At 44.3% G+C, this 106450-nt stretch overlaps 5 protein-coding genes across 8 annotated transcripts; 2 read left to right on the top strand and 3 right to left on the bottom strand.

The window, feature by feature from the left end:
- The first annotated feature begins 1490 nt into the window (after nucleotides 1–1490).
- sfr1 (SWI5-dependent homologous recombination repair protein 1) lies at nucleotides 1491–4023 on the top strand. The gene is made up of 3 exons (XM_054798493.1): nucleotides 1491–1743; nucleotides 1923–2282; nucleotides 2356–4023. The coding sequence occupies exons 1-3, from the start codon at nucleotides 1654–1656 to the stop codon at nucleotides 2542–2544; spliced, it is 639 nt and encodes a 212-aa protein (XP_054654468.1). The 5' UTR covers nucleotides 1491–1653; the 3' UTR covers nucleotides 2545–4023.
- Nucleotides 2762–25758, bottom strand: cfap43 (cilia and flagella associated protein 43). Of its 4 annotated transcripts, none has more exons than XM_054798489.1 (22): nucleotides 25579–25758; nucleotides 22826–23003; nucleotides 22648–22725; nucleotides 22451–22576; nucleotides 22277–22381; nucleotides 22099–22215; nucleotides 21858–22028; nucleotides 16517–16723; nucleotides 16351–16437; nucleotides 9021–9101; nucleotides 8828–8956; nucleotides 8643–8762; nucleotides 6557–6664; nucleotides 6406–6492; nucleotides 6192–6280; nucleotides 5997–6120; nucleotides 5805–5917; nucleotides 4830–4989; nucleotides 4598–4762; nucleotides 3624–3701; nucleotides 3403–3556; nucleotides 2762–3045 (listed from the first exon to the last, which is right to left on the bottom strand). In XM_054798489.1, the coding sequence occupies exons 2-22, from the start codon at nucleotides 22889–22891 to the stop codon at nucleotides 2870–2872; spliced, it is 2541 nt and encodes an 846-aa protein (XP_054654464.1). In that variant the 5' UTR covers nucleotides 22892–23003; nucleotides 25579–25758; the 3' UTR covers nucleotides 2762–2869. The 4 variants fall into 4 exon arrangements, with proteins under 4 accessions (XP_054654464.1, XP_054654463.1, XP_054654465.1 ...); XM_054798488.1 differs by having other exon boundaries at nucleotides 22826–22929; XM_054798490.1 differs by having other exon boundaries at nucleotides 22826–22921.
- On the top strand, nucleotides 25735–27592 carry LOC129193813 (glutathione S-transferase omega-1-like). The gene is made up of 6 exons (XM_054798492.1): nucleotides 25735–25890; nucleotides 26368–26476; nucleotides 26563–26785; nucleotides 26857–26958; nucleotides 27020–27126; nucleotides 27319–27592. Exons 1-6 carry the CDS (start codon nucleotides 25863–25865, stop codon nucleotides 27467–27469), a joined length of 720 nt encoding a protein of 239 aa, XP_054654467.1. The 5' UTR covers nucleotides 25735–25862; the 3' UTR covers nucleotides 27470–27592.
- itprip (inositol 1,4,5-trisphosphate receptor interacting protein) lies at nucleotides 27542–51659 on the bottom strand. The gene is made up of 2 exons (XM_054798491.1): nucleotides 51540–51659; nucleotides 27542–30342 (listed from the first exon to the last, which is right to left on the bottom strand). Exons 1-2 carry the CDS (start codon nucleotides 51612–51614, stop codon nucleotides 28729–28731), a joined length of 1689 nt encoding a protein of 562 aa, XP_054654466.1. The 5' UTR covers nucleotides 51615–51659; the 3' UTR covers nucleotides 27542–28728.
- A 1469-nt stretch (nucleotides 51660–53128) lies between these two features.
- On the bottom strand, nucleotides 53129–60490 carry LOC129194427 (tumor necrosis factor receptor superfamily member 6-like). The gene is made up of 9 exons (XM_054799655.1): nucleotides 60363–60490; nucleotides 59980–60116; nucleotides 59558–59695; nucleotides 59228–59348; nucleotides 59079–59149; nucleotides 58919–59005; nucleotides 58693–58748; nucleotides 57697–57715; nucleotides 53129–57383 (listed from the first exon to the last, which is right to left on the bottom strand). The coding sequence occupies exons 1-9, from the start codon at nucleotides 60431–60433 to the stop codon at nucleotides 57109–57111; spliced, it is 975 nt and encodes a 324-aa protein (XP_054655630.1). The 5' UTR covers nucleotides 60434–60490; the 3' UTR covers nucleotides 53129–57108.
- Between the last annotated feature and the right edge of the window lie 45960 nt (nucleotides 60491–106450).

Here is a 106450-nt window from a genome sequence, read left to right as displayed (position 1 = left end):
CACGTACAGTAGATCGCTTACCCTATAGTCACATGCTGCATTCACGTACAGTAGATCGCTTACCGTAAGCTCCAATACTGTATAGGTATTTACAGGTTAAGCTGTTCCATGAACACATAGCCTTGAGCATTTCCCATTTACAACTATATGATGGAGAACAGATGAGTTTGCATTCATTTGTAAAGCTGTATGTTTATCTGCATATTATATTTGGCATTATTTACTTTTCTAGTGTATATTCTTTTTTTACTCTGCGTGTCACAACACACACTCATTGAATCTTGATTATATCAATAAAAGGCATTATTGAACACAATTCAATTATTTTCATATAATTATAATACATATCATGATAAACATTTTGTTCAAGAAAAGTTTCCTGGGGTTAAAATGTAGAATTTCCAAGTGAGTTTCCTACCAAAGGTTATGCAACTGCCATGATTGCTCCAGTTTACCAGCAATAAATCTTCATTAACTGCGGGAACCTCTCCAGCAACTCGTAGCTCACATGTTTGAGTGACTGCTGACCCCCCCCGGCCCAGACAGCATCACTCATCATCTGATGTATTATTAGACCTCATCCAGTCATTCACAACTGTGGCTTATCTTTGCACGTACAGACTTTTGCCAGACTCTGGTGATTTCCCCTTGTGGTGTCATTTCTCCCCACTCCAGCTACTGTTGGTATACTCCATAAAATAAGGCTGGAAAGTTTTTTTTTTTCTTGGTCCACACGCTGTTGGAAGTGAAAGTGATACATCTCTCAGCAAGATGAAAACAGGAACTCTGTTGTTAAGATAAAGTCACACCCTCACTAGACTCGACACGACATAGTGACATCAATCTTTCTCAGGGTCAGGATCACCCCCTGGCCCATACCCCATCTGATGCCCAGGCTTGCTATGAATTCTTTATTATTGATAGCCGTCTACCACACACACCTGCATTTGATGAAGAGTTGGCAGTCTCACTCGCATCTCACATTGCTTCTAGATTCTCATAAAGCCACTCCTTTTCATTGTGCTCTGTAAAAAACAAATCCAAATCAGGGCCTGAAAATAAGGATTCAAGTAAAAGGTTAAATATTGACTCATTTGTGGAAATCATCTACAAGTCTCTCATTAAATAACAGAATTGCTGCAATATAGGAGACTGGTGGAAAAGTACAATAAATCTCATACTGTAGTTGAGGTGAAATAACTGATGAGAAGTTCTGAATGACTCTTCCTCTGTGAAACACAGTCAAGACAAGACTTCATGAAATTTAGCGGCTGAAACAAGATAATTACTTGATTAAATACCTTAAAAGTATGACAAACGTCATTGGAATAAAAGTTCATAAACTAAACTATACTACTATAAATAAACTATGATGCTGATAAATGGCTATTGAGCGACAACTGACACTAGCAACATAAACTACAACTCCCACGAGACGCTTCTTCAGTGCGTCTTCGCACTCCACCAATCACATTCTTTGGAGGGTTTCACGAGCGCCAAAACACGGAAACGCACAAAACGATTAACATTGACGTCGCCTTCACAGATTTAAGGTTTTCCTTAAGTTCGGTTAAGTTGTTAAGTTAGCAAACTATCGCTAACATTCAGAATTTGACGCGGGGGGACTTATATGAACTGTTGGTGCTTTTTCCCATGGATGTCACACGGAAGAATGTCAGCTTGAAATCTGTGTACAGTTCGCAGTCTGTTTTGAAGACCAGCACTAATGAACCCAATGAGACGGTGAATGAAATCATTATAATTACGTTTTTTATACTGAAGGGTGAAATCACTCGTGCGTTTGTTCAGTCATTAATTTTACATTGTGTTGATGATTATGGGTGTAGTGGAGTACCGAAAGCAAAAAATGATGGGGAAGCACGAAGCTGAGCTGAATCTTGCTGCTTGTGTCATCTCTGCAGCCTCACCAGAAGATGAGCAGCTCCCTGAAGGAGCGTCTGAAGAGGTCACGGCGCTCCTTCACCTCGCCTATCCCTGTGGCCAAGCGCCTTTGTGTGGACGAGGAAGACGGCCAACCACTTCCAGCGGATTCTCAGATAACGGATAATACTAACACAAATGCTCCACCTGCCAGCTCGTCTGCTAACGTCAACGGACAGGAAGTCAGACCTGGGAGTGAAAAGTTCTCCAGAATGGTTCCCGGACGCATGGGCAGTCGTTGTGAAGACTTTGCACAGCAAAGGGTGAGACTCAGCAGGGAGGTGAAGGACAAGACGGAGACTTTACGTCGACTTAAGATGGTGAAGATGTACAGAAGCAAGGTGGGTCACCTCAGATGGCCTCTCTTGCACGCGGCTCATTACTTCTCACCTTCTCTTGTCTTTCACCATCTAGAATGACCTCAACCAGCTCCAAACCTTGATCGACAAGTGGCGGCGTTGTGCTCAGGACGCGCTGTACCAGCTCCGGTCGGACGTCCCGGTTGACGGACGCAAGGCCAACCTGTCAGAGCTCATCGACCTCTTTGGACTGGATGACAAAATTCTGCACTTTGACCGCAGAGAAGACGAGTTTAGCTCCTGAATGTGCTCCCAAACACACAAATCAGCTTTGCAAAGAAACAATAAGGAAATCATCTGGTACAGGGTCAAACTCCTTTACAAGTGTAAAAATAAGTGAACCACTGCTCATTTTTCCAAAAGGTTGGAATGAGTTGTGTGAGTTTAGAGAATGTGTTGAAAATCCCAAATGTACGGGTTCTACTTTAGCGGTTCCAAATGATGCTTGAGAGAAAATGAGGAAATATTCAGAGATGTTTATTTGTTTTTCATCCACAGCTGCACTTGGTAGGTGAGCAGTATTTAAGCTACGTGGAAATAAAACCTGCTGGTCTGTTGGTTGCCAAGGCTCAGTCGTACTTGAGCTGGACCAGCGAAGGGTAGTTCCTCATCCCCAAACGCTGGGCCTCAGCGCTGAGGAAAGCCAGCTTCTCCGTTTGGATTCTGGCCGTGTCCTTCAGCTTCCGCAGCAGCAGAACCTCCTGGTAGCGCTGCTCTGTGTTCACTGCCTCGTTTGCCTCCATAGCTAAAAGTGTCAGAACACGACCATGAAGCGGAAGTGGCACTTGACTTTAGCCACTTTTGCACAGTCATGCTGCAAAATTGGCCTATCAGAGACGTAGAAAAGTCTGCCTTTTGCTTTTACACAGAGCTCTACGAACCACGATGCTGTGCGCTGTCACACAGCATCCCACAGTTGGACACCTTGCTGGGTTCTGTGTGAAAGCCAAAGGCGGACCAATAAATGCTGGATTTTTTTTACGGCTCAGACGCAGCAATTTAGTGGGATTTCTGTGCAAAGGAGGCTCCTATTAGAAGGTAGAGTATGGCTGGGAAGACTTTGTCCCCCTAAAAAGGTGGAACAATGCTGGCATTTGTTTACCTGACGCCTCACAGATGTGTCTCATCTGGGACACGGTCACATGCAGGTCCTGGATCTGCTTGTCCAAAGTGGCATTCTTCTGTTCCTTCCTGGCGGCTTGAGCGTGGAGATGTCTGATTGTTTGTTTTCGATGCTTCACGTCCTTCAGATAAGTCTTGAAAAAAGCATAGAAACACAACACTGGCATGTGCCATGTATGGAGGAAATGCTGCTTATGGTACCTTTTGCTGCAAAGCCAAGGTCTCCTTCATAGATAACGCCTGCTTACACACACGGCTGTCGCTGTCTGTTTTGAGATACTGAAAAAAAAGATACACAAAGCTGGACTGCTTCTGCCATCTTGGTGTAAAATGTGCACAATAGACAATAAAACCATACTTTATGGATTTGTTGATATTCAAAGGTTGAAATTGTCAGTGTTCCAGCGACCTAAACAATGACAGGAAGCAGCGCTTCTCACTGCAGGAGAACCACCTGAACCCTTTCCAAAGTAAACCAGCATTCAGGACTGGAGACCAGATTCTCATGCACGCCCATCAGCGTGTTAAAAATAAGACATGTGACTCATCAGGTCTTTATGGGCCTGTTTATTCTCTCAGCAGTTACTAACACCCCCCCCCCGGCCTGGAAATGCCTTAGGGGTACTTTATTATGTGGGAGGTCTTGTGTTCACTTCTAGTCCTGTCCCACAAGGTTTTACAAGATGCAGAAAGAGAAAAGAACACATTAACAGCAGCTAAAGCTCATTCATTCATTCATCTGATTTCAAAGGAAAGTGCACTTTTTTGGAATGTTGTCCATCATCCACCATCCCTATGTGAGACATGAACACATGTCTTTCTCTTTTCTGTGCCTTCTAAAGATGTAAAAACAGGTAAAAAGAGGCAGCTAAGAATGCACGTAATGGGACGCACCTGAAAAAAACCTCCAAAAAGCGCCAACAAGCCTCCATTTCCATAATGTGATGCATATGAAGCACATTGTTATTATTATTATTATGAACATTGTTACACCCAAGAACTACCTTACTGGCGTAGTGACACCTCACCACACCACAGCGGCTAGCATCTAGCTTCACCACACACTCGCTCACAATGCCTCAGGCCACTAGCCAAAGGTAACGCTACATATTGGAGCTGCTGCCACTGCTGCAACTGAAGCTAAAAGACGTGAGGAACATCAGTGACCCACACACCTCTTTGTGGTCCTCTGTGAGTCGTAGCATCTGGATGTCCCTTTCTTTATTTTTGAGGTCCTCTATCTGCATCCTCCTCATGGTGTTATCCCACTCCACCTGGATGATGCCCTTACGGAAGTCTTTGGTCTGCACCAGCATGGCTATCTTCTGCTCTCCCAGGCTCTGATCAGACCAAATGTCAACATTTGTGTCCATCATAAGAGCTGAGGCGTGAGTGGTGTCTACTGACCCTTATGGTCTGATTGAGGTCTTCCACTACGGTCCTGTGGAGAAGAATGGAGTCACTGTAGTCAGGTATGAGATCTGTGTTGGTCACCTCCACCTGGCCCTGTTTGAGTAGGAACTGGACCATGATGTCCTTCAGGAAATGCTTCTTCTCCTCACGCAGACTTGAAGGATACAACACAGAAACAAGGGAAGAATATTCACAACATTCAATACATCAACTCATGAACCACTTGGCAAGAACATTGGTCAGTTTGGCCAAGAGCTTTGCATTGATGTGGTACGCTAACCTTGAGCAGCTTCTTAAAAAGAAGGCATATCACCCTCATCAATGGCACTATCTGGCTGGTTTTTAAATGTAAACTTCTCATTCATTGGACTGACAACTCTCACATGCTCCTCCATTTTAGTGCATCCTCCCTGCTCCTCACCTTGCCCTCCCAACTACAATGGGAGCCTATCTGTCGATGCTAAACAAGCCCAAGCACAATGACAGCCAATCAATGTCCACTACAGGCTGACCGCCAGCAACTCAAGACCAACACAGAAAAACAGATTTTTATAAAAAGGCATCTTTTATACAGAAACTGTAAAGTTAGAGATTAAAAATTAGATGTACGCCATCCATCCATCTTCTAAACCACTTGTCCTCATAGGGTTGTAGGAGAAAACCCACACAAGCACGGGGAGAACATGCAAACTCCACACAGAGATGGCCAACGGAGATTCCAAAAATTGTTAAAATATTAGAAAGCAGTTCTAAATATGACGTAGCGCCAACAATAGAAAACTGTTAAAATAGAATTGAAAGAGAGCATTATGAGTGCGGGATGGTTGTCCTGTATAGGATTGTATGATGATTATGTCCATTTATGTACCCAATGAAATGCTAAATATACCCCATAGAATGACATGCTTGTCTTGAATGCGTGCGGTATGAAAGAAGTGCAGCCATATTTAAGAACCAGGCGTCACACACTTTTCAAGCAGTTCTGTGAGATGTTCAATTTCCTGCTCGGCGAACTGGTCCTCATCTTGCTTCTGGTGCAGGGTCGCTTGCATCGCTGCCAGACTGGACGCTTTGGCTTTAACCTGCCAAAAAGGCACATATTTCTATTTTTTTCAAAGAATACTCATGAGAAGAAAAGAAAGATGGCGTGCTTTGCATTACATTATGCTCACTGTCTATTTTGGTTTTGCGGACTTGACAAAACTTCTCCCAAACTGTTGCGCTTAAGCCTTCTGGCATATTTCTAGGAGCATCCAGTTCCTCCATGGCGTGCTTCTTTGGACCTCTGAGCAGTAAAAAGAAAAGAACTTTTATCAATGATGCAAGGTGCAAGGCAGGCGGGGATGAACCACCAACCTGGGTCTTCGCTTGAACAGCTTATACAGCTGATCAACCATGGCTTTGTGGAGACTAGAGAATTCCTTACGGAAGTCTTTGTCCAGGGCCTCGAGAGACAGCACATCATCATATTAGTATATGGAGTCCATAGCGTATACCCTATGTATTGTATTATTACATGAACAGCTGCTAGCAGGGAGGGGGACATCACTTACGTTATGAGCAGACTTACTTTGTCCTCTGTGACAATGTTGTCATACTTCTCCTGGAACAACTCCAAGTCTCTTTCAAAGCTCTGCAATTCTTCACCCATCTTCCTCTAGAAGACAAGTGGGATTAGGAGTGGAGGATGAGGAGGAAATGCTAAGAAATGACGGAAGCACCTTGTTTGCCAGCATTTGTCCAAGTTTCAACTGCAGCTCCTTTTCTTCAATGCCCATCACCTCTTCCATCAGCATGGAATAGCTGAGAACTTTAATCTTCAGCTCTTCCTGTGGGAAATCCAGTTAGTATCTTCATATTTGCCATGGCAACACTGCTTCCAAATACTAGTGGACCAGCCAGGACATCTCCACTGTGCGGTTACGTTACGTTGGTAATTACAGTGGATTAAAACAACTGTAGGGGGGCAAGGGGGGAGCTTTACTGCACTCATGAGAAACCAAACCATTACTATGCATTCAGAGCCGGCTGGCCCATTAGGCAATATAGGCACAACATCGGGAAAAGATTCACCTTGAGTATCACTACGTTAAAACTATCCATTAATATTAACGTCATGAAATATTTAAAGCACACATTGATTTAAATGTCCAGCAATATCCAATGAATTACTACAAATAATAACATAAGTGTCACGGTTCGTTGGAGCTGTCGGAAGGTTGACCCCCAGGGTGCAGAGAGAAGGTGGCGAAGTGCAAAAATAAAAGTAATGTTATTGCACAAGACAAGAAAAAACTAAAAGTGACAGAGGAAAAGCTCTGTGGGAAAAAGAATACAAAATATAAACAGGTAGGTGACAGCACTGGAAAGTCAACGAGGCTCAATGACAGTGACAACCACAATGAACGCATACGACGGCGCTGGTCTTTTAACTGTCACTGATGAGTATTGACCGCAGCTGTGTGGCCACCAGACGTGGAGCGGCAGTCCCTTCCGCCACACCGGAAGCACCGCTTTCCAGAATAATGGCGCAGGACGGGAGCGTGTACTTCCTGTCCTGCGAAGCGTGACAATAAGTCTTTTTTGTCCATACAGGAATTTTATATGGCTTTCCTAAATAGTGATTTACTTTTACAGATAGTTCTTTGACTGATTGTACTATTTTAATGTAAAATAGCTTCTAGTGTACAGTTTATGGAGTTATTGTGTGCACACTTTAATTGTTGGACTTGTAATTTATGACTATTATTATTGGTAAATGGACTTTCACTTGTATAGCGCTTGTCTTTAAGGTACTCAAAGCGCTACGACAGTGTTCCCACATTTACCTACTGATGACGCAGCAGCAGGAGCAACTGCAGGTTCAGTAACTTGCCCAAGGATGCTTTGACGTGATCATGGTGGGACAGAGGATGGACCCTGCAACTCTGCAACCTTCAGGTTGGGAAACGACTACTCTACCACCTGAGCCATGCCGCCCCGTGGCAAATATTGACTTATTTAGAGGATTTTTATTTCGATGTAAGGGTATTTCACAATCAATAAATCAATTCATGGCATGGTAAATATAAAGGAAGTGGATCATGGCTAATGGAAACGTGCCTCCTCTCCCTACCAACCAGGCTGGATGACAAGAGGATTCACTCTGTGCATCTGTCTCAACACCTGGGCGTGTTGGTTCTATAGCGCAATGAACAGAGTGAGTGAACCCTCCTGTCAGTCATTCACTCTCTTCTTCCAAGTGGGAGGAGGTGGGGCGCTAGCGAGTGCACTGCTTGCTAGCGGTGTGTCCATTTTATTGTCATTGGGGATTTTTGTCTTTTTTTGTTTGCTTCATTTGTTTGATTGAAAAGCTCTTGCCATTCCAATTCTAATGTTAAATATTCAAGTTTATTGCTTTTGATATGATGTACTCTCATTATTATGCCATACATTGCTCTCAAAATAATGTTGACAATAATATTGTTTATTGGCAATCGTTTGTAGGACAATTATCGTCCAGCAAAATGTGTTCCTGTGACAAGCCTTCATGTTATCCTAGAAATGGTGAAAACAATGTTGCTACTGGATGTTTTTCAAAATAAGCATACTGGATGTAAATGTATGCTTATGTAAATGGATGATGGAATATACTGTAAAATGTGGCCTAGGGTGCCACATTGGGTATGTTGGGCTCTCCTTGCATTGCTTCATAGCTCCTTGCAAGCGTTCCATTGTGCTGATTTCCTCCACGTGTGAAGGCCACTGATATGCACACTATGTGCTGTCTGTTGTGTACGTGTACGTGTACGTGTATGAGTTATTCACCTGACATATGGCCATGTCCGACTTTATTTTCCTCTCAAACAGCTTTCTCAAGCTATCATCGAAGCGCTCAGTAGCATCTTTGGTGGCTTTCTGGAGGCCTCTGATTTCATTTTCCAGTGACTGCAATTGCAGATCAGCAATGAGAGAAACAGCAACATTTCCTCCCGTTGGCAAATCAGGTGCACCTTTCTGTATTTGTCCTTCTCCGTGTTCAGCTCCTTGACTTTCTTTTCATACTCTTTGACAAGCTTTTTCTCCTCCTCACTCCACTGGTTGTTAGCTTTGGCCAGAATAAACTCGGGCTGGGATACTTCCTGTGGAGTCCATTCAATAGTCATTTCCTGTGCTTTCTTTTGTGCTTTTATTCAACTGACCCACCGATTTCAAAATGCTGTCTTTTTTCACTTCAAGCACGCCGTCCATCATGTCATCAAGAGCCCTCCCACGTACGTTGTCCTTCTGAAATACAGCAAATAAAAACAGCGTGTTCACAACCACATCATCAGCGTTGATAACACTCTCACCGTGTGTGTTAGCGTCTATGTACGGGATAAACAGAAATATACAGTAGTTAACGCGTTAACAAGAGTTTCCTTTGACGGCATGTTTTTTTTTAAGCACAACATGCGCATGTCCTGTTTGAGCCTCAGCCTACACCGTAGCTTGAGGAAACGCAGCAGTGGATGTGGAGCCACGAGTGGGAACAAATATTGATGAGAAATGGAGAAAGAAATGGTATTTTGATTGGTAAGTAGTAGCTGTGCTGCACGGTGGTCTCATGGGTGGCATGTTGGCCAGCACAGTAACAGCCTGGAGATGGGAAGACCTGGGTTGGATTCTCCCTGGGGCATTTCTTTGTGGAGTTTGCATGTTCTCCCCGTGTGTGTGTGGATTTTCTCCGGGTACTCCAATTTCCTCCCACATTCCAAAAACATGCAGCTTAGGTTCATTGGAGACTAAATTGTCCATAGGTATGAATGTTAGTGTGAATGGTTGTTTGTCTATACAGTCAAACCTGTCTTAGCGGCCACCTGTATATAACGGCCACCTGCCTATTGCAGCCACTGAAAAATCCCCCCGCAGAAAATGTACGTGTTATAGACCCTGTGTATAGCAGTCACCTGTCTAACGTGGCCAGCAGCCACCCATTTTTTCTCCCTTTGTCAATATCTGACCGCATATAGCGGCCAAAATACCGACTCAAGCAGAAGCTTCATGCACGAAAAAGTTTTGTTTTTTAAGCAATGAAGCCGTCGTGTGTAATGCCGCCCTGAAAAGATTCAATGACGGCCAAAACGGTAATCTTCCCACTTTGCAATGCTGTGAATAGATTCTAAAATAGCCAAAACACCTGAATAAAACATCTAAAATATCACTTAATTGCCGACTAATTAGAGATTAAAACCCATTCAATAAGAAAGCACCTCCTCCACACTCAATTGTTCACGCACACACCCATTCATGACTGCTTCACGCATATCCTGTACTTATATCCTCAGGCTCGTTCACTAAAATTTTTATTTCTTGCTTTTAAAATCGTGTTTAAAAAAAAAAATCAAAGATGAAAATTTGTGATGTTCTGCAGGACAGGACCGAGCGTCCCCTGTCATGCGCTCTTATTTGAAGAGCTGTGCCTTCTCTGGGGAGGAAGAGGCAGCCACTTCATGCCCGTGGCCGCGCAGCTGCGGTCAATTAATATTTGTGGCGGATAAAAGGCCAGCGCCGTCGAATGTGCGGCGCTGGGATTGATGTTACTAGATTCCTCACCAGAGCTGTTACCTAGATTTACCTACCTGTTGATGTGTCAACAGAGCATTTTCCCCTATGTCTCTTGGTTTTCCTCCAGTCTTTTTGTGAATACATGTTAATATGTGTGCGCATAAATTCAAAATGGCCGCCAACCTGTCTATAGCGGCCACCTGTCTATAGCGGCAACTTTTGCCGCTATAGACAGGTTTGACTGTATGTGCAAACAGGGTCCAGGGTGTTCCACGCCTGTCGTGGAACTGCCACCCTGGCAGATGGTTCCTTTCCCAAGACCTAAGTGTTTTGTGTCTCGTGTCGCTGTGACTTGGTTTGTCATGAAAAGCACGTCGACTCTCAAATGCCAGAGAGAAGTGAGCAGTTACGGTCATTTACGCAGTGGTACCTTCGGTTACGTGCGTCCCAACTAACAAGTATTTTGGAGATACGCGCCATCTCTCCACTCCTTTTGTCCTTTAAACTGCGAGCTACAACTTGGGTTAGAAGCTGCGGGTTACCGGCAGGCATAGCCGAGGACAGCTATTTGGGGGCTTGTGTCAACGAGTGAACGCGCAAACACACAGCACTCAATAAGATGGCAGCAAAGGCTGGCCATGGAATTTATATAATTTATTCTAGTTCTTTGCTAAACAGTACTGGAGAGTTCTAGGTGCTCTTATACTGTACAATATTGGAGAGTTCTAGTTGTTTGTTAAACAGTACTGGAGAGTTCTAGTTGTTTATTAAACAGTACTGGAGAGTTCTAGATGTTTGTTAAACAGTACTGGAGAGTTTTAGTTGTTTATCAAACAGTACTGGAGAGTTCTAGTTGCTCTTATACTGTACAATATTGGAGAGTTCTAGTTGTTTATTAAACAGTACTGGAGAGTTCTAGTTGCTCTAATACTGTACAGTATTTGAGAGTTCTAGATGTGTGTTAAACAGTACTGGAGAGTTCTAGTTGTTTAATAAGTACTACTGGAGAGTTCTAGTTGTTTATTAAATAGTACTGGAGAGTTCTAGATGTTCGTTAAACAGTACCGGAGAGTCCTAGATGTTCGTTAAACAGTACCGGGGAGTTCTAGTTGTTTATTAAATAGTACTGGAGAGTTCTAGTTTTTTTAAATAAACAGTGCTGGAGAGTTCTAGATGTTTGTTAAACAGTACCGGAGAGTTCTAGTTGTTTATTAAATAGTACTGGAGAGTTCTAGATGTTTGTTCAACAGTATTGGAGAGTTCTAGTTTTTTATTAAACAGTACTGGAGAGTTCTAGATGTTCGTTAAACAGTACCGGAGAGTCCTAGATGTTCGTTAAACAGTACCGGGGAGTTCTAGTTGTTTATTTAATAGTACTGGAGAGTTCTAGTTGTTTATTAAACAGTGCTGGAGAGTTCTAGATGTTTGTTAAACAGTACTGGAGCGGTCTAGATGTTTGTTAAACAGTCCCGGAGAGTTGTAGTTGTTTATTAAATAGTACTGAAAAGTTCTAGATGTTTGTTAAACAGTACTGGAGAGTTCTAGTTGTTTATTAAATAGTACTGGAGAGTTCTAGTTGCTCTTATGCTGTACGATATTGGAGAGTTCTAGTTGTTTATTAAACAGTCCTGGAGAGTTCTAGTTGTTTGTTAAATAGTACTGAAGAGTTCTAGATGTTTATTAAACAGTACTGGAGAGTTCTACATGTTTGTTAAACAGTACCGGAGAGTTCTAGATGTTTGTTAAACAGTACTGAAGAGTTCTAGATGTTTATCAAACAGTACTGGAGAGTTCTAGTTGCTCTTATGCTGTACAATATTGGAGAGTTCTAGTTGTTTATTAAACAGTACTGGAGAGTTCTAGTTGTTTGTTAAATAGTACTGAAGAGTTCTAGATGTTTATTAAATAGTACTGGAGAGTTCTAGATGTTTGTTAAACAGTACTGGGAGTTCTAGTTGTTTATCAAACAGTACTGGAGAGTTCTAGTTGCTCTTATACTGTACAATATTGGAGAGTTCTAGGTGTTTATTAAACAGTACTGGAGAGTTCTAGGTGTTTATCAAACAGTACTGGAGAGTTCTAGTTGCTCTTATACTGTACAATATTGGAGAGTTCTAGTTGTTTATTAAACAGTACTGGAGAGTTCTAGTTGCTCTGATACTGTACAGTATTTGAGAATTCTCGATGCTTCTTAAACAGTACTGGAGAGTTCTAGTTGTTTATTAAGTAGTACTGGAGAGTTCTAGTTGTTTATTAAATAGTACTGAAGAGTTCTAGTTGTTCATTAAATAGTACTGGAGAGTTGTAGTTGTTTGTTAAATAGTACTGAAGAGTTCTAGATGTTTGTTAAACAGTACTGGAGAGTTCTACATGTTTGTTAAACAGTACTGGAGAGTTCTAGTTGTTTTTTAAATAGTACTGGAGAGTTCTAGATGTTCGTTAAACAGTACTGGAGAGTCCGAGATGTTCGTTAAACAGTACCGGGGACTTCAAGTTGTTTATTAAATAGTACTGGAGAGTTCTAGTTGCTCTTATACTGTACAGTATTTGAGAGTTCTAGATGTTTATTAAATAGTACTGAAGAGTACTAGATGTTTGTTAAACAGTACTGGAGAGTTCTAGTTGTTTATTAAGTAGTACTGGAGAGTTCTAGTTGTTTATTAAATATTACTGAAGAGTTCTAGTTGTTTATTAAACAGTACTGGAGAGTACTAGTTGTTTGTTAAATAGTACTGAAGAGTTCTAGATGTTTATTAAATAGTACTGGAGAGTTCTAGATGTTTGTTAAACAGTACTGGGAGTTCTAGTTGTTTATCAAACAGTACTGGAGAGTTCTAGTTGCTCTTATACTGTACAATATTGGAGAGTTCTAGGTGTTTATTAAACAGTACTGGAGAGTTCTAGTTGTTTATCAAACAGTACTGGAGAGTTCTAGTTGCTCTTATACTGTACAATATTGGAGAGTTCTAGTTGTTTATTAAACAGTACTGGAGAGTTCTAGTTGCTCTTATACTGTACAGTATTTGAGAGTTCTAGTTGTTTGTTAAATAGTACTGAAGAGTTCTAGTTGTTTGTTAAACAGTACTGGAGAGTTCTACATGTTTGTTAAACAGTACCGGAGAGTTCTAGATGTTTGTTAAACAGTACTGGAGAGTTCTAGTTTATTAAATATTACTGGAGAGTTCTAGATGTTTGTTAAACAGTACTGGAGAGTTCTAGCTGTTTATTAAATAGTACTGGAGAGTTCTAGATGTTAAACAGTACTGGAGAGTTCTAGTTGTTTATCAAACAGTACTGGAGAGTTCTAGTTGCTCTTATACTGTACAATATTGGAGAGTTCTAGTTGTTTATTAAACAGTACTGGAGAGTTCTAGTTGCTCTGATACTGTACAGTATTTGAGAATTCTAGATGTTTCTTAAACAGTACTGGAGAGTTCTAGTTGTTTATTAAGTAGTACTGGAGAGTTCTAGTTGTTTATTAAATTGTACTGAAGAGTTCTAGTTGTTCATTAAATAGTACTGGAGAGTTCTAGTTGTTTGTTAAATAGTACTGAAGAGTTCTAGATGTTTGTTAAACAGTACTGGAGAGTTCTACATGTTTGTTAAACAGTACTGGAGAGTTCTAGTTGTTTATTAAATAGTACTGGAGAGTTCTAGATGTTTGTTAAACAGTACCGGAGAGTCCGAGATGTTCGTTAAACAGTACCGGGGACTTCAAGTTGTTTATTAAATAGTACTGGAGAGTTCTAGTCGCTCTTATACTGTACAGTATTTGAGAGTTCTAGATGTTTATTAAATAGTACTGAAGAGTACTAGATGTTTGTTAAACAGTACTGGAGAGTTCTAGTTGTTTATTAAGTAGTACTGGAGAGTTCTAGTTGTTTATTAAATATTACTGAAGAGTTCTAGTTGGTTATTAAATAGTACTGGAGAGTTCTAGTTGTTTGTTAAATAGTACTGAAGAGTTCTAGATGTTTGTTAAACAGTACTGGAGAGTTCTAGTTGTTTGTTAAATAGTACTGGAGAGTCTACATGTTTATTAAGTAGTACTGGAGAGTTCTAGTTGTTTGTTAAATAGTACTGAAGAGTTCAACATGTTTGTTAAACAGTACCGGAGAGTTCTAGATGTTTGTTAAACAGTACTGGAGAGTTGTAGTTGTTTATTAAATAGTACTGGAGAGTTCTAGATGTTTGTTAAACAGTACCAGAGAGTTCTAGATGTTTGTTAAACAGTACTGGAGAGTTGTAGTTGTTTATTAAATAGTACTGGAGAGTTCTAGATGTTTGTTAAACAGTACCGGAGAGTTCTAGTTGTTTATTAAACAGTACTGGAGAGTTCTAGTTGTTTATTAAATAGTACTGGAGAGTTTAGTTGTTTATTAAACAGTACTGGAGAGTTCCAGTTGTTCATTAAACAGTACTGGAGAGTTCTAGTTGTTTATTAAATAGTACTGAAGAGTTCTAGTTGTTTATTAAATAGTACTGGAAAGTTCTAGTTGTTTATTAAATAGTACTGGAGAGTTCTACATGTTTGTTAAACAGTACCGGAGAGTTCTAGATGTTTATTAAATAGTACTGAAGAGTTCTAGTTGTTTGTTAAATAGTACTGGAGAGTTCTAGTTGTTTATTAAATAGTACTGGAGAGTTCTAGTTGTTTGTTAAATAGTACTGGAGAGTTCTAGTTGTTTATTAAATAGTACTGGAGAGTTCTAGTTGTTTGTTAAACAGTACCGGAGAGTTCTAGTTGTTTATTAAATAGTACTGAAGAGTTCTAGATGTTTGTTAAGCAGTACTGGAGAGGTCTAGATGTTTGTTAAACAGTACCGGAGAGTTCTAGTTGTTTATTAAATAGTACTGGAGAGTTCTAGTTGTTTATTAAACAGTACTGGAGAGTTCTAGTTGGTTATTAAATAGTACTGGAGAGTTCTAGTTGTTTATTAAACAGTACTGAAGAGTTCTAGTTGTTTATTAAATAGTACTGGAAAGTTCTAGTTGTTTATTAAATAGTACTGAAGAGTTCTAGATGTTTATTAAACAGTACTGGAGAGTTTTACATGTTTGTTAAACAGTACCGGAGAGTTCTAGATGTTTGTTAAACAGTACCGGAGAGTTCTAGTTGTTTAAACAGTACTGGAGAGTTCTAGTTGTTTATTAAATAGTACTGGAGAGTTCTAGATGTTTGTTAAACAGTACTGGAGAGTTCTAGTTGTTTATTAATAGAACTGGAGAGTTCTAGATGTTTGTTAAACAGTACTGGAGAGTTCTAGTTGTTTATCAAACAGTACTGGAGAGTTCTAGTTGCTCTTATACTGTACAATATTGGAGAGTTCTAGGTGTTTATTAAACACTACTGGAGAGTTCTAGTTGCTCTTATACTGTACAGTATTTGAGAGTTCTAGATGTTTATGAAATAGTACTGAAGAGTTCTAGATGTTTGTTAAACAGTACCGGAGAGTTCTAGTTGTTTATTAAATAGTACTGAAGAGTTCTAGATGTTTTTTAAACAGTACTGGAGAGGTCTATATGTTTGTTAAACAGTACCGGAGAGTTCTAGTTGTTTATTAAATAGTACTGGAGAGTTCTAGTTGTTTATTAAACAGTACCGGAGAGTTCTAGTTGTTTATTAAATAGTACTGGAGAGTTCTAGTTGTTTATTAAGCAGTACTGGAGAGTTCTAGTTGTTTGTTAAATAGTACTGGAGAGTTCTAGTTGTTTATTAAATAGTACTGGAGAGTTCTAGTTGTTTGTTAAATAGTACTGGAGAGTTCTAGTTGTTTATTAAATAGTACTGGAGAGTTCTACATGTATGTTAAACAGTACTGGAGAGTTCTAGATATTTGTTAAACAGTCCCGGAGAGTTCCAAGCAGTTTGCATGCAAATATACACAAGCTTGCAGGTTGGTCTGGTTTCCAGGCCAGGAGGAATTTGGAGGAACCCACAAACAGGAGTTTAAAAAAGCACAAAGCCACATTTATTTTGGCGGCATACCTTGGCAGCCAAGTGCTTTTGCTGCTCCAGTCTCTTCATCTCCTCCTCCTCCTGCTGTTCTGGGGTGAGGTACTTTTCTGCTTTTATCTGAAGTGGCACACAAAGAACACGGGACTGCTGTTAGTGAGCTTGATGAGTTGCTCCAGTGGGATACGGGGCAGGTCACCTCAGTGTGGTCCACAATGAACACCCTCTCAGGCATCTCTCTGTCGTTCAGTGAGGGCTCCCACAGGTCCTCGACCACTTCCAGCTCCTCCATGAGCTCCTTCACTTGCTTGTTCCTCTCTTTCACCCGGGCGATCTCCTGCACTTTTTGCTTGTACACGGCGTCAAACTTGGTGTTGAGGGCCGTCTTGATGCGGTAGATGACATCCTGCATGTTTATATTTACACGGACTAGTTTGCTTGAATCACACATGCATACTTCCTCCAGATTTCACATTTCACAATAAAGTCTGGACTTTTCCCAGCCTCAGTAAATAGATGTGCCTCATTAGAGCTGCAAAAATTCATCATCAATTATCTAATTAATCATCAAATACTTTGGTAGTTAATTGGTTCCAGAGCCCACTGTGATCAAAGTAGCATTCAAATGGAATATTTCTGTCATTAGAGCATAGCAAACCTGTTTACCACCTTCTAAATACACATTTTACCATAATTAGAGCCTTCTAGACACGAAATAACACCCCTATAGTCACCTTTACACTCCTATTACACAATATAGTAGACATAATAAGAGAAAATAAGTTATACTGTATAAGACATAGAAAACCTGTTTATCACCTTCTAAATACGCTTTTTAACATAATTAGAGCCCTCTAGACACGAAATAACACTCCTATAGTCACCTTTACATTCCTATTACACAATATAGTAGACATAATAAGAGAAAATAAGATACACTGTATAAGACATAGAAAACCTGTTTACCACCTTCTAAATACACTTTTTAACATAATTAGAGCCTTCTAGACATAAGAGAAAATAAGAACAAAGAATGGTACCGGTGTGTGTTGCTGTAAATGTGTTCTGGTGGTGTGGACAGGAAGTGACGTTGGGGGTTCAGAGTTGAGTTTTAGTTTAGCATTGGTTATACAACATTAGCTAGTGTTAGGGATTATTGTGCCTGTTGTGAGATGATTCAAAGCTGCAACAAAAGCCTGTTAATCAAGACTGGTGCTTGTGTGTTTCAGCCAACATTACAGCAACATTACTGACACCTAGTGGCCAGTGTACAATACTACACATCATCACAACCTCTTTCAAAGCGTCTTCTGAATGCCTTACATTTGTATTTGACTTCATTTCGACGTTTTTATGCTTGAAAATGCTTCATTTAGTAATGTGTGCTTCAATATGCTTTACTTAAAATGAATAATAGACTGTATCCAACCACAAAAAAATCATGATAGATTGAAGCTGCAACATTTCTAGAAGGGAGTGGCGAGGGAGGGCTGTATTTGATTCATCATTTTTCGAAGTAAAAAAGTAAATATCTTTTGGTTTGCTCCTCTCAAATGTGAATATTTTCATTTCCTTAGTCATTCATGAAAGCAGAGCTATTATGTCCGATATTCACACACATAAGCTTTGACCTTGGAAAACACTGATGGATATTTTGTTGCGTAACAAAGCACTAACTATTTGTGTTTGGGGCCTAAGTCGATGAACTGAAACAACAACAACGTTAGTCGCAGCCCTCGTGTGGTGTAAACAAACGACGGAATGAAAGGTTTGTTTTCATGATGGGTTATGTCAGCAGATCATTTCCAGGAGATTATAGCTGGTAATGTAGCTCATAAATACAGAAGAGTAGCGTACTGAATACTGAAGAGCAGAGGGCTGGACATCCAAATGTTTTCTGAGATGCGTCGCCCACCGTGTGCTCTCACACAAACATCTTAGCTGCCCCATCTTAGAGAAACACATTCATGTCTTTCTTTTCTACACTTTTTTAGCCTGTGAGCTACTTTTAAAATGACCAAGTCCCAAAGATCTACCTACGACTATAAATATAGAAAGTATATATTTATTTTAGTAAAATATGAGTATGTCTTTCTGTAGGTTATACATGTACATCAGGAGTGCACGCACTTTCTCAGCATGCAAGTACAAGTCCAAATGATCTACCTCTTTCTATAAAACATAGAACATATACAAAATGTAAGCAGTAAACTGAAATTCTATTGTAAATATTCATGATTAGTATTTCACATTCATATGTTCAAAGTTTCCAGGTCATCAAAGTAGGTGCTATCATAATTCCCTTCAATATGGAAATAAAGATCATTCCACATAACTCCTGAGTAGTTGTGTACTAGTGAGTGAGTACTGGTAATATGTCAGTCACATTAGCTACGTAACGTTCATTAGGGCACACAGTTCATGTATTACATCCAGTTAGCATTTGCTATCAAATATTAGCCATATACAAGAATGGAAAATGATGATGCAAAACACAATGCAGCCCAAGTCAAGGCAACATATTGAAAAGGTTTCACCAATGGGCACATTTTTAATGTCATCATGAAATAATAGTTTAAGAAGCCAACGTGTAGAAAACACTGATTTCTGGAGTAGAGTTCATGACGCCAAGCAAAGCCAGTCAACAATGCACTTTTTTTCTACGTAGCTAGCTGCTACAAGTGAACAGATAACTTTAGTTATATAGACATCTTACCGCAGAGTTAGTTCATCCATCATCACAATCATAAAGATGAAAGTTGCATCTTCGTGTTAGCTTGAAACGCTGCGGGGGAGCGAGCGCCAATCAGGAGGGGAGCTTAATGTCAGCTGACTGATGACATATGACAACTACAAAGTGACGTTTACGCCATCGACCCAAACTACCTTGGCGATCTACGGGTAGCTCGCCATCGACGTAATGCCCCCCCCCCCCCCGGTATAGAGTATTTCACAAAACAAAACCTTGTGATTTTATATGTTTATCATGACCTTTATTTACTCAACCGAAAAGAGTAGCAGGCATCCAATAGGATGTGTTCGTACATCTTTATTTGTCCACATTAATAATAAGTAACTGAAATGATTCATGAGATGTTTTCCACTGTAAGCTGCATGCATGTTCAAATTAAACCAAACCAGGACAAACAAGCATTCATTCACATTCATACCTATGGACCATTTAGAGTCTCCAATGAAGCTAACATGCATGTTTTTGGAATGTGGGAGGAAACCGGAGTACCCAGAAAACCCACACACACACGGGGAGAACATGCAAACTCCACACAGAAATGCCCAATGGAGATTCCAACCGAGGTCTTCCCCATCTCCTGACTGTTACTGTGCTGGCCAACATGCTAACCACTAGACCACCGTGCGGCCCTCTAGAACTTATCATAATTTAGTATTCTAGAACCCATAATAATACTACTAACATAATATTCTAGAACTAACAATAATATATAACATTCTAGAACTTATTATTATTATTATTATAACAACAACAATAATAATATTCTAGAAGTATATATATATATAGTATTCTAAAACTCAATAATAATAATAGTAATATATAGTATTCTACAACTTATAATAATATATAGTATTCTAGAACTTATCATCATAATTTTATACAATATTTTAGAACTTATAATAATGGTAATAACATATAGTATTCTAGAACTACTACTAATATTGGGCCTCATTCACGAAACGTTCTTGCACAAATGTGTTCTTAAAGCCTTCTTACAAAGATTTTTGGCATTCACGAAACATGTTCTTAACTCCCAGTTCTTAGATCTAAGAACAAATTCTACGAACGCTCAGGAGGACTCTTACGCACAAGCAAAGCTTGCACTTTCAATGCAAATGTAGTGCAAATAAAATATCCCAACAATGATTTATCATCAAAACAACTAAAATATACTCCATGGATAAATATATATTCAAATCCCAATTCATCAAAAAAAAAAGGCTGGCTGGACGTGCGCTGCGCAGAGAGAGAATGTAAAGGGACCATTAGATTTATTTGCTGAAAGCCACCAATATTTGATGTCCCGCTTCAGGCTTCAGGCTTCCCTCTCTGTTCTTGCAGGTGTTCAGGATCATCAGAATAACATCGCAATGAAACGTGGTGTGTCTATTGCGCACGTAGCACCCCCAGATAACGACATGCGCCCCCAGCCACGTCTTGAGCCAGAGCACGGGGCTGCTGTATTAATTAGGCAGCGTCTAATCAAATGTAACCACAGAAAAAATACATTGTCACACACAAACTATGTATTTTGACTTTATTTTTCCATCATGATTGTGTAAATATTTTCTAGAGTTTCTGAAATGGTTTGGTTTCTGATTGATGGCCCGCCTCCCGTTTCCTCCAGATCCCTCCGGTGCAGTCCAATCTTTTTTTTTAGTCTATTTTAAGTCAAAACACTTCTTTTTAACCTCTGCGGTGGCGCGTTTCTCCGTGGAAACGGCATTTATGTTTCCTGCAATGGTGCTCCATGCCGACTCTTTTTGGATGGCCTGATGACCGGTGGATACACGTGAAAATAAGGTGGTCTTGTGTTCGCTCACTCCTTGTAAAAGCACCTCTATTTCAGTAGAATTGAACTTTTTCTTTCGTTTGTTGTCCAGCTGCTCCTCAGTCTTGCCCTTGCGCGTTGCCATCTCCGCCTCCAGCTGCCACATTTTTGACCTTATATAGGAAATAATAGGCGGTGACCTATGCAAATTAGGCCTCACATGCACGGGCATCGCAGTTGGCATTCATCAACCTAAGAACACCGGTGCGAACGATTATCCCTACTTAAGAACGTGTCGTGAATGTGGCGCAGTTTCCAACCCGCGCCTTCTTAAGTACACTTCTTAAGAAGACTTTTAAGAAGATGTTCGTGAATGAGGCCCAATAATACTACTAATAATAATATATAGTATTCTACAACTTATAAGAATTTTATACAGTATTTTAGAACTTATAATAATAATAACATATAGTATTCTAGAACTAATAATAATAATATATAGTATTCTACAACTTATAATAATAATAATATATAGTATTCTAGAACTAATAATCATAATTTTATACAGTATTTTAGAATGCATCATCATGATAATAATATTCTAGAACTAATCATAATAATAATAATATAGAGTATTCTACAACTTATAATAATATTATATCGTATTCTAGAACTTATTATCATAATTTTATACAGTATTTTAGAACTTATAATCATGATAATAATATTGTAGAACTAATCATAATAATATATAGCATTCTACAACTTTTAATAATGATATATCATATTCTAGAACTTATAATCATAATAATACTATTGTATTCTACAACTTATAATCATAATATGGTATTCTAGAACTTGGTGCTGAATGGAGACGACAAAGCTGACGTCGTGTAACTAACTAGATGAGGACAGCACTATCACTACGGCAATGACATTAGTCCATACTTCTGCATGAAACGTGGTGGTATCATGATGTGGATGTGTTGGGATCATTTCTATGCTAGAGATTCCCACCTGGAGCAGGACTATCTGGTTCATCTTCTGCTCGGTGGTTTGCAGGCTGAACTGGTCGTAGAGGTAGGGATGCGACAGCTCCAGCTCGGCGGAGTAACTGCTCACCACTCCGCTCATCACCTCCGAGATGTCCCCTGCCTGCTGTTCATTCACCTTTTGGGTCTTCTCTCTCTGTGGGCAGGTGTAGACCATCGATGCAGGTAGAGGAGATATGGACGTGTTCAGAAGTAAATGTGCTTACAGAGGCTGCATTCACTTCCATCTTCCTTTCACTCTCCACCTTTTTAAGGTCGTCCAGTTCTTTCTGAGGTCGCTCCTTGAGGGCGTAGTTTGTCACCTCATGCTCCGTGTGGAAGGCCTGTTCTTGACAAACACATAATATCTGACAGAGCACTGGTGTAGTTTAGGTGTGGCCGTACCTTTACAGCTCTGTCTTTGACCTTTAGAGAATCCCAGCAGTCCCTCTTTAGGACATCCCACAGGTAGCATCTCTCCAAAATCTGCATCTGGATTTCATCTCTCACCTGCAGTCAACAACCCCATCTACTAAGTCAAAAGACATTTAGTGGATTTTGGAGCGTATCCCCCGTTACCCTGGCAACTTCCTGCTCCATCATGGTGTCGTGTCTCCTCTGCTTCTCATCGTCCACATTGAATTCCTTGAGTTCCAGTCGCTCGATTAGAGGAACGCTCTCATTTTCCCGGATCATCTCTTGGATCTGGAGAGATTTAGTCGTCTTGTTAGACTTTACAGCGCAACCTTGTTCTTCACAAATACCTTAATGCTTACAATGTGGCGTATCTCTTCTATCTGGTCCCTCAGTTTTTCCTTTTTCTGGAAGTACTTCATGTCATCTTCGCTTGGGACCTGTTCAACAGGTAGCATGTGTGCCATAAATGGCTACTGTATGTGCAACACAATGCAGGGAGACTAAATACTATTTAAAAAAGCAAAGAATATTGTTTACCTCACTTTCCTGGGTTGTTTCGGTGTCACCAGGAGACTCCCGGTTTGACTCAGTATTGACGTTCATGGTTTGGTTTTACCACATCAGCATTTACGTCTGCAATTCTTTAGTTCAAGTACCAAAAACACTTCAAGGAAAAGTGCACTTTTTTTGGAATGTTGCCCATCATCCACAATTCTTGTGTGAGACATGAACATGTCATATTTGTAGTATTTTGGGAACTTCCTTCCTGGGTGCATTGATTTCACATAGCAACATAGAAAGGAACGCTACACCTAGCATCAAAAACACCAACACAGCAGCAGTGGTAGCAGCTCCAATATGTAGCGTTACCTGTGACTTACAAGTGAATTTCCCCGCTGTGGGATAAATAAAGTACAAATACCTTTGGCTAGTGGCCTGAGGCAGTGTGAGCGAGTGTGTGGTGAAGCTAGTAGCTAGCCGGCTAGTAGCTAGCCGCTGTGGTGTGGTGAGGTGTCACTACGCCAGTAAGGTAGTTCTCGGGCGTAACAATGTTAATAACAATAATAACAACATTGGGCCTCATTCACGAAAATCTTCTTAAAAGTCTTCTTAAGAAGTGTACTTAAGAAGGCGCGGGTTGGAAACTGCGCCGCATTCACGACACGTTCTTAAGTAGGGATAATCGTTCGCACCGGTGTTCTTAGGTTGATGAATGCCAACTGCGATGCCCGTGCATGTGAGGCCTAATTTGCATAGGTCACCGCCTATTATTTCCTATATAAGGTCAAAAATGTGGCAGCTGGAGGCGGAGATGGCAACGCGCAAGGGCAAGACTGAGAAGCAGCTGGACAACAAACGAAAGAAAAAGTTCAATTCTACTGAAATAGAGGTGCTTTTACAAGGAGTGAGCGAACACAAGACCACCTTATTTTCACGTGTATCCACCGGTCATCAGGCCATCCAAAAAGAGTCGGCATGGAGCACCATTGCAGGAAACATAAATGCCGTTTCCACGGATCAGGTTGCAAAATCCATCATGAGGGCGATTGTGCATTGAAAGTGCAAGCTTTGCTTGTGCGTAAGAGTCCTCCTGAGCGTTCGTAGAATTTGTTCTTAGATCTAAGAACTGGGAGTTAAGAACATGTTTCGTGAATGCCAAAAATCTTTGTAAGAAGGCTTTAAGAACACATTTGTGCGTAAGAACGTTTCGTGAATGAGGCCCAGTGTGCTTCATATGCAGCTCACATGATGGAAATGGAGCCTTGTTTTTGTTGTTTTTTTCAGAAGGCTTTATAGGCAGAATAGGTGTGCATTCTTCGCTGCCTCTTTTTGTCTGTTTGTGCATTCATGCCTCACATAAGGATTGTGGATGATGGAAAAAAGGCACTTTTCCTTTTACAGTATATCAGTGAAGTCAGAATCGTTACGACCAATAGAGGAAGCCTCGGCCACCAATGTTGTCGCTTTTAGTGGTTGGTTGTTAAACGACTAAAATAGGATTTAAATAATAAAACCAACCACCACTTTAGGCACGATATAAAAAACAACTAAAGATGGTAAAATGAACCCGAAGCCTGGAAGCTTGCTGAATCACTGCTCAAAATGCCGCTTGGAGTTTGCATCATTCTGCAAATATCACCGATACTACCGATTACGATTACGGATTACATTGGAAGCATCATACACCACAGCGCGTGTTGACGGTTCCAAACGGATCGGTGGCTATCATTGCTCTATTTTGGCGCTAACGTGTGTGTATATAATAACCACCAATGTTGGCTTGCAATGACAGCATTGGCGAGTTTGTGTGTTTGTAAAGGTGGCCTGCGCTTCACTCCCTTTAGTGACACAGGTTGCTTTGACTTCACTCTTCCACTTGATGTCGCTAATGTTGCTTTTCACTGAAGCAGCAAAGCTCCGAATTTGACCGAAAGCCTCAAAGCTTTATGAGGCTTCGCCCTCCCATCTCGACATACCTCACTCACCCTGGCACCACCAAGTGCCAACACGACGGCCGTTGGACGTATTCACGTTTGCATCTGCTTTAACCTCATGCATTTCATCTTATCTCGCTCAAACGTGTCCTGTGTGCCAAACAACACCCTTGTTCGTTAGTTTTTGAATCATTTCAAGTGTGTACCACCTTCGTAGAGTTAAAAGCGAATTTTCCCGCCAAAATATGCAAACGGAGATGACGTTAGGAATATTTGCTCAAGACGGAAGACGTCATTGCCACGCGACACTTCCGCGCCTATAGCGTGGCTGTCAGCCGAGACAAAATATTACATTTAAAATGCTGTTGTTACCAAAAGATTTGACTCACAAATGACTAAATGATACTTTGGAGTTTTGTGAGTGTTGTGTCGCTATGACAACCGGCAACACAACTAATGCCATTGCGTCATGACGATGCAGCAAACCCGAGCGAGGACAAGCGCTACAAAAAACGGCCGGATGGACCATTCGTTGACTATTCCTCTCAAATGTACATTCCAATAAAGATCACATTAAGAGTCGAAACGCAACCTAACCTGCAATGCACAGAACGATGTTAAAGCAAATGCAACAATTGTCTCAATCCACACGTAAAACAATATTTATTTTCTCATCAAGTAAACGATAACTACCTTCACGCAGGCTTTGTGATGACGTCATAACAATAAAGAATTGTCGTGATTAAAAACACTTAACGATTATCTGTGTAGTTATTTCAGTTCCAAAAGAGATCGATACATTGTGGCATGATGTATACAAACATTCCATTCATATTTTGAAAAGATTATTCCTACCTGTGTACTATCTTATCACCGATGAATGCATCCTCCTTTATGACAACAGAAGACATTTATTTTTTTACAAGCGTGAAGTAAGGCTAATCGTTTCAAGATAACTTTTGTTGTCAAAAAGAGAAGAAACAAGTCGTGCGTTTCCAGGAAACATCGCCCCGCCCACTTCCTTCGTCATCGCTCATTGGCTGATACTTTTCCCGGAAGTAGGCGCCAGATAGAAACACAAGATTGGACGTTTTTATCTCTGCAAATCCTGCGCACTGAATGCTAGTTTCAGTGTAACAATGAGGAGTCAAAGGTGTTTCGCCAAAGGTAAGCCGTAAATAGTCGGAAAAAGTGTTGTATTTGCGACTTGATCATTAGAACGTAATAAGTATGACTTTTAGTGTCCAATTAGCACGGTAACGTTACAGCCACATCATTTTTCAGACCATTTGTTTGCTTGCATTAGAGTGATTATCTTCCTTTTCCATTGACCCTCTGTATTGTACCGCATCCTGTTGAACTCCTAGCATTTCCATACTGGTTGGAATGATCATAAACATACAGGAAATGCTGATGTTGGTGTGACTCAGCGTTTTTGAATGTTGAACAGTTACACATTTTCACCTAATTCAAGTTGTAGGATTATGACAGCCTGGAGGGGAAAGTTGGCTAATTTGACAATTTTTGCAGTTTTAGACTTGGCGTTGTACTTATTGAATAAACATGTGGCATTAGCTCCAAAATATGTTGTGGTTGCACATCACCTTGCACTTTTTAACTAGAATCCTGTGTATATTCTTCCAGGGAGTACTGCTCCCGGACCCGTGCCAGAGGGCCAAATCCGACTGTACAGCATGAGGTTCTGCCCCTTTGCCCACAGGACCCGACTGGTGCTGAACGCCAAAGGGATCAAGTACTGTAACGAAACCCCCTGAAGTCAGCGTATGTGTTCAATTTGAAACAAACCATAACACTCAGGTCTTTTTTTGTGTGCACCAGACACGAGATCATCAACATCCACCTGAGGGACAAACCCGAATGGTTTCTGAAGAAAAACCCCCAGGGTCTTGTCCCCACCCTGGAGACGACAGCAGAGGAGCTGATATGGGAGTCTCCCATCGCCTGCGAATACCTGGATGACGCGTATCCTGGCAGGAAGCTGCTTCCTTCCACTCCGTTGGGAAAAGCCCAGCAGAAGATGATGCTGGAGAATTTTTCCAAGGTATTCGTCTAAACGGGTGTGGATTTTTGGGTGTCCTGCCCACTCTGCCGCTAAGCAGTATTTTGTGACAGATACCTGCACACGCCTTCAAGATCTCAATGGGCAGACATAAGGGTGAAGATGTTTCTGGACTGGTTGATGAACTCAGAGAGAAGTTTGGCAAATTAAATGAGGTACGTGTAATACCTGTGCTTTGGGATTTCTTCTTAACTACTGAGTCTGTGTGTTTTCCAGGATCTGGCAAAGAAGAAGACAAAGTTCTTTGGTGGCGATTCTATCACCATGATCGATTACATGATGTGGCCGTGGTTCGAGAGGCTGGAGGCCTTCAAGCTGACAGAGTGAGTAGGCCCTTGAAGGTATTCAACTGCACTGCACCACACGTGATGATAAATCTTCAGTTTTGATAAATGCTGACATTTAGATTGTTAAGGGAAAAGTGCACTTACAAACCCAGGAGTGTTAGCGGTATAGTAAGTTATAATAAGTATGTTGGAAGCCATGTTAGTAAAGAATGTGGGCCATTATTCCAGCTGCTTAGATGGTGCACCTGAGCTGAAGACGTGGGTGGCGCGCATGTCAGAGGACCCAGTTGTCCAAGCAAGCGGGCACAGCGTGGACACCTACCAAGGCTTCTACAAGACCTACCTGGAGGCCAAACCCAACTTTGACTATGGGCTGTAGATAACTGCAACCGCCCAGCTTTTCTTTGTTTTTATTCATGTGCTGCTGAGTCATTATTGTTGGGGGAAACTTATTTTTGTACTTCTAAATGTTGTACTGGAAATAAAGGCGCCATTATCACTACTCATGGTGCATTCAATGCCCTTAAAAAAAACATGAACCACAATGGAAGAATGTTAAAGTGAAATTATTTTATTGGTGGGTGAACATGAATTGAGCATGAAAATGCAAAAGCTGCCTCAAAAATCAGCTAGTTTGGATTCCTATCCCCATTTGCCTTCTTTTACATCTGAAGTGTCGTGTGCAGTATAGAATGTACATAGAGTATAGCAGAGCTGCAACAATCCATCCACTGGTTGCTTTTTGATGTAAAAAGGTAAACATCATCTGACTTCAGCCTCTCAAATGTGAATATTTTTTATATCTTTAGTCATCCATGCAAGCATAGCTATTACGTATCTAGACAAGACATCAGCTTTGACTTTGGAAAACACCAATCAACACATTTGCCTTTGTTCCCATATGTTAGAGACATTGTGTTTGCTTCATATTGATTTGGTCTGTCTTGGATCTAAGCCATGACTTAATTCATCCAAACAACAAGCTCCAGATGAACAAAATACAGGTTAGTTGCAGCCCTAATGTTTACACTGTTGCACCGTTCACTCCCATGGTTACTTTTACTTTTTTTCTTACTCTCCATCATGCACTGAGATGCACAAAAGCATTGGGATACACAAAAGATGCCAATGTTTCTGGCCATGACTCATTTGGTTGTGCTCCATACGTTCACGGCCAAAAACATTGATTGGCATCTTTGGTGCTAATATTTTTGGCCATGACTGTAGCTTCAGCACTAAATGCAATAAGACCTATCATACAACAAGCACTATAATACAATAAGCGGTATACTACAATAAGCAGTATAATCCAACATCCATCCATGCATCTTCTATGTCGCTTATCCTCATTAGCGTCGTGGGGGCATGCTGGAGCCTATCCCTGCTGACTTGGGGTGAGAGCCGGTGTACACCCTGGACTGGTGTCCAGCCAATGGCAGGGCACATATAGACAAACACTCACATTCGTACCTATGGACTATTTAGAGTCTCCAGTGAAGCTAACGTGCATGTTTTTGTGTTTTTTTTGGAATGTGGGAGCAAACCGGAGTATGCAGAGAAAACAGGGAGAACATGCAAACTCCACACAGAGATGCAGTATAATATAAGAAGTATCCTACAATAAGTTGTGAAGTACTTCTAGTAATGAAAGGCTTCATGATACGAGAGTGGCATGTACTCTTGTAACAGCATGGCCGCATTCCTCATCATCTCCTGGAGGTGGTGCACTGTTGCTGCATAATGGTCCCTCCTCAACACCAAACTCCGGAACAGATTGATGGGCTCTGCTTTGCGGATCATCTGCGGAAGCTGGAGCTCTTGTGGTACTCTACTGTTCCCTATCAGGACATGACGAAGATTCTTCTCCCGGAGGCTCCTGTGCATGAAGTCGAGCACGTCCCGGAGTCTGCATTCAGTTCTGTCGGCGGTCCAAATCGACGTTTGTTTGAGCAGCAACAGGTGCAAAAGAACCGTCTTCCAGTGGTAGTCGGTCAAAGCGTTCCCACCAGTTAGCGCCGTCTGCTTCCTGTGCAGGAAGGCGACCACCTGAAGGCATTGTAGATGGCAGGGATGTTGGGGGAGGTGTTTGGTCAGGTGTTTCAGTAGGTTCCTCTCGTAGACGGCCAGTGAAAGAGGCCAAAACGGGTCTTGAGGACTGCCGCAGTCTGACGGGAAGTGTGAAACCAAATAAGCATCGGTGTCCACAAGCTGGACCGCAGGTATGATGTTCACCATGACGCTTTTCCCTGAAGGGAATCGGACCTTTAAGGCGCCCGCCGCGTCCAGGCTGCGAAACGTGACCTCAAAGTCATACTTGTGGGAGATGCGCCCCCACGCTTTGGTGAGGGACACCTGAAACCACTTCATGACTTGATCTTTGGCCAGGAGAGGCATTCTTCTGGAGCACAGCAGCTCATCCAGGCTGCGCTCATGTTTACCGTGCAGCAGACACAGCATGTCGTCTCCCATGTTAGCAGAACCACACAGGCACCCTCCCTCCTGCTCCCCGAACAAGCTCACCTGGATGGTGCCGCATCCTTGCTTGTCTGGGGGCGTGTGGCTGGACGGCTCGCACCACAAGCTGACCTGGAAGGCGAGCGGATCGGGAGGCGAGAAAGGCACAATGAGGTCGCACGCTGGAGGCTTGCACACCTGCCAACACTCAAACATGCTTCCGATCCCGACAAAGTCCTCCACCTCCATGTCTGCCTCTCGGTCACTAACGCTCCTCAGAGACTCCAGGAGGTCGTCAGTGAAACCCTCCACAAACTCCCTCACCCTCCCGTTGTCGTGGGCGGTGGCGTACGTGCATTGGTCACAGAAGTTGCTGAGGATGTTCTTATCTAGAACCATTGTGCTGGCGTCCACGGATCCACTCTCAGGAAGTTCGTCATCCACTCCGCTTGCATCCGAGTCACCCGTGTCTGCCCTGCACATCTCAATGGTAAAAAACACCACAAAAGAAACGACGCTCCAGATGTACCAGCTGTAACCGTCCTCCTCGCCACCTTCCTCCAGCTGGGAGAGCTCCTCCTCCAGCTTGGCCCGCTCCCGTTCCAGCCTCTCCTGGTGCTCCCGCATGCGCACAATCAGCTCCTCGTCCTGCTCCGCGATGGAGGTGGCGTTCTCTTGGGGAAAGAGCAAGGGGTGGTTCAAGATGGCGGCGGTGACGACCATACACACCCGTGCGAAGGTCCCCTGCATCTTGGGCTCGTATCTACCAGCCGTGCTTCTGCAGCTACTGATCACTTCCTAAAACAAACAAGAAGAAAACGAGTCAATAACATGCGTTATGGTGACAGGCCGACACCAAACATACTGTGCTGCATCCAAACGGCAACAAAACGTGTACACGTGTCAAATGTAAGCAGCATATTCCACACCACACACAATCACACAAGACTATATGCAAATGAGCTGACGCCTGCCTGGACACACAATGTCAACTTCTGAGTGTTTTGGGTTATTTCTCTGCTTCTTCATCCAAATGAAAGGAAAGGGAGGATTGAAAATGAGAAACACGGCGTAATGTCCACGCTACAGTACGTGCTACATCCAGGGTTTCTACTCATCTACTGCATTTTTTCTAACCAATAAGGATGTCTACAAGAGCAGTGTGGAGTCTTACATGGAGTTGATCTTCATCTTCAACATCTTCTCCTGTCACGGTCACAGCACTCATGCATGCATGTTTCTTCTGTCTCATCCATTCATCCATTCACTCATTCATCCATTCATTCATTCGCATTGCCGTTTTAAGGGTTTGATGCGGTGCAGTGATCTCCTTGCTGTGTCGCATTGTGTTGGATTATTAATCTCAGGGGTCGGCAACCCTTGATTCCGGTCCGCCAGCCTTCACTGAGCGCGGTGATTTTTTTTACACTGAAGTAGGGCAAGTGTGCATTTTCAAAATGAATGTGAAACATCCGGCTCATGGCAAGTCCGTGAATGCATCGAGACTGCGTTCTGACTGCTAATTGTATGAGCAAGGGAGGGGGAGGTAGGCTAGTGTATGCAGTGAGTCTCACTGAGTGGGGGAGAAAATAGGTGAGGGAGTTTGGAGTTGAGTGTGAAGCAAGTTACTGCACAGTAAAATAAAAGTATAGAATTTACGAGTGCATAGCAATATGTTTTATAACGAGAAGCGCGCTGTAGCTACATTATGTGCTTGTAGCCGTGACACGCTAAGCTGAGGCGGTGGCTCCAGGAGAGCAGAGGCTGAGTGTGTGCTGCAGCAGCTGACTGTACACTCACCGCTCACAACAATATGTGCTTTCACTTTCACATCTACAAATACCACAAAAAATCCCCCAACGATGTCAGGAAAAGTCTTTACATTTGTTGCTAGTCGCTTTTGAGAAAATAAGTCACCAAGAAGACTTGGTGACTTATCTTATCTTTAGTGAGAAAATGGCCAAGTTGGCAACCCTGGGCTGCACATGAGGTAGGAAGCCATTCACATGTGGAGAATACATGAACGAATCCTCCATAAAAATATCAGAGCATCTATTCTCCCAGTGAAAGAATAAACAGGAAATGATTGAGACAATGAAAGAATGTCTCTCTTTGCAAAGACGATGGTTATTGATGACAACTGAGCACGCATAACTGTGATGGCCTTTTTTTATCTCAAAGTTGGCTACATTTTGTTTTCATTTTACACAAATACACCCCTGATCCAAATCTTAAGAGCAGTTGAAAAATGGCTAGAATGATCATTTTGCACATTTGGATCTTAATGAGCTTTTAAGTAGAACTACAATATGCAAAAACAAGAAGAGGGAGTGAGACAAAAAGCATTTGGAACTTGTAATTTAAACAAAAAAAAAATGAAATAGGCTGTTTATCAGCTGATCAAAAGTTTAAGACCGCAGACTATAAAAGCCAAAATCTGCTAAAAATTTTCATTTTCTGTCATCAATCCCCCTGTCATGCCCTCCTGATGCTAAAGCTAAGAAGCTTTCTCTTTTTCAACGTGGTGGGATTGTGGAGCTGCATAAGCAAGGCCTCTCGCAGCGTGCCATGGCTGCTGAGGTTGGAAGCAGGAAATCAGTCATTCTACATTTTTGGAACGATCCTGAGCATTATGGAACAAAAACATCACACCTGCACTGAGCCGGAGGATCAGACTGGCCGTCCATCAAGACACTTCCACCCACATGAAGGCCTTACTGGTGCCGACCGCAGCGCAATAACCATCAGACGCCATCGGAGGCAAAGGCTTTAAAAAACCAAAAAGGAATTCAAAGACCTCGTCTCCTTCAACGCCACAAAAGTGCCCGTTTAGACTTTGCCAGGGAGCATCAAACATGGGACATTGAAAGGTGGAACAAAGTTTTATTCTCTGATGAGAAAAAATGTAACCTTGACGGTCCAGATGGCTTCCAACGTTACTGGCATGACAAGGAGATCCCACCTGAGATGTTTTCTACCCGGCACAGTGGAGGGGGTCCATCATGGTCTGGGTGCTTTTTCATCCCTCATGATCGAGGGTCCTCATCTGTGTGGTACCAGCTGGGTTCTTCAACAGGACAACGCTGCAGTTCACAATGCTGGCTTGACCAAGGAGTTCTTCAGGGAGAATAACATCACTCTTTTGGACCATCCTGCATGTTCCCCTCATTTAAATCCCATAGAGAACATTTGGGGATGGATGACAAGGGAAGTTTCTAAAAATGGCCATCGGTTCCAAACAGTTGATGCCCTTGGTGAAGCCATCTTCACCACTTGACCACATCGGGCTCCAACCACTGCTAGCCAGGCTTCAACCACCGACAGCTGGGCTACAACCGATCAACAACAACAGCAGCATACAGGCCGCCGATGAACAGTCGCTGCTGTCTTCTTGCAGTGGGGGTGCGCCGAGGCTCCGGAGTGGGCTAGCAGCTCCAGGGAAGCTAAGAACACCAGGGAGGCTAACAACAACAACAGTAGCATACAGGCCACCGCTGAACAGGTGGAACAGTATGGACACACACTCACACAATAAAAATAAATGTGGGGTAATTAACAGGGCAATCCACATGAATCGGACATGGAAAGTCTTTCAGACGGTTAACAACTCTAGATTAATCTGGGACTCAAAAGCAAAACCAAAGGGTATATTGGGTGGTCACCTTAATATACGCATCTTAAGATCAAAACGTGAGCAGATCAATCACCTTTTTACAGAGTCAACTCTAGATTTAATTTGTTTGTCAGAAACATGGCTTAAGAAAAATTCTCCCTCTGCTGCGGTTAAAATTCCAGGTTATGTGGGATTTAGGAGGGATAGAGCTGAGGTGAAAGGTGGTGGGGTTCTGGTCTATGTGAGAGACACCATTCAGTGCAGAGATTGAATGATCTGGAACGTATCGGCCTTAACATGATTCTTGCACCTCAGATGTCTTTCACTCTCATAGTCATGTATCGTCCACCGTCCTCTAACATGAACTTCTTTGATAAGTTGAAGGAAATATTACGCCAGAGTGATTTTAAAAAGGAGGTTATTATAATGGGTGATCTAAACCTAAACTGGGAAGATAAAAATTCAAGAAAAAAGCTGAAGCAGATAACTGATAGTTTTAACTTGGTCCAAGTAGTAAAGGCTCCTACACGGATTACAACCTCTACCAGTACTCAAATTGATCTGATTTTTACCAACAGGCCCGAAAGAATTACACAATGATATAATATGATAACTGGGCTGTCAGATCATAATTTGGTACTTATATCTAGGAAATTAAGTAATAGGCGAAATGTTACACTTTCTGGTAATAAAGATTTCATTGGTATCCCAAGAAATAAACAGGAAGCTTTCAAAACAGCCATAACAAACCTGAACTGGGACAATCTACTTTCAGACAATGATGTGGAAATAATTACTCAGAATTTTAAAGAGAACATACAAAGCAAAATCAAGGAATTCACAGTTAGAACTAAACGCAAAAGCCAGAAGCAGTCTCTCCCATGGCTGACTGACAATGTCATCAAACTCATGAAGGACAGAGATAACGCTTTAAAAGTAGCCATAAAAACTAAACTGAGCCATGACAGGCAGATATTTACTATACTGAGGAACAAAGTGATTAGACAAATGAGAAAAGCTAAAGCAGATTTCTTAATTCTATTATTGAAAACTGCCACGGCAACTCTAAAAGCATCTGGACTCAAATAAATAAACTAACTGGTCAAAATCATACTTTTACAAAAGAAACTGAATTAAAAGTTAATGGTACCATCCTACAAAACCCAACTGATGGACACATTCATACTTAAAGAAGTTAGTGAGTCAATAGCTGGTCCATTAACACACATTATTAACGCTTCACCAAGTCAGGGGATATTTCCAGAAGCGTGGAAATTTGCTGCCGTTGTTCCAGTTTTTAAAGGAGGAGATCCTTTCCTCACTTCAAATTACCGGCCTATCAGCATATTACCCATTGTCTCAAAAGTTTTTGAAAAATTGGTTGCCAAACAAACCATTGACCACCTCAACAATAGCCCTTTCGCACTGCATCCAATGCAATTTGGGTTCAGAGCGAACCACTCTACAGAAACTGCCACTTGCTACTTTGTTGAAAAAATCAAGTCATCCATGGACCGGGGAGGGGAGGCAGTGGGTGCTGCCTTCCTAGACCTGCGGAAAGCATTTGATACTGTTAATCACTCTATATTATTAAAGAAACTCCTGAATTTCAATCTCTCCACAAACTGTCTTAAGTTGTTACTGTCATACCTCTCATCTCGCTTTCAGCTGGTTAAAAATCATAACCATAATTCCAATGTCTTAGGGTTATCAACTGGTGTCCCGCAAGGCTCAGTACTAGGCCCACTTCTATTCAGCATGTACGTTAATGATCTCCCTTTTGTGTGTGAGTCATGTGACATCTCAATGTACACTGATGACACAATAATCCTAGGTCATGGGTAGACGGCAGGGGAAGTTGAGACTAAGCTAACTGATGCAATGGTGAGAATTACATCCTGGCTAAATCAATGTTGTTTGCAGTTAAATGTTACAAAAACGGTCTGTATGTCATTTCTGTCTCTGGTGAGAGGCTTCAGGTTGTTACAGAATTTAATATCTAGGACTACACATTGACTCGAATCTCAGCTTCAAAAATCACATCAAGAAAGTCTGCAATAAGGTAAAGTTTAGAATGTCAAATTTTAGCTTTATCAGAAACTCTATCAATTGAAGCAGCCAAGATATACTTCTTCTCTATGATTATCTCTCACATCACTACTGTCTGATAAGTTGGTCTAATGCACACTCCACTGTAATGAAACTACTCCAATCATGATGTAAACAAGCACTTAAAACACTGGATAAAAAACCTTTCAGATACCACCATTGCCATATTTTGAAGAAGTATAAATTGCTGAGCTGGGAAAATCTCATCAAATACAAAAACATCTGCTTAGTATATAAGATCTTGCATGGTTTGGCTCCTCCTCCACTATCCGCTTTCATAACATTTCGGTCCTCCACTACCAGGGCCACCAGAGGTGCCACTAAAAAAGATTGCACAATCCCAATCAGGAAAAGCACATTTAGCCAGGCTGTATTCTCATTTAGAGCATCCCATCAATGGAATACAGTACCACAATCAGTCAGAGAATCTTCATCATATCACTCTTTTAAACTCAATGCTAAGAACTGGCTTGTTGAATGGCAAAGATGTGTGCACTAGCAGTATCACTGGTACTATCCATTATTTTACCTGCGTCAGGTAGTGAACAAATTAAATGTAAATGGTAAGGTAGCCAATATGGCTGGCTTGGCGGTGTTTGTATTATAATTTTCATTTTGGTTTTATTAATTTTATTATATAACTTGTACTGTGGGATATGTAATGCTGACTGTATTTCTGTCTATGTCTGTTGTGTATGGTTTCTTCTTTGTTGTTTTGTTTTGTTGGGTCTATTACCATCTGGCAAAGGGACTGCTGATGAAGATTAGCCTTTCAGCTAACTCAGGTACATTTACTTTCTGGAAAGAAATGTTGATTAATGTACACTGTCCCTTTTTAAAAATAAAGAATTTCAATTTGAATTTGAACTTGGAGCAATGTTCCCACTAGCCTCCTGGAAACACTGGCATCAAGCATGCCCAAAGCCATTTTGGAAGTGATGAACAAGAACGGTGGAGCTCCTCATTACTGAGTCCTACTGAGAACATGTTTTGTTCTGGTTTGCAAACTTTTTTGAGCAATGGTCTTAACCTTTTGATCATCTGATAAACAGCCTATTTCAGTTTCATTGTTGTTTTCAATAAATGACTTTTCCAAAATGCTTTTTGTCTCACCCCCCCTTCTTGTTTTTGCATATTGTAGCTCTACTTAAAACCAAATAAGACCCAAATGTGCAAAATGCTAACTCCAGCCATTTTTCAACTGCTCTTAAGATTTGGATCAGGTCTGTTTGGGAAGCACTCAGTAAGACTTACAGAGTTGCAGTAAGTGTTGAAATTATTTTACAGAAGCGCACTTCTGCACTTCTTGTTAAAGTCTGTGGTTGTAACATTTCAAAAGATTACAATTTTTACAGGTTTATAAGCAGTGTAATGTTTTAGTTTTTTTTTTACTGGAAGAGGAGACAGCATGGCCCTTTTGATGGTAAAGGTTTCCGACCCCTGATTTATCTGAAGAGATCAACAGAAAAGCACGTGATAGTCCCCATACACACTACACTACAGCTTGTTTTACATCCTAACATTGGGCAAGTGAAGGCTTGAAGGTAAAGGTCGAATTCAGTGCAGATGTCCACCCACTACACACGACGCCTGCAATAACGAACACAGCATCTTCATCTTTCTCCAGATGATGCTCCAGTAGCAGGGAGAGTTTATGTGTACCTAACAAAGTGGCCAGCGAGTGTCGCTTCAAAAAGGAAACCAATCCAGCTGCTTTCAGAAAGGACTCCACCCACTGGAGTGTAAATACGGCAGTGGGGGGCTGTGTGTGACCCACGACCACACTTGGGAGGAAGGAAGACTGAACATTATCTTCCCTTGTTGGCAACATTTACCCAACCTTTGTGAAGAACATCCACGTGAAGGACAGCCAGACACTGTCATCTGATGACGCAGAGGAAAACCAATGGTAAACATTGGAAGAGGAAGTTACATAACAGCCTCTCTGAGCTTTACCCCTGTGGTCACCAACCCCCGGGCCGCGGCCTGGTACCGGGCCGTGGGTCATTTGTTACCGGGCCGCACAGAAAGAAAACATAATTTCCATTATTTCATTTTTTTATGTTTTATTTTGAAAAGTGGCCGGATTCTCTGTGTTACATCCGTCTCACTTGACACATGTCCATTGTGGATGTGCTAACTTGATCTCATGCTGCACAGATAGACTACTACTCTATTTTTACCATTTTTCTTTCACCTCATATGTGGTGTCAAATGCTGATACGATGTGGGAATGCATGAAGGTAAGTTTGATGACTTATTGAGTGCTAATGTGCACATTTGCCTCAAGTGAATTCATGCTAGCACACTTTCTTTTACTACACACGTCAAACAGCCATGTCATCATCTCTCTGGGAAACCTTGGCTGGAACTTGAACTGGTGGATGGTGGGTCAGCATTCATTTTGTGCTTTTAATTTGATGTTATTCATGTCTTAGTTTTACACAATACATCATAAATAAGATACATTTGATATTTGATCGCTATAATGTACGAACCCCTCTCCCCCCAAAAAAGGTTGGGGACCACTGCTTTACCTTTCTTTAATATACTCTGGCGAGAAACAACAGGCCGTCCTGTCATGATGGATTTATTCATATTCAGTGTATTTGAATGCTTTTAATCTTGTTGATGATCTGTAAAGGACTATGTGTTGAAAGGTGCTGCATGAACCTTATTATGAAAATACAAAGGAAACCTCCTCCCACTAAAAGAGTTTACCATCCATCCATCCATCCATCCATCCATTTTCCTCCACGTTGCGGGGACAGCAGTCTCAGTAGGGAAGTCCAGACTTCCTGGTCCCCAGCCACCTCCTCCAGTTCCACCGGGAGGACACCAGGGTGATCCCAGTCCAGCTGTGAGACATAATCCCTCCAGAGTGTCCTAGGTCTGCCCCGGGGCCTTCTCCTGGCTGGGCATGCCCGGAACACCTCACCAGGGAGGCGTCCGGGAGGCATCCGGACTAGATGAGCCACCTCAACTGGCTCCTCTCCATGTGAAGGAGCAGCGGCTCTACTCTGACACCCTCCCCCTATCTTTTAGGGTGAGTCCAGCCACCCTACGGAGCAAACTCATTTCAGCCGTTTGTATCCACCATCTCCTTCTTTCTCTAAAAGAGTTTACTCCAGTATGATTTATAATTGTCAAAAATAAGTAATTTATTTCATTAATTACGTTAAAAATCTTACCATATTTAAGACACATGCATCATGTCACACTTCTCCTCTCTGTTATGACGGCACAACAGTGTCTCCCCCCCAGTCACACAGAGTCTCCTGCTCTTTACCAACTTTACTGTGAGCTGAACACACCGACAGCAGTGCAATTCCAGCACCATAAATGTATCTCCCACTCACAAACACCTCTCTAGTCCTCCTCGGAAGCACACCTCCTCATTGTCAACGGCTTAGCGAGCTGCATTCACTGACACTCCAAAGATTCAGAAAACAAGCCAGTATCTGGTGTGACCTCCTGCCTCATGCATGTGTGTGCAACACATCTCCTTGGCATAGAGTTGATCAGGTTGTGGATTGTGCTGGATATTGGTGGGAACTGGTACACGCTGTCGTGTACGCCGATCCAGAGCATCCCAAATATGCTCAATGGGTGACATGTCCAGTGAGTATGCTGGCCATGCAAGAACTGGTACCTTTTCAGCAAGAATTGTGTACAGATCCTTGCAAAATGGGGCCGTGCATTATCCTGCTGCAACATGAGGTGATGTTCTTGGATGTATGGCACAACAATGGGCCTCACGGCCTCTCGTCACAGTCTCTCTGTGCATTCAAAATGCCATCAATAAAATGCACCTGTGTTCTTCGTCCGTAACGGACACCTGCCCATACCATAACACCACCGCCACCATGGGCCACTCCATCCAAAGATTGACATCAGAAAACCGCTCTCCCACACGACGCCACACACGCTGTCTGCCATCTGCCCTGAGGAGTGTAAACCGGGATTCATCTGTGAAGAGAACACCTCTCCAACGTGCCAGACGCCATCAAATGTGAGCATTTGCCCACTCAAGTCAGTTAGGACGACAAACCGGAGTCAGGTCGAGACCCTGATGAGGATGACGAGCATGCAGATGAGCTTCCCTGAGGCGGTTTCTGACAATTTGTGCAGAAATTCGTTGGTTATGCAAAGCGATTGTTTCAGCAGCTGTCCAAGTGGCTGGTCTCAGACCATCTTGGAGGTGAACATGCTGGATGTGGAGGTCCGAGGCTGGTGTGGTTACACGTGGTCTGCGGTCATGAGGCTGGTTGGATGTGTTTCCAAATTCTCTGAAACGTCTTTGGAGACGTCTTATGGTAGAGAAATGAACATTCAACACACGAGCAACAGCTCTGGTTGACATTCCTGGTGTCAGCATGCCAATTGCACGCTACCTCAAATCTTGCCACTTCTGTGGCATTGTGCTGTGTGATAAAACTGCACATTTCAGGGTGGCCTTTTATTGTGGGCAGTCTAAGGCACACCTGTGCACTAATCATGGTGTCGCATCAGCATGTTGATGTGGCACACCTGTCAGGTGGGATGGATGATCTCAGCAAAGGAGAAGTGCTCACGATCACACATTTAGACACATTTGTCAATAATGTTGGAGAAAAATGCTGATATTGTGGATGTGGAACAAGTCTTATATCTTTGAGTTCATCTCATAAAAATAGGGGCAAAAACCAAAGTGTTGTGTTTATATTTCTGTTGAGTGTAATTCCACTGAGGGCTGCATACTGAAAAATGAAAAGATGTGGGGGCCGCTTTTACTTTTTTTTTTTTTTTTTTAAACCCACCCAAACAAAATATTTAATATAATGTATATATATATACTGTATATATATATATACCGTAAAGCACCGTGTATAAACCACACTTTTTTCCCACTGGTAAGAAACAAAAAATCGGGGTGCGGTTTATACACGATGACGGGTCTGTGACCAGATGCAGAAATTGACGAGAAGTCTATTTTAGAAGAGCCATCTGTGGGTCAGACAGTTGCTTTGACTTTAGCGCCCTCTGCTGTACAGTTGCTGAAAATGCTTGTGTATGCAACTAACTTATCTGACGGCTGTCTGTATTTTCACACAGTGAAACGATCTCGATATACCCTTAAGCTATCCTAAGCTTCCAATGTCAAATACAATACAACGTTGGAGTTTATTCAAATTCACACTGAAGCAATGCAATAAAATAATAATAGAGAAAAAGAGAAGCAGTGAAAGATATCAATTTTGATTTATTATGATTATTATTAATCTGTGCTTAGCCATAATATTAAAGATCTAGATGCCGAAGTTCAGATTTCTCCTTTATTCTTCTTTTTAAAATTGCTTAGTACCTTTACGCATGTTGATTTGAGATGAAAGAGTTGGCAAGCATTTATGAACTAAAATTTTTTTTTCCCCCGCTGTGAGCCTGAAAATGGGGGTGCAGTTAATACACGGGTGCGGCTTATACACGGTGCTTTACGGTACACATATAAAAATATGTTTAGTCATTTGATCAATGACAAAGCGTATTATTATTATTATTATTATTATTATTATTATTATTATTATTATTATTATTATGGACTGTTTCTCCTCATATTACTTTTTGGCTGTTTTTGTATTTTTACTAATATTTCAATGTTCTACTTGTACATTTTTTTCTCATACTAATATGACTTATGATAATAAAGTCAATATATGATGAGAATAACATTATTCAAGATTGAAGAGTTTTATTGTCATATGCACAGTAAAACAGGCAGTTATGCTATGCAATGAAATTCTTATTCTGTTCATTCTCCCAAGAAAAGAAAGAAAACACAAGAAAGAATAAGAACATAAGAAACATAAATACCAATAAATTAAGCAACAACAACAGAAGAGACATTAATACAAATAAATAATACAAATATATAAATAAATAAATAAAGTGCTATGAGTGTGTGCGTGTGTTGCGTGCGGCGTGTGTGAGTGCTTCGTTGAGAAGCCTGATGGCCTGTGGGTAAAAGCTGTTTGCCAGCCTTGTGGTCCTGGACTTCAAACTCCTGTAGCGTCTGCCTGACGGTAGGAGTGTGAATAATGAGTGTTGTGGATGTGTGCTGTCCTTGATGAGGTTGTGTGTTCTTCGTAGGACTCTAGTTTTATAAATGTCTTGCAGTGAGGGGAGGGCTGCCCCAACAATGTTCTGTGAGGTCTTGATCACCCGCTGGAGTGCCTTCCTATCACGTGTTGTACAGTTACCGTACCAAACAGTGATGGAGGCGGTAAGGACACTTTCCATAGTGCATCTGTAGAAGCAACTCAGGATTGTGGTGGACATGCCAAATTTCCTCAGTCTTCTCAGGATGTACAGTCTCCTTTGGGACTTCTTCAGAATTTGTTGGGTGTTGTGAGACCAGGTGAGGTCCTCGCTGATGTGTGTGCCAAGGAACTTGAAGGTTTTCACCCTCTCCACCTCAGTCTCATCAATAAACAGGGGTCTATGCGGCTCCTTTTCCCTTGTTCTTGGGTCGATGATCATCTCTTTAGTCTTATCTGTATTGAGAAGGAGATTGTTATCACGACACCAAGCTATGAGGTCCGCCACCTCTCTTCTGTATGATGTTTCAACACCACCAGTGATCAGTCCGATGACTGTAGTGTCATCCGCAAATTTAATGATGCTGGTGTTGTTCTGGGAGGCCACGCAATCGTAGGTGAAGAGCGTGTAGAGGAGCGGACTCAGCACACACCCCTGTGGGGTCCCAGTGCTCACAATTCTTGAGCTGGATGTGCGATTGTGGACTCTGACTGACTGGGGTCTGCCTGTGAGAAAGTTAAACACCCAGTTACAGAGGGAGGGAGACAGGCCAAGTGTGAGGAGCTTATTTGTGAGTTTGTGGGGGCTGACTGTATTAAAAGCAGAGCTATAGTCTATAAATAGCATTCTGACGTATCTGTCCTGGCCCTGTAGGTGAGAAAGGGCTGTGTGGATGGCAGTGTTGACTACATCATCCGTGGACCGGTTCTGGCGATATGCAAACTGTAGAGGGTCCACAGTTGCCGCCGGGATGCTCTTTTTGATGTGGGTCATGACTATTCTTTCAAAGCACTTCATTACAATAGGAGTGAGTGCTATAGGGCGATAGTCATTCAAGCAGGTCACGTTGCTCTTCTTGGGTACGGGCACTATGGTGGTGGACTTAAAGCAGGTCGGTACAGATGCTTGTGCAAGCGACAGGTTAAATATGTCAGCAAGCACATCAGCTAGCTCTGATGAGCAAACCCGAAGTGCACGGCCTCAGATGTTGTCTGGGCCTGCTGCTTCTCGTGGGTTTGTTTTGTTTAGAACCCTGCACACATCAGCTGATGTCACCATGAGAGGTGAGTCCTGTGTGCTCCCCAAGTCCAGCCACCCTCTCTGCTCATCAGGACTTTGGGTGTCAAAGCGGGCATAGAACTCATTCAGCTCATCTGGAAGTGTGGTTTGGCTGGACGTGGCTACGCTACTCCGCTGTCGATAGTCTGTGATGTGCTGGAGCCCCGCCCACATGCGCCGAGGGTCTGAGGTGGAATAGTAGCCCTCCAGCTTCTGTCTGTACTGTCTTTTGGCCTCTCGTATGGACCTCCTCAGGTCATATCTGGCCTTTTTGTAGTCCTCGGCGGTGCCCATGACAAATGCAGTCGAACGAGCACGTAGCTTAGCCCTTACATCACTGTTCATCCACTGTTTTTGGTTAGGGTATTTTCTGAAGTACTTGATCAGTTTCTTCATTCCACACTTTAACTGCTGTACTTACAGGGGGAGCTTTTTTAAGAAGTTGTCTGTATGTTGGATAAAGGAATATAGAGATGTGGTCGGCCTTTCCAAAGTGGGGTCTTGGAACAGCCTTCAAAGCACCTTTCATGTTGCTGTAGACTTGGTCCAGGATGTTATTTTCCCTTGTGGGAAAGCTCACATGCTGGTAATATTTGGGGAGGACAGTCCTGAGGTTACAGTGGTTGAAATCGCCAGATATAATGAATACAGCGTCTGGGTGTTTGGTCTCGTGTTTATCAATGATGTCATGCAGGAGGCCTAGTGCGTTAGCGTTGTTAGCTCGTGGTGGGATGTAAACAGCAGTTAAATACACAGCACTAAACTCACGAGGCAAATAAAAAGGTCTGCATTTCACCATCAGCAGCTCAATGTCCTGCGAGCAGTGCTTTTTCATCGTCTGTACGTCTGTGCGCCACCGTTTGTTTACGTAAACACAGACGCCGCCACCTCTGTGTTTACCAGACGCTAAAGTCCGATCTCCCCGGTAAGCAGCAAATGTTTCCAACTGGATCGCCGAGTCCGGTATATCCTCCGTCAGCCAGGTTTCTGTGAAGGTGAGGACACAGCATTCCCTGATCTCACGTTGAGCTGTAATCCTTGCTCTTAGTTCGTCCATCTTGTTTTCAAGAGAGCGGACGCTGGCTAGCAGCAGGCTTGGTAGCGGTGGCCTAGTCGCTCTAGCTTTTAGCCTAGCATGCAGGCCGGTCCGCTTGCCTCGTTTACGCCTCGGATGCTTTGCTCGCCGGGTATTCAGCTCACCAGGCCCGCAGGCTGCTGTGTTCCCCCGGCGCAAAAGAAAGGCAAAGTCTGAGAGGCTAAATGAAAGTTCATGGTGAACCCTGCCGATGTTCAAAAGTGTCTCTCTGTTGTAATGTACTGCGTGAGTGTGTTGAATGTCCAAAATGAACAATAAAATAGCAAAAAATAGAAAAAAACGGGAGAGTGAAACAGAGACGTCTGCCACGGAGGGCGCCATCTTGCATGCATATTATAGAATTTACCCAACTGAATTTACCCCAAATTTCAACTTAATCTTTTGTTTGGTTTGTTTCTTTTATTACAACTTTTCCCCTGTAATATTTCAACTTGATGCTATTTTTTTCAGTTAATATAATGAGTTTACTCCCTTAATATTTTGTCTTTATTCTTGTAAAAGTACTGCTTTTTTCATTTTTGCTGTTGTTTTTTAAAATTTATTTTATTGTTTAATCTTTGCTGTGCCACTCACTATTAAACAGACTAGTCTAGCGCTAGGCAAATACATTTTCAGACAAGTGTGCTTGACAAATGATGTATAATTGAATAAAATGTCATTAACACATACACATATGCTGTATATAATTGTGTTCTGTCATTCATCTTTCTGTTCAAATAAAAAGCTAAATTGTTCTTTTCCTATGAGAAAGCGGTGAAGATGTTAAACATGTCCAGTATCTGCTGACACATGGAGAAGGTTAGCATGAAATAAGCTCTGCTTCTTCCCGACATGTTGACCTTGGTAACTGTATACAGCAGGGGTGTCCAAACTTTTTCCACCTCGGGCCATATACTGAAAAATGAAAGGATCCACGGGCCACTTTGATATTTTGTAAAGCAATGCTAAAAAGTTCTATCTAGTATATATACAGTATATGTACATATAAAACTACAAAACTCCTCAGCTTTTTGATACAGATGAAAAGTGTATTATTGAATTAACTTCGGCCTTTGCTCTTTTACGTCCCCAATTCTTGCCCATTTTTTTGTAAATGTTCCAAATATTTCAACATTCTACTTACATAATCTTCGCAAATGTTCTTCTTGTAATATTAGGATTTTATTCCCATAATATTTTGACTTTATTCCCGTAATGTTATATTTTTTCCCCAACCTAATTTTCCAAAACCAACTTTATTTGATTCTTTTTTCTTTAATATTGGTAATGGTAATGGTTTGATTCATCTTGAACATGCACGCAATGACAGTGGAGCTCATCACATAACACAATTCCCAATTTTGCATGTCCAAGAAGGAGTAGGAAGAAGCAAAGCTTATTTAATCCTACCCCTTCAGTTTCAGTGGATTTCAACTCCATGCTACTAAAATGACCTCACAATATTATGAGTGTATTCTCGTAAAATTGCTGCTTTTTTTCTTGTTAGATTGTGACTTTTTTCTCTTCATATTTTGACTCTTATTTCATATTTTGGCTCTTATTTTTTACGTTTTACAACTACTTCAACTTTCTTCTTGCATTTTTTTTCTCATAATAGTATGACTTTATTCCCATAATATTTAGATTTTATTCTCGTAATATTATAACTTTTTCCCCACCCTAATTTTCCAAAAATTACAACTTCATCTTTGTTTTTTCATAACATTATGACTTTTTTTTAAGCGTCTTTTTTCTTCAATATTCCAACTTTATGCTACTAAAATGACGTTATTTTTCCTCATTATATACTGTAGCAAAGTTATTCTGATCAAATTTAGATTTTTTTTCTCGTTAGATTACAACTTTTTTTCTTAATATTTTTGCTTTATTTTGATTTTATGCTGATTTTGCAATTTTTGTTGGTAATAAATTACATTTTTAGAACGTGCGGAAAACATCCACAGACCGTGCGCACTTTGAACACCCATGATTTAAGTAAATGTCATCTGATTTCACCCTCTCGAATGTGAATATTTTTTTATTGCCTCAATCGTGCATGAAAGCAGACCTATTATCTTTGTGTTTGAGGTCAAAAAAGATATTCACACACATCAGCTTTGCCTTTGGAAAGCAGTGATTGACATTTTTGCCTCTTTTCTGATACGTTGCGGACCAAACCACTAAGTGTTCGTGTTTGGTTAATATTGACTTGGTCCGTCTAGGGCTGGGGTGTCCACACTTTTTCCAGCGAGGGCCACTTTGGTATTTAGTAAAGCAACACATAGAGATATGCTAAGAAGCTACATGTAGCTCAAGAAAAAACACCTATATTACAAAGGTGAAATGCTACTCAAAATGAGGTTTTTCCCATAATAATACAAGTTTATTCTTGTAAAATTGTGACTTTTGTTCCTCATTCCATCATGACTTTTTTCTTAATATTTTTACTTTATTCCTGTAAAATTAAAGCTGTTTTTTTCCTTTTCTGATGTTTTTTTCAATTTTCCAACTATTTCATTTCAGCTTTCCTTTTTTAACATTTTCTTCTCGTAACTATAACTTTATTCCCATAATATTTTTTGTTATCTTTTTAAAACAACAAACAACATTGTTACTAAAAGTTTATTCTCATAAAATTGCAACGTTTTTGTCATTAGAAAACATTTTTTCTCTTAATATTATGACTTTACTTTTAAAATTGCTGCTGTTTTCTATTTCTGCTGTTGATTTTTTTGTATAATTTTCCAAATATTTCAACTTTCTTCTTGTATATTTTCTTCTCCTGATATTTTCACTTCATTCTCATGTTATAAATTTTCCCCCAACCTAACTTCATGCTACTAAAATGACATTTTTCCTCATACTATGACTTTATTCTTGTGAAATTATGGCTTTTTTCCTTGCGAGATTACAAGTCTTCTCTTAATATTTTGACTATTGATAGAGTTTCCCATTTTTGCTTCTGTTACTGTTTTTTTTTTTAAGCTTCGTTGTTAAATTACATTTTTAGACTGTGCTTCGGGCCGATAAAGTCACAGCCGCGAGCCGCAAATGGCCCCCGGGCTGCACTTTGGACACCCCGGGTATAGACTGTACCCAGTATATGACAGGCCCGTAACCAGATATTTTTTGGGGGGATGCAAAGATCTGAGTGAACGGACCTTTTGCGATGGAGTGAAGCGACCGAGCGGGGGGAGGGTGTGTCAGGGGGGTGTCCCCCCTCCCAGAGCAGGGAAAATTTTGCATTTGGAGCCCGAAAAAACAGTTTTGTGATGCATATTTTGGACAGACATAACAACAATGGTATTTCCTCCAAATGACAAGCTTAAGGGCAAAATGCCAACATCAAGCTTGCCCTATTTAGATAAGTTCATCAGTTTACTGGGCGACTGAGCATACCATGGCTTCAGTGGTGGATGCTATTTCCACAGGCCTACACTATATGAATCACTACAATGTGTTTCAGCCTTACCTATCGCTCATTCAGCATCATCTTTCTTGGAAAATATGTCCACCACTTCCTCCAGGTTGATAACCTTTTTGTAGTGAATGTGGAGAAGTGCCAGCGAGGTCAGCCGCTGTTGCGTCATACTGGCCCTCATGTAGGTGTTCAGACGCTTCAAGGTACTGGCACTTGGCTCACATTCACACCATGTTACTGGGATGGTACAGGCCAACTGAAGGAGGACCCTGATGTTGGGGAAGTGAACGGGATTGTGTGACGGTCCACAACTTGATGTGGGGAATGCAGGTGACCAATGCAGGACAGGTGAGCGTCCACTTTGGTCACGGGATAATCATGTCTCATTCCTAACAGTTCTGAGCACTTCTACAGCATTTTGGATTCCATTTTACAAAACAAAAAGTGTTCCAATTGGTTGTGATGGTATAGTATATTGGTTGGCGAACCCTTTCTAATTCCCCTTCACATCATTATCTTCACATTTTATCATTTGTCTCACAGGTGCGCTGATATTCATACAATGAAGTACAGTCAAACTTGTCTATAGCGGCCACTAGAGGGAGTCTGCAAAAGTGGCCGCTATAGACAGGTGGCCTCTATAAACAGGTTGGCATCCAGTTTGAATGTTGACCAGTAGAGGAAAAAAAAAAGGGGGGGGGGAATACTAATAATGTTGACCAGTAGAGGGCACTGTGGGACTGCGGATAAAAGCTGTACAGCACTACTAGGCTTGTTAATATCCACGACCCACAGAACAAAGCTGTGCTAGTAATGTCTTACGCTTGTTTTTAATGTTTTACTTTTTATACGGCAGAGTGTCATTACAGCTTTAGTTCATCAGGAAGTGACGGGAAGTGACGGTGGGCGTCCCGAGCAGGAGAGCTAGGCTCAGTGCTAGCTGTGAGTTTGGAGAGAGTTGGGAAGTGTGTTTATGTTGGCGTGGATGTAAAGTCCTGCAGTGTTCTCCGCTGTTAATAAAGCCATTAAAGTGCATCGGCGACGTGAGTCTCTCCTTCCCCACAACAAGCGGCATTACAGTATTGACCAGTGCACACCAGGAAATAAACGGTGTCATTTCTTACAGGCATTGGCTGGACAGCTATGTAGTGGGGCTTGTTTAACCTTTGCCTTGTGGGCAAGCAGGAAGGAGAGACGATGCTGAGAGATGTGTGTGTGTTCTGAGCTGCTGTCTGGTGGTCGCGTTCAATAAATAAAGTTGGCAGAAGCAACAGGAGAAGTTTCCTTCTTGGCTTCGGAGCTGAATAACACTGACAAGTTAACAGACTAGCAGCGAACGGAAAAGAAGACGGCTTTGTCTGTGTTGAATACAGAAGATGAGGACTTTGATGGATTTGTGGATGAGGATTGATAAAAAATAACGTGAGTACATTCTAAAATACTTCAATTAAGTACAACCCAACTCAGTTTTGCTCCCGCTGCCGCATGCATGCTAGCCTATGTTTTTTTTTATTGTAGCGTCGCTGGGAGCACGTCCTGTTCCCAGCATACTTTGCGGTAATGTTTTGGTGCAAATGCTCTTAAAGTTACATGTTTGACCAGGAAATAGCAAACTCAAAAGACGACAGCTTTTTTATGTGGAACAACTGACAGTTTGTGTGGATCTTGTGAATGATTGTGACTGAGCTAGGACTCAGTAATTAAAGTCTACACACGACGGCGTCATTGATTGAAAAACAAAACTTTTTCATGCATGAAGCTTCTACTTGAGTTGGTAATTTGGCCGCTATTTGCAATCAGATATTGACCAAGGGAGACAAAACGGGTGGCCGCTGGCCACGTTGGACAGGTGACTGCTATACACAGGGTCTATAACATGTAAATTTGCTGCGGGGGATTTTTCAGTGGCTGCTATAGGCAGGTGGCCGTTCTATAAAGGTGGCCGCTAAGACAGGTTTGACTGTATTTTGTAATCCAATTTATAATATAGGACAAGTTAACACATTCAAACTTCTTTTGCATGATGTCCCTGAACACATCTCACATGGCCAACATGGCTGCTGCTGCACAGCGTGCAATACTAAATGAGGCCCAGCAATTAGCATTAGCAAAGTAGCAACAAGTAAAACAGCATATTGAAGACAACATAGTCACAATGACACAGAATATGACCTGTAACAACAGTTTTACAGAGGAATGACAGGTGATCATCTACATTGCACATAAATGATTCCAAGTTAGTTCAACAAAGAAACTGCATTAAAGTCTATAAAACTTCACTCAAAAGTGCAGACTGGCTCATTCCAATGAGTGAACACTATAAAATGCACATGACATTGTATATGACAAAATATAAACACACAGTAAACAATAAATCACCAAATATCCCGGACAGTGCAAAAACGTGACTGACAATGACTCATTCTGAGCACTTCCTGCAGCAATGTGCACATGCCACTATTCACCAGCAACAGGCGCTGTTGCAACACTTCTGCCTTCATTTATCACAGCACATCTACACTCGGTTACAATTGCACACCTTGAGAGGAGCTTTTTTTTTTTTAACCAAGCTGACCTTTTGGTCTCCCGAGGGAACCCCCCGAACCCCCCCTGGTTACGGGCCTGTATAATGCTCCTTAATGAACGCCTTCATTGCCACTCTAATAGCTACAATGACATTGAATCAAAAGAATGCCCTGTATTATCCTGCAGCACCTGCGACCCCTGGTGGGCACTCAGCTGGACCCCCTGCAGTTTGCTTACCGGCCTAGGATCGGAGTAGACGACGTAGTGATCTACCTGCTGCACAGATCACTGCTACACCTGGAGGACAGCGGGAGCGCTGTGAGGGTCATGTTTTTTGACTTCTCCAGTGCCTTTACCACTATCCAGCCGTCACTGCTCAGAGTGAAGATGGAGAGTGTGGGAGTAGACCAACAACTGACTGCATGGATTATAGACTACCTCGCCAACAGACCACAGTATGTGAGGCTCCGTCACTGTGTGTCTGACATGGTACTCTGCAGCACAGGTGCCCCTCAGGGTACGGTGCTTTCCCCTTTCCTCTTCACCCTCTACACCTCGGACTTCACACACAACTCCACACAGTGTCACATCCAGAAGTTCTCCGATGACACAGCCATTGTTGGTTGTGTTTCGGAGGGGAATGATCTGGAATACAGGACGGTCATCAGGGACTTTGTCAGCTGGAGTGAGCTTAACCAGCTGCAACTCAACACCAGCAAGACAAAGGAGATGATCATTAACTTCCAGAGGAAAACATCCCACTTCACACCGGTGAACATCCAGGGAGCGGACATAGAGTTGGTAGACAGCTACAAATTCCTGGGTGTTCACCTTACCAACAAACTGGACTGGTCCGTCAACACCCACGCCCTCTACAAGAAGGGCCAGAGTCGCCTCCACCTGCTGAGGAGACTGAGGTCCTTTGGTGTGTGCAGGACTCTCTTACGGACCTTCTATGACTCTGTGGTGGCCTCAGCCATCTTCTATGCTGTGGGCTGCTGGAGAGGGGGCAGCACGGACAGGGACAGGAGCAGGATAAATAGACTGATCAGGAGAGCGAGCTCTGTCCTGGACGGTCCTTTGGACTCCGTGGAGGAAGTGGGGGAGAGAAGGATGTTGGCTAAGCTGACATCCATCATGGACAACACCTCTCACCCGCTACATGACACTGTTGTTTCCCTTAGCAGCTCCTTCAGCAGCAGACTGTTACACCCATGGTGTAAGAAGGAGAGGTTCCGCAGGTCCTTCATACCGACCACTGTCAGGCTCTACAACACCTGAACCATTTTGTATTTCACTATGTCTATGCATTGCATGCATTGTCTATGACTATGCATTCTTGACTTGTGTACATACTTGTGTATCTTGCTTGCTGCTGTAACAGATGAATTTCCCTGCTGTGGGATTAATAAAGTACTACTACTACTACTAAGTATGCTGACATTTTGTGACGTATAAATGTTTGGCAACTAGTTTTGACTTTTCCAACATTACTGTATAATCATCCTACCGCAAGTGAGGTCAACTTTTGTTGGGAGGGGAAACTACTACAAAAATGTCCGAACGCAAAGTGACGTTCCCATGCGACTCCTCCTTTGTTGTCATGGCAACAAAATAGTGACCGTGTCTCCTAGCTACACAGGATGATGTTAGTCCAGAGACGCAGGAGTAACATTGCAGTTACTACTACAACCAAATTATGTTGTGTGGATTATTATTATTATTATTTTTTTTTTTTTAGCGAGAATAGCATTTAAAAAGTGCCCGAAAGTGTCGCATCGCCCTGACAACAACAGCGCATGTTTCGCTAGCAGCTCGCGTGTCGTCGAAGATTAACAAAGTTTAGCGGAAAAGTTGAAAGGAACTCACAATGTACCGTAAATCAGAGACAAACTTACCTTTAACACGACCTGCTCCGTACCGTGATATAAAACGTCATGTTCCCGGCTCTGTTGGCAGTTTATCAGCCTCATGGAGCTTCCAAGTTGCAGTTTTCCTCTGACATTTCCTGTTCTCGAGAGCTCCACCCAAACACGGAAGCTGCGCCCAAAGACCACGCCCACAATGGGTTCAGCAAAAGACTCGCCCACCGTGTTATTTGGGTGTCGCTTGTTAGAGACACACATCACTTTACAACTTTCGCAGAACTTAAAAAAACAACACGTCAATAGCTATTGATAACTTAAAACCTGAAATGGCTAAAAATAGCAAATGATTTATGACAACTAGTGTTTATTAGGTACAGCAAGTGATATAGATCTGACAGGAGTTATGTGAGTTTTGGTCTCTACGTTTTTCTTAATAGTATAATGATTGGTTTACATAGTTGTAAAAATATTTACACATTTTAGAAAACACTTTTGAGTGATACCTTATTTTCTGCAACAATCTATGATGATTATGATTAAATAACTTCAAAAACTACCCAACTACCCTCTCCTCTTAACTTGAAACGGCTAAAACTATAAAAATATAAGACATTACAATGTAAAAAAAATAATCTGACATATCAGATTACTTCTGACAACTAGTGTTTATTAGCTACGGCAATATTCCATCCATCCATCCATCCATTTTCTATGCCGCTTCTCCTCATTAGGGTCGCAGGGGCACGCTGGAGCCTATCCCAGCTGACTTTGGGCGACAGGCGAGGTACACCCTGGACTGGTGTCCAGCCAATGGCAGGGCACATATAGACAAACACTCACATTCATACCTATGGAAAATTTAGAGTCTCCAATGAAGCTAACATGCATGTTTTTGGAATGTGGGAGGAAACCGGAGTACCCAGAAAACCCCCACACACACGGGGACAACATAAAAATGGCACACAGAAATACCCAAGAGAGAATCGAACCCAGGTCTTCCGGCAATACTCCAGTTATGCGATTTATACTTATTTATTAATAGTATGTTTGGTTGTGGTCTGTTTGCTGTCTAGTGGTCAGCACGTTGGCCAATACAGGAACAGCCTGGAGATCGGGAAAACCTGGGTTCGATTCTCCCCTGGGCATTTTTGTGTGGAGTTTGCATGTTCTCCCCGTGTGCGCGTGGGTTTTCTCCGGGCACTCCGGCTTCCTCCCACATTCCCAAAAACATGCAGGTGAGGTTAATTGGCGACTCTAAATTGTCCATAGGTATGAATGTGAATGGTTGTTTGTCTATATGTGCCCTGCCATTGGCTGGCGACCAGTCCAGGGTGTACTCCGCCTGTCACCCGAAGTCAGCTGGGATAGGCTCCAGCATGCCCCTGCGACCCTAATGAGGATGAAGCGGTATAGAAAATGGATGGATGGATGTTTGGTTGTTTAAATGACAAAAATAGCTTCTTGTCTGCAAAACCTGAGAGAAATGACAAGTTTAAAAAAATAATACATTCTTGTGCACTACACAGACAAACATACACACACACATCCATTTTCTATCCGGGTACGCCGGAGCCTACCCCAGCTGACTTTGGGCAAGAGGTGGGGTGCACCCTGGCATCAATTCTTTGGGGACATCATTCTTAATTGCAACCAAACGTTTTTAGTTCATATTTGTACATGCTACATACATAAACTAACTACGTATGAAAATAATTTTTGAAAACAATATTATTTGAGGCGAGTTTGAGATCACAACACAGCAGTGAGTCAGCACTACTTCAAGTTCAGAATGCCATCCATTTATCACACGACTGCTGCATGTGACACCGTGGACCAACGTCTGGCTCACACTGCTGGCCTTGGTGGGTCCGTTCTCCAGTGGTTCTTGGCCAGACATGATGAAGTTCAAGTGCAGAAAGAGTGCTGTGTTCATACTTTTGGTTGTATTAGTGAGTAAACTGTCACGTCTAGGCATGGTGTGTGACCCCCGGATGCAGAGACAGCCGTGAAGCACGGGTCAGAAGTCTTTCATTTAGGCAAAAGAGGACACGAACAATGTGTAGCCAGAGCAAAAAAACACAAGAGCAAAAACTACAGAAGTCCAACAAAAAGCAGAAGCAGCAAACACTCAAACATCCAATGATCCAGCAGCCAGCTGAATTAAACATTATTGATTACCAATCAGCCACAGGTGTGCTCACAGCCCCACAGCAAAGTAAAGTTGCTGCCTCTGTGCAAAACAGAAAACACAACATACAAAATAAAAGCACCAACCAGGAAAAGATGGCGAAAACCAAGGAACATCCAAACTGTCACATGGATGGAGACATAAACATTTCGATTCATACCTTGGCTGACTCAGTGCAATGCTTGTTGTCGTTTAGTCCATCAATGGTGGTTTTTGAGAAGCATAACTTTGTAATACTTCATTCACACAACAATGGCGGAAAGGTTGGACTTGCTAGCGTTTGTGCTGTGAAAAATCTTTATCTTAACTTTCAGTATGAATGTAGACCATGGAAGCGGGGCCTCACAATCCCTCTGACTTTTTGGGTTTCAAACATCAGCACAGGGATGACTGGCTTGTGGCGGCCAAGCGTTCATAGCACTGATCTGTACGAGAAAAATCTGGATAGATCATACCTCGCACGCGCCCGTGCAAGCCACTGATGCCACACGCACGAGAGGCCATCTTAGCACTCACATGTCGACTACATGGGCACAGTGTACATAGTGTACAAAGCAGATGAAGAGGCTAACAGAACATCTATATTTGACATTAAAAAGCGGGGAGATTCTCCCATTCCTTCAAGTAACGCAACCTTGGTCCCTTAAAAAACATTTGATACGTTATTCTCTATCTTTTGGTTATATTAAATGTACTTTTCCCTTCCAATTCTCATTGCCTTTGGGACAAAATTCTACTGTGCACCCTGGCTCAGCACTCCCCTATAGCAATGATAGTTTTACTCCTCTAGAAAGAGATTTTCATTTGAACTGCATATCCCATCCCTTTTTTCCACTAAAATCCATGGTCATGATCCTTTACTTTTTATTCTTACTTTCATACAATTCACTATGCTCTCGTCTGTACAAAATATGAATCATAAAAGAGACAAGTTTGAAAATCATTTCACATTTTGATGATTTTTTTGTGTGTGTTATGAAATAGAAAAAAAACTTTTCTGACATAGAAATATATTTGAACAAAAACCACAGGAATAATATGTAATATAATATGTAATAATATATAAACATTGTCTCCATATGGGGGTTCATTTGAAATTCGGGTAAACAACAACAAAAAAAATGTATTTTTTTTTTATATTTGCAAGCAACGCAAATGATTTAGTAGTCTAGTGGTGGTTGTTTGTTTACATAGCCCCCACGGCCCCCCATGTAAAGCCCTTATGACTCAGGTATGGTATGATATCCACAGAATGTTTAAAAATGATCATACGAGTCCTTATGACTAAGCTCAAGCACACCTGCTGTGAGAGGTTAGTGTGAAGACTAACCTTGCATTTAGTGTGAGTGGCTAACAAACTAACAACACACTTAACAACTCACAAGTTCTCACATAAGTCATTGTCCGACAAGTGTTTCTTGTGAGTGGTAATATGGCGGCCGCGTGGCGTCACAAGTCATTGACCAATGTGCTATTCAGATTTTTTTCGTACAGATCAGTGGTTCAGAGCCGTGTTGCTTTTTCATGCTTGGATGGCGGCTCTTCCTATCGCTGCAAGCAGACGTTGGATTGGTCAACCACTAATAGGGAACGTGAGCCGGCTTTAAACCATCATGGCACAGCTTAGGTTTACCCTACTGATGATGTCTTCTTGCAATAGCCATCTACTCACAGTAATAGTAATAGTAATAGAAAGTAATAGTGTAGGCTGTACACTAGGTTCTCTACTTACGAACAGCGGATTTGCCAACATTCGGAGATACGAACACAAGCTGACTGCTACATGCTTGACCAGTAGAGGGCACTGTGACACTGTTAATGGTAGAGTCCCTTCATAGAGAGTTACGACATGAGAGTCGAAAAATACGGTCACGTGACTCGTGGAGCCATATTCGCGTTTGCGTTCGCCTTTTCTTTTTCTGCGAATATACCAATTGATACATCTATTTCAGAACATCGATTTGACTAAATCTACAACAGTATTCTTGTTTATTCACCAAAAATGCCGGGTTGTTGTGCATTTAGATGCACAAATAGACATGACAAGGGTTTCAAGCTGTACAGATTCCCTTCAGATGTCAACAGAAGGACAATTTGGGAAAATAAAATCAAGCGTTTGGGCTGGAAGTCGAACTCGTCTTCAAAGCTGTGCGAGGTAGGTCAATTGAGAGTGTTCGATCCCATGTGTTGTATTTGGTGTTGTGAATTTCTGTTTAATGTGAATTCCACAAATACAAATTACAACGATTGCAAAGTGACATAACAATAACAATGAAGAAATATACATATTTTCAACATTTTCATTTATTGTCATTCTAGTATCATGGTCATATTTTGACTCTTATAAAATCTCAATGTTTTAACAAAAGATGGCAAAATTATACCATCTTACACATTGGAAAATATAGATCTATAAATGATTATAAAACACACATTTTGCATGATTTTGACAAGGTAATCCTCATGTATATCAGATTTATTAAACCCCACATAGAAATTTGGTCATATGTGAATTTTCCCCATCTTGTCTATTTTTAAGTGCGCAAAATGAGGTGCCGCACGAAATGAGGTTCCCTGGCCATACTTGGATGTGTTACTGTACGTGGTTGACTGATTAACGGGGTTAACCCGCCCGTCCCTTTGCACAGAGACATTGCAATTTACATGCATTCTCGTACTGTGCACGCTTGAATTGGCCCCAATATGGCGGCCTAATCTCAGTTGTCGTAACTCTCTACATTCAGGGACTCTAGCTAATGGGACCAACAGGAGAGGAAGACGGGAGAGAGAGTGAGTGAAGGAGAAGTGAAGAAAGGCTAAGTTTATGAAGAGTTAATAGGCCTGCTTAATTCTACACCACCCACAGAACACTACCTCTTTTAGAAGAGTCTAACGACGACGAGGATTTGTCCTTTTTTTTCAATATCTCCTCCTCCAACTCCTCCACAACGACGTATGCCCAACCACTCCTCTTTAAAGGTAAATAACATTTATCATTACGTATTATTATATCACTTTTATTATTGTTTTTTTCATTAATTATCCTGGTTTAATATTACTACTGCATCCAAACTCATATTTACATACATACACATATACTGTATATGTATACACGTACATGTAGTACCTATATCATTGCTAATATTACCTTTTCCCCTACTTAGGAACAATTCGACATAAGAACGGTCGTCTGGAACCAATTGTGTTCGTTAGTTGGGGACTTGGTGTATATGTATACACGTACATGTAGTACATACCTATGTAATTGGTAAATTACCTTTTGTCGGACTTACGAACAAATCGACTTGCAACGGTCGTATTGAACCAATTGTGTTCGTAAGTAGAGAAACTAGTGTACTTGCATTTGTGCTCTGAAAGAAAGTAATAAAACGCACTAAAACACTGGCCAATTCAAACATTGGACAAAACATCCTTCACTTTCTGTGCTTTGTCCCTCTGCTTGATGGTGTTCAGGGTCTGTATCAAGTTCTTCATGGCGTCCCTGCCCTGCTGCTCCGTCCACTTCTTCAGCAACTGCAGCGTCTGCTCCTGACAATCATGTGGGTGGTCCAGTGTGCAAGCCTCGATGACGACAGGGCTCATCCCGTTTCTCATGGCCACACTGGACATAGTCTTCCATCCCAGCACGTCCGCTATATCTCCCAGGTGGCGCCAAGGATCCACAGCTGGGAAAGAAGGTGTGTATGATTAGTTTCTATGGATATGTGACTTGGAGCGGCTAGGTAAATGAAGTACAACCCCACTCTGCTTCACTATGTCACCGCTGGAGGTCTTGTTTTCTCTCAATCAACCGCAGCACTCGTGCAGCCCCGTACCATGACACTACCACCACCATGCTCCACTGTAGGCAAGACTACTGTATCTTACTACTTGCTAGTACTACTCTAAAGTATATCCAAGTTTCACTTCTATGGTATTCTCCCTTGGCTTTTATATATTATCATGTATAAAAGCTGGCTGAAATGTCATGATACTTACTGTTAAACGACAGCAAGTCCTATAGAAAACAAAAGGTAGAACAAGAGTCAACATAGTATTTCTCATTGCAGAAATCAAATATCAAACAAACAACCACATCACACAAAAGCAGTTTGTGGTGACCAACCTGTACCTCCTACAGCTGGTGGCAGGAACACACAACAAGAAATACACTCCTTTTTAACATCAACCATGTTCGATAAAAGACCTTTTTAAACATGGAAAAGATCATGTTGTTGGATGTTATCCATCATCCATCATCCTTATGTGAGACATAAACACACGTCTTTCTCTTTTCTGTGCCTTCTAAAGATATAAAAACAGGTAAAAAGAGGCAGCTAAGAATGCACGTAATGGCACGCACCTCCAAAAAACCTCCAAAAAGCACCAACAAGCCTCCATTTCCATAATGTGAGCTGCATATGAAGCACATTGTTATTATTATTGTTATTAACATTGTTACACCCAAGAACTACCTTACTGGCCTAGTGACACCTCGTCACACCACGACTAGCCAGCTAGAAACTAGCTTCACCACACGCTCGCTCACAATGCCTCAGGCCACTAGCCAAAGGTAACGCTACATATTGGAGCAGCTGCCACTGCTGCTGTGTTGTTGTTTTTTGATGCAAGGTGTAGCGTTCCTTTCTATGTTGCTATGTGAAATCAATGCACCCAGGAAGGAAGTTCCCAAAATACTACAAGTATGACATGTTATCATGAATGTAGCTGTTAGCATGGATAGAAAACCACTAAACCTTGTTGGAGCTTTTTGGAGGTGTTTTCATAGGCGGGATAGGTGTGTCCCATTACCTGCATTCATTACCTGTGTCTTTTTACCTGTTTTTATGTCTTTGGAAGGCACAGAAAAGAGAAAGTCACGTGTGTTCATGTCTCACATAAGTATGGTGGAGGATGGACAACATTCCAAAAAAAGGGCACTTTTTCTTTAAATGCAATAGTTTATCATTTGAAGTTCCGTATGAAAGTACTTACCATCTCTAATGTCTTGCTGCTGTTTGGAGCGCTGGAGGTCTGCAGGTTACTCAGTCCTAATCATCCAAAACACAACACAACAAAACTCTATATGCTATTTTATGCTAATCAAACAGAAAGCAGTAGTGACACTTTGTAAAAGTAATACATCGTACTCACAGTTAGTAAAAGTAATACGTCGTACTCACAGTAAACACAGTTAGTAAAAGTAATACATAGTACTCACGCTGTTTCCTCTTTCTCCAGCAGCATAGAACCACAACAGTCAGCACCGCAGCTGCACAAGCCACTCCTGCCCAAACACGACTTCTCGCTAAAATCAAAAACATAAAGAGATGATCTTTTATGGCAGAAAGACAAAGGTAATATGAGACGTCAAAGCATACCTTCTAATTTGTTAGGACACACTGTGTTATTGGTGGCCGTGCAGGCAACTTTGATGCCTTCTGTACCACACCTGCACCACAAAATTATGAAAATGATAAATAAATTCAAATAGAAATATGGATAAATATAAATAATAAGCAAAACTCACTCTCCACAAGGGCTACAGAGTTTACAGCCTTGATCGCTGGCACTAATGCAGTAGTGATGTGCTTTACACCGGCACTTGGTGTCACTTGCTCTACTGCAGGCCATGTCCACCTCCAGGTTAGCTAGATTGGAAACAACATAACATCACTAATACCATATGGAACATACTGTTTAAAAGCCTTCCTATTCCAATAATCAAGCAAGAAAATAATCCTGATGAAAAAAGTAGAGTAGCAGTAACAGCACACGTGCTCCTGCTATGGAATGAGAACATAGGACTGGTACAGTATGCAGTATTTCCAAACCATGGAAGTCGGTGTATCGTACCTACCGTTGGGGTGTGAGCATGATGTGCAGCGTTCACAGGTGCTCTGCTGGTTGGGGCTGCTTCTGTACGTGTTTGGCTCACACGGCTCACACCGTCCATTGTGTGGACTGGCAGACGTGCAGTGCTTCAGCAGACGCTGACCTGCACCATCAGATTGGACCACGTGGCATGACAACAATAACAAACACAATAAAGAAACCAATCAGTCGGGTGGCGGCACAGTGGTTAGCACAGCGGCTAGCACGTTTGCCTCACAGTCAATCTAAACTAGTTGGATGCGCAAGTGTGGCTTTACCCTAAAAACACTCTAAGAGTCATACGTGTAAACGTTTGGCTGTCTGTGTCTACCCTGTGATTGGCTCCAGCTTGACCCTACTGAGGACAAGTGTGTCGAAAATGGATGAATGAGTGAGTGAGTTACTCACCAGCAGCACACAGACAGCACGTGCTTGTGCCATGTCGGTACAATCCATCAACACACTCATCTTCTCCCAGCACCCGTGACCTTTCACCTTCAAGCCCCGCCTCTCGTCGTGTCCTTTGGACTGCAGCAAGGCGCGCGCTGAGCGGAAATCGAAAGTGAAAGTCGGTTTGAGTTTTCAGAAATTCACAGAAATGTTTTACCCATTAAAGTGCGACGGTCTGTCGTTTATTCTATATCTTAACTTGTCGGGAACCGAAGGAAAAATAGCTTTAGTTAGCTAGCTAACTATGCTTAGCTAAAGGCGAACATACAAACGCCAAAACGTATAGCGATATAAAATAAGTCATTAAACTAATACTTGTGGTCTATTAAACACTTACTTACAGCGACAAATGGAAGCCAAACCAGATAATGATGGGAAAAAAGGCAAAAACAGACGAATGGCAAGTCTTCATGCTCGTGCGTTAGAGCCGTTGCCTTGCTTTGCGCATGCGCACAAGCAATCGATTAAAAAAGTACGTTTTGATTCATCGATGAACTACGGAGCCCCGGAGGGGACATGGAGAAAAAAATATATGATGGGTAAAAAATAAAAAGAACCAACTTTCGCGTTCCCTCGCAAAACACCACTGTGGTATAGATGGAAACATATTGACATATTCACACTTCCGGGATCAATAACTCCCAAGTGAATGTCTCTAACACAGCAAACCATATCTCTTTCCAACCGTGGCAACACTGACAAACAGCTATAACCCTAGTTTTTATCAAAACGAGCCGTGTTCTTATCCTCCATATGTTCTGTGCAGTCTGACTTATATTGATCTCTGTGAGAAGCCGGCAGCGAGACAGGAGCGCAGGGACCTTCTACAAATGTCTTCTTCTTCATCTGTATTATAGCGGTTGGCATCAATGTTGACAACTCCTCAGAAAGACAAGTAGCTATAGCAGGGGTCACCAACGTGGTGCCCGCGGGCACCAGGTAGCCCCCCCCCCCACGCTCCGGTCTCGCTGCCGGCTTCTCACAGAGATCAATATAAGTCAGACTCCACAGAACACGGCTCGTTTTGATAAAAACTGGGTTATAGCTGTATGTCTGTGTTGCCACGGTTGGAAAGAGATATGGTTTGCTGTGTTAGAGACATTCACTTGGGAGTTATTGATCCCGGTGATGGGTAAAAAAATAAAAAAAAAGAATGAACTTTTGCGTTCCCTCGCAAAACTTTTGCGAGATAACGCAAAACTGTTTTGCGAGGGAACGCAAAAGTTCTTTTTTTTTTTACCCATCATATTTTTTTTCTCCATGTCCCCTCCGGGGCTCCGTAATGAACTTATGTGTGTACTTTTATTCAAAGAAAATTTGTTAGAGTATTTGTCAAACGATTGGGCAAATGCTGTATGTATTTAATCTCTGCTAATCCACTTAACTTTATAGCGAAATATGAGTGTTTGTGTTGTTTCCCGATATGGTCGCTAGAGAGAGACATAATTCATTTTCCTTGTTACTGCTTGAAGTAAATCAAATATGAATATCAACAATAATAAAAGCAGATGAATATTTATGTGATAAATTATTATCTTTATGGTACATAAAAGCTCCCAGTGTTCGAAAGCCTAACAGTTTTTAAATCAAGACGAAAAAATGTAAAATAAATTAAAACCCAAACAAAAACAAATGGAAAGAATAAAAATATAAAACATTTCAATCAATAAATAAACATTCTATATTTGGGAAACCTTTTACAACATTTGTTGTAATTTTTCAATTTTACTCTTAATAGAAATTAAAACCTAAACAAAAAATAAAAAATGGATATATAAAAATAAAATATATACATCATATGTCACGAGGTGGACTGGTAACTGGACTCCAAGATGCAGAGAGACACCGGTGGCTATTTACAATATTTAATAATAGTAGTCGTGATACAGAATATACACAGTCCAAAACATACCCGGGCGCAGCCACAGGGAAAAAACGAGAACCGAGGACTGCACAAAAACAATGGCAGGATACTACAAAATACAAAAACTAAGGTAAACGTGGCAAAAGCAGAACTACACAAAAACAAGAACTAAGCTAGTGTTACAGCTAAAGACAAAAACGTGACAAAAACATGTCAAGGCAAAAACTTCAAGAATAATTAACTGAGATAGATAACAATAGCATGAAACAAAGGCTAAGTCAGAACTAAATACTCACAAGAACTAAAGCAGGCCAGAACAATGCGAGGTAAGCAACGGCAGAACATGAACATGGAAATGGAAATGGAAATGGAAATGGAAATGGAAATGGAAATGGAAATGGAAATGGAAATGGCAGAACAAGAGAAGACAATCTGGCGATTGACTAGGCGTGGAGAAAAGGTCTAAATAGTCCAACGAAGATTGAGAACAGGTGTGTACGGGTACTCCGCCCCTAGGTAGGCAGGTGTGCTGCAACAGAATACCATTAGATGGCAGCAGAGCAGCAACACAACTATGACACATATAAAAATGTACTTACTACCTGTTTACTACAGTAATAAACTCTTCTTCAAAAAAACACAAACAATATGTGGTGAAATTCCCCCTAGTTGCCTACGCATACTGTTTTTTTCCTTTAAAAAAAAAAAATGTAATTAAAGCATACACACACTCACAGCCATCACCTCCACCCCACTAGCCTGGAAAATATTAACCTCATGTCATCTTTTCATCTAACTTCATGCATCATCATGCCTGCATGGCTCCACACGCACGCCACATGTGCTTCTCTCACCCCCTCATACTGGTTCTGCTGGTTCACACTCACACACACACAAAGCTCCTCCGAGAGTCACAAAGGGGCCCTGGATATCTCCAAGGAAGGCAGAGTGGAATTTGGTGAGTGGAGGAGGCTGGGAGCAAACGGCAGGAAATGAGAGAGATTGACCCTCCCGTGTGACGGACTGCAATCAGAAGCTGGAATCAGTCGGAGGATTCAAGAAAACAAGCGAAAGTTAGCAGTCAGGAGGAAATGTTTGCACGTCTGCCTATAAATAGCTCACGTCAGGGAGATGAGGCATGCAAGCATTCATTATTCAGCCTCGTTTTGCTGCGTGTATTCCAACAACCTCTACATCTACAGTACTTCTTGTCTATCAAAGTCATGCGATATTAAAACTAGAAGTGAACGAGGAATAAATGATGGCAAAGCTGCATGATGTACCGTGCCCCGGGAGCCCTGCGCTTTGTTTGTGTGCAGACACAAAGGGGCTTTAAGAAGGCCCATCATCTGCAAACACCTTCATCCATCACTCGTCCATGACCATCAGAAGAAGCATTGAGGGAGGTTCAGGAGGCTTCATTCATAATTCAGAGGCAGCCGTACGAGAGAGAGGATCTTATCTGCATTATGCCAGCGTTGCCTCGCTGTTGCATCACCCTCCCGGCCCGCCTTTTTAATACGCCGCCTATCAGCAACGCTCCGGCTAAGCTCTCATTTCAGGTTGGGATAGGAACCCTTATTTGCCTCCTTCTTGCTTTAGGTCATGCTTGTACATCACCACCTGTATTATGAGCGCCATGGAAGCCCATCCCCCACACCAGCACCTCCATGCCTCCCCCCCACAAAGACACACACAGCACACAGTTGGCTGCTGGTCCATCTGACCTACTTTATTTCTCTAGGCCGCCCTAATGGAGTGGTGAGCCTGTCTGCATTATCTCACTCATTTGCATTTCTGCCTCGTCACGGACAGATGGCACCAGAGGTCGGGCTGCTAGGAGGCCCTGCTCACACATGCACGCGCGCACACGCACACACACACACACACACACAAGGGGAAAAAGCCTGTAGTACGTGTTTGTTTCAGGCACCACGCGGTGTTGTAATGGCTTTACGTTGCATTCAGCGCAAGGAAGGCAGGAGCCTACCACAGTCAACACCCCAGCTTTACATTCTTACCTCACTAAATGTCTTTAAGGGATGTTTTTAAGGGACAGATAGATACTTTATTCATCTCCAAGAGTAATTCACTTGATGACAGCAGTCACAGGTTGTCTTTATGACAAGACTGCTGTGATACTTTTAGGAATCTGCTGCAAAAATGCTAGTGAAGTTTTGGGCTGATGTGATTGTCATTCATGGGGGGCATGTGGCCCTCGGCCCACCAGTGGAACACCTGATAGCTCCATGGACGACAAGACAAGGCAGAGTTTTAACACCCAAATTGAATGTGAACAACATTTCATGGGAGTCAGTGGCGGAGTTGGGAAGCAACAACAATACAAGCTACGTAGAACCATCTGCTACATCTTTGCTATATGACATTATATAGCAGGAGGATTTGAGGGGGGCGGGTGGCTGGGATTAGGATTAGCGGCTGTTTCCCCTCAAACAGTGGTGAGGAAGATATACTGTACGCTACCACTGATGGCAAATGAAGAGATGAATAGAACACACCACAGTCGTCTCAGATAATGTGCTCAAGCTCCCGCTTTCATAAATAGCGAGGAAGGTGTCCTCTTCTTGAACCCGACTCTCTCTGCATGCGTGTGGATCCCCTGTCACACACACACACACAGTGAGTATCAGCAGAGAGGGAATGGGAGGCATATTGTGACCGTGAGAAAGGTTTAAAACATCATGACTTTAATCTGGCCAGCACAAAGCCAGCTCCAGATTGCTGCTGCCTGTCAAGGCACTCTGCAGCAGATCCGCTTTAGATGACCCCTAACAACGCCTGCCCTTTTTCCACCCCAAACAAACACTGATAGCACACACGTGCCCACCACCCACAAACTCATACATGCATGTGTTATGCCACTTCCGCTTTGCATGCCTGCTTGAATGCAGCAAACTGTTGCATCTGGAAAAGACATGACACAATTGGCTGTCTGAAGGGGGGCAGCCTGTCAGAGGACACGCTAATCCAGGGATCCAGACTGCAACCAAATATAAAAAATGTATAAAATATCGGCAGTGACTTTTTCATTTAATCATGTACGTGTGAGCAGATAAACCTCCAAGCCTGCACAATGTGATGTCAACAATGAATAACAGGAGAGTATGGGGTGTTATTCCATGTCTACAGGGCTCTAATCATGTGTAAGGATAAGAAAGCCACCCCCACACATTTTTGATTGTATTGTAAAGTTGACGGTTGTTGCATTGTTAAAATATGTACTGTTCTCCAAACCTCTGCACACAAAAAACTAATGGGATGTAATAGCACTATTCCGCCACAAGGGGAGTGTCTCGCCAAATGTGCGTCGCTTCAGCGAAGAAGAACAACATCCTGTGCTGTAGTGTCACGTTGGAGAAGAACAAATATGTGACGAAATGCCACAAGGCTAATGTGCTATTTCTGTTGTTACAGGTGAGAGTTAATTGTGCGTGAGATATTTGAGTAGCATCAGTGTTGGAAGTGTGTGAATGTTGGCCGGTTATCCACACGTTTGTATGTGCAATGAGCAATAATGACACCTCGTGATTCTAGCTAAGCTAAGCTAACGGATATGAACGAGGGTGATGTAATGCTGACTGGATGTGGCTACTCGGTATCACGATTGTTAATTAAGTGCACTTATTATTATGAAACAGTCGTTTTGTTGCAATGTGGGGATCCAGTGCTATTTTATATGGTGTATGTTGGAGTTACACTGGAATAATTGAGAAAAACAACAACATCCTGTGCTGGAGTGTCATGTTGGACAAGAATAAATGTGTGACGTAATGCCACAAGGCTAATGTGCTATTCCTGTTGTTACAGATTCACTTATTAAAGAGAAAACAACCAGTACACATCTCTTTTCATTAGTCATGTGTGCAACACATGTCAAAAAGTGTATTTAGAAAGTCATAAACACCTTTTCTGTGCTCTAACTTTGAAAATATTCCATTTATGAATATTCAATCCTACTTTGGAGAGGATCTTTGACATTTTACACATTTTAGAAGGAGGGCTGTAAAAACCACAGAGTGCTCCTGTCCAATAGGCAAGCCTTGACTTGCTATTTTTTTTGCTTTGCAGGAGATCCTCAAAAACGGCGACGTGCTCCAGTCATATTTCAACAGTAGAGGATGTTTGGCTAGTGCTTTTGCAAAAACAGCTGCAAGCTTGACATCCAGGAGTGTCCAAATTTTTATATTGCAGGATGCGAGGGTGACCTTGATTTTCTTCAACTTAAAAAAGAAATCATCAGGAGGTTGCCTATTACTTACCCTACTCAGGGAGCGACAGTTCCCTTTTATCGGAGGTGTTAATAGCAGGATAGGATTATACCACTACTCCGCCCAGGCTTAGTGTAAGGAACCAATAGGAGGAGGGTGTTGGCACACCAATTCCGCCCACTCTTACTGTATTTAAGGCCTAGGCTACCAGCACTTGTTAGTTTGCTGATGAAGCTCTTCGGATGAGGAGCGAAACGTCCGACACCTTCTTCACAGAAGTACGTCTCAAGAAGCCTTTGCCTCGATGGACAACTGTACGACTGAGAGCCTACACAGACGTCATCTTATAATGAAGACCAATAGTCATCATGGAACATTCTTACAATGAATTGTATTTTTAATAACTATGAAAATATACCAGCAAATAGAAAACCTTTATTTTGATGATTCGTTTTTCATAATATTACAGCAAACTATGTCCAAACATTGAGAATACAAGCCTTGCAAATAAACCCAAATCAATCTATGAAAAAAACTATTCTGACTTTTATTATGTTTCAATATCATATTAAAACCTCATACGCTCTTCAAAATATAATTTATCTTACTATGCTTGTCTACTGTTGGAATTTATATAACACCATAGCGGTATAATAACATACTAGAATGTGGTGAAATATGGTTACTTACATGATCATATACATTATACATCATCAATGTAAGATATTGGAATTTATACACTGCTCAAAAAAATGAGAGGAACACTTGGAAAACATCAGACTGGGGGAAAAATGATCTTGAATATCTTTCCTGATAATAAGTGGGTGATGTATTAGTAACAAAATGATGCCACATCATTTGATAGAAATGAAAATACATCACCCAATTATTGTCAGGAAAGATATTCAAGATCATTTTTCCCCCAGTTTAGATCTGATGTGTTTTCGAAGTGTTCCTCTAATTTTTATATATATATATATATATATATATATATATATATATATATATATATGTATGTATATAACAACACCATAGAGCAGTGGTCTCAAACTCGTGGCCCGTGGGCCATTTGCGGCCTGCGACTTGTCTTCCAAGGTCACTGTAATATGGCGTGCGACAAGCCAGTGTTACTCGTAGGATGCACACATCAGCCTACACTGAACTAAGAGTGAGTGAGTCACTTTAAAAATGTGGTAAAAAATTTCCACCCATTTTCTAAACTGCTTGTCTTCATTAGGGTCACGGGTAAGATGGAGCCTATCCCAGCTGAATGCAGCAAAATATAAACTGTGAAATTATTTAATTCTCCTTATTACTGGCCAGAGCCTTCAGCAGTTTAGGCATCGAGGGAGAGAGAAAGAGGAGAGCCATCCGCAGTTCAACCAATGCAGCAGTAAGAGCCTCAAGATGGCTTTGGCTCAAAAGAGGGGAGCCATGGAGTCATGGAAGCTAGCTAGCTGTCTGGACACATGCTGGGGTCTGATCAGCCCCGGCTGGGTCACCTGGAGGAGGGCGTATGATGTTGAAAGACCCGAAACGCCTTGAGATCCCAGGAACATCACTGAAGATGTGTCCAGACCAGGCATCTGTAGATGTATGTACACAGTATCAAGATATTATTGTTATTGTGAGCCATGTATTGCGTGTTGTATCGTTAGGTACCCTGAGATTCCCAGCCCTACTCCCAATACTTGATGTGGCCCAGCCTAACTCAGACTCTACCTCCAGCGGCCCCCAGGTAAATTGTGTTTGAGACCCCTGCCATAGAGGTATAATAACATAGACTGGCCATGTGGTGAAATATAGTTACTTACGGTACATGATGACGTGCTAATGGCACACACATGAGTCAATATACTTCAACGTAAGCTGTGGTGCATGCAGGCTAAAATGCATGCATGTGTGGTGTTTTTGGGCACGCTGTGTGCACGTATGCATGAATACACATATGTACATACATATAGAGTATGTGCACTGTCCATACATGCGGTACGGTGGCGTATGCTACATTATGTAGAAGCCCTGCAGCAAGAGAACTTTCCAGTGCTGTGATGCTAAATAAAGCAAGTTCCTCTTCCTGAACCACTTTGGAAATACATCTTCATGGTGGGGCCATTGATCCTTGTAGGGGACATTTTGCTAAGAAAAATACCCATTAGTGTGTGTGTGTGTGTGTGTGTGTGTGTGTGTACACCCATATATAGCTTGTGGCGATGCATAGCAGGCAACACAAAGGATGCTATATGTGCACCACATTGATCATACAATACGTGTGCATTCAGGGGAGGGGTCCATGGCAGCAAAATGTGTGTTTCTCACACACACACACACACACACACTGCCATGCACACTAGTAATATATAGTATTCACGTTAGATCATATTTAGTATATACGAGTAATTGCATGAAGATATTGTAATGATGTTCTATGATATATGATATAGCGCCATCCTGCTGGAAGATCGGACCCCTCTTGTGTTCTGGAATGTAGTGGGAAGCAAGAATCTGTTGATATTTGATGCTGTCGATGTTTCCATGTACTTTGCAGATCTTCCTTCCTCCTCCATGTTGGATGAACCCCCACACCATTATCTTCCCGCCTCCGAATTTGACCGTTTTCTGGGTGTACCTTGGATTTAGGTGGGTTCCTGTAGGTCTGTGACAGTACTGGCGACGCTTAGGGTGCAATTCTATTGAAGATTCATCTGAAAAGTAAACTTTTTCCCACATTTTGGTGGTCCAGCCTTTCTCAGGGGTGTGGTCTTTAGCAAACACAACTCGATTAGTCAGCTGCTTCTCCTTCAATGCTGGCTTCTGTGCTGCAATACAGCCTTCCAGAACACAAGAGGGGTCAGATCTTCCAGCAGGATGACGCTCCATGCCATACATCGGCCTCTACCAAGAAATTTCTGCAACAGAAGAAGATCAAAGTTCTCGAAAAGTGGCCTGCACAGTCCCCAGACATGAACATGATTGAGCACGTTTGGGCAAAAATGAAGGAAGACACCTGGAAGACAAAGCCAAAGAATGTAGATGTGTGACGAATGTAGAGGGGGGGAGCTTTAGATGCAGTTCAACACTTTAATGCAAGTGTGCAGGCAATAATCCAACAGAATAACAGAAGTCGATGGTGCAGAAAAGGCAAAACTAGGAATCACCATGAAATAGTCCAAAAACACAATAGAAGGAGCTGGCTGGGTAGCTGGGTAACAGCTGGGCTAGCCTGGCTAAAAACTAGAAGCTAGGAAAAGACTGGTAGCGTGGTAGGAGTCCACGTGTGGGCAGGCGGCGGTTGTCAGAACCAAAGAACCAGCGGCGTCCAGCTGCAAGCAGTCAGCTTAAATGGATGGTGAGTAATCAGCTACAGGTGTGCCCAGCGTCCCCACCTCCAGCCCGCTCAAGGTGTATGTATAGTGTATATATACAAGTAGTGTATTCAGATTCAAGATTGAAGAGTTTTATTGTCATGTGCACAGTAAAACAGGCAGTTATACTATGCAATGACATTCTTATTCTGTTCATTCTCCCAAGAAAAGAAAGAAAACACAAGAAAAAGAATAAGAACATAAGAAACATAAATACCAATAAATTAAGCAACAACAACAGAAGAGACATTAATACAAATAAATAATACAAATAAATGAATAAATAAAGTGCTATGAGTGTGTGCGTGTGTTGCGTGCGGCGTGTGTGAGTGCTTCGTTGAGAAGCCTGATGGCCTGTGGGTAAAAGCTGTTTGCCAGCCTTGTGGTCCTGGACTTCAAACTCCTGTAGCGTCTGCCTGACGGTAGGAGTGTGAATAATGAGTGTTGTGGATGTGTGCTGTCCTTGATGAGGTTGTGTGTTCTTCGTAGGACTCTAGTTTTATAAATGTCTTGCAGTGAGGGGAGGGCTGCCCCAACAATGTTCTGTGAGGTCTTGATCACCCGCTGGAGTGCCTTCCTATCACGTGTTGTACAGTTACCGTACCAAACAGTGATGGAGGCGGTAAGGACACTTTCCATAGTGCATCTGTAGAAGCAACTCAGGATTGTGGTGGACATGCCAAATTTCCTCAGTCTTCTCAGGAAGTACAGTCTCCTTTGGGACTTCTTCATAATTTGTTGGGTGTTGTGAGACCAGGTGAGGTCCTCGCTGAGGTGTGTGCCAAGGAACTTGAAGGTTTTCACCCTCTCCACCTCAGTCTCATCAATAAACAGGGGTCTATGCGGCTCCTTTTCCCTTGTTCTTGGGTCGATGATCATCTCTTTAGTCTTATCTGTATTGAGAAGGAGATTGTTATCACGACACCAAGCTATGAGGTCCGCCACCTCTCTTCTGTATGATGTTTCAACACCACCAGTGATCAGTCCGATGACTGTAGTGTCATCCGCAAATTTAATGATGCTGGTGTTGTTCTGGGAGGCCACGCAATCGTAGGTGAAGAGCGTGTAGAGGAGCGGACTCAGCACACACACCTGTGGGGTCCCAGTGCTCACAATTCTTGAGCTGGATGTGCGATTGTGGACTCTGACTGACTGGGGTCTGCCTGTGAGAAAGTTAAACACCCAGTTACAGAGGGAGGGAGACAGGCCAAGTGTGAGGAGCTTATTTGTGAGTTTGTGGGGGCTGACTGTATTAAAAGCAGAGCTATAGTCTATAAATAGCATTCTGACATATGTGTCCTGGCCCTGTAGGTGAGAAAGGGCCGTGTGGATGGCAGTGTTGACTGCATCATCCGTGGACCGGTTCTGGTGGTATGCAAACTGTAGAGGGTCCACAGTTGCCGGGATGCTCTTTTTGATGTGGGTCATGACTATTCTTTCAAAGCACTTCATTACAATAGGAGTGAGTGCTATAGGGCGATAGTCATTCAAGCAGGTCACGTTGCTCTTCTTGGGTACGGGCACTATGGTGGTGGACTTAAAGCAGGTCGGTACAGATGCTTGTGCAAGCGACAGGTTAAATATGTCAGCAAGCACATCAGCTAGCTCTGATGAGCAAACCCGAAGTGCACGGCCTCAGATGTTGTCTGGGCCTGCTGCTTTTCGTGGGTTTGTTTTGTTCAGAACCCTGCGCACATCAGCTGATGTCACCATGAGAGGTGAGTCCTGTGTGCTCCCCAAGTCCAGCCACCCTCTCTGCTCATCCGGAGTTTGGGTGTCAAAGCGGGCATAGAACTCATTCAGCTCATCAGGAAGTGTGGTTTGGCTGGACGTGGCTATGCTACTCCGCTGTCCATAGTCTGTGATGTGCTGGAGCCCCGCCCACATGCGCCGAGAGTCTGAGGTGGAATAGTAGCCCTCCAGCTTCTGTCTGTACTGTTTTTTGGCCTCTCGTATGGACCTCCTCAGGTCACATCTGGCCTTTTTGTAGTCATCAGCGGTGCCCATGACAAATGCAGTCGAACGAGCACGTAGCTTAGCCCTTACATCACAGTTCATCCACTGTTTTTGGTTAGGGTATTTTCTGTAATACTTGGTGGTGGTAACAGTCTCTATGCATGTGCTAATGTAGCCAGTAACAGCAGAAGCATATTCATCCAAATCAACAGTACAATCTTCCCTCCCCGCTGCAGTTTTAAACACATCCCAGTTTGTGCAGCCAAAGCAGTCCTGAAGTACTTTATCAGTGTATGTATACTGTAGTGTATGTATAGTGTATGTATATAGTGTACTGTATGCATAGTGTATGTATAGTGTATGTATAGTGTATGTATAGTGTACATATAGTGTAGTGTATGTATAGTGTATATATAGTGTATGTATAGTGTACTGTATGTATAGTGTATATATAGTGTATGTATAGTGTATATATAGTGTAAGTATAGTGTACTGTATGTACAGTGTATATATAATGTATGTATAGTGTACATGTAGTGTAATGTATAGTATGTATAGTATGTATGTATAGTGTATATATCGTGTATATATCATGTATGTATAGTGTATGTATAGTGTATGTATAGTGTATATATCGTGTATGTATAGTGTATGTATAGTGTATGTATAGTGTATAAATAGTGTATGTATAGTGTATGTATAGTGTATATATCGTGTATATATCGTGTATGTATAGTGTATGTATAGTGTATATATAGTGTATATATCATGTATGTATAGTGTATGTATAGTGTATATATCATGTATGTATAGTGTATGTATGTTATGAACGGCCAAGGCCGTGATACAGGAATCCAAAATGCAGAGTCGAATAAGTGAAAACAGAAAAGGTCTTTAATACAAAAATGGATAACCAAAAAGGTACCAAAAACAACACAAGAAACAAAGTACAACCAAAATACATCCGCACCTAGTCGCGGGAAACAGTAACAAAAAACACTGCTAGCAAGGTGAGCTGAGCAGGGAAAAATACAGACAAGAACAAAAAGAGCTGCTAACAAAAAACTAGCAGAAGTACCAAAGAATACAGCTACTGCTGAAGACGTCAAGCAGGCAGGTAGGTACTTACAGGTGAGCAGAGCGAGGGTCAGAAAGCCAAAACACAATGCACAAGAACAAGCTGGAAGGAGCTGAACAGGGTGTAGCAAAGGGACAATCTGGCACTGAACCTAGCATTGCACACAGCTTAAATAGCACAACTAATCAGGCACAGGTGAAGATGATCAGCTCATCAGGGTGCTCAGGAGTGTGCTGCAACAGAGAAACAGTAGGCAGTACCGCAGCACACAATCCTGACAGTATCCCCCCCTTTTATAAGACGCCCCCTGGCGGCATACCTGGTTTATTGGGGTGAGCGGAGTGGAAGTCGGAAATGAGAGAGGGATCCAGGATACGGGAGCAGGCGACCCAGGAGCGCTCTTCTGGTCCATATCCCTCCCAGTCGACCAAATACTGCACCCCCCTCCCCCTTCTTCTCGAACCTAATAAGGCTCTCACCGTGTACGCGGGCTGACCGTCGATGATGCGGGGCGGGGGTGGAGCCTCGACCGAAGGGCACAGTGGACTGGTAGCGACAGGCTTGATGCAGGAGACGTGGAAGACTGGGTGGACTTTAAGAGCCGGTGGGAGCTCCAGCTTGACAGCTGACTTGTTAACTATTGCCTTGATCTTGTAAGGTCCCACGAACCTTGGAGCCAGCTTCCGAGAGGTCCCTGCAAGCGGAAGGTCTTTAGAAGACAGCCATACCTCCATCCCAGGCTGGTAATCAGGTGCGGGAACCCGGTGCCTGTCAGCAATCCGGCGGTTGTGTTCTGCTGTACGTGTTAATGCAGCCCGGGTCTCTCGCCAAATGCGTCGGGCACGTCGTAGGTGTACATGAACTGCCGGGACGGTAATTTCTGCTTCCTGGGAGGGGAAAAGCGGGGGCTGGTAACCAAAAACAGTCTTGAAGGGTGACATACCTGTCGCCGAGCAGGGTAACGAGTTGTGGGCATACTCGATCCAGGGGAGGTGGGTCGACCAGGAGGAGGGGTGTCGATGACAAACGCACCTGAGTGCTGCTTCCAAGTCCTGGTTGGCCCGCTCCGTCTGGCCGTTGGACTGAGGGTGGTAACCAGAAGAAAGACTAACGGTCGCCCCCAATGCCTTATTAAATGCCCGCCACACTCTTGAAGCAAATTGAGGCCCTCTGTCCGAAACAATGTCTGCAGGTATCCCGTGTAGGCGGAAGACGTGCCTCACCAACAGTTTAGCTGTCTCTAGGGCCGTGGGCAACTTGGGGAGCGACACAAAATGCGCCATCTTCGAAAACCTGTCCACGATATTGAGTATGACGGTCCGGCCATATGACGAGTGTAATCCAGTGATGAAGTCCATTGCGATGTGGGACCATGGCCGACCAGGGACAGGTAACGGCTGAAGCAAACCGGCAGGAGGGCGATGGGAAGCTTTACCTCTGGCGCAGACGGAGCAGGCGGCGACAAACTTCTTCACGTCAGCTGTCATGGTAGGCCACCAGAACCTTTGGGAGACCAGGAATAGGGTTCGTCGAATCCCCGGGTGGCAGGCAATCTTAGACGAGTGACCCCACAGCAGCACCTCGGATCTGAGTCGTTCAGGAACAAACAATCTCCCCTCTGGGCACCCCTCTGGTAGTTCCGTCTGTCCCGCTGCCTCTGAGACCTTCCTCTCCACCTCCCACTGGAGGGCGCCGAGTATCCGGGCGACAGGTACGATTGTCTCCGGTGGTGAGTCCGACTCCACCGGGGAAAAGATCCTAGATAGTGCATCAGGCTTAATATTCCGTGATCCAGGTCTGTAAGTGATAGAGAAGTTAAACCTTGTTAAGAACAGTGACCATCTGGCTTGGCGAGAGTTGAGTCTGTGCGCTGAGCGTATATATGCCAGGTTCTTGTGGTCCGTAATAACTACCAACGGCTGGGCTGCACCCTCCAGCCAATGTCTCCACTCCCGCAGCGCAAGCACAATGGCCAGCAGTTCCCGATTGCCCACATCATAATTTCTCTCTGCCGAGGTGAGGCGACGTGAGAAAAAGGCACACGGGTGCAGCTTCTGGTCGACTGGTGAGCGCTGGGATAGAACCGCCCCCACTCCCGTATCCGAGGCATCAACCTCAACGATAAACTGCAAGGCAGGATCAGGGTGAGTAAGGACAGGGGCAGACGTAAACAGTGCTTTAAGCTTGGTAAACGCTTCCTCAGCTTCGGGAGACCATACAAAGGGAACCTTTACTGATGTAAGCCTTGTCAGAGGTTCTGCCTTTATGCTGAAATTACGAATGAACTTCCGGTAGAAGTTCGCGAACCCCAAGAACCTCTGCAAGTGCTTCCTTGATTTGGGAGAAGGCCAATCGACCACCGCCTGGATCTTGGCGGGATCGGCTCTTAACTTGTCCTTCTCCACTATAAACCCTAAAAAGGACACGGATGTGGTATGAAACTCGCACTTCTCCGCCTTGACAAAAAGGCGATTCTCCAACAGCCGCTGAAGGATGCGGCGTACATGCTGGATATGCTCCTGGAGGGAATTAGAAAAAATCAGGATGTCGTCTAGGTAAACAAAACAGCAGTGGTTAATCATATCCCTAAGTATATCATTTATTAAACACTGGAATACGGCGGGTGCGTTGGTAAGGCCGAAGGGCATAACAAGATACTCGAAGTGACCGAGTGGCGTATTAAAAGCCGTCTTCCACTCGTCCCCCTCTTTGATTCGAACCAGGTGGTAAGCATTCCTAAGGTCGAGTTTGGAAAAGATCTTGGCCGAATGAAGAGACGAAAAGGCGGAGTCCATGAGAGGAAGCGGGTAACGGTTCTTAATGGTAATGTCATTAAGGCCGCGAAAATCAATACAAGGCCGTAGAGACTTATCCTTCTTTTCGACAAAGAAAAAGCCGGCCCCAAGTGGAGAGGACGAGGGGCGAATAAGTCCGGCAGCTAGAGAGGAAGCAATGTATTCTTTGAGCGCAAGTTGCTCGGGTCCAGAGATGCTATAAAGCCTAGCATTGGGTAATGGTGCTCCCGGAAGGAGTTCAATAGCGCAGTCATATGGACGATGGGGGGGTAAACTCTGAGCTCTATCCTTGCTAAATACCATGCGGAGGTCATGATAGACGTCGGGAACACCAGTGACATCAATCTTCTCAGTGTTCCTAGGTTTACCTGAAACTGTGGGTACCGCGGAACGTAAGCAACTAGCAAAACAGTGACTGCCCCAATTAACTATCTGTCCCCTCGTCCAATCCACCGTCGGGTTATGAATCTGGAGCCAAGTGAGACCTAGAACTACGGGCGCGGATTGAGACGGAGCGATAAAAAAACTAATGGATTCATGGTGGTTGCCAGACAATTGAAGAGATAACGGAACGGTTCTATGAGTGACTACCGCCAAGGGGCGTCCATCCAGTGAGTGAACCTCCTTATGGTCTCTCAACTCAACCCCCTGAATGCCATGTTCCTTAACAAAATTAGAGTCAATAAAGCAATCATCCGCCCCAGAATCGACTAATGCAGAAATCCGAACATTGACGCCCCCCCCCGTAATGAGTCCAGTCACCTGTAGTCTCTTAAAGACTGCTGGAGTCGGAGCCGACGCCGGAGGCATTTCAGCATACTCACAACGGTCCTGCGTAGGCTGATTCTCCCTCGACTTAGATACGGCGGTCGATCCTGCGCCAGTCTCCTTAATAACGTCAGGAGGAGATCCGGCGCGGCGTGCCGGGCACGCGGGGCATCTGTTGATGGTGTGGTTGGGTTCGCCGCAGTACAGGCAAAGGCGGAGTCGTAGCCTCCGCGACCTCTCCGCAGCAGACAGGCGTCTTCCCCCGAGTTGCATGGGCTCCGCAATCTCCTCGGTGGCCGCCGTTGATGGGACTCCCTCTGTTCCGCTGGTTCCGGAAGTTAGTGGTATCAGCCGAAACTCCTGACGGTGGTTCTTGGCTGATCCTGCAGGTAGTCCCTCACTGCGTTCGCGATCACGTTCCCGGAGGCGATTATCCAGCCGTATGGCTAGGTCGACAAGCTCGTTGAGCGTGGTGGTGAACTCCCTCACTGCCAGCTCATCCTTGATCCGCTCGTTAAGAGCCTTGCGAAATATTCCGCGGAGAGCCTCCTCATCATATCGGCTTTCTGCCGCCAGCACTCTAAAGTCCACAGAAAAAGCCGCTACCGATCGTTTGCCCTGTCGTAGGTCCAACAATTGGTTACCGGCCTCCCTACTACGGATAGGGTGATCGAAGACCTGCCGTAGCTCCTCCAAAAAAACAGGATAGGAGGTGCGTAACTCCGGCTTAGCTTTGCTCACCGCTATAGCCCACGCTGCTGCTTTATCAGTAAGTAGGCTCATTATAAACGCTATCTTGGCCTGGTCGGAATAGTAAGTGCTGGGTTGTTGGTCAAAAATCAGGGTACACTGGTGTAAAAATTGTCTGCAATCCATAGATTCCCCCGAAAAGCGTGGGGGGGGTGGGAGGCTAGGCTCGCGACTATTACTGCTGCTGGCAGCAGGTGCGATTCGAACAACCTCTGATGAGGGAGCTGCACCCTCCGACTGTCCTGGGTGAGAGCCAAGTCCCAGATGCTGCTCAATAGCGCTAATGCTAGTGGCGAGGGCGGCCAGGGACTCCATAACTCCCCGGAGGGATTGCTCATGGCTGCCGACGAGCGCACCTTGTTGGGATAGTGCGGCCTTTATATGTGCGAACTCTGCGGATTCCATGTTTGGCCAGATTGTTCTGTTATGAACGGCCAAGGCCGTGATACAGGAATCCAAAATGCAGAGTCGAATAAGTGAAAACAGAAAAGGTCTTTAATACAAAAATGGATAACCAAAAAGGTACCAAAAACAACACAAGAAACAAAGTACAACCAAAATACATCCGCACCTAGTCGCAGGAAACAGTAACAAAAAACACTGCTAGCAAGGTGAGCTGAGCAGGGAAAAATACAGACAAGAACAAAAAGAGCTGCTAACAAAAAACTAGCAGAAGTACCAAAGAATACAGCTACTGCTGAAGACGTCAAGCAGGCAGGTAGGTACTTACAGGTGAGCAGAGCGAGGGTCAGAAAGCCAAAACACAATGCACAAGAACAAGCTGGAAGGAGCTGAACAGGGTGTAGCAAAGGGACAATCTGGCACTGAACCTAGCATTGCACACAGCTTAAATAGCACAACTAATCAGGCACAGGTGAAGATGATCAGCTCATCAGGGTGCTCAGGAGTGTGCTGCAACAGAGAAACAGTAGAAGGCAGTACCGCAGCACACAATCCTGACAATGTATAGTGTATATATAGTGTATGTATAGTGTATATATCGTGTATGTATAGTGTATATATCGTGTATGTATAGTGTATGTATAGTGTATATATAGTGTATGTATAGTGTATATATCATGTATGTACAGTGTATGTATAGGGTATGTATAGTGTATATATCATGTATGTATAGTGTATATATAGTGTATGTATAGTGTATATATCGTGTATGTATAGTGTATATATCATGTATGTATAGTGTATGTATAGTGTATGTATAGTGTATATATCATGTATGTATAGTGTATGTATAGTGTATGTATAGTGTATGTATAGTGTATACAGTATATCATGTATGTATAATGTATATATCATGTATGTATAGTGTATGTATAGTGTATATATCATGTATGTATAGTGTATATATAGTGTATATATCATGTATGTATAGTGTATATATCGTGTATGTATAGTGTATATATCATGTATGTATAGTGTATATATCGTGTATGTATAGTGTATGTATAGTGTATGTATAGTGTATGTATAGTGTATATATCATGTATGTATAGTGTATGTATACTGTATATATAGTGTATGCATAGTGTATATATCATGTATGTATAGTGTATGTATAGTGTATATATAGTGTATGCATAGTGTATATATCGTGTATGTATAGTGTATATATCGTGTATGTATAGTGTATGTATAGTGTATATATCATGTATGTATAGTGTATGTATAGTGTATATATAGTGTATGCATAGTGTATATATCATGTATGTATAGTGTATGTATAGTGTATATATAGTGTATGCATAGTGTATATATCATGTATGTATAGTGTATGTATAGTGTATGTGTCACGCTCGGCTGTGACATGTCAGCTTTCTCGTCATCGCCTGACCTTTTGAACTTGTTATGGGCTCTTTACTGCTCAAGTTTTGCTCTGTTTTCCAGGCTGGCATTCCTGAGGTGGGCGGAGCCACTGGATGAGCACAGCTGCTTGACATCAGCACGTGCATTTATAAGCCGCATTTATACTCTGCTGTTTTGGACGGTATTCTGCACGATGCTTGTCTGCTGACTTCCAAGCCATTCGCCTGTATCTCCTTCTTTGGTGTTACTAGCCTTCCTACGTGCTTGCCCAGTGATCCGCCTGTCTCTCAGGTAGCTTTAGTCCCTCACTTGTACTGGTCACCTTTTGTCGCGGTGCTTTGGACATTTGTGCAGCACCGTTGTTTTTTGTTGTTGTACTTTTTTCGTTCTACTAAAGTGTCAAGTCAAAGCTTTACTTCTTACCTGGACGTGTCTTGCATCTGCATACTGGGATCCACACCTGCACATCCACGCACCAGCCGTGACAGAATACTCCTACCAAACCCTATGGATCCCGCAGAGCAGGAGCAACTTCAGTTGGCCTTCAAGACCCAGGGCCAGACGCTTAGCTCCCATGAACAGGCCTTGGAGAACCTCTCAACCTTGGTACAAGAGATGCATGCCCACCTGACAGGTCCTGCTGCCTCTCAAGCTACATTCCCACTGCAGACAGGCACACCTGCCCTTGCACAAACCAGCCCTCCTTTTAAGGAGACTAATCTTCCCCACCCCGCAAAGTATGCAGGAGACTTCGGAGGGTGCAGGTTTTTTTTACATCACTGTCGTCTGGTCTTCCACCACCAGCACCACACTTATTCCTCTGATCCCGCCAAAGTGGCATACATAATTGGATCGCTATCCGGCCGCACCGCCAAGTGGGGCCATGGCGGCGTGTGAGAGCAAGCCAGAAATTCTCACAAGCTTGCCCAGATTCATGGAGGAAATAAAGAGTGTGTTCGATCACCCTGGAAGGGAGCAAGAGGCGGGGCTGCGACTGTTGACCGTGCGCCAGGGCTCCGGCGCTGTAGCTGATAATTCCATCTCGTTCCGGATATTAGCGGTGGGGAGCGGCTGGGATGAGAAAGCCCTCCGCTGTGTGTTCTTGGCCAGCCTCAGTCCTCGCATACAGGACGAGTTGGCCGTTCGTGATGAGACCAGGATGCTTGAGGAGTTAATTTCCCTCTCCATTCGGCTGGACAATCTCAGAGAGGTATATAGTTGACTTTGTGTCAAAAAGGTATTTATGACATGTCTTGATTGATTTATGGCCCCCTGTCATACAATTTTATGATATGGCAATAAAACAATAAAACATCAAAGCGTTTTCACACCTATGTGTCAGGAATCAAAGCATCAGGAAGCAATAAAAGTTTATGGCATACCAATAAAACAATACAAGTTTATGGCATACCAATTAAGCAATAAAACAATAAAACATCAAAGCGTTTTCACACCTATGTGTCAGGGATCAAAGCATCAGGAAGCGGACATGTGGAAGTCATAAAACAAAGAATCATAAATTCATTCCCACGTGACTGTGTTTTCTTCCGGCTGCGTGTGGGGGAAGCCCCCATTCTCATACCCCTCCTTCCCTAACGACCCCGAAATGTGTGAGATGTCTTATATAACGAGGGGTGTTTGAGTCAAACTATGAGTGATTGTTCGAAAAAAAAATGGCGGTGTTTAGGAAAAAGAGTCTGCATCTTGACGGGGGACGCCTGGTGGTTAGTGAGTTTAGAGGCATGGGAGTAGTTCCCTTTGTGGATATATACAGTCATGAATATATGGAACCAGAGGTTACGCAGCTGAGAATCTATTCTACTGAATTTGAAAAACTGAAGAGCTCCATTCAAGATTTCATCGTTTACATGCAACATGTGCACGACCAAGGGGTGGTAGGACTTACGAGAATGTTGCCAAGTGTAGCGGTGAGAACGGATTCGCTACTGCGTGAAGAGGGTGGATCTTTTCTCGTCGATTGTTCGAGGTCACACATCTGGCTGCTGGTCAGATATGCCACCTCTACTGCTAATACTGCCAGACCAAGGACAGTTCTGGAGAAAGAGCGGGATTTCCCAAGTCACCTTGCGTTCAAGGTGGTAGACTTCCCAAAGCTGGCTGATCTCTTGAAAGAAATTTGTTTTTCACTCAAGACAGTGTGAAGCGGAGGCATGCCCTGCTGGGGAAGAGGTTAACCACTCGAGCTGAAGACAATGTTGGAAGACAGAAGATGACTAGTGATAAGAGGCGAACAAATCCGATCACCGTTTTTGACAGAGAACTGGAGGTTGATGGTTTGGTCGGAAGAGGGGCTGTTTGTGAATTAGAGACTGATTCCGTGTGATTCTATCACACATGCTGGTCTCCACCTTCTACAAAGACTTACCAGACCCCAGCCTACCAGTACCGCCTCCCACAACCATCGTCTCTTTGGGCGAGAGGCCTACAATATCCTGCAGACTGTGTACGGATTTTATCAAGCCTAGAATTAACATCCCTGCGTGCTTTTCTCTACGTAAATGTTGATCATTCAGTTTTATATCAAGGTTTAATGCTTGCTTATTTATTTATTTCCAACGCAGTACCAGTATACTGCAAGTACCCAAATACAAGAATGTACTATATCCTATTTTTTTATTTATTTCCAAACACAGTACAAGTATACTGCAAGAACCCAAATACAAGAATGTACTATATTCTATTTATTTATTTATTTCCAACGCAGTACCAGTATACTGCAAGTACCAAAATACAAGAATGTACTATATTATCCTGAAGGAAGACTAAACTAAAGGAAGGTAGACTTACAACCATTTGGGCTCTGTTAATAAAAATAAAAAGTCTAGAACATACTGTATAAAGATGATCTAAAACGATAGATAGTGACTTTGTTAGGTATGTGTCCTTCTGAAAGCCTTTCCTACAAAGGAGTGTCTTGATTGAAAAGTGTGAATGTTGGTCATTAGCAAACCTGATTGTCCTGATGCATACATTTGACATTACAGGGCCAATTCCTCCCCCTAAAGTGGATGCAAATACTGTACATACTGTATGTTGACTGCAATGAAGACGTGTTGTTGGAAGATTGTGCTTATTGAAAAGCGAATGAGGAAATAGAGGCATAGTTTTTAAGAACTCTTTTATTGACGGTTAAAGGTGGTATCCATCCTTGGCTGTAAATGACGCTTTTTCACCCAAAAATATAAGAACACCAACCAGCAAAAACTACACACACGCAAGCACGCAGAAAAAAATCTATATTTAGCATGCTTTGGTCGCACTCAGGACGACGATGAAGAGCAAGGAAACGAGCCCTCACATAGAAAAATATCCATGGCTTTCTTGACATGGTTACACTAAAAACCATGTGTCTTCTTTTGTTTTTATTAACTTTTATATCTGTTTTTATACAAAAATGTACATTTTTATATGTAGGATTACCTCACTTATGTACTTCAAATGACAAATTTATTCCTTTGTTTTTATCCTGTCACGGTTAGGTACTGCAATGGGGGGCGCTACTGCTCCAACGGCCTGTTTCCCGCCCCCACTTCCTGCTCAGCCATGGCTGCTAATTGTCCATAGTTTTTCCGAGACTGCGTACACGCGTGCGTTCCTGTGCTTTCCCCTTGTTTCTTTTTTTCCTGGCTCAAACAACAATTGTTAAGAATATAGATTTTTTTCTGCGTGTTTGCGTGTGTGTAGTTTTTGCTGGTTGGTGTTCTTATATTTTTGGGTGAAAAAGCGTCATTTACAGTCAAGGATGGATACCACCTTTAACCGTCAATAAAAGAGTTCTTTAAAAACTATGCCTCTATTTCCTCATTCGCTTTTCAATAAGCACAATCTTCCAACAACACGTCTTCATTGCATTATGAACACGAACATTTGTAGAGTGACGACGAGCGTCGGACAGTACAGTGACATAAAAGGCTTTGCAGAAGTATGAAAGAAAGTGTGAAACAAACGTTTGCCTTCCTTACTGTGTTACCAATGCTAACCAGGCTACATAGAAAACCAATACAAATAAATAAACACATTTCTCAATCAAAAACTATGACATGCAACTGCAGAATGAACTTGATCGGTACGTGAAATCATTTGCTGCTCAAATCTGAACATAAAGAATGAGAAGTGCTGTGTGTCACCTTATCCACAGAGATGAATACATCAACCGTTGGCAACTTGGATTGCATAAAAAAAGAAAAGTTTAAAAACCTTGTCACTATTTTTTGACCCATTATTAAAATGTAATGTGCACTTTTTTATTATGTGCTGCTTTTTAGGATGTGTGAGTCCTGCTTTCAGTGCATCACAATTATTGAAGTTGACTGATCTGCTACAACTCCTATCCAAACTACCTTCTACTACTACAATATTTTCTTCTCAATGGAGATGTAAGAGGGAACAATTTTAATTCAACATTTGCATGCAAAAACAACACAAATCCTTGTGGAACTCTATTATGGCACACACTGGGCAAGATGCAGCCGTTGCATTCAGATTGTGCTATTTCCCACACTACCTGATTCAAACATTTGTTCAGCAAGGTTTGGAAGAGGGTGATGATGTTTGCAGTGAATCTTGTCGCCCTTCCAACGTCTTCAGACGGGGTTACGTTGTCATGTCGACAAACGGGCAGGTAGGTCGATTCATTGTGGGCATAACCCCAAGTTGTAGGGACATTGTTGAGGTTGGTGCATTCAGCCATCTTATTGTGTGGATCCTTGATGATTCCTGTATGATTATAAAGAAAATAATGAGATTAGAAATAAAACAACAAGATTAACTGTATTGATGAGAAAGTATGTTTTGCTATGGGTAATGCATCTGTTGTTTACCAGTAGTCTTACGAATTTGCCCGGCAACACAGTAGTATCAAGCATATTTTAAGATAATGTCAGAGATGAAAAGGAAATCTATATCATACAGTACATATATATCTACACATGATATTCTATATCTAATAAGCACTCTTTAAAAACAAATATTAGTCAATGTTTAGACAATAGTGTTTTACATAGGACTTTCTTATGATAGGAATGTTCTCCAATGATGGATGATGGCTTTGTGGTAATCAGTAAAGGGTGAATATTACCTGAAGACCTCTGCTGTGCCATGTTGAATTAAATAGGGGTTGGGGGAAAAAGAGTCTCCTTCTCTCAATCAAGTTCCAGATGACAGTAGAATGTAGTGAGTACAGCGGATGGTTTTTCGGGTATCTGTGGAAAGGGGGTGGAGATTGAGGAAGCATAGCCTGCCTCCTGAGGCCCCCCATGTCCTGGAGACAAGTCAGGGCATGTTTGTTGGTTTGGTTTTTTAAAATCAAATAATGTCTCTGCTTTAGTATTTGAATGCTTACAGTATACTGGCGATGTGTTTGGAAATTAAATACATTTTAAAAAAAAGCGTATTGTGCTTACGACCCCTGCTGAGAGAATGGCATGATTATACATTATACAACAAATGGAGCATCCTGTCCTATCAGGCACATACGCATATCTAACTGAAAGAACCTTTCAAATTGCTGCTAGTGATGTATTTGTCAAATGTGTAACTGAAGTAGCATCATATCAGTACTTCTGTAGGATTTCATACAGAATGCACGGGTAGCATGCATATATTGTGTCATTACCAACCCCTTGAACACCATGTTCTAACTGTAATAAAAAGAAAAAATGAAGAAAGAAGTAAAAGAGAGGTCAAAATGAATAGTACACATATGTACTAATTAACTGTGATTAAAAAGGACACAATGAAAATAATTAATAGAACTCATACAAAACATCATATCTGGACAACTAGACAATGAATAACAATAATAACAACCTCTGACCAATCTTTCCAGGTGCATTAAGTGCCAATATATTCATAATGATAATAGATATAATATTGGTCATATGTAAACAGTATATGTGTGTCTTTCTGTTAGCCAACATACAGTATGTACAGTATTTGCATCCACTTTAGGGGGAGGAATTGGCCCTGTAATGTCAAATGTATGCATCAGGACAATCAGGTTTGCTAATGACCAACATTCACACTTTTCAATCAAGACACTCCTTTGTAGGAAAGGCTTTCAGAAGGACACATACCTAACAAAGTCACTATCTATCGTTTTAGATCATCTTTATACAGTATGTTCTAGACTTTTTATTTTTATTAACAGAGCCCAAATGGTTGTAAGTCTACCTTCCTTTAGTTTAGTCTTCCTTCAGGATAATATAGTACATTCTTGTATTTTGGTACTTGCAGTATACTGGTACTGCGTTTGGAAATAAATGAATAGGATATAGTACATTCTTGTATTTGGGTACTTGCAGTATACTGGTACTGCGTTGGAAATAAATAAATAAAAAAAAATAGAATATTTGAAGTATCACTTCATCACACACACACACACACGATCACGGGGGGTGGGAGAGGCAAAAAATAAAAAATACACAACACCACATTCAAATGTATATTTTATTTACTTAATAAGCATTAAACCTTGATATAAAACTGAATGATCAACATTTACGTAGAGAAAAGCACGCAGTAATGTTAATTCTAGGCTTGATAAAATCCGTACACAGTCTGCAGGATATTGTAGGCCTCTCGCCCAAAGAGACGATGGTTGTGGGAGGCGGTACTGGTAGGCTGGGCTCTGGTAGGTCTTTGTAGAAGGTGGAGACCAGCATGTGTGATAGAATCACACGGAATCAGTCTCTAATTCACAAACAGCCCCTCTTCCGACCAATCCATCAACCTCCAGTTCTCTGTCAAAAACGGTGATCGGATTTGTTCGCCTCTTATAACTAGTCATCTTCTGTCTTCCAACATTGTCTTCAGCTCGAGTGGTTAACCTCTTCCCCAGCAGGGCATGCCTCCGCTTCACACTGTCTTGAGTGAAAAACAAACTAATTTCTTTCAAGAGATCAGCCAGCTTTGGGAAGTCTACCACCTTGAACGCCAGGTGACTTGGGAAATCCCGCTCTTTCTCCAGAACTGTCCTTGGTCTGGCAGTATTAGCAGTAGAGGTGGCATATCTGACCAGCAGCCAGATGTGTGACCTCGAACAATCGACGAGAAAAGATCCACCCTCTTCACGCAGTAGCGAATCCGTTCTCACCGCTACACTTGGCAACATTCTCGTAAGTCCTACCACCCCTTGGTCGTGCACATGTTGCATGTAAACGATGAAATCTTGAATGGAGCTCTTCAGTTTTTCAAATTCAGTAGAATAGATTCTCAGCTGCGTAACCTCTGGTTCCATATATTCATGACTGTATATATCCACAAAGGGAACTACTTCCATGCCTCTAAACTCACTAACCACCAGGCGTCCCCCGTCAAGATGCAGACTCTTTTTCCTAAACACCGCCATTTTTTTTCGAACAATCACTCATAGTTTGACTGAAACACCCCTCGTTATATAAGACATCTCACACATTTCCACAACCCTCAGCACCTTCACCAGGCCCATCAATGCCCTTTAAAATAATACTCACGTTCTAAAGTAAATAACAAAGTCACGCCTCCTTCCTTTACCCCCACTTCCTCACCCCATGACCTTTTCAACAGTAATTGTATCGGCCGGTTCTAGGGCGTGGTCTAGATGCAGGAGGGAGTGGCCTAGATGTGTCATTTGTACTTTGCTATTGAAGAAACAAGGCTGGTGGATGGACGGCTGACAGGTAATCATGACATTACTGTAAAATATAATTTTTAACAAAATAGCTATAGTAGAAAGACTGGTATCTAAGGTTGTAATGTTTTGACTGTTTTAGTAGTATTATTTGTATTGTTTCAATGGGACTATGGTAAAAAAGAGTTTTCAGTGTTTTGACTGTCTTTGCAATTGGCTGATTTAAATGGTTTGAATGGGGACGTGTGAGCTAAGGATGCAATGTTTTGACTGTTTTAGCAGTATTATTTGTATTGTTTCAATGGAACTATGGTAAAAAAGACTTTGCAGTGTCTTCACTGTCTTTGCAATTGGCCGGTTTATATGGTTTGAATCGGGATGTGTGAGCTAAGGATGCAATGTTTTGACTGTTTTAGCAGTATTATTTGTATTGTTTCAATGGGAAAACTACATGTTTGAGACACACAGACAGGCCGGAGGGGGCGGTATCGGGGGCCCCAGTCACACATGCTGAGACACACCCAGATAAGGCTGGAGGATGTCTTGGGGGCGGTGGGGGTGGGGGTGGGGGTCGTTAGGGAAGGAGGGGTATGGGAATGGGGGCTTCCCGGAGGAAAACACAGTCACGTGGGAATGATTTTATGATTGTTTGTTTTATGACTTCCGCATGTCCGCTTCCTGATGCTTTGATCCCTGACACATAGGTGTGAAAACGCTTTGATGTTTTATTGTTTTATTGCTTATTGGTATGCCATAAACTTGTATTGTTTTATTGGTATGCCATAAACTTTTATTGCTTCCTGATGCTTTCATTCCTGACACATAGGTGTGAAAACGCTTTGATGTTTTATTGTTTTATTGCCATATCATAAACTTGTATTGTTTTATTGTCATATCATAAAATTTTATGACAGGGGCCATAAATCAATCAAGACATGTCATAAATACCTTTTTGACACAAAGTCAACTATATACCTCTCTAATCGCCTACGGGAGTGAGTCCGACAACAAGGGGCATGGCTGCTACCATTTTCACTAAACTGGATCTACGCAGCGCCTACCACTTGGTGCGCATTCGCAAGGGGGTCGAGTAGAAGACGGCTTTTAATACTCCCCTCGGGCACTTTGAATACCGAATCATGCCCTTCGGGCTCACTAACACCCCTGCCGTCTTCCAGAGCCTTATTAATGATATCCTCCATGGTCGTTTTGTTTTTGTTTACCTCGACGACATCCTTATTTTTTCCTCCTCCCTCAACCAGCTGTTTGTCTCGTTCTGCAACGTTTATTAGCTAACAGACTTTTTGTTAAACCGCAAAAATGTTCTTTTCACACTCAGTCGGTGTCTTTCTTGGGGTTCATTGTGGAGAAGGGCCAGCTTAGACCCGATCCTGCCAAGGTCCAGGCAGTGGTGGACTGGCCCACTCCTACATCTAGGAAGCTTTTACAGAGGTTCCTTGGGTTTGCCAACTTTTACCGGCGCTTTATTCGCAACTTCAGTAAAGTAACCGAACCTCTGAATAAGCTTACGTCCTCGAAGGTGCACTTTGATTGGCCGTCGGAGGCCGATCTGGCCTTCCGGTACCTTAAGTCTCTATTCACCTCTGCACTCGTTTTGGCTCACCCTAACCCATCTCTGCCTTTCGTTGTCGAGATGGATGCATCCGACATCGGGGTTTGGGCCGTGCTCTCTCAGCGCACCAGTCCGGACCAGATGCTGCAACCCTGCGCCTTTTTCTCCAGGCGCCTCTCGCCCGCTGAACGAAATTATGATGTTGGCAATCGGGAGCTGTTGGCAGTGGTTCTCGCCCTACAAGGGTGGAGGCACTGGCTGGACGGAGCGGCCCAACCCTTCATCATCTTCACGGATCATAGGAACCTCGCATACATCCGCTTGGTTTAACGTCTCAACCCGCGCCAGGCTCGGTGGGCACTGTTCCTCACGAGGTTTGACTTAACTCTGACCTACCGTCCCGGGTCACGCAACGGCAAACCAGACGCTCTCTCCAGAATGTTCGCGCCCCCTGGTGAGGAAACTATCTTCCCCCATTCCCGCATCCTGGGTGGCCTACAGTGGAGGGTGGAAAAGAGAGTGGCGGAGGCAGTCAAGGACACAACTCCCCCAGCAGGTTGCCCGCAGGGACATCTCTTTGTTCCCCGTTCCCTCCGGTCAGAGGTATTGACCTGGGCACATTGCTCCACTATCGCCTGCCACCCTGGAGATAGACGCACAGCCTTTCTCCTCTCCCAGCGCTTCTGGTGGCCTTCACTCCATGCCGACACTAAAAGTTTTGTGGCCGCCTGCTCCGTGTGTGCCAGGAACAGCCTTCAAATCAGCCGACGGCGGGCTTGCTCCAACCGCTTCCCATCCCTCCCCGCCCCTGGTCGCACATCGTGATGGACTTCGTGACGGGTCTGCCTGCCTCTAGGGGGTTCACCACCATTCTTACCATCGTGGACAGATTTTCCAAATTTACACACTTTGTCCCTCTCCGCAGACTTTCTTCTTCCCTGGAGACGGCTAAGCTCCTGATCCAACACGTCGTTCGTCTCCACGGCATACCCCTGGATGTGGTGTCGGACAGAGGTCCTCAGTTCTCCTCAGCCACCTGGAAGGCATGTCGTCAGGGTATCACCCGCAGTCCAATGGACAGACGGAGAGGACCAATCAGGACCTGGAATCAGCCCTTAGATGCGTGTGCCACCAGCATCCCACGTCATGGTCTTGTGATCTCCCTTGGGTGTACACCCATAACACTCTGGTGTGCTCTTCTACCGGTCTCTCACCATTCCATGTTCATGGTTTCCAGCTCCCACTATTCCCCTCCCAGGAGGCAGAGTCTTCAGTGTCTTCTGTGGCCTCCTTTCTTCGTCGGGTCCATCGGGTCTGGTGTGACACACGGGCTGCTCTATCACGCACTGCTAGGCGTAATCAGAGAATAGCAGATCGTCACCGCAAGCCGGCACCCAATTACCAACCTGGTCAGAGGGTATGGTTATCGTCTCGGGACCTGCCGCTAGCTGTTGAATCTAAGAAGTTGGCCCCCAGATTTGTTGGACGTGGTGTGTATGGTGGCTCCGGTCTCTGCTCAAGATTCTCCCGGCCCTCAAGACACACCCGGTGTTTCATGTGTCTCGTCTGAAGCCAGTGACCTTTGTCCGCCGCCAGCGCCCCCCCTTGCTTGGTTCATGGACACCCTGCCTTTACGGCCAAGACCATATTGGACGCCAGGAGACGGAGCAGGGTGTGCAGTATCTCATAGACTGGGAGGGTTACAGCCCCAAGGACCGTTCGTGGGTTCGTCGGTCGCTCATCCTTGACCCCAACCTTCTGTCTGATTTCTACCGTAAATTCCCTGACAAATTCCCTGGTGTTCATTGAATGGGGGCGGGGGATACTGTCACTCTCGGCTGTGACATGTCAGCTTTCTCGTCATCGCCTGACCTTTTGAACTTGTTATGGGCTCTTAACTGCTCAAGTTTTGCTCTGTATTCCAGGGGCTGGCATTCCTGAGGTGGGCGGAGCCACTGGAGGAGCACAGCTGCTTGACATCAGCATGTGCATTTATACGCCGCATTTATATTCCGCTGTTTTGGACGCTATTCTGCACAATGCTTGTCTGCTGACTTCCAAGCCATTCGCCTGTATCTCCTTCTTTTGTGTTACTAGCCGTCCTACGTGCTTGCCCAGTGATCCGCCTGTCCCTCAGGTAGCTTTAGTCCCTCACTTGTACTGGTCACCTTTTGTCGCGGTGCTTTGGACATTCGTGCAGCACCGTTGTTTTTTGTTGTTGTACTTTTTTCGTTCTACTAAAGTGTCTAGTAAAAACTTTACTTCTGACCTGGACGTGTCTTGCATCTGCATACTGGGATCCACACCTGCACATCCACGCACCAGCCGTGACAGTATGTATAGTGTATATATACCTGTAGTGTATGTATAGTGTATGTATATTGTATGTATAGTGTATATATAGTGTATGTATAGTGTACTGTATGTATAGTGTATATATAATGTATGTATAGTGTATGTATGGTGTATATATCATGTATATATAGTCTATGTATAGCGTATGTATAGTGTACTGTATGCATAGTGCATGCATAGAATGAGTTGAATATTCAATGGGTGTGTAAAAAAACAACAACAAAAAAAACGACTTGTCACACCCACATAAATAATATGTCTAATACCTATGCACAACGTGTAAATGTCTTTACGGAATAAGGCCACAGATCCAAAAAGGGGCAGTTTAAATTATTGCATTCACTCTGACCAGGTAGCCACTGGGATGTTTTCTTTTAAGGGCGACAGGCAAGGAACAAGGAACTTGTTCCTTGAATACTGGGATAGCATCCAGCGCCTTACCTGTGCTACACCCACTAGTGTAGATGGGACATTGTGGATAATGTTGGAAGTCCTATTGCGAGAGCTTCTGGGAGTAATGTTTTGGCCGGGTATCCATCACCCTCAAACTGCCGGAAGAAGGAGCAGCGAGAAGGCATTTCAAGGTTATCTGCAGGGTACCCTGAGACACGAATGAGTGTGTTAGAGGTGTTAGGGCTCCTAGTAGCTGTTTGCATGCAACAGCGGCCACACCTCGGGTGAGGGCAGCCAATGAGTTTTATAACCTTTGGTGAATTAGGGCTTGCCTACCTATGCATGTGAAGACTGGATGCCGGTGGACTCTGCGGATGAAACCGCCAGATTGGTTCAATGGAGAGGGAGGTGGGCACAGCAATGCACTGTGGAGTGCATAGGGCAAGATAAGGCACATAGAACATCTTGGTCATCCACTGCATCCGTTTCTGTCTCCAGGCATCTTGACTTTGTCTTGCTACTGGATCTAGATGGTATCGGACGAGAGAGTGAGGTAGCGACAGGTATGGGTACACTGGCAGTCGTAGTCACAATCCTGCTCACAGGCAGCTCAGGCCATAGGGTTGCTATTCACTGACCGGAGCAGCAGTGGATTTCGGCAGCTGTCTGAGTGACTAAGCAGCCCTATTTAGGAACGCACTGCTCACCTCCCCGGTATGAGCAGAGGACTAGAAAAGGTGTCCCAAACATTGCCTGCTCCACGTTACCCTAGCCAGCATGCCGCGGCTGGAGGGGGCCCTACTATTGCGGTCGAAATCAAGGAAAAAAAACAAGAAAAACAAGAATAACATCACTTACCTTTGCGTCTTGGAACATTCGCACCCTTCTCCACAGAGAAGACTCAGAGAGACCCCAAAGATGCACAGCGCTAATTGCGAGTGAACTTGGAAGATGCAACATTGACATCGCCGCTCTGAGCGAAACCAAGCTGGCAGGTGTGGGTGAACTATGTGAAAGAGGTGCAGGTTATACATTCTTCTGGAGTGGACGCAGGCCTGAAGAGAAATGAGAGGCTGGAGTTGGCTTTGCAGTAAAGACCGCACTGGTCGGCAAATTAGCTGGTCCCCCAAAGGGTGTGAATGACCGCCTTATGACAATGAGACTTCCCCTCTGTGGAGAAAAGAAGTTCATCACCATTGTCAGCGCCAATGCCCCTACCATGACAAACCCAGATGAGACCAAGGACAAATGTTACGAGGACTTCAACACTGTCATCACTGCTGTTCCCCATGCCGATAAACTCACCATCCTTGGCGATTTTAATGCAAGAGTTGGCTGTGACAGCGTCTCCTGGAAAGGAGTGATAGGGAAGCATGGGGTCGGCAACTGTAACAGCAATGGTCTACTTCTTCTTCAAACCTGTGCAGAGCATGGCCTTCTGATTACAAACACAGTGTTGAACCTCCCTACACGTAACAGGACTTCGTGGATGCATCCCCGCTCGAAGCACTGGCAACTCATTGACTATGTCATAATAAGAAAGAGGGACAGACAAGACGTACGTGTCACAAAGTCTATGTGCGGTGCGGAGTGCTGGACAGATCACCGCCTCATTGTCTCCAAACTCAATCTCCATGTCCAGCCCAAGAGACGACCACAAGGCGCGAAAGCACCAAAGCGCCTGAACATCAACAAACTCAAAACCACCAACTTCAAACAGTCTTTTTCCGACACCCTGGAACAACGCTTACAGTCCACCTCGCTGGAAGGCCAGGATGTCGCGAAAGCTTGGTCTGCACTTCGTGAGACCGTGCATAACACAGCCATGGAGTGCCTGGGGCCAAGTACCAGGAAGCACAAGGACTGGTTTGATGAGAACTGTACTATGATTAAGCAGTTGCTAGAGGAAAAGCGCCGCACCTATAAGTCTCATCTCGATGACCTAAAGTCAGTAGCTAAGAAAGACGCACTGAAGACCGCGCGGGGCAGTCTTCAAGCGAAGTTGCACGAAATGCAGGATTCCTGGTTGTGTAGCAAAGCTGATGAGATCCAGGGCTTTGCAGACAGGAATGACATGAAGAACTTCTATGACGGCTTGAAGGATGTTTATGGTCCCTCTACCACAGGCTCATTATCCCCAGTCCTCAGTGCTGATGGATCTACGCTAATCACAGACAGAAAGAAAGTCCTAGAAAGATGGGCAGATCACTTCAACGATGTACTGAACAGGTCTTCCGCCATAAATGATGAGGCCATTGACAGGCTGCCTCAGGTTCCGGTCGATGAGACAATGGATGCCATACCAACCTTGGAGGAGACTCAGAAAGCAATCCAGTTACTATCTAGTGGAAAAACTCCTGGTTTGGACTCCATCCCACCTGAAGTCTACAAAGAAGGTGGTGTGGCCCTGATTAAGAAACTTCACCAGCTGTTTCAGCTAATTTGGCAACATGAGACGGTGACCGAGGATTTCAAGGATGCCTCCATCATACATCTATACAAACGCAAAGGAAACCGCCAAGTATGTGACAATCATCGTGGAATCTCCCTGCTGTCCATTGCAGGCAAGATCCTTGCTAGAGTCTTACTTAATCGCCTCACCATTAACCTTGAGCAAGGCCTCCTACCTGAGAGCCAGTGTGGCCTTCGGAAAGCACGTGGGACTGTTGACATGGTGTTTGCAGCTAGACAGCTACAAGAGAAGAGTCAAGAACAAAATGCTGACCTCTATTCCACCTACGTCGATCTTACCAAGGTTTTTGACACTATTAGTAGAGAGAGTCTTTGGAGAATCATGGCAAAGTATGGATGCCCCAGAAAGTTTATCGCCATCACACGACAGCTTCATGATGGTATGCAAGCAAGAGTTCAGGCCAACGGCGAAACCTCCGATCCATTCCATGTTTCCAACGGTGTGAAACAAGGCTGTGTCCTTGCTCCCACCTTGTTCAGCCTCGTTTTCTCAGCCATGCAACATAGGTATCAGCATCAGGTACAGGACTGATGGCTCTCTCTTCAACCTTAGGAGGCTTCAAGCAAAAACTAAAGTATCGACTGACACTATTAATGACTTCCTGTTTGCTGATGACTGTGCCCTTAATGCTGCCACCAAGGTTGACATGCAGCGCAGTGTTGACAAGTTTTCTGAAGCCTGCTCCAACTTCGGCCTTACCATCAGCACAAAGAAGACTGAGGTACTGCATCAACCAGCTCCAGGAAAGCCTTACGTTGAACCTAATATCACGATAAACGGACAACGTCTAAATGTGGTGGACAGGTTCACATACCTCGGCAGCACACTCTCCAGAAACATTGTCATCGACGATGAAGTCAACGCCAGACTTGCTAAGGCAAGAGCAGCCTTTGGCAGACTGTACAAAAACGTGTGGAACAGGAGAGGAATCACGATTATGACCAAGATCAAGGTGTACAGGACCATGGTTCTCAGCACCTTGCTGTATGGCTGTGAATCATGGACAGTATATCAGCGTCATGCCAGGAAACTGAACCACTTCCACACCACCTGTCTCAGAAAACTTCTTCACATCAAGTGGCAAGACAGGATCCCAGATACTGAGGTCTTCACTCATGCAAACCTGCCCAGCATTCACACCATCTTGATGCAGTCTCAGCTCCGCTGGGCAGGACATGTAGCTCACATGTCGGACAAGCGACTTCCAAAGAAACTTCTGTTTGGCGAGCTTCAGGAAGGAAGACGCTCTCAGGGTGGCCAAAAGAAGCGCTACAAGGACACGCTAAAAGATTCAAGATTCAAGATTCAAGAGTTTTATTGTCATATGCATAGTAAAACAGGCATAGAATGCAATGAAATTCTTATTCTGTTCATTCTCCCAAGAAAAGAAAGAAAACACAAGAAAAACAATAAGAACATAAGAAACATAATTACCAATAAATTAAGCAACAACAACAGAAGAGACATTAATACAGATAAATAAAAAAAATAAAATAAAATAAAGTGCTATGAGTGTGTGCATGTGTTGCGTGCGGCGTGTGTGAGTGCTTCGTTGAGAAGCCTGATGGCCTGTGGGTAAAAGCTGTTCGCCAGCCTTGTGGTCCTGGACTTCAAACTCCTGTAGCGTCTGCCTGACGGTAGGAGTGTGAATAATGAGTGTTGTGGATGTGTGCTGTCCTTGATGAGGTTGTGTGTTCTTCATAAGACTCTAGTTTTATAAATGTCTTGCAGTGAGGGGAGGGCTGCCCCAACAATGTTCTGTGAGGTCTTGATCACCCGCTGGAGTGCCTTCCTATCACGTGTTGTACAGTTACCGTACCAAACAGTGATGGAGGCGGTAAGGACACTTTCCATAGTGCATCTGTAGAAGCAACTCAGGATTGTGGTGGACATGCCAAATTTCCTCAGTCTTCTCAGGAAGTACAGTCTCCTTTGGGACTTCTTCAGAATTTGTTGGGTGTTGTGAGACCAGGTGAGGTCCTCGCTGAGGTGTGTGCCAAGGAACTTGAAGGTTTTCACCCTCTCCACCTCAGTCTCATCAATAAACAGGGGTCTATGCGGCTCCTTTTCCCTTGTTCTTGGGTCGATGATCATCTCTTTAGTCTTATCTGTATTGAGAAGGAGATTGTTATCACGACACCAAGCTATGAGGTCCGCCACCTCTCTTGTGTATGACGTTTCAACACCACCAGTGATCAGGCCGATGACTGTAGTGTCATCCGCAAATTTTAGGATGCTGGTCTTGTTCTGGGAGGCCATGCAATCGTGGGTGAAGAGCGTGTAGAGGAGTGGACTCAGCACACATCCCTGTGGGGTCCCAGTGCTCACAATTCTTGAGCTGGATGTGCGATTGTGGATTCTGACTAGGGCCTGCCTGTGAGAAAGTGAAACACCCAGTTACACTGTGTACATCCCCCCCTCAGCGGTCGCTGCTGCAGCTATAGAGCAGATCGACACCATTGTCTCTCAACTTCAGAACCAGCACCCCCAATCCCTCCTCCTCATCTCCGGTGACTTCAATCATGCTTCCCTGTCCTCTGCTCTTCCCACCTTCACCCAGTATGTCAAATGCCACACTAGAGACAATAAAACTTTGGACCTCCTGTATACAAACATCAAGCATGCATACACCTCATCCCCCCTCCCCCCGCTGGGTCGTTCTGATCACAACCTCGTCCATCTCGTCACAGACTACACTCCAGTAGTGAATAGACAACCCCCTGTGAAGAGGCCTGTGAAGCAGTGGTCTGAGGAGAGCAGTGCTAGGCTCAGAGGCTGCTTCCAGACAACAGACTGGGAAGCGCTCTGTAGTCCCCATGGCAGTGACGTTGACAGCATGACACACTGCATCACAGACTATATAAACTTCTGTGTGGAGAACACTGTGCCCTCCAAGTTGGTGCGGTGTTTTCCCAACAACAAACCCTGGGTGACCTCTGAGATTAAGGCCCTGCTGAACAAGAAGAAGAGGGTTTTCAACTCGGGGGACAAGGAGGAGCTGTGCAGAGTCCAGAGGGAACTCCGGCATAAGATCAGGAAGGGGAAGGACTGCTACAGGAGGAAACTGGAGAAGCGGCTGGAGGAGAATAATGCCAGGGAAGTCTGGAGAGGCCTGCAGACCATCACAGGCCATGGTAAAGGAGTGGGGAGAGACCAAGCCAGTGGAGACAAGATCTGGGCAGATGAACTCAATCTGTTTTTCAACAGATTTTTTTTTTTTTTCCCCCTGTCCTGTCCAGCCTTTAAAGCAGATAGAATTGTAGATCTAAATGCCGTCAAGTGCTCAACAGGGGGGGGGGGGACGAGAGGGGGACAACAAAAAAAAAAAAAAAAAGAGAGACAAGAGACAAGGACAACAGCAGCAACAACAACAATTGTGATAGAACAACAGAAACATGCAGGACAACATCAGCAAATAAATGACAATGATAAAGCTGTCAATGACAATCACACATAATAGCAGTCATGAAATGATGAACTATGACAGTGATCACAATGACAATATTGCATTGAAACAGTCACACATAATAGCAGTCATGAAATGATTATCCATGATAGTGAACAGAATGAAAATTACTGTAATGCATGCAATTACTGTAATATAGTCATACTGCTGATATCACCGTCGCTGTAATAAAACCAACAACATAATAACACCCTGGATAACTCAGTGAGAAATGTGGGGAAGTACGTATGTACTGTGAGTGTGCATATGTACAGGTATCTCTGTATGTGGGGAAGTCTTCATATATATAAAGGTGCAAGAATGTGTGGGCGTGTAATTGTCACTGAGAATGCATGAAAGGAAAGGGGCTACCCCCCACCTCCCAGAGAGCCCCGCCCCAAATAGCCTTCTGGCAGCGGGGGCCCACAGGGGCAGGCAGGGGCAGGCAGCACAAAGATCAGCACCCCAAGAGCCAGCCCAGAGAGCCCCCCCCCCGGGAAGACCAGCAAGGGGCCGAAGAGAGGTAATCCCAGCCAAGGACAGGGCGCCGGCGGGCTGGAGGACTGCCAACCCCTGAGACCAGCGAGAGATCACACCCCACAAAGGCAGACGGGTAGCGGGGGCCACAAACCGGCAGGCCCAGAGATGCCTCCACAACCGGAAAGAAGCCCACCCGCGCCGGAAGCGCCAGATCTTGCCCACCGCCACCCCCACCCCCAGGGAGCGGAGCCCGGCCCGCCCCGGGCCAACCCCCGACACAGGGCCACCCCGCCAAGGGACGCAGGAGGCACACCCTCCACCCACCCGGCGGAGGCACGGGCGGCAGAGATGTATCACCCAGCACCCGACCCCACGGAGCAAACCCCTGTATGCCCCCCCCCCAAAAATAAATAACTAAAATAAATAAATAAATAAATAAAAGTACACACACGCACGCACATACACACTCCTACGCACATACACACCCCTACGCGCACGCACATACACACTCCTACGCACTCAAGCGCGCACACACACGCACACGCACGCACGCACACGCACGCACGCACACACAGTGGTCGACTGCCCGACACCCGGAAGCCCAACCCTATCCCCCGTTGGTAACCCTAGGAGCAGCGGAGCCGGGGACCCCGGGGTCCCAGACATACGATCCAGAACCCAGGCGCGGAGAGCGCGAACCGCCGGGGAGCAGGAAGACACCAGGCCACACCCTCCCAACGGTAGGACGCCGCCAGCAAGGCAGACAGTGGAGCCAGCAAGGAGGAAAGCGGGAAACTGAGCAGGCAGGCGGGAAAATGGGCGAGCAGCCAGGCGAACCACCACACAGCGCCAACCGACACCCGCGGGCCAGCAAACCCCGAAGAGGGAGCGGGAGCACCACACCCCAAGCTGCAGGGAGGCCAAGCACCAGAGCCGAGAAGGCGAGACCAGCAGCAGACCAGCCTACGGCCCCCACAAACCACCAGAAGCCAGACCAGCCACATGCCACCAGAGCCGACAGCGCACCATCCGCGTACCGGAGCCCCACCCCCGACAAGCCCACAGACAGACCGGGGGAGGCGAGGACACAGACAGCGGCCCGGCAGAGCACAAAGCGCAACGGCGACAAACGCCCAAGCGCCCGGCAGAGCACAACCCCCCCCAGCGGGCCCGGCCCCAGGGCAGCCACCCTGCCACCCAGGCCCACAGTACCCGCAAGCATGACCAAGCCCCAACCCACCAGCTGGCCCGGCGCCCCAGCAGCCGCCACAGCGCAGCAACCACCAGCCGCCGCGGCGGCACCTGGGCCACCCGCAGCACCGGCACCGCCCCCCGGAGACCGCCGAACCCGCCCCAAGAGCGCAGAGGCGCCCGCAGCACTTGTCAGTCCAGGGGAAGCACCGCAAGCCGCCCCCCCCGGCGCAAGCCCGGCATCAACAGGCCCCAGAGGGCCACCCCAGGGAAGGGCAGGCAAACCAGACAAGGGCACCCCACAGGCCAGGCCGCCCCGGGCGAGCCACCGCAACGGCCAGGCCCCCGGCCACACCGCCGACTCTGGCGGGCAGGTGCCGAGGTGCACGAGGCACCCCAATCCAGCCCGCCCCACCCGTGTATGTGATAAGGTGTGATTGTGTCTATAATGCAATTAAAAAAATAATAAATAAATAAAATAAAATAAAAGAGGACAGCTACGAAAAGCTGGCCTCTGTGTCCCTGAGGGGTGTATCTGTGTGCATGTATATGGGGTGTATGTGGATGATAGCTAATGATGCAATTAAAATCGGGGGACAGCTGCCGCTCAGAGGGCCCCTCACCTGACCAGCCCCCCCCAAACCCTAAGTGTCTACTCTGCGATTAAAATTGGGGGGCAACATATCAGGGGCACGGCAGGAGCAAAGGAGCCCCGCAAGGCAGCTCCCCTCCCCAATCACGCCCGACCGTAGGCCACCCCCCAAGGTCCTATATATATGTGAGGTGGTGCAGTGGCACAGGAAGGACGGGGGCCCCACACCCCAACGCCGCCCAAACTGAGCAGGGGGGAGACCAAGGACACATGACCGACCGGCCGCACACCACAGCCCAGGCTCGGGCGAGCCACAGGCCGCAGGACACACCACAGGCCCTACCCGGCCCGCCAGGATGCCCAGTCCGGCCCACCCAACCCCCCAGAGGCGATACCCCCAGCGCCCCCCATCACCGGAGCCCCACCGGAGGTAGCGTCCACAGCGCCACCCCCAAACACCACGGACCAGCCTCACGCCCCAAGGCAGATCCGACCGCCACCAGGACAGCGGGAACCGCACCCACGTGCCCCCCGCATACCACCACGGCCGGCAAGAGAGCAACACCACGACGACCACAAGAGCACCGGTCCCCACATAGAGCGGAGCACGGCCACACCCACGAAGCACGCAGGCCAGAGGCACCAGGGAGGGACAGAGAAGCAAGCACCGCACGACCGGGCCCACGACAGGAGCGGCCCCCCGCCTGTCGCCCAAGCAGATGCCCCCGCCCACCCCGCCCACCCCGCCACGCCGCAGACCGGCCACCGCCCCACCCCCCGCCCATCCACCAACACGCCAAGGGAGAAACCCCGGAGGGAGGGAGACAACCACCGGCCCGGAAGCAGGGACCAGCCAGACACCAGCAGGCAGCAGGGACCGCCCGCCAGCCCCCCGCCAGCCCCACCCCCAAGCCCCCGGCCAAAGCCACCCCCCCAACCGCCCCACCCCGGAGCAAGCATCCCCCCGCCGATCCTGGGAAGCACCACGCAGATGGACACCACGCCGCCCGCTCCCACGCGCAAGCCCACGGCCCCCACACCCCCCGCTCACCAAGCCACAGCGGCCCCGTCCCTGAAGGGAGAAAGCAAGGGATCCCCCCCACCCCAGCACCACGCACCCCCCACCCCGAGCCCAAACCGCACATCCGCGACCCCCACCTCCGCGCCCCCAGTCACCCGGGGGACAGCCACAGGCGCCGGAGGATAACAGGCAGCTCCCACCTATCACACATACACCACACACATAAATCGGTAAAATAAAATAAATAAATAAAATAAAATAATAATAAATAAATAAATAAATAAATAAAAAGGGGCAACCCAAACCACCCTCCCACCCAGGGGAGATAGCTCCGCGGGGGCAGCTGGGCCCAGGCACCCGCGCCCCCACCAGGGGGAGAGGCCGGCCCCCACACCCCGCACCGGGCGACCCCACGCGGTAGCCGAGCAGGAGGGCCCAGGGCAGACCCCGCCCCACCCCCAGAGGCAAAGGAGGCGAGGGAGAGCCAGCGCCACCAGCCGCACACGGGCCCCCCCAGCAGCAGTAGGCGCCCGGCACCCGCAGGATGCAGCACCCCGCCCACCCACCACCCCGAAGGTCAACCAACGCCGCCCCCTGGACAGCCCCCCCCAACCCCGCCCCATCACCCGACCCGGACCCCTCACCACCCCCACCCACCAGCCCCCCCAGGCAGGCAGTCTAGCAAAGAAGACCCGGGACACCAAGCCCGCCCCCGCCCGCCCTCGAGGTACCAGGCCCACACCCCATGCCAGATGAACGAGACCCCCAGGGGCAGAGACAGATGCCCTCACCCCCCTGAGAGTCAGGTCAGGGAATTAATTATTGGTGCCCATATAGACTGAAATTCTAGCATTTGTTCTTTAGATTCAGCAGACATTCTCTCCATAGCTATATGATCTAACGAAAGATTTTTATAAAGAGCTATGTTCAGTTTCTTCCTTGATTTCCAATTGATGAGAATGGTTTTCTTGGCGATGCTTAATGCAGTGATGAGAAGCTGTGTTTGGTTTGTTTCTACATCAACTGTGGAGAGATCGCCCAGCAGGCATAGTAAAGGGGAGGTAGGAATGGAGAACCCAAGTGCCGAAGATAGGTACTCACACACTCCGTGCCAAAAATTTTTAATGGGAGCACAGGTCCACATGGAGTGTAAGTAGTCATCTATTCTATGGTCTGAGCAGTGTGTACAGATGTTAGAGTCAGTTAAGCCCATTCTAAACATTCTATGTCCTGTGTAGTGTACTCTATGAAGGATTTTAAACTGAATCAGCTGTAGGTTGGGATTATTGATTAATCGGGAAGCATTAAGACATATTTGCTCCCAGAATTCAGGGTCACAGCTTGTAGATAAATCTGAGCTCCATTTGGCAAGGAAATTTATGATTTATTCCATACTGTGTAACAAGGTCGTTAAATGAGATAAAGTTGTTTCCTATAATTATATTTTTCATACAACTTATTCCTTTTTCGTGCCATGTTGGGAAATTTAATGGTTTCTTTTTAAGCAAGATGTCAGGATTATTCCAGACGGGAGTGTATTGGCAAGGAGTGAGCGAGAACAGATTTGAGTCTGCCCCCCCTCCCTCCCCTACCAACTCACCACTCTTCACCCCCACATCCCCATCCCAGCCATCCTCTACCCCCCTCTCTATAAATGATGATCAGGTGAGAAGTCAGCTGAAGAAGATCAAGGCAAGGAAGGCCCCGGGACTGGACGACATCAGCCATAGAATCCTCAAGGACTGTGCTGACCAGCTCGGTGGAGTTGTCAGGCACTTGTTCAATCTCGGCCTAAGCCTGGAGAAAGTCACGGCCCTGTGGAAGACCTCCTGTGTGGTCCCGATACCAAAGACACCGCGTCCCAAGGAGCCTAACCACTTCAGGCCTGTTGCCTTGACCTCTCACCTGATGAAGACCATGGAAAGGATTATCCTGCAGCAGCTGCGACCCCTGGTGGGAACTCAGCTGGACCCCCCCCCAGTTTGCTTACCGGCCTCGGATCGGAGTAGACGACGCATTGATCTACCTGCTGCACAGATCACTGCTACACCTGGAGGACAGCGGGAGCGCTGTGAGGGTCATGTTTTTTTGACTTCTCCAGGGCCTTTAACACCATCCAGCCGTCACTACTCAAAGTGAAGATGGAGAGTGTGGGAGTAGACCAACACCTGACTGCATGGGTTATAGACTACCTCACCAACAGACCACAGTATGTGAGGCTCTGTCACTGTGTGTCTGACATGGTACTCTGCAGCACAGGTGCCCCTCAGGGTACGGTGCTCTCCCCTTTCTTCTTCACCCTCTACACCTCGGACTTCACACACAACTCCACACAGTGTCACATCCAGAAGTTCTCCGATGACACAGCCATTGTGGGTTGTGTTTCAGAGGGGAACGATCTAGAATACAGGACGGTCATCAGGGACTTTGTCAGCTGGAGTGAGCTTAACCAGCTGCAACTCAACACCAGCAAGACAAAGGAGATGATCATTAACTTCCAGAGGAAAACATCCCATTTCACACCGGTGAACATCCAGGGAGCGGACATACAGTTGGTAGACAGCTACAAATTCCTGGGTGTTCACCTTAACAACAAACTGGACTGGTCCGTCAACACCCACGCCCTCTACAAGAAGGGCCAGAGTCGCCTCCACCTGCTGAGGAGACTGAGGTCCTTTGGTGTGTGCAGGACTCTCTTACGGACCTTTTATGACTCTGTGGTGGCCTCAGCCATCTTCTATGCTGTGGGCTGCTGGAGAGGGGGCAGCACGGACAGGGACAGGAGCAGGATCAATAGGCTGATCAGGAGAGCGAGCGCTGTCCTGGACAGTCCTCTGGACTCCGTGGAGGAAGTGAGGGAGAGAAGGATGTTGGCTAAGCTGACATCCATCATGGACAACACCTCTCACCCCCGACATGACACTGTGGGTTCCCTTAGCAGCTCCTTCAGCAGCAGACTGTTACACCCACGGTGTAAAAAGGAGAGGTTCCGCAGGTCCTTCATACCGACCGCTGTCAGGCTCTACAACACCTGTACCACCTGAACCATGTTGTAGTCAATATGCATTCTTTACACTGTACTCTTTACTTGCGTATCTTGCTTGCTGCTGTAACAAGTGAATTTCCCCGCTGTGGGATAAATAAAGTACAAATACAATACAAATACAGAGGGAGGGTGACAGGCCAAGGGTGAGGAGCTTATTTGTGAGTTTGTAGGAGAGAAAAGGCTGTGTGGATGGCAGTGTTGACTGCATCATCCGTGGACCGGTTCTGGTGGTATGCAAACTGTAGAGGGTCCACAGTTGCCGGGATGCTCTTTTTGATGTGGGTCATGAATATTCTTTCAAAGCACTTCATTACAATAGGAGTGAGTGCTATAGGGCGATAATCATTCAAGCAGGTCACGTTGCTCTTCTTGGGTACGGGCACTATGGTGGTGGACTTAAAGCAGGTCGGTACAGATGCTTGTGCAAGCGACAGGTTAAATATGTCAGCAAGCACATCATCTAGCTCTGATGAGCAAACCCGAAGTGCACGGCCTGAGATGTTGTCTGGGCCTGCTGCTTTTCGTGGGTTTGTTTTGTTCAGAACCCTGCGCACATCAGCTGATGTCACCATGAGAGGTGAGTCCTGTGTGCTCCCCAAGTCCAGCCACCCTCTCTGCTCATCAGGAGTTTGGGTGTCAAAGCGGGCATAGAAGTCATTCAACTTCTATACATTCTATATCATGATACTACCTCTGTACATTCTCTACCATGATAGTACTTCAATACATTCTATACCATGGTAGTACTTCTATATATTCTATAGCATGATAGTACTTCTGAACATTCTCGACAATGAATGTACTATTATACATTCTATTCCATGATAGTACTTCTGTACATTCTATGCCATGATAGTACTTCTATACATTCTACAGCATGATATTACTTCTATACCTTCTATACCATGATAGTACTTCTGTACATTCTATACCATGGTAGTACTTATGTACATTCTATACCATGATAGTAATTCTATTCATTCTATACGATGATAGTACTCGATACATTCTATACCATGCTAGTACTTCGATACATTCTCGACCATGATAGTACTTCTATACATTCTATACCATAATAGTACTTCTGTACACTGTAGGCCATGATAGTACTTCTATACATTCTCTACCATGATAGTACTTCTGTACATTCTAGGCCATGATAGTACTTCTATCCATTCTATACCATGACAGTACTTCTGTACAATCTCGGCCATGATGGTACTTCTATACATTCTGTACCATGATAGTACTTCTATACATTCCCTACCATGGTAGTTCTTCTATACAATCTATACAATGATAGTACTTCTGTACATTATAGGCCATGATAGTACTCTATACATTCTAGGCCATGATAGTACTTTTCCATTCCATTCCATTTTCCTCCGCTTATCCGGGTCCGGGTCGCGGGGGCAGCAGTCTCAGTAGGGAATCTCAGACTTCCAAGGCGTTCCCAGGCCAGCTGTGAGACATAATCCCTCCAGCGTGTCCCTTCCCCGGGGCCTTCTCCCGGCTGGGCATGCCCGAAACACCTCACCAGGGAGGCGTCCGGGAGGCATCCGGACTAGATGCCCGAACCACCTCAGCTGGCTCCTCTCGATGTGAAGGAGCAGCGGCTCTACTCTCAGCTCCTCCCGGATGACCGAGCTCCTCACCCTGTCTCTTTGGGTGGGTCTCGCTACCCTACGAAGAAAACTCATTTCAGCCGCTTGTATCCGCGATCTCATTCTTTCGGTCATGACCCAAAGCTCATGACCATAGGTGAGGGTGGGAACATAGATCGAACGGTAAATTGAGAGCTTTGCCTTCCGGCTCAGCTCTCTCTTCACCACGACGGTCCGGTACAACGACCGCATTACTGCAGACGCTGCGCCAATCCACCTATCGACCTCACGCTCCAACCTTTCCTCACTCGTGAACAAGACCCCGAGATACTTGAACTCCTCCACCTGGGGCAGGACCTCATTCCCAACCCGGAGGGAGCAATCCACCCTTTTCCGACTGAGAACCATGGCCTCGGATTTGGAGGTGCTGAGTCTCATCCCAGAAGCTTCACACTCAGATGCAAACCGTCCCAGTAAACGCTGCAGGTCACAGCCCGATGAGGCCATCAGGACCACATCGTCTGCAAATAGCAGAGATGAGATCCTAGTGCCCCCAAACTGGACTCCCTCGACACCTTAGCTGCGCCTAGAAATTCTGTCCATGAAAATTATAAACAGAATCGGTGACATAGGGCAGCCTTGGCGGAGGCCAACGTTCACCGGAAACAGGCTTGACTTACTACTGGCAATGCGAACCAGGCTCCTGCTCCGGTTGTACAAGGACTGAATGGCACGTAGTAGCGCGCCACCAATCCCATACTCCCGGAGCACCCCCCACAGGACACTGCGAGGGACACGGTCGAATGCCTTTTCCAGGTCCACAAAGCACATGTGGTTGGGCAAACTCCCAAGTACCCTCCAGGACCCTTGCAAGGGTGTAGAGCTGGTTCAGTGTTCCGCGACCAGGACGAAAACCACATTGCATCTCCTGTAGCTGAGGTTCGATTAACGGTATCGTATCCTTCTCTCCAGCACCCTGGAATAGACTTTCCCAGGGAGGCTGAGGAGTGTGATCCCCCTATAGTTGGAACACACCCTCCGGTCACCCTTCTTGAAAAGGGGGACCACCACCCCAGTCTGCCAATCCAGAGGTACTGTTCCCGACTTCCACGCAATGTTGAAGAGACGTGTCAGCCAAGACAGTCCCACAACATCCAGAGCCTTGAGGAACTCAGGGCGAAACTCGTCCACCCCTGGAGCTTTGCCACTGGGGAGCATTTTGACTACCCCAGATACCTCCGCCACGGTGATGGAACTGTCCGCGTTCGTATCCTCAGTCTCTGCTTCCTCTATGGAAGGTATGTCAGTGGGATTGAGAAGGGCCTCAAAGTATTCCTTCCACCGCCCAACTATATCCTCAGTCGAGGTCAGCAGGCCCCGGTCCCCACTGTAAACAGTGTGGACTGGGCACTGCTTCCCCTTTCTGAGGCGCCGGACGGTTTGCCAGAACCTCTTCGAGGCCGACCAAAAGTCGTGTTCCATGGCCTCACCGAACTCCTCCCACACCCGAGTTTTTGCCTCGACCACCACCGAAGCCGCGTGCCGCTTGGCCTGCCGGTACCCGTCAGCTGCTTCAGGAGTCCCACAAGCTGTCCATGCTCGATAGGACTCCTTCTTCAGCTTAACGGCAGCCCTGACCTCTGGTGTCCACCATCGGGTACGGGGCTTGCCGCCACGACTGGCACCGACCACCTTGCGGCTGCAGCTCCGATCGGCTGCCTTAGCAATGGAGGCATGGAATAGAGCCCATTCGGACTCGATATCCTCGTCCTCCCCCGGGATGCAGGAGAAGCCCTTCCAGAAGTGAGAGCTGAAGACTCGACGAACAGGAGACTCTGCCAAACGTTCCCAGCACACCCTCACTACACGTTTGGGTCTCACGGGTCTGTCCGGCATCCTCCTCCGCCATCTAATCCAACTCATCACCAGGTGATGATCAGTTGGCAGCTCAGTATAGTACCTCTATACATTCTATACCATGATAGTACTTCTATTCC

Source organism: Dunckerocampus dactyliophorus, chromosome 14, assembly GCF_027744805.1.
Source record: "Dunckerocampus dactyliophorus isolate RoL2022-P2 chromosome 14, RoL_Ddac_1.1, whole genome shotgun sequence".
Taxonomy (NCBI): Eukaryota; Metazoa; Chordata; class Actinopteri; order Syngnathiformes; family Syngnathidae; genus Dunckerocampus; species Dunckerocampus dactyliophorus.
This window is presented reverse-complemented; position numbering and strand designations above follow the sequence as displayed.

Excerpts from the sequence above, each read along its gene's own strand:
- cfap43 (XM_054798487.1), bottom strand. The coding sequence starts at position 22,891 with ATGAACGTCAATACTGAGTCAAACCGGGAGTCTCCTGGTGACACCGAA. Across the intron at positions 22,029-22,098 it reads TGGAAGTGAATGCAGCCTCT|AGAGAGAAGACCCAAAAGGT; the intron begins GTAAGCACATTT and ends ACCTGCCCACAG. Across the intron at positions 16,438-16,516 it reads TCATTGTGGACCACACTGAG|ATAAAAGCAGAAAAGTACCT; the intron begins GTGACCTGCCCC and ends GTGCCACTTCAG.
- LOC129193813 (XM_054798492.1), top strand. The coding sequence starts at position 25,863 with ATGAGGAGTCAAAGGTGTTTCGCCAAAG. Across the intron at positions 25,891-26,367 it reads TCAAAGGTGTTTCGCCAAAG|GGAGTACTGCTCCCGGACCC; the intron begins GTAAGCCGTAAA and ends ATATTCTTCCAG. Across the intron at positions 26,477-26,562 it reads CTGAACGCCAAAGGGATCAA|ACACGAGATCATCAACATCC; the intron begins GTACTGTAACGA and ends TGTGTGCACCAG.
- sfr1 (XM_054798493.1), top strand. The coding sequence starts at position 1,654 with ATGGATGTCACACGGAAGAATGTCAGCTTGAAATCTGTGTACAGTTCG. Across the intron at positions 1,744-1,922 it reads CTAATGAACCCAATGAGACG|CCTCACCAGAAGATGAGCAG; the intron begins GTGAATGAAATC and ends TCATCTCTGCAG. Across the intron at positions 2,283-2,355 it reads TGAAGATGTACAGAAGCAAG|AATGACCTCAACCAGCTCCA; the intron begins GTGGGTCACCTC and ends TTCACCATCTAG.
- itprip (XM_054798491.1), bottom strand. The coding sequence starts at position 51,614 with ATGAGGCTGATAAACTGCCAACAGAGCCGGGAACATGACGTTTTATAT. Across the intron at positions 30,343-51,539 it reads CGGAGCAGGTCGTGTTAAAG|GAAGTGATCAGTAGCTGCAG; the intron begins GTAAGTTTGTCT and ends TGTTTGTTTTAG.
- LOC129194427 (XM_054799655.1), bottom strand. The coding sequence starts at position 60,433 with ATGAAGACTTGCCATTCGTCTGTTTTTGCCTTTTTTCCCATCATTATC. Across the intron at positions 59,696-59,979 it reads GTGCTGTCTGTGTGCTGCTG|GTCAGCGTCTGCTGAAGCAC; the intron begins GTGAGTAACTCA and ends CTGATGGTGCAG. Across the intron at positions 59,006-59,078 it reads GTGTCCTAACAAATTAGAAG|CGAGAAGTCGTGTTTGGGCA; the intron begins GTATGCTTTGAC and ends TTTTGATTTTAG.